A 144,179-nucleotide genomic window follows, 5' to 3' on the forward strand; every position below is an offset into this window, starting at 1 on the left:
TTTTAAACCTGAAAACTAAATTATAAAGGAGAACACTGAATTACTAATATAAAAAAAAGCCATTTAGCCAATGAGGAAAGTTCTATACATGCAGTAATAAAACAAACAGATTAGCGAGGAAGAAAATTTATTTTTGTGGACTAGTATATGAATAAAATTGTGGCAGTGAGCCCATCATATTGTTAGTAGATTGCCCTTTTATGAGTGTCCTCACTACTTAGAATTATTTTATTTTTTATTTTTTAATTTTGTCTTTCTTTCCAAGTGATAGAAGGGGAGATAGACTCTCATATGCACCGACCAGAATCCACCAGGCAACCCCTGTCTGGGGTCAATGCTCAAATCAACGGGAGCCATCCTCAGTGCCCAGGCTGATGTGCTCAAACCAATAGAGCCACTGGCTGCAGGAGGAGGAAAGAGAGAGAGAGAGAGAAGGGGGAGGGGCAGAGAAGCAGATGGTTGCTTCTCATGTTGCCCTAAGTGGGATTCGAACTCAGGATATCAACACACTGGGCTGATGCTTTACCACTGAGCAAGTGACCAGGGCACTTAGAAACATTTTAAAAGATATAATTATTAGTTTTGTCTGTGTGTGAGCATGTGCACAATTTTTTTTTTAAATAAAAATTACCTATTAAAGGCTTATTTTTTCCCCTTATTGTTTCACATGTCTTTTGTATAGGAGTATAAAACTTAAGAGTTTTCATTTTTTTAAGCTTACAAAAGCTTCCCCCTTCTCCTTGGCCCCTCAGGAAAACTCGCAGGAGAGTGTATCTCTCATAAATTTATAGCATTAAAAAGCAATTCAGATGACCAATTGATAGTACTGTGTTCCTTTAAAGATGAGGAAATTGAGGCAAAAGTAAAATCAAGTAACTTGCCCACAGGTATATACTTATTAAGATTATACATATATACTGCATAGTTTAGTTCTGATACATGGTAAATAGTTCATCCACCACAGGCATTACTGAAATTAACCAAATATATACAAATATATTGAATATTTGATCAAAAATATGAATGAAGTATTTTCTGATATTAAGCCAAGATATGAATAGATTCCTTTTTGCTTTTTTGAGACATTTTAAATAATGTTTATATATGTATCTTTGTGTATATCTATTTCTATTTCCTATATAAATATTCTTTGGGCAATACCAAGGTGGAATATACAAGAATCTGAAATTTAAGGATATAAAATTTTTCAATGAAAAAGTTTTCTCTTTTCTATTCTTAACACACAGGCATAGCCTCTTCATATCAGGCTTTATATAATATATTACTGCTCAAAAAATTAAGGGATATTTCAAAATGAATATAAAGTGATAAAAAAAAGAAGCATTTGATTTTTTTCATTAAATGAGAATATCAGAAAAGCAAACAAAAAGTAAATAAATGTTTGATTATGCAAATGAGATGCAAAACCAACTTTTATTTTATTGATAAAAATGCACTATACATAAGGCTGAGAATACTGTAGTACCTGCATGTTTCTTAATGCCATAATTTTTGTGAGCAGTGTATAACACTTGAACAGTTAAATAGGTGGGAATAAGTTAATACCACTTAAAAGTTTGTGTTTTTACCCATTAGAATAATAGTTGTATTGCTATGTCAATATAAAATATATTTTATAGCAAGGGCTATTAAGGAAAGGTCAAAATGTAATTTCAACAGGTCATGCCTCTATGAACATAATTTACTTCTAGACATTAAGCTTATAAGAGCCTACTCTCAGAATATATGAGAAAAAATTAAAATGTTTATAATCATTGGTAGGTAAATTAACCATCACTATCTGATAATACAGTGTATCTACTAAATAAATGACAAATCAAGTACACATTAATAGAGATGCAGAACAAAGTTAATATGCTTAAAAATAGTTAAGGTGAAATTAAAATTGAACAACTTATGTCCTTCTTAATCATTTATGGAATATATACTAAAATTGGACAATTAGTATGCCATAAATGATGACTCCAAATTTTCAAATAACATACAGAGAATATGCTTTAAGTACAATTCAGTTAATAAAAAAAATAGTATGTTAAAGATAATATATTTGTAAATGCTTTTCAGAGCAAAGAATAACTTTTAATGCACATGATAATATATTCAGAAGTATATTGAACATACCACTTATTAACACTTATTAGCCCAGCATGTGGAAGTCCTGGGTTTAATTCCCAGTCTGGGCACACAGCAGAAGCGACCATCTGCTTCTCCATCCCTCCCTCTCCCCCTTCTCTCTCTCTTTCTTATCTTCCTGCAGCCATGGCTCAAATGGTTCAAGCAAGTTTGTCCCTAGTGCTGGGGATAGCATCATGGCCTTGCCTCAGGTGCTAAAATACCTGGGTTGCAGAGCAATGGAGCAGCGGCCCCAGATGGGCAGAGCATCACATGGTTGGAGTTTTTTTGGGTGGATCCCAGTTGGGGTGCATGTGGAAGTCTGTCTCTGCCTCCCTGCCTCTCAGTTAATAAAAAATATAGGTATAGCCAAAATTGTATGGTGAAAGAAATAGTAGTTTTTAAATGCATTAAAAGAGAAGAAAAAATACTCAAAACCTGTGAAGTAAGAGCATCTAACCTAAGAAGCTAGGAAAAGAAAACACAACATGTAAAAATAAAAATAGAGGAAAAAATATAGAAGAAAAATGTGCTGCAACAAGGAATTTCTACGTCTGGTATGTTGGAGTAACTGGTACTAGATTTGTCTTCTTGTTGATAAAAAAAGAAACACCTAGAAAATGACACAAAATATATAAAACAACTGTTTCAGACATCAAGAAAAACTGAATTCCTGCTCTCCCCACTGAAATCTGCTCTTTTACAATCCTTATCTTGGTTTATGGCAACTCCTTCCAGCTACTCAGATTAAAAACACTGGAGGAATCCTATAAATCTCTCTTTCTCCAACACACCACACCCAATACATCAAAAAGTTCTACTGGCTCTACTTTCCAATTATGTTTATAATTCTACCATGTGACTACTTCTCATGGCCTTACTTTTGGTCCAGGTAACCACCATCTCTTGACTAAATTGGTGAAATAGCCTCTGACATCATCTCCCAATTTCTTTTCTTTTGTCATCTAGAATCTATTTTTAAAAAAGAAATGTCATGATCCTTATGTCTCACTTCTTAGTTCAAATCCCCCCTTTTATAGAGTTAAAAAAATTTGCAATGCACTAACAAATTTCTTATGGGTGTTTCCCCTCACCTCTCTTCTTCATGTTCTACTAATCTACTCACTCCACTCAACACACACTTTTCTCCTTATTGTTCCATGAACATCCCAATGTTGCTCCAAGTTAGTGCTTTTGCACCAGCTGTTTCCTCTAGCTAGGATTCTCTTCCTCCCCAGTATCTGTGTGACTCAGTCCTTCCAGTCTTTCCATCTTTTTAATGAGGCTTACCCCTTCTCCTACCCTACAGCAAAGATAATTTTGCTCTATTTCCCATGGAATTTATAACTTTTCTAACATACTAAAATAATTGAATTATGTATCTTATTGTATATTTTGTTTTGTTCAATGATGTATCCTCAGAAAAGGTCCTTAAGAAAAATACTTTTTGAACACACACAAAATTAATAGGGTCTCCTGATTAAAAACAGATGTTTAGCAAACTAATATTAGAAATGAGTTTTCATAAAAAATGAAAACTTATATTTAAAATTTATAATGAGGCAAGGAATCATGCATTTACCACTTCTGTTTAACATGGCAATAGAGGTGCTAGACAATGCCATTAGATAAGCAAAATAAAAGTAAAAGATTTAAAGACTGAAAATAAAAATGTGGTATACTATACAATATGATTGTTTCAATAAAAACTACAAGAGACTAACAAATTATTAGAGCCAGTTAAGAGTTTATCAAACTTGCTGAATCTAAAATGAAAGACAGCCACTGGCTAGGTAGTTCAGTTGGTAAGAGTGTCAGCCTGAGCCCAGAGGTTGCTGGTTCAATCCCTGGACAGGGCACATACAGGAACAGATTGATGTTCCTGTATTTCTCTATCTCTCTCTTCCTCTCTCCCTAAAATCAATCAATGAGAAATTAAAATGAAGGACAGCATAAATATAATGGCTAAAATTATGATGAAGCTAGGTCTCCTCAGTATAAATGTCACTACATTTATATATAGGTTTTGCAAAAATTATTTAAACTTTCTGTGCCAAATTTGTAATTTAAAAAAAATGGGTAGATAATAATGATATAAATCTCACTGAATTGCCCTTACCAGTTGGCTCAGTAGTAGAACATCAGCCCAGCTTGTGGATGTCCCAGGTTTGATTCCCAGTCGGAGCACACAGGAGAAGCAACCATTTGCTTCTCCACCCCTCATCCTGCCGCTTCTCTCTCTCTCTCTCTCTCTCTCTCTCTCTCTCTCTCTCTCTCTCTCCCTCTCTCCCCCTCCCACAGCCATGGCTCAATTGGTTCAAGGATATTGGCTCCAGGCACTGAGGATGCCTCAGTGGAGCCTCCACTTCAGGTGATAAATATGGCTCAGTTGAGAGAATGACCCTTGATGGGCAGAGCATTGGCCCCAGACAGGGGTTGCCAGATGGATCCTGGTTGGGGCACATGTGGGAGTCTGTCTCTCTATCGCCTCTCCTTTCACTTAAGAAAAATCAATCAATCAATCAATCCATCCATCTGTTCATCTCACTGAATTATTGTGAGACTTAAATAATTTAGTATGAGTTAAGAATATAGAATAGTACTTACACATAGTATTATTTAAATATTAGGTTTTTTTATTATTGCAAAAGCAGTGTAAATATCTATGATATTCCTACACAAAAGAAGTAAAGAACTAAAGGTTTTAAATTAGGGGGATAAATGGTGATAGAAAGAGACTTGACTTGGGGTGGTGAACACACAATACAGTGTACAGATGATGTGTTATAGAATTGTGCACCTCAAACCTGTATAATTTGGTTAACTGATGTTGTTAATCCGATAAATTCAACAAAAAGGAAAAAAGTCATTTGCTTTTAGGAAGGCAAGGTAGATTAAAGGCTATCTATATTTCTAAAGATAATAGCTAGTGACAAGATGCTGATTTTTTGAGGATATTGAGGTGGCTCCATTAAAGTGCCATTGGTCTGAATCACTCTATATTTTCTATCCAAGTACTTTTCTGTTCACAAGAGAAAATACAAGAATGTAATTGTCAGTAAGAACTAGAAATGACAATTTATCATTTTGTAACTCTCACTCTCATTGTTAACTTTAAAGAAGTATTTATAGGTGGTAGGTGAACAGGACTTTCATTCTGCATTCTGCACAATTGAGGGTAATTTGAACTTTCCTTAGGCATGAGAAAAATATATAATTTTACAAATATGGATTAAATAAAAGTGGCTACTGAAAACAAATAATTAAATAAAAATTTAAATTTAAAATAAACTATTAATAATAGTATTTTAAATTATTTATTCCAATAGAGCAATGCTTATTAAATTATAGCCTTTGTGTGTACAAATATAACCCACTGCCTAGAAATATAATATATATAATACTAATAAGAACAATCTGAAAGATACAACAGTTTCTTTTTTGTAACTAAAGTATATTGACCACCTATTATTTATAAGAAAACATTTCTTTCATTATCATATATATGATATATATGATATATATCTTAAAATGAAATGTAACTTGTGCTGAAATTTTGTGAGCTATTATTTTCCATTGTGTTCCTATGAAGTGTTTCCTTAGCTAAAAACTGAGAGTGATTTCTTTCAGAAGAGGACCTAAATTTTTTTAATCAGCCTTATAGCCTATATTTATATAAAAAATTTAACAGTTTTAATAGTATTGTCATTATTTTAATGATGCATCAAAGAATGTGTATGTTTTAAGTGAAAGCAACACTATTTCTTTTGTCCTTGACACATGTAGTAGAAATTCTCAAGCTAATAATGAGGCAGGCAGGTTCTAAGATTATATAAAGTCCAAAGTATAACATTTTAGATCAAGCTCAGGATTTGTTGCCTTATCTGAAACTGGCAAGATAACTGTGATATTCAGATCAAATAACCTGTGCTGTGTATTTTAAAGTTGACATATGATTAATCAGGAATTGCTGACAGGGTCATGAATGATAATATTAAGGAGCTTGTTCAACAAATCTTGTCTCTATGGGAACTGAATTTCTATTTTTGTGTGAATTTAGGATGTTATAGCTTATTCATTCATTATTTCATTGATATCTTTATTCATGTGTTCACTCATTTCCTCAACACAAATTTATTGATATCCTGTGGGAGATGTACTGATTTGGGTAGATGACAAGTGGAATTATAGACCTGTATTCAAGGTCTGCCACAATATATGGCATCAGGACTTCCTCCATACAATGGGGATGTGGAAGACAGGGATTTGGATTTTGGAAATCTTTAAGGCCACTTCTTGTTCTATAGTTCCATCTATGTTACAAATTTCTACAAGAGATTATCTGACCTCCTGTCTTTTATAACCTAATAAGAAATAAGAAAATGACATATCATTTTAGGATATCAGGAAAATAGCTTTAAAGTGTTAATCAAAGTTTAAAACAATTTATTTTGTAAATAAAGGTGCAGAAGCAGGCAGCCAGTGCAGGAATCTCCAGGGATAGATATGACGATGTCCAACTTGAGAATCTTGATATTGAATGTCCCAATGACTTGCCTTAACCAAAATCATGAGACTTTTCAGTGGGTAAGGTAGAATGCCAACTTGTTCATTTATTTTATAATTCTCAGTTAATCATCTTGAGTAATAGATTCCTTCCATGAGAAAAACTACAGGGAAAGCTTAGCTATCAGCGGGACTTTCAGTGGACACACATAGTCTCTAAGCAAATCAGAGCTACAAATAATATTTTATGTTTAATAGCATCAGATTCCATGGCCTATGCATTCAAATCAATGAGATCAGGCAATCTAATAGTGAGTTCAGATATTTGCAATTACTAACTCCCACTGTCTTACTGATTCTCATTATCCAGATTCCTGAAAGATCAACCTTAATTCAGAATAATCCATTACCTCTTAAGATATATCAACAGTCAAATCTTGTGAGTGTTTTTGTATCTTTTTGACTAGCTTTACTCTAACTCTATGTGTGTAGAATTTAGAGTGTGTCTCACTAAAATCAGCATTAGTCATTTATGTCTAAGGACATGTGATGTGATGTGATGTGGTTCTTTAATTGTTCAGTACACAAATCTGTTGGGAGGTGTTAGTCATTTAAACTTTTTAAAGTTTGATATTGAAATTATTATTCTTTTGGTTATTTATGTACTGGTTTATTTTTTGAGACATTGAGATAAATTATCTGTTTTCTTTGCAAAGGGTGGTATGTTAATTTTCACAGTTATTATCTCTGAGTTATCATAGCATCTCCCTTTTGTTCTTTCAACACTCCAAAACTTATATAACTAATTTTCTATATTAAAGGTCTTTGGTGGAAATATGTGAATATTTTCTATTTCCTGGCTGGATCAACTGCACCTGAACTTATACTTAACTATTTCAATGTTATGGCTCTTTTAGTCATAGATTAAATGGGAAATTGAAAGATATTAACATCTGTCCTTAGATTACTAAATAAGAATAATGGGGAAAATGTCTCCACCCTCTATATCTTTACCTATCTATATCTGTATTTATATCTATAGTTGTATCTATATCTATACTGATAATTATGGAAGTAGATAAATTTCAGATGGAGAAACTTTATCTTAAAACCTGATTATAACTTCTAACATCTAGTACTAATTATTATGGTATGTGACCAAGAGGTATAAGTGGTGTCTTACTAATAAAAAATAAATACATTATTGTTTATTATTTTGCTTTCAAAAGAACAATAGGTTGTTTAATAAGAGATAGACTACAATTACGAATACTTGCTTAAACTAGCATTCATAGAAATAATGTGACAATATTTGTTTATTTATTAAAAGATTTTATTCACTTTTTTGAGGGTGGGGGAAGAGAGAGAGAGAGGAAGAGAGAAGGTGAGGAGGAACAGGAAGCATCAACTCCTATATGTGGCTTGACTAGGCAAGCCCAGGGTTTCAAACTGGTGACCTGAGCACTCCAGGTCAGGCCAATATGACAATATTTTAAATATTCTAATCTAGATATTACATTTAAATACTATATTATATAGATCAAAAGTAGTTTCTATGTATTTTCCATGTAGGAAACTTCAGTGAAAAATAATTTACTTTTTTTTATGATGGCTATTTAGGATTCATATAAGGAATAACTGGATCATTCAGATATGGTCAGTACACATGGACCTTGGCTGTAAAAAGCAACTTATGAATTTGACTCCAAAGGCAAGGGAATTAAAGGTAAAGATAAATGAATGAGACTACATCAAACTAAAAAGCTTCTGCACAACAGAAGAAACTGACAAAAAACCAAATAGGCAGCCAACTAAATGGGAGATGATATTTGCAAACAACAACTCCAATAAGAGGTTAAAATCCAAAATATAAAAAGAACTAAAAATCTCAGCAACAAACAAGCAAACAATCCAATTAAAAAATGGGGAGAGGACCTGAACAGACACTTCTCCCAAGAGGACATACAAATGGCCAACAGGTGTATGAAAAGATAATCATCTTCACTAGATATTTGAGAAATGCAAATCAAAACTACAATGACATGCCATCTCACACCTGTTAGATTGGCTGTTATCAACAAGACAGGTAATAAATGTTGGAGAGGCTGACAGGTAATAAATGTTGGAGAGGCTGTGGAGAAAAAGGAACCTTCATTCACTGCTGGTGAGAATACAGATTAATACAATCATTATAGAAGAAAGTATGGTAGTTCCTCAAAAAATTTAAGAGTAGAAATACTATATGACCCAGCAATCCCTTTACTGGGTATCTACCCCCCAAACTCGAAAACATTGGTACATAAAGATACATGCATCCCCATGTTTATCACAGCATTATTCACAGTGGCCAAGACATGGAAACAACAGAAGTGTCCCTCGACAGAGGATTGGATAAAGAAGATTTGGTACATATATACAATGGAATACTACTCAGCCGTAAGAAATGATGACATAGTGCCATATACGACAACATGGATGGATCTTGAGAACATTATACTGAGTGAAATAAGTAAATCAGAGAAATATAAGAATTGTATGATTCCACACATATGTGGGATATAAAACTGATACTCATGGACATAGATAAAAGTGAAATGGTTACCAAGGGGAGGTGGTGGGGGAACGATGTAAAGAGGGACAAATATAAGGTGACAGAAACAATTTGACTTTAGGTGATGAGTATACAACATAAGCAACAGTTCAAATGCTATAGAAATGTTTACCTGAAACCTATGTATTCTTATTGGTCAGTGTCACTCTATTAAATTTAATTTTCTAAATAAAATTTAAAAACAAACAAAAAGAACAAAATAATGAAGTGCATTTAGGCTTTAAACTAAAAAATACATTTTCTACTTACTTTGCTCGATGTTTAACACAAATGTAATATGCCTGAAAACAATAATTGGTATTCTAATAGCTATTCAACACAACATAGAATTAGCCTTTTCAAGGGAAATGGATGATAGTGTCCATCACATTGTAGTATTATGGTATGATTTATAAGAGGGATTTAACTTTTAAAAAGTTAACACTTACCTCATGTTTTATCCCCAAGATCCCTTTGGGGTGAAGATGACAGATACTCATGACCTGCATCCTTTTTCATAGTATAAGATATTAGAGACATTTTGTAGTTAGATGCAGAATAAGGCACATGTCATGTCTATTTTCTATATGGAACATTATTTTAAAATAATCATTATAATAAAAATACTCAGTATAGAATTATTTAAAAAAAGATTAAAAATAGAAATTTATACTAATGGATTCAGAAAAGGCATTAAAACTATAAGAGCTTAAGAGAACAAATCTCTACAAGCAAGATAATTAAAAGGTAACTTGTACAATAGTTATGTATTTCATGAAAAATGTACATAGTTCAAAATTTTGTGCAGCTGGATAATAATACATGGTCACAAAGAGACCATATTCTTTTGGAGAAAAAGTCACAGGAAATATATATATATATATATATATATATATATATATATATATATATATTAGATAGAAACAAGTGCTTCTTTATTTTATTTTATTTTATTTATTTATTATTCATTTTTATTAGGGAGAGAGGAGAGAGAGAGAGAGAGAGGAAAGAGAGAGAGAAAAGGGAGAGGAGCAGGAAGCATCAACTCCTATATGTGCCTTGATCAAGCAAGCTCAGGGTTTCGAACCAGCGACCTCAGCATTCCAAGTCGACACTTTATTCTCTGCACCACCACAGGTCAGGCACAAGTGCTTCTTGAATGATGATTTCCACTTCTTGAATAATGATTTTCATTAAAAAAAAAAACCCAACTCTTTAAGGCACCAACATTATTTGTGTTATTACCTATACAACAAGATCTTGGAATAATTTCCTATAGAAGCTATAATTTATTATATTTTGAATGCTTTTAACTATTTTACATTAAATAAATAGCAACTTTATCCTAGTTTTCAGCAGAGGGCTAGTTTACATCATAGATCAAGATAATCTAATGGAAAAAACTAATCAATGCATAGAAAACAGTTTTTAAATGTCCTGCATTTTTTTTTCCTGTATTTTTCTGAAGCCAGAAACGGGGAGAGACAGTCAGACAGACTCCCGCATGCGCCCCACCGGGATCCACCCGGCATGCCCACAAGGGGGCGACGCTCTGCCCACCAGGGGGCGATGCTCTGCCCCTCCGGGGCGTCGGTCTGTTGCGACCAGAGCCACTCTAGCGCCTGGGGCAGAGGCCGAGGAGCCATCCCCAGCGCCCGGGCCATCTTTGCACCAGTGTAGCCTCGGTTGCGGGAGGGGAAGAGAGAGACAGAGAGGAAGGAGAGGGGGAGGGGTGGAGAAGCAGATGGGCGCTTCTCCTGTGTGCCCTGGCAGGGAATCAAACCCAGGACTTCTGCACTCCAGGCCGACGCTTTACCACTGAGCCAACCGGCCAGGCCTAAATGTCCTGCATTTTAAGTAAGACAATTATAAATGAGCAACTGATAAACTTATTGCCAGTTTTTAAATTCAGTAGTTTACACTATAAGGAATTGGTGGAAACTTTTGTGTCTGTTGCAATTGTCAAAATACCTCCTTTGTTCTTTCACAGCATGATGCAAGTGACCTGTTATAATTTGTTGACAATGTAGCTTGCTCGTTTATGTAGATTAGGTATCCAGATATAATAAAAATAATTGGACAGCTCTTTATTACACTAAGTTTTTCTGTCTTTTACACATAATAAATGAATTTTCCAGGCCTCAGAAACTGACAATTTTTTTTGTTCTGTACAAGTTCATTAAAATATATAGGATGTGAAAGCACGCTAGCTTTGTTTCTGCCATAAGACAGATGATAAATCTAAAGCTCCTTTATATCATACAGGTAGTAGAGATAGCAAGGCTTCTCATGGCTTTAATAACAAGCTTTTATGAGTATTCAGTGTGAATATAACCTTTGCACTTTAGCAAGGCCATTGTAATACATAGTTACACCATATTATAAAGTTGAAACTAAAGGCCTTTTGACAATTCAAATTAAGACAAATTTCTTGGATATTTAAAAAAATAAGAATACTGAATATTTATTGTGACTGTCTTGCCTTTCTAATGAAAATATTTTAAGTTAAAGCAAACTATTATTATTTTAATTCTTTGATTTTTTTTGTGTGTGCCAATCTGTACTAGATGTAAGAATGCATGATCTTGGGAAATAATAATTTATTTATATAGTTGAAATTCTCCTATACTTTCCTATCCATCCTCAGAGTTCTGTTGGTGAAAGATACTTGAACTCTGATTTGTATTTATGTCATAATATCAGTGTGCATTTCACAATTTGTTGTCTTTCAACAGAGGAAAATAATATCCTTGAGGCTCTCAGTGCTTGAAAAACTGGCATTAACAAATACAGAATTATGAGTCACACATTTAATTAAATCAAAGTTCTTTATATATTTTAAACTCAAACAGGCAAATTTCCGTATTGAAGGAATGATTCATTTTATGCAAAATGTGCAGCAGGAAAAAATTATGCAGCAACAACTTTTAAATGTTATTTGTGCTTTGCATAATAGACATGCTATGATCAAAATGGAGCAAAACATAATATTAAGCCAGGCTGCTCACATATTTCTTTCTCTACTTCACGGGAACAAATTGTTCTCTGGAGAGCAAAGAGAAGACCCAGAGCAGAATAGGTAAAATAATTTTTTTTCAGGTTGTCAGCTAACACCAACTCAAACAACAATTACAGAATAGAAAAAATTAATAGTCATAATCTAATAAGACTGAAGATGTTTTCTGGAATTTTAAGTTACCATGGAATTAAAGAGTCAAAAATATTTTTTAAAATGACTACTTTTTTTTTTAGAGTAGTTTAGATTTATAACAAAATTGAAAGGGAGATACAGAGATTTCCCATATATTCCCTGTCCCTACACATGCATAGCCTCTTCCATTATTAACATCACTCACCAGAATGACACATTTATTTAAACCAAGGGTGAACCTACATTGACATACTGTAGTTGCTCAAAAATCCATAGTGTACTTTAGAATTCACTCATGATGTTGTACAGTATATGAGTTTGGACAAACATAATGACATACGTCCATTACTATAGTATATCATGCAGAGTATTTTTACTGCCCTAAAAATCCTCTAACCTGTGTCTATTCATCCTCACCTTCTGCAACCACTGATCTTTTGTCTCCACAGTTTTGCCTTTTTCAGAATGATACATAGTTGGAATCATATAGTATGTATGCCTTTCAGATTGGCTTCTTTCACTTAATGAAACGTATTTTATATTCTTCCATGTCTTTTCATGACTTGATAGCTTATTTCTTCTTAATAATATTCCATTGTTTGAATATACCACAACTTATTTGTTCACCTACTGAAAGATATCTTAGTTGCTTTCAAGATTTGAGTAAATTGTGAATAAAGCAGCTATAAATATCTCTGTAGGTTTCTGTGTGGATACAAGCTTTCAACTCCTTTGAGCAAATAAATACCAAGGAGCCCAATTGCTGGACCTTATAGTAAGAGTATGTGTGTTTTGTAAGAAACTGCCATACTGCCTTCCAAATGTACCATTTTGGGAGCTTTACTATTTTGCACCTCCACTAGCAATGTATAAGAATCCCTGCTTTTCCATGTCCTCAACACCATTAAATGTCAGTGTTTTGGATTTTGACCATTTTAATGGGAGTGTAATGGTATCTCATTACTGTTTCATTTCTCTGATGACATATGATTTGGAGCATCTTTTTATATCCTAAATTGTGATCTTTGCATCTTCTTTTGTGAAGTGTTCATTAAGGTCTGTGACCCATATTATGATTGGGTTGTTGCCTATTTTCTTATTGTTGAGTTTAAGAGTTCTTTATATATTTTGGGTAACAGTCTTTCATAAGATGTATCTTTTACAAATCCTTTTCCTACTCTGTGAACTTGTTTCCTAATTCTCTTGACAAGGTCTTTTACAGAGAATTAAAAATTTTAATGAAGTCTAGCTTATTAATTATTTCTTTTATAAATCTTGTATTGTATCTAAAATTATTATCATACCCAAGGTCATCTAGGTTTCTAGATTCATATCCAGTTGATCCATCACCATTTATCAAAAAGATAATTTTTGTTCCATTATATTTATTGTCTATGCTACTTTATTAAAGACCAGTTGACTATATGTATGAGGGTATATTTATGGGCTCTCTATTTTGCTCCATTAATCTATTTGCCTAATACCACATTGTCTTGATTACTTTGGTCTTATTGTACATCTTAAATTCAGTTGACATCAATCCTCCTACTTTATTTTCCTACTGCAATATGTTTTTGGCTATTCTATGTCTCTTCCCTTTCTGTATAAACTTTAGAATCAGTTTGTTGACATTGATAGAATAACTTGCTGGGGTTTTTATGAGATTTCATTGTATCTATAGATTAAGTTGGTAAGAAACGACATCTTGACAATATTGACTCTTCCTATCCATGAACATAGACTATTTCTCCGTTTATTTAGTTCTTCTTTGATTTTATATACAGGGGGTCCTCGGGTTATGACAGTCTTGTCATACAATGTTTCGAGTTTATGACACTCACTCCCATGGAGAGAAGCTGTCTGCTAAGGACATCATTCAGCTGGAGAAATAGCTGATTGAAAAGGAAGATATAGAAACCCTAGAACCCAAGATTTACTAAGAAAGGGTTTGGCAGAGGTGTTTTTTCTTTCTTTCTTTCTCTTTCTTTCTTTCTTTCTTTCTTTCTTTCTTTCTTTCTTTCTTTTTTCTTTCTTTCTTTCTTTCTTTCTTTCTTTCTTTCTTTCTTATTTCTCTTTCTTTCTTTCTTTCTTTCTTTCTTTCTTTCTTTCTTTTTGTATTTTTCTTAAGTGAGAAGCAGGGAGGCAGAGAAGCAGACTCCCACATGTGCCTGACCGGGATCCACCCAGCAAGGCCATTAGGGAGCAATGCTCTCCCCATCTGGGGCCATTGCTCTGTTGCAGCCAGAGCCATTTTAGCATCTGAGGCAGAGGCCATAGTGCCATCCTCAGTGCCTGGGCCAGCTTGCTTCAATGGAGCCATGACTGAGGGAGAAGAAAGAGATAGAGAGAAGGGAAAAAGGGTGGGGTGGGGAAGTAGATGGTTACTTCTCCTATGTACCCTGACTGGGAATCAAACCTAGGACATCCACATGCCAGGCTGACACTCTACCACTGAGCCAACTGGCCAGGGCCAGATTGTTTTTCTATGATAGAGGATGCCTTGGCAAAATTTCAGGCTGAGGACCTCAGCAATGACAGATTCAGTAAGGTCTTCAGAGCTATTATGGATGCCTTGCAATGAATAGGCGGTTTTTGGAAGAGAAGTAATCGACCTTTCAGACTAGCCTGGAACAATTCTTTAAGAAGACAGAGAGGCCTACAACAGATCCTATACCCTCTACATCAGTTGCTTTTCGAGATGAACACCAGTAGAACAGGTAGAATTATTTCCAATGTCTCCTGCATGGTCCTTAGGCAATCCTGATTCATTTGACCCAGTATCTCCAGCACCTCCTGCAGGTTCTCCTGCCTCTCCAGCTTCCTCCTCCTAATAGGTCACTCTCTCCCATCTTGCAATACTTGTTCCAGTGTGCAAGCCAACAATAGGAATAAAAGTAAGGAATTTTTTTACACTCATTTTTTTGTTACTGCAATACAGTGTACAGTACAGTATATTTATGTCCTTTTCCTTTTTCTGTGGCTTAGTTATATTTTTATGTTCTAGATTATGATTTTACAACTGTCTTAGGATAGGTAAGTGACTTAGGCTAGGCTATGTTTTGACTTACACCAAAATTCAGGTTATATCACTGTCGTAGGAACAGGACTGTGTCATAACTCAAAGACCCCCTATAGCAGAGTTTTATAGTTTTTTCATGCAGATCTTGCATAGATTTGTTTTAGATTTATATACCTAAGTAGGATGTATACATACGTATTTTATTTTGGGGATACTAATATAAATAGTATTGAAATTTAACTTCAAATACTGCTAGTTGAGTGACGTCACGGAAATGGCGCCGTGAGCAGCGCGTCCGACAGCTCTCCCCTAAATCACAACAAATTTATCAACTAGAAACAGAAAAATTTATCCTCGGAGCATTCCGGAGTTCCACACAAACTGATAGCGAAAGGACTGTTATCACTTGAATCTGAGAGACGAGGGTGTGGAGGAATCTACCACAGGGACGTTCTTTCAAACCGCAAGGAAGTGCGCCTGTGTGCTATCAATAAGACCACCCTCAGATGCCGATAAGAAAGAGGAAATCGAATATTATGGATACAAAAGAAAGAGAGGTAACACAAATAAATGTGGAAAAATCTATGGAGAAAAGACTTAACATATTGGAAGCCTTGGAGCTAAATGACAGAGAATTTAAAATAGAAATCTTAAAAATACTCAGAGATATACAAGAAAACACAGAAAGGCAATATAGGGAGATCAGAAAACAACTCAATGAACACAAAGAATATATTACCAAGGAAATTGAAACTATAAAAACAAATCAAACAGAAATGAAAAACTCAATTCACGAGCTGAAAAACGAGGTAACAAGCTTAGCTAACAGAACAGCCCAGATTGAAGATAGGATTAGTGAAATAGAAGACAAACAACTTGAGGCACAACAGAGAGAAGAAGAAAGAGACTCAAAAATAATAAAAAATGAGAAAGCCCTACAGGAATTGTCTGACTCCATCAGAAAGAATAACATAAGAATAATAGGTATATCAGAGGGAGAAGAGAAAGAAAATGGAATGGAGAATATACTCAAACAAATAATAGACGAGAACTTCCCAAGCCTGTGGAAGGAACTAAAGCCTCAAATTCAAGAAGCAAACAGAACACCAAGTTTTCTTAACCCCAACAAACCCACTCCAAGGCATATCATAATAAAGATGACACAAACCAATGACAAAGAAAAAATTCTCAAGGCAGCCAGGGAAAAGAAGAGTACAACATATAAAGAAAGTCCTATTAGATTATCATCAGATTTCTCAGCAGAAACTCTACAAGCTAGAAGAGAGTGGACCCCAATATTTAAAGCCCTGAAAGAGAGGAACTTTCAGCCAAGAATACTATACCCATCAAAGCTATCCTTCAAGTACGAAGGAGATATAAAAACATTCACAAATACAGAAAAGATGAGAGAATTTATCAACAGAAAGCCCCCACTCCAGGAAATACTAAAGGGGGTTTTCCAACCAGATTCAAAGAACAAAAGAAAACAACACCACAAGTAACAGCTCCACCAAGAACACAATAAAACCAAACTTAAACTGTGACAACAAAGGAAAAAAAGGGGGGAGAGGATGGAGATTAACAGTAGCAAAGGATGATGAAGTGCAGAAATACTTATAAGATAGGGTACTACAATGAATATGGTAGGTACCCTTTTCATTACTTAATGGTAACCACCCTTAAAAAAACCACCACAAAAACACTTGACTTAAAAAAGGTAGCAACAGAGGAAAGAAGTATGGAACACAAACAAACAAAAACAAATGATAGAAAAACAAAAGAGAAGAATCAAACTAGATACAAAACTAACAGAAAGCAATTTATAAAATGGCAGTAGGGAACCCACAAGTGTCAATAATTACACTAAATGTAAATGGATTAAACTTACCAATAAAAAGACACAGAGTAGCAGAATGGATTAAAAAAGAAAATCCAACTATATGCTGCCTACAAGAAACACATCTAAGCTACAAGGATAAAAACAAATTCAAAGTGAAAGGCTGGAAAACAATACTCCAAGCAAACAACACCCCAAAAAAAGCAGGCGTAGCAATACTCATATCTAATAATGCTGACTACAAGACAGAAAAAGTACTCAGAGACAAAAATGGTCATTTCATAATGATTAAGGGGAAGTTGAATCAAGAAGACATAACAATCCTTAATATATATGCACCAAACCAAGGAGCACCAAAATATATAAGACAGCTACTTATTGACCTTAAAACAAAAACTAACAAAAATACAATAATACTTGGAGACCTCAATACACCGCTGACGGCTCTAGATCGGTCATCCAAACAGAGAATCAATAAAGATATAGTGGCCTTAAACGAAATACTAGAATACCTGGATATGATAGACTTCTACAGGACACTTCATCCCAAAGCGACAGAGTATACATTTTTCTCTAGTGTACATGGAACATTCTCAAGAATTGACCATATGTTGGGCCACAAAGACAATATCAGCAAATTTAGAAAAATTGAAATTGTACCAAACATATTTTCTGATCATAAAGCCTTGAAACTAGAATTCAACTGCAAAAAAGAGGGGGAAAAACCCACAAAAATGTGGAAACTAAACAACATACTTCTAAAGAATGAATGAGTCAAAGAAGAAATAAGCGCAGAAATCAAAAGATATATACAGACAAATGAAAATGAAAATACGACATATCAGAATCTCTGGGATGCAGCAAAAGCAGTAATTAGAGGAAAGCTCATATCACTTCAGGCCTATATGAACAAACAAGAAAGAGCCAAAGTAAACCACTTAACTTCACACCTTAAGGAACTAGAAAAAGAAGAACAAAGACAACCCAAAACCAGTCGAAGAAAGGAGATAATAAAAATCAGAGCAGAAATAAATGAAATAGAGAACAGAAAAACTATAGAAAAAATCAATAAAACAAGGAGCTGGTTCTTTGAAAAGATCAACAAAATTGACAAACCCTTGGCAAGACTCACCAAGGAAAAAAGACACAGGACTCAAATAAATAAAATCCAAAATGAAAGAGGAGAGATCACCACAGACATCATAGAAATACAAAGAACTATTGTAGAATACTATGAAAAATTATATGCCACCAAATACAACAATCTAGAAGAAATGGATAAATTCCTAGAACAATACAACCTTCCTAGACTGAGTCATGAAGAAGCAGAAAGCCTAAACAGACCAATCAGCAGGGAGGAAATAGAAAAAACTATTAAAAATCTCCCCCAAAATAAAAGTCCAGGCCCAGACGGTTATACTAGTGAATTCTATCAAACATTCAAAGAAGACTTGGTTCCTATTCTACTCAAAGTCTTCCAAAAAATTGAAGAAGAAGCAATACTTCCAAACACATTTTATGAGGCCAACATAACCCTCATACCAAAACCTGGCAAGGATGGCACAAAGAAAGAAAACTACAGACCAATATCTCTAATGAATACAGATGCTAAAATACTAAACAAAATACTGGCAAACCGAATACAACAACATATTAAAAAAATAATACATCATGATCAAGTGGGATTCATCCCAGAATCTCAAGGATGGTTCAACATACGCAAAACGGTTAACGTAATACACCATATCAACAAAACAAAGAACAAAAACCACATGATCTTATCAATAGATGCAGAAAAGGCTTTTGATAAAATACAACACAATTTTATGTTTAAGACTCTCAACAAAATGGGTATAGAAGGAAAATATCTCAACATGATAAAGGCCATATATGATAAACCATCAGCCAACATCCTATTAAACGGCATAAAACTGAGGACTTTCTACCTTAAATCAGGAACAAGACAGGGTTGTCCACTCTCTCCACTCTTATTCAACGTGGTGCTAGAAGTTCTGGCCAGAGCAATCAGACAAGACAAAGAAATAAAAGGCATCCATATCGGAAAAGAAGAAGTAAAGCTATCACTTTTTGCTGATGATATGATCCTATACATCGAAAACCCGAAGGACTCCACAAAAAGATTATTAGAAACAATAAAGCAATACAGTAAGGTCGCAGGATACAAAATTAACATACAAAAGTCCATAGCCTTTCTATATGCCAACAATGAAATATTAGAAAACGAACTAAAAAAAATAATCCCCTTCATGATTGCAACAAAAAAAATAAAATACCTAGGAATAAACATAACAAAGAACGTAAAGGACCTATATAATGAAAATTACAAAGCATTGTTAAGGGAAATCGAAAAAGATACAATGAGATGGAAAAATATTCCTTGTTCTTGGATAGGAAGAATAAATATAATCAAAATGGCCATATTACCCAAAGCAATATACAAATTTAATGCAATTCCCATCAAAATCCCTATGAGAGTTTTTAAAGAAATGGAACAAAAAATCATCAGATTTATATGGAACTATAAAAAACCCCGAATAGCCAAAACAATCCTAAGGAAAAAGAATGAAGCTGGGGGCATTACAATACCTGACTTTAAACTATATTATAGGGCCACGATAATCAAAACAGCATGGTATTGGCAAAAAAATAGACACTCAGACCAATGGAACAGAATAGAAAGCCCAGAAATAAAACCACATATATATGGTCAAATAATCTTTGATAAAGGGGCCAACAACACACAATGGAGAAAAGAAAGCCTCTTCAACAAATGGTGTTGGGAAAACTGGAAAGCCACATGCAAAAGAATGAAACTCGACTACAGCCTGTCCCCATGTACTAAAATTAATTCAAAATGGATCAAAGACCTAAATATAAGACCTGAAACAATAAAGTACATAGAAGAAGACATAGGTACTAAAATCATGGACCTGGGTTTTAAAGAACATTTTATGAACTTGACTCCAATGGCAAGAGAAGTGAAGGCAAAGATAAATGAATGGGACTACATCAGAATTAAAAGCTTTTGCTCAGCAAGAGAAACTGATATCAAAATAAACAGACAGCCAACTATATGGGAACTGATATTTTCAAACGACAGCTCAGATAAGGGCCTAATATCCAAAATTTACAAAGAACTCATAAAACTCAACAACAAACAAACAAACAATCCAATAAAAAAATGGGAAGAGGACATGAACAGACACTTCTCCCAGGAAGAGATACAAATGGCCAACAGATATATGAAAAGATGCTCAGCTTCATTAGTTATTAGAGAAATGCAAATCAAAACTACAATGAGATACCACCTCACTCCTGTTAGATTAGCTATTATCAACAAGACGGGTAATAGCAAATGTTGGAGAGGCTGTGGAGAAAAAGGAACCCTCATTCACTGTTGGTGGGACTGTAAAGTAGTACAACCATTATGGAGGAAAGTATGGTGGTTCCTCAAAAAACTGCAAATAGAACTACCTTATGACCCAGCAATCCCTCTACTGGGTATATACCCCAAAACCTCAGAAACATTGATACGTAAAGACACATGTAGCCCCATGTTCATTGCAGCACTGTTCACAGTGGCCAAGACATGGAAACAACCAAAACGCCCTTCAATAGAAGACTGGATAAAGAAGATGTGGCACATATACACTATGGAATACTACTCAGCCATAAGAAATGATGACATCAGATCATTTACAGCAAAATGGTGGGATCTTGATAACATTATAAGGAGTGAAATAAGCAAATCAGAAAAAAACAAGAACTACATGATTCCATACATTGGTGGAACATAAAAATGAGACTAAGAGACATGGACAAGAGTGTGGTGGTTACCAAGGGTGGGGGGGGAGGGAGGACATGGGAGGGAGGGAGGGAGAGAGTTAGGGGGAGGGGGAGGGGCACAGAGAACTAGATAGAGGGTGACGGAGGACAATCTGACTTTGGGCGAGGGGTTTGCAAAATAATTTGATGACAAAATAACCTAGACATGTTTTCTTTGAATATATGTACCCTGAATTATTAATGTCATCCCATTACCATTAATAAAAATTTATTAAAAAAAATACTGCTAGTTCTTTTTTAGTACATAAGAAAGAAAAGGACTTTTGTATATTAATTTTGCATCCTGTAACTTTGCTCTAATTGCTTACTAGCTTCAGGAGATTTTTCTTTTGTTGATGCTTTCTACATAGATGATCATGTCATCTCTAAAGAAAGACAGTTATATGTCCTTCTTCCTCATCTGTACATCTTTCATTTCTGTTTCTTGTTTCATTGCATTAGCAAGGATTTCTGGTACAATGCTGAAAAGGAGTGGTGAGAGGGGACATCATTTCCTTGTACCTGATTTAGTAGAAAATCTTCAAGTTTCTCACCATTAAGTATGATGTCAGCTGTAGGTTTTTTGTAGATCTTCTTTACCAAATTGAGAAAGTTTCTTTCTATTTATTGGTTATTGAGAGTTTTTATCATGAATGGGTATTGGATTTTGTCAAAGGCTTTTCTGCATCGATTGATATGATCATGTGATTGTTTTTTAGTCTGTTGATAAGATGGGTTATATTAACTGATTTTTGGATGTTAAGCAAGTCTTTCACACCTGGCATAAATTCTACTTGGTCATGGTGTATAAGTCTTTTTATAAAGTGTTGGACTTAATTTTCTAATATCTTGTTGAGGAATTTAGGATCTATGTTCATGACAGATATTAATGTTTAGTTTTCTTTTCTTGTAATGTCTTTGTCTGGTTTTCATCTCAGGGTAATATTGGCCTCAAAGAATGAAAATATTCTTGAAATTCACAATTGAATTAGAAATTTTGGGGTCAAGTATAATTCTATCTTGGCAATTTTAACTCTTATAACATAAATTAAGTGCAGCTACAATTTTCCTTCCTTATATACCATGTTTTCAAATGGCATTGAATCTGAATAATTGTTAGTAGTATTATCTATGTTTAATTTTCTCTTTGTTCAGGTACTTTATTTGGTGCAGAACATTGTAAAAACTTTGACAGTGTTCTTGTACAATATAATGACATCCATTTTTCCACTTTTATACATGTGGAAACTAAGGCATGAAAATCTTAAAAAATAGAACAAAAGTTACTAATAAGTCAGAAACAGACTTAGAACTTGATCCTTTGTTTTTATACTTGGAGACCCAAAAAAACAAACCAAATCAAAACAAACCCCTAATCTATAGAGGTAATTGAAGTACAATAATATATAACCCTTTAATGCTGTTGTTGCTTTAATGGTTTTTTTTAACCTGGTCAATGATTGAGTTATACAAGAACTAAGAGAATGTTATTTCTGTAGTAAGGTATTTCTCAGGCTTTTAGAAAATAAATCTTTGACCATTTTATAATTATCTCTGCACAGATAGCTATGTCAAGATCTTTAAAAGAATATACATATGCCTGGGAAAAAAGTTTTTACTACTTCTCATTTCTATCATTCTTTCCTTTTTCTTCTGCTCACTATATAGAAAACTAAAAAAATTGTTTAGAGCTTATAAACTCTTAGCTGTCTTCAAAACACTGAGTAACACACACACACACACACACACACACACACACACACACACCAAGCCAAAATGAGATGGGAAAGAGGGCAAGGAGCATTTTAAAATTTCTTTTTAAATTTGCTGACTCATTCTCATTAAAACTATCTTTGGACTCTTAATAAGACCTCTGTAATTTTCTTTTAAACTCTGCACAGTGGGCCCATACTTATTTTTATAGTTAATGTTAAGTGTTCCTTTAATAGGACTCTCAAATCAGGTTTTAAACTTTTTGGTAATTTACCAAATTTTAGAGATGAAGAAAAATGGAAAAGAGGTCTGGAAATAGTTGGCATCCCTGGGAATTGTTTTATTATATATTCTTTTACTCTAACTTTATTTTATTTGAATCAAGGGGTGAGCAATACAAAAAGAGGGTTGTTACTAAACTTTCTTCAGCAAATGATATAGTAGATTTATTTCATTCACTCTTCAGGAAAATTGACTTATTCCCAGAGCACAGATTTCATTAAATTGGTATGAAACTAACCAGCAGTGTCATTCATTTTCTTCACCTAGTAAACTTTTCAGTGAACTGGGTTATCATCATCAAATCAGAGAAGGATAAATGTATTCAGCAATTTAAAGAAGAATCACATTAACCTTATGTAGCACCATTTTTTACCTGATGATGGTGATGGTTCCTCATTCATCCTTCTACATAAAGGGGAAACCTTTCTATTTTCAAATGTTCCAGAAAAAGAACATTTTTTTCTTCTGTGATCACTTGTGTGTCTTATTGGCTGAGCACAAAATAAATGTAGACGATATGGTCTTGGGTCTCTGAGACCTATGTTTGAAAGATGGTTATTAGTAGAATCCAGTGTTAAGAACTATTCTTGTTTCTGTATAGTCTTTTTCATCTTGATACTTGCAGGATTAGATTAAGCTTGCCGCCAGGCAGGAAACAAAAGACACAACTGGTTTTAGGATAATACTCTCAATAAAGACATTGGTTCATTGTCAAGTTCCATTCTTGTGGATTCTTGATAATCCCTTCCAAGTCTTTTGCTGCACTGTTCCTATTGACGTACCTGAGAGCTTGTTTAAGTGAAGTTCTATTCTAACTTTTTTTCCTTTATTATGTTTCTTTTTGTTCTTTTTTTGTACAAATCTTAGCAAAAATTCAGATAAAAAGGAAATGAAAGGTAATTAAGGTTTAAACTTTAAAGAAAATCACTGAAAACACATTGAAGTGAATATGTGTTATATGATTTATCTACCTTAACTATAATACTGTAGTGTTAGTTACAGCAGATCTCCAGAAGTTATTAATCTTGCATAAATGAAATCTTATACACATTGAATAGCTAATTATTAAGACATTCTAACACCAACCCACTTCACTCAATAGACACTTATAGAATAGCAAATACATATTGTGCACTCAACTATATGATGTAGATAATACAAGATGAATAAATACTTTATTCTAAGTAGCTCACATCCTAATGACATTAATTTTCTGTGCATAGCCTAGTAAAAATGTTCATTTATTTAGCACTTAATTTTTAAAATGTTTTATCATTAAATCTGTAAAAGATTTAAACATCTTTTGTGATATTTATAGGCACATTATATTTAGTTATTTTTGTAGTTGTATTTCCCCTGTATTGAAAAAAATAGTTCTGTACAGTGATCTTATATTTAGATAATATATTAAAAGCTATTAGTAATTCTAATAAGGTAGAATACATGCACATATATGCATATGCTGTATATATTATATACAGAGAGAATCCACAAAAATTGTTGAACTAATAGATTAGAAGGTGAAAGAAGACCTAATATGGCTTTCAGAATTTTAGCTCTTATTGGTTGGTAGGATGGTAGTGCCTGCCCTTAACAGAGCTAAAAAACTCTGGAGAACCTGCTGCTTTTCCAGAGTTTCAAAGAAGGTAAATTTTATTTTAAGAATGTTGAGTTTATAATGTGTGCAAAAGGTCTATTGAGAGATGGCCACTAGGTACTTGGGAATTTAAATCTGATGCTAAAAAGAAAATACTAAGTGGAGAAAAGTAAACTGGAGCTACCAATTTAAAAGTACTTGATAAATATATAAAATTTTAAGTTATTAGTTATTAGACTTAGATAGATGTTAGGCAGGAGAACAGATAACTGAGAACATCAGTGTTTAGAGAGTAGAAGAATCTGAAAAAGAGTAGATGGATATAAGGGGAAAGTTAGAAGAGAATAGTGTCATGGAACATAAGAAAATACAATTTCAGAAGAAGATGTAACCAAAAATTAACAGATATCACAGAGAGGTGAACTAGGCTATGAAATGAAGGGAAAGAGCTATAAATAGCAATTTCAGCTTAGAATGCCATGGGTGATGAGACAAATCATTTTAGTGCATAATGAGAGTAAGAACCACATGTGAAGTAAGATGCAGAAGTGAGAGTTTAAAAATCTAAATAGAGTATAGATTTATCTTTTAAAAAATATCGTAGAAAAATGAGCCCTGCCCAGCTGGCTTAGTGATAGAACGTTGGCCTGGTGTGTGGAAGTTCTGGGTTCAGTTCCGTCAGAGCACACAGGAGAAGTGACCATTTGCTTCTCCACCTTCCACCCTCCCATTTCTTTCTTCCTTTCCTCCTTTCTTTCCCCTCCCCTCTTCTTCTCCCGCAGCTGTGGCTCATTCAAGCAAGTTAGCCCTGGGCTCTGCGGATGCTGAGGATAGCACCATGGCCTCCCCTCAGGCACTAAAACAGTTCAGTTGCCAAGCAACAGAGCAATGGCCCCAGCTGGGCAGAGCATCACCTCATAGAGGGCTTGCTGGGTAGATCCTAGTGAGGGCACATGTGAGAGTCTGTCTCTCTGCCTCCCTGCCTCTAATAATAATAATAATAATAATAATAATAAATGGAAAGACATGAGGCTAGAGCTGAAGAAGGAAAAATGATCAAAGGAAAGGTATTTAAGGACTATGTGTACCTGAATCTTTTTGTAGATGAAATTTAAGAAATTATAATGAGAAAGAATAAAGATTCAGAAGAAAGAAAGGGCAACTTGTGAAAAATTTTTGAGGTAGAGGTGAGGATAGAGTCAGGAGGTGAGGAATAGGGTCAGTTTAGGAAAAGACTCACTTTTAGCAGAGAGTACTCTTTAGAAATGTCAAGGCAGGGTGGAAAGTTGAGGGAATATTAGGGTATTTATTGACGAGGGTGTGAGTGGGCTGGAGTTGGTGGCATAGAGAAGGTAATAGTGACTAGGACAGAATAGGAAGGAAGCTAGTGATGAGTAAAAAGATTAGAGGAATATTGAGATGATCTGTTGATAGCTGTTAGCAGAAAATAGCTGACTAAATCTCAGTTTTTGGATCCATTTTTGTCTGTTTGCAGGTAAAGTGAATTTAGACACTATTAATTTTTCTTCTTGATTACATAAAAGCATGATAATGTTTAAAGGTTCACAACAAATAGATTTTCCTGTAGAATTACAGCTTAATTATACTAGAGAAGTTTAATATTCTAACAATAATAAATTTTAGTTGTCTGCCTCTACTATTTATTATTCAAGATAATTTAAATGCAAATGTGTAAATATATTTAAACTATCTAGATTAATACCTAAAGAAAATTAAATCTTGACAATAATCTACATAATTATAACATTTTACTCTCACAACATCTATTTGACATCTAGTTTCTTGCATTCTAACTAAAAAGAATGTTAGATATGCAAAAGAGAGGAGCTCTAGTCTGCAACTCTTTATTGAAAACCTAATAAGTGTTCATATTAAGGGGACCTTAGAATAGAGTGGGAAAATGGATACATATTAATTACAATAATGATAATAACAACTTTGAGGCTTCATCTCACTCATTCTTTTTAACCTAATCTCATGATGAGGGTACTATTCTTATTTCTAAAATACAAATGAGGACACTGAAACTTAAGAAGGTTAAGTGAGTTATTTAACTGAGGTCCCAGCTGAAACTAAGAGAAAGATTTAGGCCTTGGAACATGGGAGTTTTGGCACTTGACCACCTTTATATCTTTTCTCTGTGTATAGATTTGGTAGTCCAGAGGAAGGCCCTTAGCCTGATATGTGGGGTGGAAAAGTGCCCCCTAAAGTAGTCCATTTATGAGTAGTTACTAGAAAGAGTGAGCTTTAACTGGATAAGGTGATAGAGGGAAGGGAATTAGTGCATAAAGACAAAAAAATGCTAAAGACAAAAAAAATAAAATGCCCTGTTTTCTCAAAAAAGTAAGGCAGGGACTGAAGAAAATTACATAGAGACTAGTCCAGAGTGTCAAATGTTATTCTGAACAACCTGGGTAATCTTGTACATGATGGAGAATCTTTGAGGCCATTTAGGCAGAGATGTGACATGGTGAGGTTTGTGTTACAAATTTTTCTGGAAACAGTTCTAAACCATATCTAAACCATAGAATCAAGAAAAAACACATGAAAAAAAATATATATTTGTTTTGTTTCAAATAATTGTCCTGGAAGTAAAAGTTTAGCAAATTAGGTAATAAATAATTCTATTTTTATTTCAAAAGTTGTAATTTTCTCCAACTTAGGTAGATCACTACAATACAATTGCCTACCCTAGTATCATTTTGCCATTGGTTGGTAATATGAATCATCTTATGTTTTTGAGGTGAAGGTTATTTACTTTACTTTTTTTGTTTATTTTATAAAAAAATGAAAACTTAAATTTGGCATAAAAGCCTTCATACAACTCTTATTGGGTTATAAGTTAATAAAATTTTTATTTCTATATGTTTTTCCAATCCTAATTAATAGAAATTCTATTTTTCAGGCCAGAAACTGTGGCATTATCTTGACTCCTCTATCTTTTTTATACTCATTCATATAAGCAAATTCAGGTGTGCTTTAAAGTATAACTGGACTTTGCCCTGGCTGGGTAGCTTGATTGGAGCATCATCTCAAAATGTAGAGTTTGTCAGTTCAAACCCCAGTCAGGGTACATGCAGGAACACCTCAATGATCCTCTTTCTCTCTCTCCCCTCTTCCCTTTTCTCTCTCTAAAAATCAGTAAATAAAAAAGTATATATATACATACATAAAAGAATATATATATTCACAATAAATAAAAAAGTATATATAAACACACATAAAACTGGACTTTGATAACTTCTGACCATCTCTATGTTACCATTCTAGTTCAGGCCTATGAATTGCTCCTATTTTTTACTTTTAGTCATATTTGAGCTGCTTTACATAGTGATTTTAGTTCCTACTTATTTTCCCTTCTCTTGGGCACACTTTTTCTTTCAAATCTTTAAATCATATGTGTCTCTGGCATGCTGCACCAGCTCTCTTTATTGGCCTTCTTCGGTCATTCTACCAATAGTGGCCCTGAATAAATATTTTACCTCCACAGCCTGAACCTTTCATTGTACCGCATCAGAACATGGCCCATGCGTGGGGAAATGCATCCATATTTGTCCATTCGTATATATTAAATCAGGAAATCTAAGAATTTTTTTAAAGCAAACCTTAATATGTAAGTAGACTGCATTTATGGGAAATTAAAGATTTCCGCTTTTTTTTTTTTTTTTTTGTATTTTTCTGAAGCTGGAAACGGGGAGAGACAGACAGACAGACTCCCGCATGCGCCCGACAGGGATCCACCCGGCACGCCCACCAGGGGCAACGCTCTGCCCACCAGGGGGCGATGCTCTGCCCCTCCGGGGCGTCGGTCTGTTGCGACCAGAGCCACTCTAGCGCCTGGGGCAGAGGCCGAGGAGCCATCCCCAGCGCCCGGGCCATCTTTGCTCCAATGGAGCCTCACTGCGGAAGGGGAAGAGAGAGACAGAGAGGAAGGAGAGGAGGAGGGGTGGAGAAACAGATGGGCGCTTCTCCTGTGTGCCGTGGCCGGGAATCGAACCAGGGACTCCCACATGCCAGGCCGACGCTCTACCACTGAGCCAACCAGCCAGGGCCAGATTTCGCTTTTTATTCAACTGAAGTTTTCAAAAAAGAACCAGTATTTTTACCTTTTTACTTACACATACACAAAGAAAAGGTCAGGTCAACCAAAACAGTTTCACCTCTTGCTGGTCCCATAAATTTTGATAGATGTGAGAATTCTGCAGCTCCTGCTATCTTCTGTTGCCAACACCCTTCCTACAGTGCTACATGAGCTCTCTGTCCTGTGCTGTGTGGCATCAGTTACCTCTCTCACCATGGTTCTGACTTACAGTCTTCTTAGCCACTAAAAATAAAACTCTACATGAGGCAATAGAATGATGGCTCTGACATATGAGAAGAAGTGTGTATTTATTCTCAATGTTCTTGGGAGTGAATTTTTGACATGGAAAATTTTAGCTAATATTCTTATCAGTAAGCACTGTGCCAGAACTATATTTATATATATATATTTAAATATAAGGAAATTTGTTTATAACCATGACAACTATTTTAAAGAAAATGGTGGTGTCAGGAAAGAGGAAAAGAAGTGACAGAAAAGTACTTCCCTAAAAGGTACGCAGATAACATCAATTGGATTTTTCAGTATTTTTTACATGCCTGTTCAGATCATATTACTATTTTTTCTCTCTACTTGATTGTTACCAATTAATTTTCAAATTTAAAAATATCCTAATATTTAACCAATGTAAAGACTGTGGATCTATTATACTTTTATGTGTCTGATAGCATTTGCCACCGATTCTTACAAGTGAGCCATTTATAGGGTAAGCATATAATTTATCATTCTAACTGACATGCTCTTGAAAGTAAAAGGCTGCTATTAATCCGTAAGCTGAGGCAGCAGGCAGGAATTGGTACTGTCCTGGGAAAATCAGGGCATACACTTGTCCTAGCCATTTCATGAGGCCTTTCACCAGTTAGAAGCAAGGCAGGCTGTGTTTACCAGGAGCTTACTAAAATCCCTTTGAAAGAATACAGGTTACAACTAAGTTCTGGGGTCTTAAAAGAGACACAATTTAGAAACTTATATCCTGTAAACCATTGCTAAAAGTAAGATATCAACACTATCAATGCTACTTATAAAAAGCTCTATCACATGAATGAACTCTTGTAGAAATTTGTGCTGATACAATACATATTTTATCCTGTAAATTTTATGTTTACTCTCATTATGTAATGAGGATAACATTTTCTTCTTCTTCTTCTTCTTCTTCTTCTTCTTCTTCTTCTTCTTCTTCTTCTTCTTCTTCTTCTTCTTCTTTTTCTTCTTTTTTGCGACAGAGAGGGACAGGTAGGGACAGACAGATAGGAAGGGAGAGAGATGAGAAGCATCAGTTCTTTGTTGTGGCACCTTAGTTGTTCATTGATTGCTTTATCATATGTGCCTTGACCAGGGGGCTACAGCAGAGGGAGTCACCCCTTGCTCAAGCCAGCAACCTTGGGCTCAAGCCAGCGACCATGGGGTTGTGTCTATGATCCCACGCTCAGCCAGTGACCCTGTTCTCAAGCCAGCGACCTTGGGGTTTCTAACCTAGGTTCTCTGCATCCCAGTCTGATGCTCTATTCACTGCACCACTGCCTTGTCAGGCAACATTATCTTAATTTATTTGTGATTTTGCATGTTAGAAAACAGGTAAATTTTATATTCAGTAATTCAATCTAGTAATTTTTTCTTTATTTTTTAAAAATTACTGAATTAAATTCAGTCTTTTAGAGTGAGTTCCCTCTGGTTCATTTTGGAAATCAGCAGGTATAAATTATAGGTATGTGTTAAAATGTGGGTAGTTTCTATGCAGTTTATATGTCAGGGTAAAGTTTAGGACTTTTACAGATGTACAAAATAATTCTGATGTCAGGTTCTGACTTATAAGTCTGTGCACTGTATCTGAATCTGGTTAACATGAAAAAATGTCATTTTCAGAAGATTATGTTTGGACCAACGGGGAGGTATGTGGAGATAAAAACTGTTAAATGAACAGAAGCCCCCCCCCCCCCCAACAGGCATGCACACACACTCATGCGTGCAGTCTACTTTAAGTTTTCAGAGGCTTTTTAATAATAAATCTTTAATTAATTTTATATGAAGTAATATACAGCAATTTTGTTAAGGCAGTTCATCTTGGGACAACCCTAGAAGAAATATCAAACGGCGTTTCTGGGTTGATTTAGTTTTCTTCCCTTCTACTCATGCACTGTCAGTCTCTTTCCCTCCTCGTCCTCCTTGACACACACTTTCTTCTAGTTTCTTGATTATCTAAATTACTTCCCTGGATTTGCAATTTGAGGGGCCTAGCGCTGTTTTAATGTCTTAATATATCCCAGTTTACTTTAGTTGATTTGCTCAATCTATCTCTTTCCTCAATTATTCTTATTCCCAATCCCCACAAATGATCAAAAATACTGTTTTTATCTCTTCTCCTTAGACTGCTTCCTTAAAATACTAATAACATAATGATAGAATTATACCTTTACATTGGCAAACAAGGAGGCTAGGCTTACCATGTATTATGACTTTTTATATTACCTTTGCAACATCTATATTTTAATAGTTGCTCATAGTTTTCTATAGAAAGGGCCCTGATTTTTAATTATTTTTATTAGAATGGACTGATATATTTCATTTACTATTGTTAGTGTTTTTATTGAGGCACAGATGGCATAATAAACTGCCCAAATGTAAGTGTTCAATTTTATATTTTAACATATATATATATATACACACATGATATTGCAATGTACATGTGAATATAATGATTATATATATCACCCCCCTCCCAAAATTCCTTCATATTTCTCTGTCATTCCCCTCTCCATTTATTCTTTTACCCTACGCCAGTGTTTCTCAAAGTGTGCTCCAGAGCACACTGGAGCACCCTAAAAGATTTCTAAGTGTGCCCTGTGGTATTCCAGAGAAATATGTGCCTGTTGGGAACCCAAAAACCAACAAGGTTTTTGGAGTTTAGATTTTTGGGGGAAAGAGGTGTGGGGAATTGGCTCTAAACTGACAGTCTGCCCAACCCCCACCTTACTTGCCTGATTAGGTTGCAAAAGTCTGTTAAGCTGTGGTGCTGGATTGTTTACACTACCTCTCATGTTTCCTGGAAAGACTGGAGGCAAATTTCTTCTATCCTTTGTTTGCTGTAAAGTTAAGATGATATGTACGGTGGGGGTTTTCTGTACTTGGTCAAACTCTTGGGTTGCCTTGGAAACATGATCAAAGATCTCATTGATTTGCTAATGGCCCACTTTGCCATATAAATAAAGCAAGATACGGTTTTTGGGTGTGCTTTGTTCTTGCCAGCAGCAATTACAGGACCCTCCCAACCCCGTATTTTCTTAATTCTGCCTATTTTCCTAATTTCGCACTGTTCCCACTTGGGACCTGGAATTACTAGCTGCACTGGTTCGTGGCATGTGCCCAGATATAAAAATATATATAGTTACTCTATTATACCATTTCATTACAGAATTACTGCTCTTTTGTTAACACATCATTATTATATTTATTATTAACACATCATTATATTACTTTTAGATAAATACACCCAAATAAAATGGATAAATTTCTTTAAAAAAAGCATGATATTGAAAAATCTGATTCTGGAAGTGAGCAAAAGTTAAGTGTAAATAAAATAGAACTTGAAGGCTGACAGGCAGAATTTTTTGTTTGTTTGTTTTGTTTTGTTTATTTATTTCACAGAGACAGAGAGAGAGTCAGAGAGAGGGACCAACAGGGACAGACAGACAGGAATGGAGAGATGAGAAGCATCAACCACCAGTTTTCTCGTTGCGACACCTTAGTTGTTCATTGACTGCTCTCTCATATGTGCCCTGATCACGGGCCTTCAGCAGACGGAGCAACCCCCTGCTTGAGCCAGCAACCTTGGGTCCAAGCTGGTGAGCTCTGCCCAAACCAGATGAGCCCGTCCTCAAGCCAGTGACCTCGGGGTCTCGAACCTGGGACCTTCTGCATCCCAGTCTGATGCTCCATCCACTGTGCCACCGCCTGGTCAGGCTGACGGGCAGAATTTAATTTATAGCATATTCCATCACTGAACACTGAACAATATGATTGAATTAGAAACCAATTCATGGAAGCTTCAAATGATTTTAGTTTAACATTAACAGAAGAAGAACTGATTGTGGATTGATGATTAAACATAAGAAATTGTCTCTTGAAGCCTTTTGGATTTCTATAAAAGAAGAATATGTGGCAATATCTTAAAAAGCTTTGAACATTTTACTACAATTTTCAACATCCTATTTATGTGAATTAGGATTCTCTACCTTCAACACAATTAAGAGTAAAAAGAGACAAATTCTTTAATGTATTGATGAGAAAATGAGAGTTTGACTTTCAAATATATGCTCAAACATTGAAGAAATCACTAGGACACATCAGGCTCATGTTTCTCATAAACACAAGAATGAAAACCTTAACACATTCATGCTGGGACCTGCCGAATTTACTAAATCTTACTAAGAATATATCTATATATATATAAAAAGATAACTTTTTGTCGTTTTTTTTTGTTTGTTTGTTTGTTTGTATTTTTCTGAAGCTGGAAACAGGGAGGCAGTCAGACAGACTCCCGCATGTGCCCGACCGGGATCCACCTGGCACGCCCACCAGGGGGCGATTCTCTGCCCGTCCGGGGTGTCGCTCTGTCACGACCAGAGCCACTCTAGCACCTGGGGCAGAGGCCAAGGAGCCATCCCCAGCGCTCGGGCCATCTTTTGCTCCAATAGAGCCTCGGCTGAGGGAGGGGAAGAGAGAGACAGAGAGGAAGGAGAGGGGGAGGGGTGGAGAAGCAGATGGGCGCTTCTTCTGTGTGCCCTGGCCGGGAATCGAACGCGGGACTTCCGCACGCCAGGCTGACGCTCTACCACTGAGCCAACCGGCCAGGGTGTTTTTTTATTTTTTAACCCCCCTTTTTTATGAATTCTAAAAAGCATAACAAAAATGTAACATAAAAATATTTTTAATGTCAGAATAAATTTAATTTTGTTGTATTTATTTCATTTAATTACCATAAAAGCACGCTTGGACTTTATATTTTTCTTTAATATTTGACTTAATTATTATAACTTATTTCTCAGAAATTTGTGTATAATGTGCCTAAAATTATTTTTAGGGTTTTAAATGTGCCCTGACTTCAAAAAGTTTGAAAACCACTGCCCTAAGCCAGTCAAACATGAATCTACTTTTACTCAATATGGGTTAGTTTGAACTTTATAGAATTTTATTACATGGAATCATACAGTATGCATTCTGATTATCTGACTTTTTTCACTTAGTATAATTATTTAGAAATTTATTCATGTTGTTTGTATAAATAGTTTGTTCCTTTTGTATTACTGAACAATATTCCATCATGTGAGTGTTGAGAACTGAATTTTTGTGTACCCCTAACCCCCAAATTTACACATTGAAATACTACCCCCATTCCCTTATGTAGTAGAATAATCCATTGCATGATCTTGGATGGGAACACAGCCAACAAGAAAAGAGTGTTTTGCCAAGAGAATTGTTTTGTGATTCGAAGGCGAGTCACTGAAACAAGTCTATGTGGCTGAAGGTGGTTGCTAGACTCTCTTCTCAGTAAAACATTCTCATAAGATTTTACTGTTCCCTTCAAGGCTATTTCTTGAGATAAAGAGAGGAATGTTGTGGGAAGCAATAACAGTTAATGCTTTTTTATATTGTATTGTTATTAAGCTATCATGCAGATGTATTCCATGTATCTTTAAGTAAAGGTTATGCTTGATGTTATGCCAATCTAAGTAAACAAGCTTTTGAAATCTTGTGAATAAAAATAGGACACAACGTGAACTCGGCACCATTTGCCTGAGCGAGCGGTGGTCCTTTGCTAGTTCACGAATATTTTCTTTTATTTATTTTTTATTTTTTTATTTTTTTCATTTTTCTGAAGCTGGAAACAGGGAGAGACAGTCAGACAGACTCCCGCATGCGCCCGACCGGGATCCACCCGGCACGCCCACCAGGGGGCGACGCTCTGCCCACCAGGGGGCGATGCTCTGCCCATCCTGGGCATCGCCATGTTGCGACCAGAGCCACTCTAGCACCTGGGGCAGAGGCCACAGAGCCATCCCCAGCGCCCGGGCCATCTTTCCTCCAATGGAGCCTTGGCTGCGGGAGGGGAAGAGAGAGACAGAGAGGAAAGTGCGGCGGAGGGGTGGAGAAGCAAATGGACACTTCTCCTGTGTGCCCTGGCTGGGAATCGAACCCGGGTCCTCCGCACGCTAGGCCGACGCTCTACCGCTGAGCCAACCGGCCAGGGCCACGAATATTTTGTCTGGTGATCTCTCTTTCTGTGCCCCCAACTCACAACATTTGGCGCCCAATGTGGGGCCTTAAGAAGAGATTAAGAACGGGTGAAATCGAAAGGGTATATTGGATGCGCTGTGTACGCAAACTTTTGGGAATAACTAGCAAAGTCTAGCAAAGTCATGGGGAATTCCCATTTATTATTTGATGACTATGTACAAGTTTCAAAATCCCTTTTAAAGGAATCTGGAATTCAAATAAAAGACAAGTTTTTGTTACGTCTTCTAAATGCTATTCAGAAACATTGTTATTGGTATACTCCTGAACATTGTAATCAATTGAATTTGAATGTTTGGCAACAAGTAGGGAAATCTTTATGCCGTGCTCATCAGCATGGAGATCCGCTTGATGCTGAAATGTAGGTTGCTTATAATTTTATTGCTACAGCCCTTGGCCCTTTGCAATTAGATGGAGATCTCGTTAAAGATTTGAGTGAGATTATTTATTATAAGGACTTGATTCAGCACAGAATGAGCAGAGTAATGATTTGGACAATACTGTCTCTGCTTCTGAGGTTACTGAATAATCTTAATGAAATTCAGCCATCCATAGGGCTTTCATCCCTCTTTCCCCAAAAATGAGGGAGCCCCTATAGATGATGTTGCCTGTCTAAAATATTTATTAAAGGCCCTGGCCAGTTGGCTCAGCAGTAGAGCGTTGGCCTGGCGTGCGGGGGACCCGGGTTCGATTCCCGGCCAGGGCACACAGGAGAAGTGCCCATTTGCTTCTCCACCCCCCCTCCTTCCTCTCTGTCTCTCTCTTCCCCTCCCGCAGCCAAGGCTCCATTGGAGCAAAGATGGCCCGGGCGCTGGGGATGGCTCCTTGGCCTCTGCCCCAGGCACTAGAGTGGCTCTGGTCACGGCAGAGCATCACCCCCTGGTGGGCAGAGCGTCACCCCTGGTGGGCGTGCCTGGTGGATCCCAGTCGGGCGCATGTGGGAGTCTGTCTGACTGTCTCTCCCCATTTCCAGCTTCAGTTTAAAAAAAAAAAAAGAAAAAAAATTAAAATATTTATTAAATAAATTACAACTTACACTAGAACAACAGGAGATTGGAAATCAGTATACTGCTTATCCTGTTCAAAAGCAAAATACATGTCAGCCTACGGCTCCTCCACTTCAAGGTCAAGAATTAACTGGTACTGGCAGGGAAAGGATTTTTCAATTCCCTGAAATCTCTGAAATGCAACAGGCACTTGTGCATCATGATGATTTAGAATCTAATTCTAGTAATTTTTCTGCATCTATTTTTCCAATTATTTGACAGCCTTTCCCTTCTAATGCTCAACATCCTGGGGGAGGGTATAATGTTCAATTCGACCAAATTGAATTTACTTTCTTAAAGCTAATCAAACAATCTGTTGCTACGTATGAACCTCAGTCCCCATATGTTCAAGGCCTTTTCTCTTCCTATTATAATGATCATTTAATGATTCCTTTGGATTGGGATTTACTTACTAGTACAGTTTTGGAATGGGGACAATATTTGCAATTCAAATCTTGGTGGAGAGAGGAGGCTCTTTGAATATCTCACATAAACACCAGAAATAATCCCTTAGGAGCTACTTTTCAAATGCTCATCAGGCGTTGGCACCTATGCAGCTGTGGGACAACAAACTGGCTATACTGACGCTGTTATAGCTCAGATTAGATCTCCTTGTCTTAAAGCCTGGATGCAAATCACTAGAGTTGGAGACAAAAGAGAAAAGCTTGCAGCTTTACATCAGTTGATACAAATTCAATTAGAATTAGGACATATAGAAGAATTATGAAGTCCTTAGAATTCTCTAGTCTTTGTAATAATAAAAAATAAATACTGATTTTCTTTGGTGTTTTAGCTACAATGCTCTGAGCTATCATTTTGTTTCTTTCTTATTCTCTGCCTGGAAACTGAGGCGAGGGACATGTGTTGGATCTGACTATAGAAAACATCCCAGCAGCTGCCAAGAAAATTTGCTTGGGGAAATTTGTTTAGTCCCATTCATTGTCAGTCCCTCTGTCAGAAAATGCCCTCATTAAAATCAGGTAGGCATTTTTCTAGTCTGACTGTGCTCTTAAATCCCGGGTTTCTCTTTGGTTTGTCTAGTCTAGTTTGTCTGATTCTAATTTCTGTTTAGTTTTTGTTTGATTTGTCTAAAATGTGATTTTTAAGGCCTGAACTAAGTGTTTACATGCAAAAACTAAAAATTCTGGCTTTTATATTGAAAAAAAATAGTTTAATCCTTATATTTTTTGCTTTAAAATTAAAAATTTTAAGGAGCACTCATTTAAATTTAAATGGAATAGAATATGGATCCTTAAGACTTGCTAATTTGGTTAATACATTGTAAGGTGTATTCAAAGTTTGAAATTAAATAAGAATTCAAGAATTAGGATTAATTAAAGTTATATGTCATACTTGTGTTTCTGTGTTGAAAATTGTCTTGTTTGTGTGTAAGAATATGCTCAAATCTATAAAACTAAGAAATTAAGTAAAATTAAGTCATTTTAAGAATTTATCTCAAGCGTTTTAGGCAGTTGGCTGCTTGTAAGGCCACATCCTGAAAAAGAAGGCACCGAGGAAAGTGGAAATTTAGTTCCTCTGATGCTCTATAATAGACTTAACAATACAAAAGACTTTTATATATAGAAGCTGATGCATCTCTTATTACTAAGTAACATTAGTTTTCTTTTTAGCCTTGGTAGGCAATAGTCACTAAGCTGCATGGCTTAGGAGAAGTCCCTAACAAAGCTCTAAGATTTTTTTTACAATAGGAAAATAACAAGGGTCATTTGGCCTCTGATAAAGAAAAACATTTATTGTATAAATAATTAAAAGAGCAACTTTTTAAATTACAGTCTAAACTTTCTGACAAGGAGTTTTTTATACTCACTATGACCAAATTTCTGTCAAAGCTCTTAAAGAGTTAAAAACAGCTTGCTCCCAGTATAAAACGAACTGTTTTTATACGCAGGAACTGCTATCCTCCTTCATAGACTCTGAATGTTTTATCTCAAAAAATTTAGAAATGTTAGCTCAGACTGTTCTTTCAAAAGCAAAAGAGTTACAATTTATGACTTAGTAGGAGAATCAGGCTTATATTCAAGCTAATGCTAACCCTCTTATTAATATTACACAAGATGAACTTTTTAGATGGAAAGTTTGCTAATTTACAACAGCAATGTAGGCAAAATGTAGGGGTGAGGATTTGCTCTTATCTCCACAGCTACAGGAGACCAGTAGATACCTTCCAGAAGATTGAAGCCTCGGTATGAGTCAAAAATAGAAAAAAGGGAGATTTGACAATTAAATAAACTTACCCAGAAGGCAAAAAATGTTTTAATTAAGACTAAGACTTCAAAATCCATCTTTGACTCTGTTTCTAACAATGCTAGCTGTTGTATCTATAACAATAAGCAGAATAACTATTTTTACTAAGTTTATATTACTTCCACAAGCAATGTTGAATAGCCTGACACTGTATCAAAATTATGTAACTAAACCTTTAAAAAAAATTCATCAGAAATATCCTCAATCTTTAATAATTCATTAAATAGATGACATATTAATGGCTTGTGAAAATAATGCCGAGCTTTCAGTCATCCTTAAAGATGCTTCTGCAACCTTAAATCAGTATAGTTTAATTATAGCTGAAGACAAAGTTCAAACATCCTGTCCTATTAACATTGTTACTGATTCATAATATGTAGAACATATAGTTAAACTTACAGAAACTTTTTACATTTCAAATGGTAGTTCTAGATTGCACAAATTGTTTCAAAAGTTACAACTTTTATTGTAAAAATGAAATTCGCCTGTCTATATAAGTCACATTCATTCTCATACAGCTTTATCAGGACCTATGTCTACTACAAATAATAAAGTTAATCAATTACTCACTGGATCAATAGAAATAGCTACTAAGTTTCATGCAAAGACTCATACAAATAGAAAAGGTTTAATGCAAAATTTTAAAATGACCAGACAAGAAGCTTGGAATATTGTTAGAAACTGTCCTCAGTATAGTATTATAAATGCTCCTCCATTACCAAGAGGAATGAATTCTAGAGGACAACACATTAATAACCTGTAGGAAATAGATATTACTCATATTTCTTCTTTTAGAAAACTATCTTATGTACTATTTTATTTATATTTATTCTTCCTTTTGATAGGCCACACCCTTGCCTAGAGAAAAGGCTGATTGTGTCATTCAGCATCTTATTGAAGCTTTTAATGTTATAGGCATTCCTAAAGCAATTAAAACTGACAATAGTCCTGCCTATACATCTGCTAAATTTCAACAATTCTTAGCATTTTATAATATTAAACATACTACTAGAATTCCATATAATCCACAAGGACAAGCGATTATTGAACGCAGTAATTGCACTCTAAAAAAAAGTTACTTAAATAGGAGAGAGAAGGAAGATTATCACCTAGAATTATGTTACACAAAGCTTTATTTACTTTAAATTTCTTAAATACAGGAGAAGATAATTTGCTGCAGACAGACACTGAACAAAAAATAACAGTTCTAAGATTAATCAACCTGTGCATTATAAAAATGAGTAGAATTAATAGGTACCTAGTGTAGTGCAACATTGGAGAAGAGGGTTTGCTTGTATCATTGCAGAATCCAGTGAAGTCCTTTGGATTCCTGCTCACAGAATTAAACTAACAACATGAATAAAAACAATAGATTCTTTCCATATCTGCCCATTGCTGAGATGGAAGAATTGAATTTCAAAAGAAGAATCTTAAAGGTGCTGCTGCTTGGTATTGAAAAGCTAAAATACCAAGTTGGGGTCAACTTAAAAAGCTGACCTTTAATAGTAAAAAGATGCTACAAGTTACTGGAAAAGAAGAAAATGCTAGTAACCTGTTTCTAGCAATGATTGCTTTGATAACAATTCCGGTAAGTAGAGCTGAAAATTTTAGTTATTGGGCATATATCCCTAATCCTCCATTAAGTAGAGCAGAGCTTTTCATTAGGAAAATAGTGCCTTTCCTATTTTTGTTAATGACTCTAATTGGCTTCCAGGACCTTTTAATGATAGAGGTCCCTTAGCACCTTCAGAAGAAGGTATGAAATTAGAAAATTATACAACAGGAGTTGAGGGCTTACCTAGAGAAAAGGTAATGTATGTATAGGACATGAGCCACATTGTTTAAAAATAGAAGCTCAAGCTTGGCTCTCTATTGTCAAAGATAACAGTAAAAGAGAGGAGAAAAACGTTTGTTACGAGGATATGGATTTGAAGTAATACATCTGTACATGAAACATCATAGATTAAAGCCCTCGTGGTTCTGCCCGAGTTAAAGGGCAGGGTGCTGATTTAAGGTGGCATAAAAACAATGGTTTAATTACAACTGATGGTCAAAGTAATCATACTATCATGTGGCATAGAGGAGGGATATCACCTCGAGCTCCTCATATAAAATTTGGCCCTATACAATGTCATTTGTGGAAAATAGCCATGGCACTTAAACATATGTCAGTATAGAAAGGAAAAATCTGGAAAAAATATCCTTCTAAACATATTATTTTAATCTTTAAGAAAAATGAAACACATTTCATATCTGCTTGTGTTAGATTGACTTATATGTTTATTATAGGTGAAACCAAATAGCTGAAAATTATTCAATAACTTGCAATAAGTGTGCTTTTTATACATGTATTAACTCTTCTATTCTTTTTAATGAAAGTAGTCAAAGTCTTTACATTTTAAGAACCCAAACAGGAGTCTGGATTCCAGTACAGATACATTGGATATAGCAGGGTTCCCCTTCCATGATGCTGTTACAACATCTTATTAAGTTCTTGAAGCAAACCAAGAGACTGGTTAGACTGATTGTCGCCATCATTGTAGGACTAATAGCTGTAACCATCACAGCTGCTGTATCTGGAGTTACATTACATCAAAGTATACAGGCTGTGGACTTTGTACAAAAATAGTATGAAGATTCTGAACAATTGAAGACTTCTCAATAATGTATAGATAGTAACAGTAATACTAAAGATAATGATTTAAAACAGACTATGATTATGTTAAAAGATCAAATTGTTAGCCTGCAAAGACAAATTAAGCTAAAATGTGATTAGAATGTAATTACTTTCTGTGTTACCCCTAGTCCTTAAAATCATACTTATTTCCCTTAGGAAAATGTTAGAAAGCATTTGTTAAATCATGACAATGTAACTAAAAAAATCATTAAATTACAAATACATATTCATGAAGCTTTTCAAAGAAAATTAGAAATTCTAACAGGTCAACCTATATTGAAGGGATTAATAGCTAATTTATCACAATTAAATCCCATTGAACATATTAAAGGATTTTTGGGATCCACTGTGGGACTTTTTATAATAATATTAATTCTATGTTTTCTTTTATATGTAGTCTGTCAATGAATCAAAGCAAGAGAAATAAGGGATGAACAACAGAAGGCTGTGTTTTCTGTGGTGCTTCATAACATTAAGCATAAACAAAAAAAGGGAAATGTAGTAGGATAATCCATTGCTAGACCTTGGATGGGAACACAGCCAACAAGAAAAGAGTGTTTTGCCAAGAGAATTGTTTTGTGATTTGAAGGCGAGTCACTGAAACAAGTCTATGTGACTGAAGGTGGTTGCTAGACTCTCTTCTCAGTAAAACATTCTCATAAGATTTTATTGTTCCCTTCAAGGCTATTTCTTGAGATAAAGAGAGGAATGTTGTGGGAAGCAATAACAGTTAATGCTTTTTTATATTGTATTGTTATTAAGCTATCATGCAGATGTATTCCATGTATCTTTAAGTAAAGGTTATGCTTGATGCTATGCTAATTTTTAAGTAAACAAGCTTTTTGAAGTCTTGTGAATAAAAACAGGACACAACGCGAACTCGGCACCATTTGCCTGAGCGAGCGGTGGTCCTTTGCTAGTTCACGAATATTTCATCTGCTGATCTCTCTCTCTGCACCCCGACTCACAACAACACCCTTATTTGATGGCATTAAGAGGTGGGGTCTTTGGGAGGTTATTAGGATTAGGTGAGATGTTGGGGATAGATCCTCATGGGTGGGATAAGGAATCAGGAGGGAACTTCTTTTCTCTCCCTGCTTTTTGCCACACAGTAAAAAGACGGCATTCTACAACCCTGATCTCTAGCCTCCAAAACTATGAGAAATAAGTTTCTGTTGTCTGGTCTATGGTACCTTGTTATAGAAGCCTGAACTAAGATAATGAGTTCACCAAGAACTGTTGATGCATTCCTCTCTTGATGGGCATTTGGGTAGTTTTGGCTAATTCGGGATTTAGATAAAGTTTGGATTCTTCTTCTATAATATTTTATAAATGTACTTTTAATTTGTTCACATGATGAATTATAGAAATTAATTTAAATATTGAATCAACCTCATATTTCTGGAATATACTTCAGTTAGTTATGATATATTTTTTTAGTATAATTTAAATTTGGCTTTTAAAAATATACTGATTAGAAAATAAAAAATAGAAAAAAAATATTTTTCAAACTGCCATTCCTTATTTCTACCCACTTTTTACATACTACATACATGATTTTTCAAATTGTGTTATAATGTACAAGAGATGAATGGGAGTCAAGTTATTTGTTTGTTTCTATGTTTTAAGCATACTCTTTGGTTTTGAGCCAGTGCTTATGAAATCAGTTAGCTACTGTAATTCAAATACATTTAAGATCTGTTGCCATAGGTTTGAGTGGACTGTATTTTTTTTAGTTTGTACTATCTAAATAGAGTAATAAAAGAAAATTTAAAGAACTTTTGAATACAAGTAATCTGGAATGGTGAGTATTAAGAAAAAGTTTCAAAGTCAGACCTCTATTTCATGGAATACTACAATATATGATGTCAAATCTCAGGCAGTGAGACAGAAACAATTTAAAGATATAACTAATGCCTGCATTTCAATGTTTAATAAATACATATAATTGGCAAGTCTCAAAGTGGACTGGATGATGGCTATAGTTCAAAATCCTGTGACTCCCTGAGTTATTAGAAAAAAAGAGAAGCAAAACCCTTGGGTTAATATAACAGGAATTCTAGGTTCTCTACATGACAAAGATGGTAATTGGATAAGGATTAAAAGGATTTATTCTATTACATCATAATTTTCAGAACTTTTTAACAGGCATAATTTTGCATGGAATTTTATTTACACTAGACCTATCTTCTCTGGCCTTTTGCAATGGAAGTTTATATAGTTAGAACCAGTACTGTTTTAGTAAGGAAACACATTGTTATCTAATGGATGGTCCAGTCTTACATGTCCATGATTATTTCATTTCCTTTATTTTATTTGCCTTCATTTAATTTTGTGACTCTCTCACATTCACACACAGTACGGTGTGAAACACAAACTAGAGCCCAAAGTGATGACAAGTGACCTTCATCGGATAGAACACTAGGAGACATGAGAGTGGTGCCTGCTTCACCAAGAAAGTCCCTTCAGAAATCACAGACACAGGGTTTGTCTTGGAAATGGAGAGTAGAGCATGAAATGAGATTATAAGTGGTTTTCTTTTCTTTTTTTTTTAAGTCACAGGATGAAAATTAAAAATTTTAAATGTGAGTAGCTTTTATTTTTGAAAATTTTCTCTTTTGACCCACTTTCTGCACAATGCTGAATGTATTTCTTTTTGTAGTTATGTGTTCAGTACTGAGTAGAGATGTTTCAGCCTCCGCAGTGCCAAAAACAAAGCATACCATTGGCAGACTGGAATGACTAGCCCCTGGCTTATATTAACTTGAAGCCATTATATTGGTCATACAGTTATATAATTATCTCGTATTTGAAACATGAATTTATATATAATTACTGGTGTTTAGATTTAAACTGCTGGTGCTTTCAATAAACATTTGAATATATTTTTACATTATTTAATAAGTACTATTTGTTTCTTTTTTAAAAAAATTTATTCATTTTTAGAGAGAGAGAGAGGAGAGAGAAAGAGAAGTGGGGGAGAAGCAGGAAGCATACACTACCATATGTGCCTTCACCAGGCAAACCTGGGGTTTTGAACTGGCAACCTCAGAGTTCCAGGTTGACATTTTATCCACTGCACCACCACAGGTCAGGCCTATTTATGTTTCTTATGTATTTCATACTTTATTGTAGAAAATCTAATTTCTCTCTACTTTATGGAAATATGTTATTTAGAAGTAATAATGAGGGATGCATTTAATTGCATAATATGCAAATAGTCAAGTTTGTTTATTATGTTGAATGGCAATTTTTTTTTTCTAAATTGTAGCAGAGTTTGCCACCCAAGATGATGCCTTTTGGGGGATATTGATTTTTTTCAGTTGGTTATTTTTAAGAAACAAAAGACTAGAAAACAACTTTTAATATTTCCCCTAACTGAGCAAAAGAATTTACCTAGCAAACCTGTTTCAGAAAGGAAGCGATCACCACAGGTGACTAGTCTAATATTAACTGGGTGTGGTAGACAGGGAGGAGTCTAGTGAAGTCTACTAAAATTCTTGTGTCCCATTGTTTTTGTATTTGTTTAGCAAACATTTGCTGCTTTCATCTTTCTGTGAATTGTTTGCCTTTGTTTGAAGTTTCAGACCCCTTTCCCCTTCCTTCTTCTTACTTCAAAGTGATATAGCCTCATTTTGCCTATGTTTAGAATCTCTCGTTTATGTAGATTTCACATATGTACATAATTAAATTTTATTCAATATTTCCTCCTGTTAACCTGTCTCATATCAACTTAATTCTTAGACAAGCAAAAAGAACTGAGATGGGTAGAAAAAAAAGTTTTTTCTCTTTAACAACTGCTTTATTTTGTATAATTGGTTATTTTAGATTATTGAGAATCAATTAAGTAAGAACCTAACATAATAAAATTGTTAACAATCACATAAATAGCATCAATTGCTAAATTGCTTTCTTTTTCTACCTTATCTTTTCCTTTACGCTCCCCCCCCAAATTATTTAACACACACACACACACACACACACAATTATCTTAAAGGGCAGATACCACAGTAAACAAAAGAATTGGTTCTGTATTCAAATTATATATGGTCCACTTACTAGGAGTATGACTAGGAAAGATAGTTAATTTTTTTTTTATCTAAGCTAGTGCTTTTATCAGGAAAATGTGTTGATGTTAATATCCATCTGTCTTCCAGTTTTGTTGTATGCTCGGCAATGCTTGTCAAACACCATCCCCCACCTCTTGTTCACATGCTGAAACCTAATGCTCAATATGATGGTATTTCAAAGTGGTGGGGACTTTGGGGGATTAGGCTTTTGGGTGGTGATTAGGTTACGAGGGTGGACCCTTTGTAAATAGGATAGGGCAGAAAACAACCAGAATTCCCTTGCCCTTTTCACCATAGGAGGACACAGTGAAGACCATTTATGAACCAGGATTGGTTCTCACCCAGCACTGAATCTGCTGGCACCTTGATCTTGGACTTCACAGCCTCCAAAACTATGAAAAACAAACGAGAGTTGTTTATAGGCCACCCAGTCTATAGAATTTTGTTATAGCAACCTGAACAGAAAACAGACATTATGGACACGAAATATTTTATATAAAGCATTTGGCCTGACCTGTGGTGGCGCAGTGGGATAAAGCGTCGACCTGGAACACTGAGGTTGCCGGTTCGAAACCTTGGGCTTGCCTGGTCAAGGCACATATGGGAGTTGATGCTTCCTTCCTGCTCCTCTCCCCTCTCTCTCTCTCTCTCCAAAAATCAATAAATAAAAAAAAACATTTATCACAGGTATTTATATATAAGGATAAAGCATTTAGCATAGGTATGATATATAAAGAAATTCTGAAGATTCGAACTGTTACACTGATGCTTTGTATAAAGTTAATAAATGAAGATGTAAAATGAGGAATCTAGGATGGAGAAAAAGGAGGGAAAAAAATACCAGTCCTAACAGAAAAAATTGCTGAGAGTAGAATAAAAAATTAAATTTGGGATTTCTGACAATTCAGACAGAAAAAGAACTAAAATACATGATCATCGTCCTCAATTATACAAAAGATGGAAACATGACAGTTTATCAGAAGAAAGATAATTTATTTTTGATATTATTTTCTGAAAAACTTCTCAGTATTTTACATAATGGACATTAAGTAGTTTAATAGGTAGTTGACTATGCATGTAAAAGTATATTTCATAAGCTTGTTTCTGTGGGACAATTTCATAAAAATTGAACACATAACATGACAGAAAAAGGTGATGTTGTAAAGGTGCAGCCTATTGGGTTTCAAGTACAAAGAGTAACTCAGTCTAGAGTTTATTATACCCAGACAAGGATATCCACTAGCAGGGGTCTCCAAACTTTTTACACAGGGGGCCAGTTCACTGTCCCTCAGACCATTGGAGGGCTGCCAAATACAGTGGTCCTCTCACTGACCACCAATGAAAGAGGTGCCCCTTCCAGAAGTGCAGTGGGGGCTGGATAAATGGCCTCAGGGGGCTGCATTGCAGCCCATGGGCCGTAGTTTGGGGACGCCTGCAAGAGTTTCCAAAAGGATTGACTGATCCTCAGCATCACCTGGAGAACATTAAAAAGAAGAGATTCCCAGGTTCCTCACAAGGAGATTCTAATTTTTAAATGGTGAGTGAGGCCCAGGCATCTGCCTTTTTAAAAGCTTGCCAGATGATATTGAGAATCAACTTATTTTGGAACTAGAGCTTTTCTAAATTTTATTCATAAATATTATTTGGGGTAGGGCTAGTCTTCTGCTAGGCATTACAAAGCAGACATGGGATCTCATTTTCTGGTTGTTTGCACTCAATGCTGCTGACTTAGCAAACATCGTTATATCATGGGAGCCACATGACCCTGGGCAGAGTTGATTCTCTAATAAGGACCAATGAGCAGCCTAGAGCATGTTTTCTGATGGATTTCATCTGCTTACATCAGTGTGGGTCCTTGTAATGTAATCAAGGCAAGAACACGATTATTTTCACAAAGGAGCTCTGGACTTGCTCTAATACAGTGGTTCTCAATGTGTGTTCCAGGGGGCACTGGTGCACCCTAGAAAATGTCCAGGTGTGCCCTATGGTATTCTAAAGAAATATGTGCCGCCCTAGCTGGTTGGCTTAGTGGTAGAGCATCGGCCTGGCGTGCAGGAGCCCAGCGTTTGATTCCCGGCCAGGGCACACAGGAGAAGCACCCATCTGCTTCTCCACCCCTCCCCCTCTCCTTCCTCTCTGTCTCTCTTTTCCCCTCCTTCAGCCAAGGCTCCATTGGAGCAAAGTTGGCCCGGGCTCTGAGGGTGGCTCTGTGGCCTCTGCCTCAGGTGCTAGAATGGCTCTCATTGCAACAGAGCAATGCCCCAGATGGGCAGAGCCCCCTGGTGGGTGTGCCGGGTGGATCCCGGTCTGGTACGTGCAGGAATCTGTCTGACTGCCTTCCCGTTTCCAACTTAAGAAAAATACAAAAAGAAAAAAAAATATGTGCCTGTTGGGGACCAAAAAACCAACAGAGTTTTTGGAGTTTAGATAGATTTCTGGGGGACAGAGGTGTGGGGAATTGGCTGTAAGCTGACAGTCTGCCCAACACCCCACCTCACTTGCCTGATTAGGTTGCAAAAGGCTGTTAAGCTATGGTGCTGGATTGTTTACACTACCCTCCATGTTCCCTGGAAAGACTGGAGGCAAGTTTCTTCTATCCTTTGTTTGGTGTAAAGTTAAGATAATATGTATGGTGGGGTTCTTTTGCATTTTGTAAAATTCTTGGGTTGCCTTGGAAACATGATCAAAGATCTCATTGATTTGCTAATGGCTCACTTTTCCCTATAAATAAAGCAAGTTGCGGTTTTGGGAAGCGCTTTGTTCTTGCCAGCAGCAATTACAGGGCCCTCCCAACCTCATATTTTCTTAATTCCATGTATTTTCTTAATTCCGCACCATTTCCACTCAGGACCTGGAATTACTAGCTGCACTGGCTCGTGGCATGTGCCCAGATATAAAAATAAATATAGTTACTCTATTATACCATTTCATTATGGAAATACAGCTCTTTTTGTTAACACATCATTATATTATTTTTAGATAAATACACCCAAATAAAATGGATAGATTTCTTAAAAGAAGCTTGCTATTGAAGAATTCAATTCTGGAAGTGAGCAAAAGTTAAGTGTAAATAAAATAGGACTTGAAGGCTGATGGGCAGAATTTAACTTATAGCTTTTTCTATCACTGAACACTGAACAATACGATTGGATTAGAAACCCATTCATGGAAGTTTCCAGTGATTTTGGTTTAACAGTAACAGAAGAAGAACAGGCAGCAATATCCACTGATCATGGATTGATGATTAAATATAAAGAATTGTCTCTTGAAGCCTTTTGGATTTCTATAAAAGAAGAATATGTGGCAATATCTAAAAAAGCCTTGAACATTTTACTACAATTTTCAACATTCAATTTATGTGAATTAGGATTTTCTACCTTCAACACAATTAAGATTAAAAAGAAAGGAGTTCTTCAATGTATTGACGAGGAAATAAGAGTTTGCCTTTCAAATATATGCTCAAACATTGAAGAAATCGCTAGGACACATCAAGCTCATGTTTTTTATAACACAAGAATGAAAAAGCTTAACACATTTGTGCCGGGACCTGCTGAATTTACTAAATTTTACTAAGAATGTATCTATTAAAAGATAACTTTTTATTTTTTTATTTTTTAACCCCTTTTTTTATGAATTCTAAAAAGCATAACTCAAAAAATGTAACATAAAAATGTTTTTTAATCTCAGAATAAATTTAATTTTGTTGTATTTATTTCATTTAATAACCATAAAAGCACGCTTAGACTTTGTTTTTCTTTAATATTTGACTTAATTATTATAACATATTTCTCAGAAATTTGTATATAATGAACCTACAATTATTTTTAGGATTTTAAATGTGCCCCAACTTCAAAAAGTTTGAGAACCACTGCTCTAATACCTGGTCAAATGACTGATTAAGACCACAAAATTATACCCACCAGAATATGTCAGGTTTTGTGATGATTTAGAAAAATTGCTCCGGGGGAGTGTCTCTTTACTGCACAATCTCCTGAGGAGTCTGCCAGGATGAGTTTGATGCTAAATGTAGTTAAGCCTAAGGAAGTAGCTTAGTTAACTTGAGGAGCTAGGAATAATTAAGAGAGGGGTAGTTAGTTAATGTCTTTTCTGTGGAATGCTATAGTATAATAAGAATTTATATTTCATTTAAAGAATCAATACTTAACAATAATGACGGAATTTTATGAACAGTAAAGAGAGCCTGGAGAAAGAGCCATTTCTTGTAGTAAACAAGGAAAAGTTGTAGAGTAGATGAGTGGAGTATGTTTGGCTTTTAATTGGGAAAATTAGAGCCAGTAAATTGTTTGCTTACTTGCATATATCAGCTACACATTCAGAAATTATTTTTTTTTCTTTTTTAAAAAATGTATTTATTTATTCATTTTAGAGAGGAGAGGGAGAGACAGAGGGAGAGAGAGAGGAGAGAGACACAGAGAGAGAAGGGGGGGAGGAGCTAGAAGCATCAACTCCCACATGTGCCTTGACCAGGCAAGCCCAGGGTTTTGAACCATGACCTCAGCATTTCCAGGCCGACGCTTTATCCACTGTGCCACCACAGGTCAGGCCTCACAAATTATTTTAACGCTGTTTTATTAAAAAAAATAGCACACACATACTAGTCTTGTAGCACAATGAGACATTAATTCTTTATTATACTTCCTATGCCAAGAAATTAAGAGAAGGCTGAGACTCAGAAGGATAGCAATTAAAGAATTAGGAAAGATCATCAGGAACAAAGATGCATCATTAGAGACTAAAGCTAAGATCATTCACTCTCTTCTTTCTCTAATTACTATGTATGAATGCAAAAGTTAGACAGTGCAAAAAGCTAATAGGAAAAAAATTGGTTCTTTTCAAACATAGCATTGAAAGAAAGCTCTATGGAAAACCTGGATCACCAGCAAGATGAACAAGTCCCTCTTAAAACAAGTGAAGCCTGAAACATCACTGGAGGCAAAAATGACAAAACTGAAGCTATTCTATTTTAGGTAGAATTCTTTGGAAAAGACAGTAATGCTGGAAAAATAGAAGGCAGCAGGAAAAGAGGAAGACCAGAAAGAAGATGGATTGACTACATAAAAGAAGCCATAGCCTGACCAGGCAGTGGCGCAGTGGATAGAGCGTCGGACTGGGATGCTGAGGACCCAGGTTCGAGACCCTGAGGTTGCTAGCTTGAGCGCGGGCTCATTTGGTTTGAGGAAAAAAAAAAAGCTCACCAGTTTGGACCCAAGGTCGCTGGCTCGAGCAAGGGGTTACTCGGTCTGCTGAAGGCCCGCGGTCAAGGCACATATGAGAAAGCAATCAATGAACAGCTAAGGTGTCGCAACAAAAAACTGATGATTGATGCTTCTCATCTCTCTCCGTTCTTGTCTGTCTATCCCTCTCTCTGACTCTCTGTCCCTGTAAAAAAAAAAAAGAAGAAGAAGAAGAAGCCATAGACATGCATCTACAGGAGCTGAGCAGGGTTGTTGGGGACAGACACTGTGACATCACTCATTCATAGGGTTGCCAGGAGTTGGAGCTAACTCAACAGTACATAACACATACAGATGCCATTTGACTGTGAGAGACAACCTTGTTTTGTGATTAAAATGTCTGTGTTTGAGAACAAAAGTTGAAAATTGGAAGAAAATTCAGGAGGAGTGTATTATGTTTTATTGATGTTTAATTTTTTTCTTTGATGTCCTTTTGTTTAAAGCATTCCTAGAGGACAGAGGCTTCTTTAGTTGTCAGGATGTTTAATGATATATATACTAAATAAAATGATGAATGTGAAATGCTCAGAATATTGTGAGTGATTAATAAATTGGTTCCTTTCCTCAGGTGATGTTTCTTTTCATGGAAAATTTTCAGAAAGATTACCAGAGAGAATTTTGATCCAAACAATATTAAAATTTTATTTAGAGCTTATTTGAATTTCTATATAGTATTTCTCCCATTTATAACATATAATTTTCACAGCCATTTTCTAATATTTTAGTCAATAACTTTTGATTAAAAAACATAAAACACATTGTATTAAAACTGTTTGTTTTTCCTGAAAACACTTCATTGAAGTTATGTAAGCAGGTTGCATTTCTAGCACCCTATAATGTTTAATCTTTTCACTTCTAGAGACATAGATGTAATTTCTTTGTCTTTTTATTTACCTACACATTTGACCCTAGGACCAGGAAAAGGATCATCTCTACTTTGCTATGGCTCTTAAGTGATCAGATGGCTACCTAATTACAGAAGTAATAATGAAAATTCCTAATGTACTTTAATCATAACACTAGTTTATATGGCATTAATGGGCATTGATAGACTTAATGATTATTTTATTAATTTTTTAAAATTTTATTTAGTGATTTTAAGAGGGGGGGGAGAGAGAGAGAAAGAGAGAGTGAGAGAGAGGAAGATCAGGAAGCATGTGCCTTGACCAGGCAAGCCTAGGGCTTTGAACCAGCCACCTCAGTTACCAGGCTGATGCTTTATCCACTGCGCCATCACAGGTCAGGCTATTTTATTAATAAGTATTTTATGATGAATATGAAAGTACAGTGGATTATTATTAGTACCAGTTCTTTTACTTAGTTACTCAACATTTTCAGTTGTCACATTTCTCCATGCCTCAGGTTTTTGTCACTAGTTGATGAAACAGGTACTAGTATTATGCCCATATTATGGATTAAGTAACAGATTATGTGAAGATAATGTGTCAAAGTCATCCAGCTAGGAAAAGATATTTCAGGGAATTTAATGCAGATCTCTCTAAGTAGATTCTCAACTCTTATTTTTTCTTCTTTTTTTAATTTAGAAATTAAACTTAATGGGTGACATTGATCAATAACAGTATATAGCCTGACCAGGTGGTGGCGCAGTGGATAGAGCATCAGACTGGGATGTGGAAGGACCCAGGTTCGAGACCCCAGGATAGCCAGCTTGAGCGTGGGCTCATCTGGCTTGAGCAAAATATCTCACTAGCATGGACCCAAGGTCACTGGCTCGAGCGGGGGGTTACTCAGTCTGCTGAAGGCCCACAGTCATGGCACATATGAGAAAGCAATCAATGAACAACTACCGTGTCGCAACGAAAAACTGATAATTGATGCTTCTCATCCTTCTCCATTCCTGTCTGTCTGTCCCTATCTATCCCTCTATCTGACTCTCTCTCTGTCCCTGTAAAAAAAAAATAAAAATTAAAAAACAACAACAACAGTATATAGGCTTCAGGAGAACATCTCTATAGCACTTGAACTGTTCACTGTATTGTGGACCCAACACCCAAAGTCAAATCAGTTTCTATCACCCCTGAGAAAGAAGGGAGAGAGAAAGATTTTTTAAATTTTACTTATTTATGCATTCATTGACTGATTCTTGTATGTACCCCGACTGGGGATTGAACCTACAACTTTGGCATATTGGAATGATGTTCTAACTAACTGAGCTAACCAACTGAGCTCCCCAGCCAGGGCCTAGATTTTTAACTCTTGATTAACCTCTATGCTGCATAACAATGTGAATGGGTTACAACTATTCACTTTTTCTCTCACTTTGGTTTTGAAAGATATTTTACATTCTTATTCAAAGCCTTACACTTGTTACATATTAGACTACTTTTAATTATATACTTACACTATAGGTACAGAGTGTTATCTGTAGAGCAAATGGTGGCAAAATTTCCTGTTGAATCCTCTTTCCTCTGTCAATCATCTAGGGAATAGAAATTAGCAAAGGAAATCATGCAGTTATCTGGGATCTTGCACAGAAAAACCAGTCAGTTGTGCACGTTGCTTACAACATTCTAATTATATGGTTGCCTAACCTATTTTTAAAAAAATAAGTTTATTTTTTAAAAACAAAGTGTCACTCAGAACTTAGAAGTTTTCTTAAAAATGATCTCAGCTAATGTTATAGTTTTAGGCACTTTATCTAATTTTATAGGTGGGAAGGAGTAACAAGAATTGTTTACGAATGAAATGAAGTGATGATTATGGCTCTCCAGGATTGCAGCAGCCCGAGGAGAGCCCCAAAGGAAACAGCAACAGTGGGTCTATGAAAAAATGCTCAAAAAGTTGACACATATGTAGTGATATGTGAAGAGAAGACTCTGTTTTTGGTAGATTATTTTTTTTATTTGTACTTCTATTCCCACCTAAAACCTTTTATCCTACTTTCTAAAACCTAATGGATAGGAGAATCAGCTGAATTATCTATTAAGGTATAAACTTTAAAAAAAGTTTTATTTATTTATTTTAGAGAGAAAAGAGAGAAAAAGGCAGGGGGAGGAGCAGGAAGCTTCAAACCATAGTTCCTTTATGTATGTGCCTTGAGCAGGCAAGCCCAGGGTTTCAAACCAGCAACCTCAGCATTCCAGGTAGACACTCTATCCACTGTGTCACCACAGGTCAGGCTAAGGCATCAGCTTGCTTGGAAAACAAATATTCCTGAAACTATGGTTGAACTCTCGGTTTTTTTTTTGCATCAACTGCTTTTGGGTTCTTAATTGTGGTCTTAGAAAAAAAAATAGTGGGGGAAAAAAAAAGAAGTGTAGCTTGCAGTGAGAGAGTGCTACTTTCTCTATCAGCCCAACTCCAATTCTTTGATGTATAAGTCTGACTTTTGTCAGTGTTAGATGGCTATGCAAACACAATCTCTTAGCTTTGCTACTGAAAGATAGATGCCACCAAGCCACCACTGCCAAGAAATGTTCCAAAATATAGAGCATCAAAATTACTGGTTTATTATGCCTACAGTTCTTCAGCTTTGTGCAGTTTGTATTATGACTTTCATGTTTACTACAGAGATATTTGCTTTAACAGGCCAGAAAACCTATAAGTATAATTATTTGTGCTCTTATCAGGGGAGTTGTAGTTTTCATAATTATTTTAATTGAATCCTTCTGTTCCCTTTGTGCTACTTTACTTGTATTAATGATTTGGGTAATTAGGTTTACAAGAACATAGCATGCTTGCTTGTCTGCAGACTGAATTTTAGTGATGGCTTCTCAGATGAAATGAGAAGAATACTGGATAACTGAGATCCTGTGATACACAAATGGAATGACTATTGGTATTTAGTGGACAAAGGAAGAACACAACCACTTACTCTTTTCTTTGCATAGTTTGTGTGTATGTGTATATATTCTCCTATATTTAGGAATTTACATGTATACTTTTCTATGTTTAGAAGAGCAGTTTCTCTTGGTATGCTCTGATGCAATACATATCCAATGATGACCTCCTAGAAAATATTAATTATATTTAAAATGATATTTTATTACATAGTTCATATATTTTGAAGTTTGATTATTTTACTATATATAATAAACTAAAATTGGATATGTAAAAACAAAGTCATGATTTCAACTCTCAGAAAAACTAGAATTACATAACAATGTTTAATAACCAGTGGGTAAATCTCTAATTCCAGCTAGATTATATCACAAACTAAATCATTGACACATATATTAGTCTATCATTCATTTATCCAATTTGAAAATAACAGCAATAACTCTACAAGCTGCCTGGCTCTCTTTTTATGTTTTTTTCTATGTTCTTGATGTTTTATAGCTATATATATATATTCTTTGGTTAAAAACTTGTCAGGTCTGACAAGTTTTTAACCAAAGAATATATGTGGTTCTGTGTAGAACAGATAAAAGAATTAAACTAAACAAGTGCATATCTAAATATTGAGAATAGGATTTATATTCTAAGTAAATGATTTCTCACAAGTAGCCGTGTTAGGACAAGAATAGTATAGGAAATTTAGGAGAGGATTAGACATATTCAATGAAAGAGAAAGAATTCATGTTAGATCAGACAGAGTCTTTTTTCCTCTGAAAAAGTTCTGTATTAAGGTGCATACTTTTTCTCATTTAATCCCTATGTCAGTATTATATGATAGTAGTAGAACTTTTTTATGGAAAATAAAAGTAATGCTCAGTGAGCCTATATAACTTTCCTCAGACGATATAGCCAGTAAGTAACAGAACTGGTATTCAAATCATGGTCTCTGTTTTTGAGCACTATGCTCTTGATTTTACTATGCTATTTATTTTTCTGAGTTTCAGGAAAATCTCATAAACTGAAACCCTTTGACTATAAAATCTGACTGTGGTATTTTCAGTAAAATTAGTTTAGCCACTTGAATGGCTATTTAACTGAGAAACTGATCATTAACATAATCCATGGCAACCACTAGTGACCCCCAAGTAAGTAAGACTTCTTGTACTCTTTCCATTTGGGAGATTTTTGGATTATATTTCATTTGCTTCAGAGTTGACTTTAGGCAAAATTAAAATATATATAATAAAGTTGGGAGGCACACCTGGAAAGGGCCTGAGTTTTACCTCCATGACTTCATAGTTTTCATCTCCTTAACTTTCTAACTCCTTTCTTGTCACAGAGCCTTTGCACATTCTTTTCCATCTTCCTATCATATTCTTCTCCCATAGTTTGAGTAGTTAATGATCTGTCATCCTTCAGGTCTCAGTGATATATCATCTCTTTAAAGAGGTTTTTCCTCCAGACTGTATTTGAGGTTAGTTGCTACACATATTGTTTGTTTTCTATATAGCATTTATTGAAATTGAGAATAATTATATTTATTTGTCTGTCTACTTATTATCTGACTCTTCCACTAGAATGTCATTTCCATTAGAAAAGGAATCTTATCTATCTTACTGAGTACTTTATTTTCAAAGCCTAAGACAGTATCATGTGCTGAAAGAAAAATGATTTTTATGTAAATGAATAAGTTAAAGATAAGAAAAAACCTCTTTGGACTTTTATTTCTTCATTAATTTGAAGTGTTGCCCCACCCCCCATTTAAGATGATGATATTGCCTAAATTTCTTACAATATGGCTATGACTATAATATGATACACTGTATATAAGAGCACATCATAAACTCTGAAGTATTGTATACATGCTGAATAAAAGTAAGTGAAATCTATTGTTGAGATAGTCTGACCACCTGTTTGGGGATAGTCTCTTATTTTGGTATCTTCTCCTTTTAGTGCCATATATCTAAGTGACATCATGTTACCTCCTGCTTGAGCAAGGCCCTGCTCTAGTGTTGCCACAACTGACCTTGTCTTCTCAGATTGTGGCCTCTCCGTTGGGCATATTTAGATTTGATTCTCTCATGAAAAACTTGCTCATCACTTCACTTCCCCATTCTTACAAGGTACTGTAAGATGACCCATTCATTGATTTGATATATGTATTGGTAATAATACCATCATTTACCCTTTTCCAGAATTGCTTTTATTTTAACTGTGACTTTTGTGTCTATTGAAGCCCCGTCAAATTAAGCTAGTAATATAATAGTGATTATCATCTAATTGTGGTTAAGTGTGACACAGGTGAATGAATGACTGACTACTTGTCTTGTAAGGATGGTTGAATCTATATCTGTGTAAATTGTCATCTGTTTTATCCACTGCTTCAAAATTGAAAGTAACTTGGATATATAGTTAGGTTTTTTTTTAGAGAAATGAAGAATTTCTTGTTATGACAACAGATTCCTATTATGATTCAGTCAACCAAATTATGGCTTGTTATTTTCTTGTGTTAGCAATAAAACTGTCATATTAGAGGCCATGTGAGACAAAGTCTGTACTTAAGGTGGAAATAAGATAGAAAGTAAGAGAATTCATATAGTAAAACTACCTGTACCTTTGCCTGTCTGGAATAAAGCTTATTTTCTAAAACAGCAATGTCATTTCTACCAGCCATTCCCACTCCTGACAAACAGCAGGAATATCTCTCCAATTAAATAGCCCTTTTGACCTCATATTAATGTAAGGCCTAGATAATTACCTGGAAGTAGGCAGAGCAGGTATTACCATTCTTAAATGTTGTGGAATGTTTTAGAATCACATAGCAAGCCTACTCTGAAGGTTTTCAGGTTGTCTTTCTGTACTGAGGCTGTGGAAGAGTTGTTCTGTACTGGAACTGATTAAAAAATGGCTCATTAATACTACTTCAGAGTTGGAAGAAGAGAACATTCTATTATCATTTCTATCACACAGGTTTGATAATTGAAGATGAGCAAATTCAATAAAATTTTCCTCTGAAATACCACCCTTTTCTTGGTGGTACTTAAACATTAATTTACAAAGTACATAATAGAAAATAATTATAGCATCTTAAAGAATAATTTGACGAAAAGTTACAGATAATGAGACAGCTTTTCACCCTTAAATTATTACTTCAATTTGGATTCAGCAGTAACCTGCAGGCAGTTCTGGTCTTTGTAAAATGAGTCTTCCATCCAATATCTCTTCAAAGCTTTAGTTTTCTGTCAAAGCTAATGTTTCTTTTAGTTCCTTCAAGAAGAAAAGTGAATGAGAATGAATAATATTCATTGATGAATTTTACAAACATCTTCATATTACTTTTTCTTTAATGCATTTGAGCCTTATTGGCAGGCATTCTTGGAGATTTGAGCTTAAAACAGAAGTTTCTAGAAGAATATCCTGAGCTCTAACATTTAAACTCAATGTTTCAAGGTAGTTAAGCTAGTATGTCTCAGGTCTGCTCTGTCCCCCTTGCTACTGCCTAATTGCTGTATTGTATTTCCTTGGTCCTGTATACATGTAAGCTTAGTCTAATTCTAGCCTTGTCCGAGGCTATCTATCCTGAGGTTGTTGGAAAATTTTCCTACTCTAAAGGAGCAAACCAGACATCCAAACGTGTCACTTTGATAAACCTCTTAATCAACCACTTTGGAATTTTTTGGTCAACACCAAAATAATAATGTTATGTGAGCCTTCTCCATCCCCCAAAGAAAGAAAGAGTCAATCTGCATAATAAAAGAACCTTCATTCTTACCATTATTAGTCTCTCCCCAAGAAGATGTACTGGTCTAAAAATAATCCTTTCTCTTCTTTTGTGAATAACTCCCTTGTCTCATCCTTTTTTTTTCCCCCCCTACAAAAACCTTCCATTGTGTACAATCCCTCAGAGCACACTTTTGATTTCTACCTGGGATGCTGCGTGATTCATGAATCACTTAATGAAACCAACTAGATCTTCATATCTACTTGATTGAATTTTGTTTTAACACTACTCTTGATTTGTTTCATAACTCTGGTAATAGTGATGTAGGACAATTTTATCTAATAACTTCTAGGGTCCCTCTGAGATAATTGGAATATGAGTAGTGACATAATTTTTTTTCCAGGATTTTAAGATCAGCTTGGGATAGGACATCTAATTCTAAACTTAGATTTAGACATCTAAGTTACTGCTGGAGCTATGACCATGTACTCCTAACCCAAGGAGCAAAAAATATTATGTATATAATTAGAATTCAAAGAAATAGGATGCAGGTCCTGATCTCAAGCAGCCTGTAAACCAGTGAGAGAGAAAGGTGGCAAATACAGGAACACATAAGCAAAAACACCATGACTTGAATTACAACTAATATTTAAAAGATTTCTAGGATTATTATAAAATGGTTCCAGGTTAACTGCTAAACAAATAAGAGAGGAATTGTATGTAAGGATTATGCATTTGAATATTTTTGTGAATCAAGACTAGGGATTCTTGAAAGTTAACAGGATCTGCCCAAATTTCCCAATAAAGTTGGCTGCTGGATTGACTGATCAATTGACTAATATGTAAGCTATGGGGCAGACATAAGAGCTGGCTGCTTTTATGACCCTGTGGGGAATAATATGACATGCCATAGGAAAGGGAGTGATTGGATGAGGGGTTCAGAATCTAGAATTAGTCATGCTTAAACACATGTAGATCTTTTCTATGTATAGGGGTTTTTTTTTTAAAGTAACTTATAAAGGATCTGTCACTGTTGTATTTTGTGATCATTCATACAACAAATGTTTTCTGAGTGCCTACTATATGCCAAATAGTATATTTAGTATTAAGGGTAAATGGTGAAGAAGATAGACATAATATTTGCCTTTATTGACTCTGCAGTTTAGGAGAGAATTAAACATTAAGTGGTACAACTGAATCTAAATAATTTATATATGTAAATATGTAATGTTTTAATTCAGCAAATATTTATTAAGCACCTGCTCTGAGTCAAGCTTTATATTATGTGTTTGGAATATATCAGCTACAAAAATAAAAAGATCTTTTCCTTCATAGAGCTTATATTCTATCATAAGAATGGGATAGACAATAAAAAATAAAATGTGCTGCATGCTAGGAACTGGAAAGTAGTAAATGGGGAAAAGAGTACTATGGGGAAAAAACTAAAGTAGCATGAAAGGGAATTATTACTGGGAATGAGCAGGAGTGGTGTACTACTCCTTAATATTTTTAATTTATTGATTTTAGAGAGAGTGGAAGAAGAAAGGGAGAGAGATAGAGAGAAACGCTAATTTGTTGTTTTAGTTATTCATGCATCCACTGGTTCTTGTATGTACCCTGACTGGGGACTGAACCTGCAACCTTGGAGTATCGGGAGAACTTTCTAACTAACTGAACTACCCAGCCAGGCCGGTGGGTTACTCTTTTTAACAGAATGATTGCACACCTCATTGTGAAAGTGACATCTGAGAAAGATGTCAAGAGTTAGCTATATGGACATCTGGAGAAAGAGTTCTAGGCAGAGGAAGCAGTGCAAAGGCTGTATGGTGAGTATTTTCTTGAACATTTGAGAAACAGCAAAGAGAGTCCTGTGGCTAGAGTAGAAAACTAAAAGAGATTGATTGGTTAAGGGAGTAAACTGAAGGATAGATGTAAAGTGAGGACATATGATGTAGATCTTAGTAGGCCATTGTATGTGGAGCTATTGGAGAATTTTTTTTTAATAAATTTTTATTAATGGTAATGGGATGACATTAATAAATCAGGGTACATATATTCAAAGAAAACATGTCTAGGTTATTTTGTCATTAAATTATGTTGCATACCACTCGCCCAAAGTCAGATTGTCCTCCGCCACCCTCTATCTAGTTCTCTGTGCCCCTCCCCCTCCCCCTAACTCTCTCCCTCCCTCCCTCCCATATCCTCCCTCCCCCCACCCCTGGTAACCACCACACTCTTGTTCATGTCTCTTAGTCTCGTTTTTATGTTCCACCAATGTATGGAATCATGTAGTTCTTGTTTTTTTCTGATTTACTTATTTCACTCCTTATAATGTTATCAAGATCCCACCATTTTGCTGTAAATGATCTGATGTCATCATTTCTTATGGCTGAGTAGTATTCCATAGTGTATATGTGCCACATCTTCTTTATCCAGTCTTCTATTGAAGGGCTTTTTGGTTGTTTCCATGTCTTGGCCACTGTGAACAGTGCTGCAAAGAACATGGGGCTACATGTGTCTTTACGTATCAATGTTTCTGAGGTTTTGGGGTATATACCCAGTAGAGGGATTGCTGGGTCATAAGGTAGTTCTATTTGCAGTTTTTTGAGGAACCACCATACTTTCCTCCATAATGGTTGTACTACTTTACATTCCCACCAACAGTGGATGAGAGTTCCTTTTTCTCCGCAGCCTCTCCAACATTTGCTATTACCCGTCTTGTTGATAATAGCTAATCTAACAGGGGTGAGGTGGTATCTCATTGTAGTTTTGATTTGCATTTCTCTAATAACTAATGAAGCTGAGCATCTTTTCATATATCTGTTGGCCATTTGTATCTCTTCCTGGGAGAAGTGTCTGTTCATGTCCTCTTCCCATTTTTTTATTGGATTGTTTGTTTGTTTGTTGTTGAGTTTTATGAGTTCTTTGTAAATTTTGGATATTAGGCCCTTATCTGAGCTGTCGTTTGAAAATATCAGTTCCCATTTAGTTGGCTGTCTGTTTATTTTGATATCAGTTTCTCTTGCTGAGCAAAAACTTTTTATTCTGATGTAGTCCCATTCATTTATCTTTGCCTTCACTTCTCTTGCCATTGGAGTCAAGTTCATAAAATGTTCTTTAAAACCCAGGTCCATGATTTTAGTACCTACCTATGTCTTCTTCTATGTACTTTATTGTTTCAGGTCTTATATTTAGGTCTTTGATCCATTTTGAATTAATTTTAGTACACGGGGACAGGCTGTAGTGGAGTTTCATTCTTTTGCATGTGGCTTTCCAGTTTTCCCAACACCATTTGTTGAAGAGGCTTTCTTTTCTCCATTGTGTGTTGTTGGCCCCTTTATCAAAGATTATTTGACCATATATATGTGGTTTTATTTCTGGGCTTTCTATTCTGTTCCATTGGTCTGAGTGTCTATTTTTCTGCCAATACCATGCTGTTTTGATTATCGTGGCCCTATAATATAATTTAAAGTCAGGTATTGTAATGCCCCCAGCTTCATTCTTTTTCTTTAGGATTGCTTTGGCTATTCAGGGATTTTTATAGTTCCATATAAATCTGATGATTTTTTGTTCCATTTCTTTAAAAAATCTCATAGGAATTTTGATGGGAATGCATTAAATTTATATATTGCTTTGGGTAATATGGCCATTTTAATTATATTTATTCTTCCTATCCAAGAACAAGGAATATTTTTCCATCTCATTGTGTCTTTTTCTATTTCTCTTAATAATGCCTTGTAGTTTTCGTTATATAGGTCCTTTACATTCTTTGTTATGTTTATTCCTAGGTATTTTATTTTTTTTGTTGCAATCGTGAAGGGGATTATTTTTTTGAGTTCGTTTTCTAATATTTCATTGTTGGCATATAGAAAGGCTATGGACTTTTGTATGTTAATTTTGTATCCTGTGACCTTACTGTATTGGTTTATTGTTTCTAATAATCTTTTTGTGGAGTCCTTCGGGTTTTCGATGTATAGGATCATATCATCAGCAAAAAGTGATAGCTTTACTTCTTCTTTTCCGATATGGATGCCTTTTATTTCTTTGTCTTGTCTGATTGCTCTGGCCAGAACTTCTAGCACCACGTTAAATAAGAGTGCAGAGAGTGGACAACCCTGTCTTGTTCCTGATTTAAGGTAGAAAGTCCTCAGTTTTATATCGTTTAATATGATGTTGGCTGATGGTTTATCATATATGGCCTTTATCATGTTGAGATATTTTCCTTCTATACCCATTTTGTTGAGAGTCTTAAACATAAAATTGTGTTGTATTTTATCAAAAGCCTTTTCTGCGTCTATTGATAAGATCATGTGGTTTTTGTTCTTTGTTTTGTTGATATGGTGTATTACGTTAACCGTTTTACATATGTTGAACCATCCTTGAGATTCTGGGATGAATCCCACTTGATCATGATGTATTATTTTTTTAATATGTTGTTGTATTCGGTTTGCCAGTATTTTGTTTAGTATTTTAGCATCTGTATTCATTAGAGATATTGGTCTGTAGTTTTCTTTCTTTGTGCCATCCTTTCCAGGTTTTGGTATGAGGGTTATGTTGGCCTCATAAAATGTGTTTGGAAGTATTGCTTCTTCTTCAATTTTTTGGAAGACTTTGAGTAGAATAGGAACCAAGTCTTCTTTGAATGTTTGATAGAATTCACTAGTATAACCGTCTGGGCCTGGACTTTTATTTTTGGGGAGGTTTTTAATAGTTTTTTCTATTTCTTCCCTGCTGATTGGTCTGTTTAGGCTTTCTGCTTCTTCATGACTCAGTCTAGGAAGGTTGTATTGTTCTAGGAATTTATCCATTTCTTCTAGATTGTTGTATTTGGTGGCATATAATTTTTCATAGTATTCTACAATAATTCTTTGTATATCTATGATGTCTGTGGTGATCTTTCCTCTTTCATTTTGGATTTTATTTATTTGAGTCCTGTGCCTTTTTTCCTTGGTGAGTCTTGCCAAGGGTTTGTCAATTTTGTTGATCTTTTCAAAGAACCAGCTCCTTGTTTTATTGATTTTTTCTATAGTTTTTCTGTTCTCTATTTCATTTATTTCTGCTCTGATTTTTATTATCTCCTTTCTTCGGCTGGTTTTGGGTTGTCTTTGTTCTTCTTTTTCTAGTTCCTTAAGGTATGAAGTTAAGTGGTTTACTTCGGCTCTCTCTTGTTTGTTCATATAGGCCTGAAGTGATATGAACTTTCCTCTTATTACTGCTTTTGCTGCATCCCAGAGATTCTGCTATGTCGTATTTTCATTTTCATTTGTCTGTATATATCTTTTGATCTCTGCGCTTATTTCTTCTTTGACCCATTCAATTTTTAGAAGTACGTTGTTTAGTTTCCACATTTTTGTGGGTTTTTCCCCCTCTTTTTTGCAGTTGAATTCTAGTTTCAAGGCTTTATGATCAGAAAATATGCTTGGTACAACTTCAGTTTTTCTAAATTTGCTGATATTGTCTTTGTGGCCCAACATATGGTCAATTCTTGAGAATGTTCCATGTACACTAGAGAAAAATGTATACTCTGTTGCTTTGGGATGAAGTGTCCTGTAGATGTCTATCATATCCAGGTGTTCTAGTATTTCGTTTAAGGCCACTATATCTTTATTGATTCTCTGTTTGGATGACCGATCTAGAGCCGTCAGCGGTGTATTGAGGTCTCCAAGTATGATTGTATTTTTATTAGTTTTTGTTTTAAGGTCAATAAGTAGCTGTCTTATATATTTTGGCGCTCCTTGGTTTGGTGCATATATATTAAGGATTGTTATGTCTTCTTGATTCAACTTCCCCTTAATCATTATGAAATGACCATTTTTGTCTCTGAGTACTTTTTCTGTCTTGTAGTCAGCATTATTAGATATGAGTATTGCTACACCTGCTTTTTTTTGGGTGTTGTTTGCTTGGAGTATTGTTTTCCAGCCTTTCACTTTGAATTTGTTTTTATCCTTGTTGCTTAGATGTGTTTCTTGTAGGCAGCATATAGTTGGATTTTCTTTTTTAATCCATTCTGCTACTCTGTGTCTTTTTATTGGTAAGTTTAATCCATTTACATTTAGTGTAATTATTGACACTTGTGGGTTCCCTACTGCCATTTTATAAATTGCTTTCTGTTAGTTTTGTATCTAGTTTGATTCTTCTCTTTTGTTTTTCTATCATTTGTTTTTTTTTGTTTGTGTTCCATACTTCTTTCCTCTGTTGCTACCTTTTTTAAGTCAAGTGTTTTTGTGGTGGTTTTTTCAAGGGTGGTTACCATTAAGTAATGAAAAGGGTACCTACCATATTCATTGTAGTACCCTATCTGATGAGTATTTCTGCACTTCATCGTCCTTTGCTACTGTTAATCTCCATTCTCTCCCCCCTTTTTTTCCTTTGTTGTCACAGTTTAAGTTTGGTTTTATTGTGTTCTTGGTGGAGCTGTTACTTGTGGTGTTGTTTTCTTTTGTTCTTTGAATCTGGTTGGAAAACCCCCTTTAGTATTTCCTGGAGTGGGAGCTTTCTGCTGATAAATTCTCTCATCTTTTCTGTATTTGTGAATGTTTTTATATCTCCTTCGTTCTTGAAGGATAGCTTTGATGGGTATAGTATTCTTGGCTGAAAGTTCCTCTCTTTCAGGGCTTTAAATATTGGGGTCCACTCTCTTCTAGCTTGTAGAGTTTCTGCTGAGAAATCTGATGATAATCTAATAGGCCTTCCTTTATATGTTGTACTCTTCTTTTCCCTGGCTGCCTTGAGAATTTTTTCTTTGTCATTGGTTTGTGTCATCTTTATTATGATGTGCCTTGGAGTGGGTTTGTTGGGGTTAAGAAAACTCGGTGTTCTGTTTGCTTCTTGAATTTGAGGCTTTAGTTCTTTCCACAGGCTTGGGAAGTTCTCATCTATTATTTGTTTGAGTATATTCTCCATTCCATTTTCTTTCTCTTCTCCCTCTGATATACCTATTATTCTTATGTTATTCTTTCTGATGGAGTCAGACAATTCCTGTAGAGCTTTCTCATTTTTTATTATTTTTGAGTCTCTTTCTTCTTCTCTCTGTTGTGCCTCAAGTTGTTTGTCTTCTATTTCACTAATCCTATCTTCTATCTGGGCTGTTCTGTTAGCTAAGCTTGTTACCTCATTTTTCAGCTCGTGAATTGAGTTTTTCATTTCTGTTTGATTTGTTTTTATAGTTTCAATTTCCTTGGTAATATATTCTTTGTGTTCATTGAGTTGTTTTCTGATCTCCCTAAATTGTCTTTCTGTGTTTTCTTGTATATCTCTGAGTATTTTTAAGATTTCTATTTTAAATTCTCTGTCATTTAGCTCCAAGGCTTCCAATATGTTAAGTCTTTTCTCCATAGATTTTTCCACATCTATTTGTGTTACCTCTCTTTCTTTTGTATCCATAATATTCTATTTCCTCTTTCTTATTGGCATCTGAGGGTGGTCTTCTTGATAGCACTAATTAGAATTAATAAAGAGTAAAAAGTAAAAAAAAAAAAAAAAGGTAAAACACCCCACAAAAAAAAAAGTAATAATTTATTATTTGCCCCTTTTTTCTTTCTTCTCTTTCCCTCCTCTCCCCTCCTCAGGGAAATATCGTGATGACCTGTGAATTATATTATGCTAAATGGAACAAAAACTGCCTATAATGGAGGGCCTGATTTGGGGTGAAGAGTTCAAGGGGCAAAAAAAGGGAGTAGGGACCTACTAAAAAAAAAAAAAAAAAAAAAAGGAAGAAAATCTTAGACAAGCATAAGATGATTTGCTTGTGATGGTCGACTAAGAGATATAATGAGAGGGATAAGAGGGAACCAGAAAAAAGGAGAAAAAAAAGAATAATAAAGAAGAGAAAAATAAAAATAATAAGTAAAAATCTGTTGTATTAAGTGGAGCGAAGACTAAATACAATGGAGACCTTGGGTTGGGAGGAATGCTAGTGAGTTAAAAAGCAACGTAAAAAGTACCCAAAATGCCACAAAAATAAACAAACAAACAAACAAAAAAACAAAAACAAAAGCAAAAAAGAAAAATAAAACCAAAAAAAAAACCCTTGAGTCCCAAATTAACTTATTTGTTCGTGATTGAGGATTAAATGGGAGGAAAAGTAAAATGAGAAAAGAAAAAACGAATAGGAAGGAAAAAATAAGAAAAAGAGAAAAACGAAGGAAGAAGAAAAAAGGAAGAGAAAAAAACAAAATAAAGCAAAACAAAAAAAACAAAAGAGGAGAGAGTGAGAGTTAAGTGTTTTGGAGTATAACCTTAAAGGAGGGTGAGGATGAAGAAAAGAAATAAAATGTAACACTCATCTGTAGTGTAGCTCAAGAAAAGGGAAGCATAAGATGGGCAGAGAATAAAAGGACTGAGGTGGAGGAAATAGAAATAATAATAATAAAGGCAATAAGATAGAAGAAACAAACAACAACAACAAAAAAATTAGTGGAACAAGTTGTAAAGTCTGTGGATTTTTCTTGATTTTGAGAGGTTAACTTCTTCCTTTTTCTTTTCTCTCCCTCTTCCTGGTTAGTGACTCTGTACCCCAGGCTCTGCCCCTGTGTCACACTTAGGTAGGGATTTGCAGTTGATGGGATTCTATAGCAGTGTCATATAATTGGCTTTAGTCTTGCTGGTAGTCAAGGCTTGTTGGCGTTTGCAGGGTCCAACGATGAGAGAGTTTGCTTTCCTGGAGTCTCTCTCCTAGTCCCCCTTCCTGAATTAGCAGCCTGGTGATCCAGCTATAAGGCTGCTACTGCTTCTGCCTGGGTAGTAAGAGGCTCAAAGAGCTAGGAAATCCCCACTCCATCCCCACTCAGCGCAAGGCTTTGGGAAAGGCTCTGGCAGTCAGAGCCTCCAGTGTAATCAGGCGGGGGTGGGAGTCAATTGTTGTCAAGGTGACTGTTCAGCACCTAGCATTCAGTTGGACCACTCAACCCAGGCTTTCCACACTTTGTAGCCTGTTTTGGCTGGGAAGAAGAGACACTGGTCTCTGCTTGCGACTAGTGTAGTATAGATCTTATTATCTGCCAAGTCCCTCTTGTTAGCGTTTATCCCTGAATATGGAGGCTCTATCAATCAGAAGTTGCCCCCGCCCCTTTAGCAAGAGGCACTAAAAAATATCACACCTCTTGTCTTGGATCGCTGAACTGAGAGAGATCTTATCAATTAGAGCCCCGTGGGTGCGCAGATTTCATGGGTTAAGCTAATTTCAGTGATTGGGTCCGCAGCTGTGCTCCCGAAGGTATTTCAGGCTGCCTGCGCGCCCCTCCCCCAACGCTTGATTGTTAGCTTGAATGGCTGGGTGAGGTGCCCCGCCCACGGAGAGAATCTCCCAAGTAGGGAAGACCACCCTGGCGCCTCTCCTGCTCACCCTGCCGCTGGCAGCTGGGGCGCACCGGGCACAGGATAATGGGGCACCCTGGGTGTGCAGGCCAGTAGGGTGCTCTGGGTGCATGGGATGCCCAGGGCATGTGTGCGAATGGGGTGCTCCAGGCACCGGTGGCTGGGGACTCTCACTCGCAGTGCGCGGGCCGCTGGGAACGTTAGCGTTGCTCGCTCTGCAACCGGACCGGGCGCGCACCGGTGGCTGCTCGCTGCTCCCGAGTGTGGGCCGACTCACCACAGGCGCACTCCCTCCGCAGCTTGAATGAATGTCCCTGCGGTAGTTAGCTTCCTCCACACCCTCGTCTCTCAAATTCAAGTGATAACAGTCCTTTCGCTTTCAGTTTGTGTGGAACTCCGGAATGCTCCGAGGATAAATTTTTCTGTTTCTAGTTGATAAATTTGTTGTGATTTTGGGGAGATCTGTCGGACGCGCTGCTCACGGCGCCATTTCCGTGACGTCACCGGAGAATTTTAAGAGAAATAAAGACATGATATAAATATTGTCACTGACTTATATAGTAAAAGGACCCTTTGTCTGCTAGGCTCTGACTTGACTTAATGGGGTTGGGTGTCTGAGCGAGAAGTTCTGTTAGGAGGCCTATTGACTCTTCCAGATAAGGAGTAACGGCGGATCAGAGAAGCATAGTAAGAAACAATCTGATTCTGAATATATTTTAAAGAAAAAACAAACAGGGTTTTCTGGAGGACTGGCAATAAAGGCAATAAATAAAAGAGAACTCAAAATTTTTGTACTGAATAAATGGAAGGATGGAGTGGTATTATTAGTGATCGGGGAGGCTAAGAGAGGCCAGTTTGAAGACAAGGAGCAGGGCTGGGAGCTTATTAGGAGTTTAAATTTGATTTTGCTGAGTCGGAGATATATTTAAACATCCAAGTAGAGATTTCAGTAGGCAGTTAAGTAAACAAATCTTAAGTGTTAGGGAGCATTCATGGACTGGAGATTCAAAATAGATGGCATTTAAATCCATGATCCTGAATGAGGTCACGCAGAGAATGAGCACAGATAGAGAAGAAGAAAACTTCAAAGACAAAGCTCTTACCTACTCCAAATGATAAAGTCAGGGAGAAGAGGAAGAACCAGCAGAGAAAATGGATAAGTAACAATGTGGGGAGTAGATGGCAAACCAAAGGAGTGATAATACTGATTAAATGTTAGAATGATTCATTACAATACAATGAGTGTTCAGTTAAAGGAGCCTTTTTTAATGGATCCCATTTGTATCTGTGAACATTTTTGTAGTTCCTGTTTTTCATGTGCCACCTTACACCAGCCATGTTCATTTTTGCCATCACTAATTGGCCCGCACTGCCAAGGATCCACACAGAGAACACCTGCTCCCTTCTGCCATGAAATAATGTCAGAAGGTAGATCTAGCCATTCTTTCCCATCAGACTCCTAGGGGCCTGCAGATTAACTTTGGAACCTGCTTCTCCTTGTGTCCATAGATCAATCAGTAAGCTTTGCAAAGGCTTTGATTAATTTTAATCTGATGGCCTTAGGGTGCTTTGATATTAAAGCCTAGAAAATGTTCAGAAACTTTGAAACAACCATGATCACAATTACAATTTATTTTTGACACTTTTGAGGTTTTCAATTCAATATTTTTTCACCACAAGACAGCAGATTTTGTAATGATTAACAAGAACTCTGGGGCACTTACAGGGACCTAAGAAAAGGCGGAACATACCTTTTCTCAAAGCACAACAGTCTAATCAGATGAACGTTCAAGAGCTCACAAATTTGTAACCAAGTGGACTTATTTCTATGATTTATTCAAAAGGGCAGGAAAAACTCCTAGATTTGTACATAGGCCTTCCTATTACCCACTTTGCAGTAAAGAAAGAGGTAGAATGTGGCCAAGAGACCCGGGTGTCTGAACTGCAGTCACTTCCTGCTCCTCATCACTTTTGTCTCCTTGAGAGATCTGATCAAGTACAATGATTTCATTTTTTTCAGGTGGGTTGTATTTCCCACCCACTTTTTCCTAATAGGAACCAAAGTTTTGAACTAAATAAAATTACATCATTTATCTATCATAAATATTTATCTTGGGTAAATGACTGTTTTTAGTAAGCTAATGCTTTATTAGTCAAAGAAATTGAGAGGAATTGTACTTGTCCTAACCTAGCTGTAAAACTACCTGAGGAATATATATAAATATACCTTCTGAATGTAATTAAGCCTTATTTGATATTTATTTGGGACTCTTCATAAGCTGTTTCGTGAACTGGAAAGTTATTGGTCAATGAATCTGACAAATATCAAGTCATGTATAATACACACAACTGACAAATAACTACTATCAAAATATATTAAAAGCCTCTACATATCAATAAGAACTGCATTGAAACAAGTAATTACTGACCTTCTTTAACCAGCTAAGTTAATGATTATGGCTAGCTAGTTCTTTGCACATTCAAAAGCAATTGTTTCAACAATATTCCATTCTCTGACCTCTGTTATCAACTATAATTTCAATCAAGGCAGAACCAAATATATTTTCAGTTATTTTCATAAGCATAGCTACCATGTGTTCAGCATAATTAAGTGGAATTTTAGAGAAACAGGTTTAAAGTAGAAAAAACATGAGGTCAGTCAAACACATTAAGTTAAACTTATCATTATGATACTCAGTTGAGAAGATGAAGTCAGTTGTTGAACAAATAGGATTAGAGTTTACAGAAGAGTTCTGGTTAGGTGAGACATCTACAGTTGAGTGTGATCTTTGTATAGGGGGGAATTAAATTCATTAAATTGAATAAAATCATCTTATGAAGAGTAAGGAATGAGAAGAGGAGAAGACCTCAGACCAAATCTTGAGAAGCTAAAACATTTAATGATCAGGGAGACAAAAATTAACTTGCTAAAGATATAAAGAATGAGAGGCTAGGGAGATAAGAGAAGAATTCGGCATTTTATGTTCTTGAGCACCTACTATGTGCCAGTCACTTAACTAGATGATGAGATGAAATGATGATTCCAAAGTGACAACTCTCTCAAGAACTTTACAATCTAGTGGAGTACCTCAGACCTTGAACAAGTTGTCATGCTAATAAATATGCAATTATAAACAGAAGCACATGATCTAAAAAAGATAAATGTAGTTGTATAACAAAATTTCTGTAGACTGTAGGGCCAGGGAAGGCTTCTCTGCTAATTCAATTTTTGAGCTGATATTTAAGAATGAATGAAGGGCAACAGGTGAATGTGAAAGGTGGAAGAAAGTGTATTCCAGAAAGAAATTATGTAGTAAAAACCTTTGTGACAACAAGCAACATGGGAATATTTCAAGGATTTTAAAGGTCAGTATGTTAGGAGGGGAGAGAGCAAGGTGGAAATTAGGGGAAGATCAATCTTCAGAGTTAATTATGGACCACATTAGTGAGGGCTTAGTAGGCTCTATTAAGGACTTTGATCTTTATTCTAAGAACAATGAGAAACTATGTGTACTCTTAAGTCAGGAACTTTCTGCTAAGGGAACTGAAAAATATGTACTATTAATGTTAAAATTACATATATGAAACCAAACTTGATGTCATTAGAAAAAAGCATAAAGTTGGGGTTTTGCAGGGCCCTTCAGAAGGCGGGGCCCAGGGCGCACACTCGGTGTGCCCACCATTAAATTCACCTCTGTTCCCAGTACATCCCAAGCATGTTCAATGGGATTCAGGTCTGGAGAACATGAAGGCCAGTCCATGCATTCAATTCCTGCCTCCTGAAGCATGTTGTTGACAAGATGCGCACAGTGGGGCCTTGCATTATCATCCATGAAAATAAAGTTGTTTCCAACTGCTCCAGCAGAGGGTACTACTGTAGGGTGCAGGACCTCATCTCAATATTTGACAGCAATCAGCAACCCATTTTTGATGATGTGGAGGTTGGTACGACCACGAATGCTGATGCCAGCCCACACCATGATTCCACCACCACCAAAGGAGTCCCTTTCTCACATGAAACATGGATTCTTCCATGTTCCTCATTCATCAGATCAGTACATGATGATTGTCAGGCTGCAGACTGAACTTTGACTCATCAGAGTAAAGGACAGTTGACCATTCATCATGGTTCCAATGACGGTGCTCATCAGCCCACCTTCTACAGATTCTACTGTGTTTAGCATATAACAGAATGCATATCATTGGTCACTGGGCATGCAGTCCAACATGATGGAGCTGATTTCGTATGATCTGAGTGCATATTAGTTGTCTAGTGGGAGCAAGAAACTGTCCCCACAGCTCTGTTGCTTTGCTTTACCTGTTTCTTCTTGCTGGTAAGGTCAAGTAGCAGTCATCTCTTGCTGTTGTAGCAGATGGGCAACCCTGCCCTCATCTTCTTCGTACTGTGCCAGTCTTTTTAAAGTGATTTCAGAGTCTACTAATCATGCTTTGGGATGTCCCAAGTGCTGTTGTCACTGTCGTCTCTGTTTGACCAGCTTCAAGATGTCCTATGGCTCTCCAGGCTTTGCATTTGGGCAAATCGTGTTGCAGGGGCATTGCGAGGGCTGGGAAATTGCAGGATGTGCACTTTCAAGATCAGGGAACATGCAGATACTCCAGTACTTTCAGCCTTTTGTATAGTGCATTTTCACCAATGAAATAAAAGTTGGTTTTGCATCTCATTTGCATAATCGAACAACTTTTTTTGACTTGTCATTTGTTTTTCTGATGTTCTTGTTTAATAAAAAAAAAAACTGATACTTTTTTATCACTTCATATTCATTTTGAAATATCCCCTAATTTTTGTGAGCAGTATATATCCTTTTTAGTACAGACTCAGAAAGGCAAGTGTTTACTTTCAATCAGTTTGTAGCTGATACGAACCTCAAAAGGCAAACTCAGGTATGCAATGTTATAATTATCTTTAGTTCTCTTCCATTGAATTTTTAGTAATTTGCATTCTGCAAGGTGGCAGAAACTTAATCTCAGCTAATTCAGAAACCCTGTCTTCCAGAGAGTAGCTTTGGATTTTCTGGGATTTTATGTAACCAGTCTCGCATGGGTTGAAGGCTTTCAGATCTTGGTGTTTCAGTCATCCACACCGGAATCCACTAATATGTCTTCATTCCTGTCCTGTGTTCAGTTTTTTGCCATGTTATTTATAGTTGCATTATTTATCTTTCATGATAACAAGGTCTATTCAACTTTCTGGCTTTCCCTCAGATTCTTAAGTTAACTTGTGTACAGATGATTCGGCTATTTCCCTCTACACTGGGGCTCACAAAACTGTAGAACTCTCTCAAGTCTTTGTCAATTATTACTGAGTACAGAGCTTGAGTACCTTCAAGGGGTATAAAAGCCACTCTACTTTCCTATAGGGAGCTCTCTGACTATACCTAAAATTCTTCTACCTAAACACACTTCCCTGTTTCCCAAGAATTACTGTTTTGACCTACATTTAGGGCTTGATAAGCTGTCTATTTCAGAGAAATACAAAATATCTACGCATTAGTACAAGCTGATACCTAGAGGTCAGATTAGGCCCAAAGTCATGATTTGTTTGGTTCTCAGAATGTTTTCCCAAAGGTTAAATGACAACAATTATACGTAAAATGATTTCAGATAAAATTCAAATTTTTTGCTTTTCTTTGCAAAAGACTACTACTGTATATCCAGAGTTTAGGGAGCAGTTGGTCATTCTTCCCACATAGTAATAATTGTCCAGACACAGGCTATTTCTGTTGTTTTTAATGAGTTGACATTGCCAGTTATTCAGAGATGCTTCCATTTTTTTCTTGGCTCTCTGATGCTGAGAATATATGTCAATCGTCATTTATTGTCATTCATGTGCTCGTTTTCTTTTTCTTTTCACCTTGTCTGCTTCACTCACTTCCCTTGACTGCCTAAACTATGTAGGCATTTGAGTTGGTAACCCCATTTATTCCTGTGGTTAGTTTTGATTCACAGTTTAACTATTATTCATAAGGTATTCTCCATGATATATCACATATGCCTTTCTATTTGTTCCATAAATGCATATTTGTTCCATAAATGTCTTCTCTGATTTCTGCTATGAAATCTATGTTCTTAGTTAATAATTATTGGTTAAATGTACTACTGAATTGGAAGAAGGGTCAAGAGGGAGAGGAACGAAGAGAAAATCTTGGTATAAGATATCAATAATGTATAATATCTTCATTTTCTTTTTAATTGTATCAGACAGGTTATAATCAGGAGACAGAAATTTCATGTTACTTAAATATAATTTAATAAAAGGATTGTTAATCAAGTATTAGAGAATTGTAAAGGCAAAGAGTGAGCACTAAAATATTATGAAGTGAACAGCTGCAAAAAGTAGTTAATTGCTTCCTGTGGCTGGGGGATAAAGTTAAAGGGTTGGAATTATTTGAAATTGTTAATACTTAGATGCTTAGAAGGGATTCTCTGAAACCAGACATCTGAAGAGGAAAGACTCCTAAGTTGGCACTGTTGTCTCCAAAAGGATTACCGAGGGCCTGGAACCAACCTCTGAAGAGGAGTACCAGCTCTCTGATTGGGGAGTAGTAAATTTAGTTGCAAATGTTCAAAAAACTGCATACCAAATATAGCAGGTGCCAATGGAACAAACAGATACTGCCAAATGGAAAACAAATAAACAAACAAACAAATAAAAAACAAATCCTTGACTAGGATGACACTAACAATAACAGAAATCCAAACAGAAAAATAAAAGACCAATATTTGGCCCCTCTCCTGGCCTTCCAGTCCTCTAATATGGAGCCAGCTGGCAAAAGAAAAATGTGCCTTGCAGAGAGCCAACAAGAAGTAGTGTATTAAAAGGTGGAGTTGGAGTTGAGAGATAATAATAACTACCATATTTCCCCCAAAATAAGACAGTGTCTTATATTAATTTTTGCTCCTAAAGACGTGCTAGGTCTTATTTTCAGGGGATGTCTTATTTTTCCATGAGCAAGAATTTGCATTTATTGTTGAACAAAATATCAACATTTATAAATATACTGTAGTCATGTCATCAAAAACATCAGCATAGCTAGCCAAACTGAATTCCATCAAGAATTTCTTGTGATTCTGTTTCTATGTATAACAATCTACCCTATTTCCCCCAAAATAAGACAGTGTCTTATATTAATTTTTGCTCCTAAAGACACGCTAGGTCTTATTTTCAGGGGAGACCTTATATCTCTAAGTTTGAAAAAAATGCACTAGGTCTTATTTTTGAGGGATGTCTTATTTTCAGGGAAACAGGGTATTATGCTAGTGGATCTTTTGTCCTCATAAACAGCAGCATTTACAACCAATAACAACAAAACTTTAATTTTCCATCTGTGTCTTCCCACTCAACTGCAAGAATAAATTTCCTAGGTCTCAGTTCAAAATTGTAATAGTCATCACAGAATGAAGAACATAGCCAAGTAAATAGTTTATTTCCTAGACTGTGAAAAGCCAAATACATAAATGAATTAGTCAAGGTAAATACTAAACAGCTTAAACAAATACCTCTCCAGAATATAGTTGCTTAAAAACGATTAAGTTATATTTTCTCTCAGGTGGAAATTTTCAGCTTTTTTGGGGTCAAGGAGTTACTCCATTCTAAATGGTCATTCACAGATCCTGGTGCCTTTCTCCTTATTGCGCACCATCCTTTGTATTCTCTCGCCATCCTGATTAAAGCTGGGTTGTGCTTTAATCATCTGTGCTCTAGCTGAGGAAAACAGGATTTAAAAAGGAATTGCAAGCAACAATTTCCTAATAAACTAGTGGAGAAGATTTACATGAGCCATTCATGCATATGCTACTGGGGAAAACTTAGTTAAGTGATGAGAAACAGCTGAAAGAGTTGGCTGGAAATGTAACTCAGTCAGCCCAATAGCCATGAGGAAGGGAAAGGGTTTGGTGGATAACTTGCATTTCGACAAGTAAATGTAGATAATGGACAAGTTTTCATTTCTCCCCAAATGGCTTTATTCAGACTTTTCTTCCCATCTCTTTCCCTGGACCACAGGATCAGGGAGCACTTAACTTGCACTGAGATAAACTTCTGGTCAACCTTGAACAAAAAAATTGTATGTGTATTTGAACAAATGTCTTTGCTTAAAGGCAGTCAATGATAATGGCATTTTGCCATCATAAATTCTTGCCATGACTTCTTTCTATGCAAAATTATGCAACATCTAACAAAGAGGAAAATGAATGCAAAAGGAACTTTACTTGTATGATAATATGACTATCACAGTTTTAGTCTTCACCTCCTCTCTGGTTGTCAGCCACATCCCAAACCTCTCTTAACCTCAGCATGAAGTTCTCTTTGCAGATATCATCTAACATGTAATGTTCAATTCATCATTTCATGATAGGAAAGACAAAATAAGACCATTTTGTAGTTTTATACTCTGAAAAGCTGAATTAGAACATTAGTGTCCCAGGTTTGGCAGGGCCCTTTCTTGTATCACTAGAGAAACTAGCCTCCTCTGCCAAGCTCAGAAGTGCATTTTTGGCCAATAGGAGTTGGGACAATTCAATAATCGTCAAGGTTTTCCTCTGCTTTGGCGACTCGAGGTAACAACATCTACTATAATTACTTATTCCTTTTTAAGTATAGACCATGTGTTTTGTGTGTGTGTGTGTGTTTGTCTGTTTTTTAGTAATTTAAATTTCAAGACAGGCAAATTAAAATTATCTTCCATATTGTTTCTTTTAAGCAGTTCTCCTGAAAGTCAGAATTTAAATCTAGCCCTCAAGCTCTAACCAGGCCATGGTCATTTACTTAAGGGAATGGCTACCATTCTGTATTACCCTTTTAAAGTCAGTGTCATGTCAATCTACTGAGGTTTCTGAAATCACGAGTAATTTTTAAAGTTTCTTGTCATCTCTGTATATCACTTTTTTCCCTATAGATTTCAGGTCACTTGAGTCTCGTGTTTTAATCAGTTTATATTGCAAACATACAAAGAAAAAGAGTTTCTTGCAATCTCAAATTCACACTTACTTTGTAGGAGATAAAATTTTTAAGCCAGTAACACAGATATGTAAGACAGATGACTTTACCTTTATATAATCCTTTCTTTCTATTCTGAGCTTTATTCTTCTCACCATTGTATTCTTAGGATGCAGCCCAATGTCTGATAGAGAATAAGTATTCTATAAATATTTTTAAACTAAGTAATGCTAAGAATAACCATACCTGAAATACAAGTTATCAAAACTGATTTCAATAAGGTAGTTACAACTTTTCCTATAATAGGAAAATATAATGGTAGTTGGGGAAAACTTAGAATAGTAGTGTCCTCTAAAGTATCACAGGTAGAGTAAATTATCTCAGTGAAACTTACCTGTATCTATATTTGGAAGAAATTCTGAATTTATTTACACACTTTTTCTTTGGAAGGGTTCCAATTACTGTAAAATTGATATTTGTTTTTTGAAGTCTTTTTTTTTGTGACAGAGACAGAGAGAGGGACAAATGGATACAGACAGAAAGGAAGAGAGATGAGAAGCATCACTTCTTTGTGGCAGCACCTTAGTTGATCATTGATTACTTTCTCATATGTGTCTTGACTGGGGGGGCTTCAGCAGAGCCAGTGACCCCTTGCTCAAGCCAGTGACCGGATTTAAGCCAGCAACATTGGGCTTCAAGCCAGTTTCCTTTGGGCTCAAGCTAGCGACCCCACGCTCAAGCTGGTGAGCTTGTGCTCAAGCTGGAGACCTCGAGGTTTTGAACCTGCGTCCTCTGCATCCCAGTCCAATGCTCTGTCCACTGCACCACTGCCTGGTCTGGCTAAAATTGATATTTAAAAGATTTTCTTTTCTACCCCCTCCCTTTAATTTTTTATTTACATAAATAACAGAAATAGCAACAAGGAACAAACTGCAATACTCTGAGGACACTTGTCAGGATACAGATTGTGCTTGCATTTATGAAAAAATAGCCATGATCTTCAACAGGCTTTGCAATAACAGTATTTACATAACTAAATACAGCAGGGAACTCATTAAATGGTGTAAGAGGGAATCACAGCTGAATGTCTGCATTTGCCATTTTCCTAACTAGGAATTAGTAAAATTCCAATTAGAAGATGTTAAAGTGTAATTTGCCAACCCTAGTAAGTTTTTCTGACTAAAGAGACTGCGATATCTTTGCTCCTGTCCTCTGGGATTTAGAAAGAAAAGGCTTAAAAGGGGTAAAAAAGGAGAAAAAATATAAGATTGAAAACCTTACTTAATATTTCCTTTATATCTTGAATAATTGATTGTTCCTTTGTATCTTAAACAATTTTATTATTGCTGCTTTTTATTATTGTTTATAATGAAGGAACAATAGTTGTACGTGTCAGTCTTTATAAATTAAGGTTTAAAAGAAATCTCTCTCAACTTTTTTTCAATCAACTTAATTTCTCTTCAAAAGTCCCATTTCACTAGGTTAAAGAAACAACCTTAGTCAGTTAAGACTTTCTTGCCAATTCCCCATAACCGTGTCTAAGCTAGGCAAGCAGTCTCAGTAGTACCAAGCCATGGAGTGCTGGTGGAAGACTATATACGTCTACTGAGGCATCCAGTGATAAGCCTTCATTTCTCTGGTCCTCAGTCAGAGAAGGTCCAGGTAAATTGCTGCTGAGTTGACTTTCATTCACTGCCTGAATAATCTCTTTCCCTCTGTGCTGACAGGCTCATTTGGAAAATAAAAGAACCTAAATAGCAACACACATAATTATAAAATTCACAACTGTTATAAGTACAAAGAAGAAAAAGTACAAGCTGCTGTGGGAAAAAAATACCCAGGCCTAAACTAAAATAGGGGAGAAAGGAATAATTTTATGAAGAAATAATCATTGAACTGAGGACTGAGGATGTCTAGGAATTAAAATTAAAGGAAGGTTATAGAGAGAAGGAAGAGTACATTTAAAGTTCTATGAAAGGAGATCAGTTTGAGGAATTAATGGAAGTTCAATGTGGCTTAAACATAAGACTAAGAATAGATTTTCAAAAGTAGGATTTTAACCAGGTTTTGTAAGTGATGGCAAGTATTTTTTTTTAATATATTTTATCCTAAGACCATTGGAAGTCAAGTCATTTTAATCATATGACATGTGTGAGGCTGCAACACATGATTAGATTTTGTTTTGAAAATATTGCTCTGAATAAGGTGTGGAGAACAAATCAGAGGAAATGAAGAATATACTTGAGGAAACAGGGATGGTGACAGTATAAACTAGAATAACACGAGCTCATAGAAATGAAGAGAGATAACAGATATTGCCAAAGTCAATTTGATGACTTAGAGTTATAGGTTATATTTGGATGTTGAAGGACAGAGTAGAGTAAAAAGTTACCCTCAGCTTACTGAAATCTAGAACAGGATGAATGAAACTGCTTATCAATTGATAAGATTAAATTTAAGGATTATACAACATATTGACTATGTTGGATGTGATTTGACTTTGAGACATCCAAGTATAAGTGTTTAGGAGGCAGATATTTATGAAGATCTTGAAATCATGAGTTTAGCCCTCTGGTGGCTTGTCATTTACAATTACTAATTTATTGAGCTGTATGTGGTGAATGAAACTTTCTAAATGGTTCAGTGTAACTTTTGCTATGTGTACGTATAGACATTAGCATACACACTTCTGTACTATGTTCATGCAGATTAGATGGAGATGACTGCAGTTAATAAAGACAAAGTGCTGGCCCTGGATGGTTGGCCAGTGGTAGAGTGTCAGCCCGGCATGTGGAAGTAGCAGGTTCAATTCCCGGCCAGGGCACACAGGAGAAGCATCCATCTGCTCTCCGCCCCTCCCCCTCTCCTTTGTCTCTATCTCTCTCTTCCCTTCCCGCAGCCAAGGCTCCACTGGAGCAAAGTTGACCCAGGTGCTGAGGATGGCTGCATGGCCTCTGCCTCAGGCACTAGAATGACTCTGGTTGCAACAGAGCAACACCCCAGATGGGCAGAGCATCACCCCCTGGTGGGCTTGCCAAGTGGATCCTGGTGGGCTGCATGCAAGAATCTGTCTGTCTTCCTCCCCGCTTCTCACTTCAGAAAAATTAAAAAAAATAGAAATAAAATAAGTGCTGAGATGTCAAAATTTGAGACGATTTAGCCTCTGTATTCTATTAAACTGAACCAGCAGTGTTTTTCAGCGTTCTTTTGCCTGATATACAGCCAGACACTTTAGTTTTGCGGGTGGGGACATTTGTGAATAATTTGTTTTTGAACACATATGGACATCTAAAGAACCCATTTTAAATTAAATACAAAAAGAAAGCATCTTCACTAGGATACTATGGCAGGATTTCCAAAGCTATGTGTTAGATCGTAAGTTCATCAAGGACAAGGCATCTTTACTGTCCCTCTCTCTAAGTGGTGTCTAAGGCACATAGGCACATTTATTCATAACTTGTAGAATTTATGTACAAAAAAAGCACTCCACTAATGTATATAATTGCATTATGTCCCCCCCCCAAATATTTATATGTATTTTCTTGTTGGGGAGCTTTTTCCAAAGTAGGATGTCTAAAGAGACAGAGCCTATGTTTTCTGTCTTACTAATATCTGTTACCCAGCAATTAGAATATGGCCATCCTTTTGATAATTTCCATTGGCTAACTCTTCAAATACTTAAACCAAACATTGAAGATACACATCAGAAAAGCAGCTAAACCCATATAGTGGGAACTATAAAGAAGTTGTACACCTAGTGGAAATATTTAACTTGTATAAGAATATTTTCAAAGTTACAATACAATTCTTCACAAAATGAAGTGAATATTTATTATCCAATTCATGAGTTCATTGATTATAAAATATTGAAGAGAAAAATATTTCTGTGGAATTAAAAAGAGAGGTATCATAAAAGTGTTTTCTTTGCTTCATGATTTCAGTTGTTGCAGTAATTGTAGGTTTTTATCATTCATTACTTTTTGTTAAAATCTAATTTTACGGATTAATGATTGTTTGCCACTTATTTTAGATAAAAGCAGTTATTTTTATTTCTCATGCATAATAACAGAGATATTTAAATCTCATAAATCTTGTTTATTAAAAATAGCACATTTTGAGTTTCTGTTTATGATGAAAATGAGGCAAGAGGAATCAGATTTACTTTTTTTTTTTTTTACCTGAAACAGGTAAAAAACTTGACAGAAAATGTGAAACAATGGTTTTCAAAACATTGGACATCACATAATGAAGGAACATGATCCTTGGGAGACAGAAAACAAATGGTGTGAGACCGAAAGTTGTTCCAGGTTACTGGGCTGCCCGGAGAGTACTTGCAGGACATAGAACAGGTAGAGCCAACCCCGGCAGAGTCAACTGGTCCTCCTGAGTCAAGGAAATAGAGCTGAGAGTCAGAGAGAGCACAGAGTCTGGAGTAGTAGACAGGAGAAAGCCATGGAAAGAGAACTCCAGAGATTTGCAGAATATTTGAATATTCAGCAGAAACATCTGAAGAAACTATCTGAGGAAAGAACCACTTAAAAGGATTATAGTGAATGGTCCTGAATCTTACATAGGGCGGGGAACAACTCCTGTTCCATGAGCCAGAGGGGGAAATTTTATAAATCATGAGATGTTAGTTAGAGTAATCAAAAGGATTTTGTCTCAGTAGTGGAGAAAAATTAACTATAGACTTATTCCTGTTCTGGTCTTGCCTAAAAATCCTTATATCCAGTCTTAAATGAAATAATATATTTCTAATAACTTCATCACATCCAGAACAAAGCTCAAGAATATTTATGTTATACAATAATATCCAGAGTCCAACAAATTCAGTCACAATGCCTGGCATCTAATAAAAAATTGTAAGCATACAAATAAGCAAAATGCAGTCCACAGTCAAGAGAAAAAGCATTCAAGTAAAACCAAGAGAGAAATGGCGTAGATGATAGAGTTAGTAGAGGAGGACACTAGAACAGTTATTACAACTATTTTCTATATTCAGGAAGCTAAGTAGAGACATGGAAAATGTTTTTAAAAATCTAAATCAGACTTCTACAAATGTAAACTTCAGTATCTGAGATAAAAACTAGACCATGTGGTTTTTGGTAGATGCACATGGCAGAATTTATTGGTGAACTTGAAAGAATGAGTGGAGCATCAGTAACATATAGAGCAATTTCAAGCAGCTGAGCATTCATGTAATTGGAGACCAAAAGGAGAAAAGAAGGTAAAGAAAAAAAATTTGAAGAAATAATAGCCATTTTCTTCCACATTTGATTAAAAAAAACCCTATAAATTGACAGACTCAAAAAACTAAAAATTAGAAAAGCAGGCATGAAGAAACATGATGAATACTACATGAATGCACATTGTAATTAATTTGCTCAAAGAGAAAGAAAATACAGATGGGAAAAATAGAAAACAAACAGAAAGATGGTAGTTTTAAACCTAACCATATTAGCATATTGCATTAAAAGAAGAGATTTACATATTTAATGAATAAGCAAGACCTAACTATATGTTTCCCACAAGACATGTATTTTAAGTATGAACATACAAATAGATTAAAAGTGAAATGATGGAAACGAGTATAACATGCTAACAGTAACCCAAAGAAAAGTATTATGTTTATATTAAAATAAAAATAGATTTTAGAACAAAAGATTTTATCAGGAATATAAAGTATCATTTCATAATAATAAATGAATCTATTAATCAAGAAAATATATCAGTAATAAATGTTTGTACACATAAAACGAGCGTTTTCTAACACACAAAACAGAAACATAGAGAACTAACTTTAAGGGAAATAAACAGATCCTCAATATTTGTTAGACTAAGAAGACAAAAATCATCAGTAAGAATATTGAAGACTTGAACAACATAGCAACCAAATTGTCTAGCTGACATTTAGAAAACCTTTCACTTGATAACAGCAGAATGCACATTCTTTTCAAGTTCACACAGAATATTTATGAACCATATTTGAACCATAAAATAAGTCTCAATAAATTTAAATGGATTTGCGTCATACAGTGCATGCTCTCTTATCACAATGAAATTAAATTTGAAATAAAAGAAACAGAGATATTTGGAAGCTCCAAAGTATTGAAAATTGAATATCCTTCTAAATAAACCACAGCCCAAATTTCTAAAGAAATTAAAAAGTAATCTGAACTGAATAAAAATAAAAACATAACCATCAAAAATTGTGGGATATGGCTGAAGAAATACTCAGATGGCAAATGAATAAACAAGTTGTGAAATATCTATAAACTAAAATATGACTCAGAAATAAATAGGAACAGCCTAGTGATGTGTACAACATGGACAAATCTCAAAATAATGATGCTGAAACAGAAAGATGAATGTATACTCTATGATTCTACTCATGTGAATTTATAGAAAATGCAAACTAATCTATAGTGCAGGAGGCAGAACAGTGGTTTCCATATGAGACCTTGGGCAGAATTGGACAGGAGGCAAAAATTACAAGGTAGAATAAGGAAACATTTGGGATCTAGGGTGTGGAGAAGATCTTCATTACCTTGATTATGTTGATAGTTTCATGCATCTACATTGATGTCAAAACACCAATTTGTACATCTTTAATGTTTTCCATTATACTTGTAATAAACCTGTTAAAAATAAATACTAATTTAAGCAATGGTAGTAATAGAATAAAATATCATAGCTTATTTCTACATAACTCCTGAGAGAAGAGTGATGCACAACACCTCTGGTAACAGAAGTCCCACCTGAATAAGACTTCCTTTTCTAATTTATCAAATTAGTGTTCCTATTGAAATAAGTTTATATTTCAAATATAGGTTGATCTGACATGGATGCATCATACAGTCTATTCCTCAAAACAATGTAATTTTTATTTTTATTGAGCTTAGCATTTTTTTCACTCATAACATTTAACTTCGATATCTGAAAATGTGATTCTCTTGTTCATTAAAACTATAAACTATTGGAGTAATCTTGATACCCAGGATGAGTCTTTAAAATACATTGATATAAAACTGAGTTTTATTGAATTTTATTTTATTGATTTTAGAGAGGGAGGACAGGAGAGAGACAGACAGAAACATCAATCTGTATTTGCCCTGGCTAGGGATTGAACCAGCAACCTCTGTGCATCAAGACAATGCTCTCACCAACCGAGCTATCTGACCAAGGCTAAAACTGAGTTTTAAAGCTGAGTTAGTAGATGCATGGTTTCCAGTTAGATGGTAACAATCTCTCTGAAGCTTGCAAATAGTTTCTAGATTTTAAGAAACTAGATTAATTTACTGATATCAGACACCAAACTTGTTTTGGTCAGCACTATATATCCAATGCCTAGAATAGCATCTCTTAAAGGGCAAGGCTGTTTTTGAAAGGCTGGATAAAAGAGTAAATAAGTGAGTGAATGAATATGTAACATAACTATAGACTGCAGAATATAGAATTAAAAACCCCTTTTATTGATAGGAAGGGGAAAAAAAGACTAAGAGCAACAGCAGAAAACACCTTCTATCCCTAAACCCATGGTACAAGAATTTTACTTAAGGCAAAGTAATTTGACTTGGTTTTCCAAGGATATTTCAGGGTCTCAGGATGTCTTGATGCTCTAGACCTTGAACTTTATATAGTTAGTAGTGTGGCCTGTCACTGATGTTTTGTAGAGGAGTCTATCTCATAGTGAAAATGTTGATGCCATAACATCTAAAGGTGATAGCATTGGCGCATTGTTCAGAATAATTCTCATCACATTGAAGATAAACTTCAAAGACCTTATCATGGTTTACCTACAAGGCTCATGGTTTACCTCTACCATCCTCAATTTCTACCATTCTATTTCATTTTATGTCCTATTATATATTCATACATGCCTTATTTTCATTCATAAGGCATGCCAAGTACATCCAATCATGAGGCCTCTGCAAGTCTATTTGTTTTAATTAAAATAGTCTTCATCTGGTATTTTCATGGATTCTTTTACTTAATCTTAAATTTAGAATTAGATATATAAATAAATATTTTTTCAGTTCAGCTTTTTCTTTCTATACATTTAAAACCAAAATAGGAAAGTTGCCATACCTTGCAATCTGTGACAATTTAAAATGTTGCTGCACTATTTTATTTTTCTATCTATTCATGATGACATAAATGCCAACCAATTTAGGAATTATCTGCTCTACTTAGGGCATAAAAACATTAAAACTAGAATAAAAATTTCTCATCTAATAGTGTAGTATGGGGAAAGTTGAGTTTTATGTTCTGAGGTTCATTTTATGAGCTAATTAACCTTTAACTTAAGATGATACATTACTTTCACTTTTCTCTCAATTTAAATTTTATTATTGCTCATAAATGGTTTTTTTCTGATTCAGTTGTTTCACTTTTAGTTTTGATAAAAATCCATTCAATATCTTATGAAAATATAAATGGACTTCTTTATTTTTTTGGTAATATGGGCATTAAGATGTTCATCCACTTTTTAAATATTTAAATGGATATGCACAAATACATGGTATTTGTATTTAGAATTTCTTCTCTTCTCCTTCCCTTCTAATCTGCATCCTTAAAAAAATTCTTAGTGTTTTATCTTTTATAGTTTATATCTTGATAATTGGTTTACAATGAAACATAAGGCATTTCCTACCTTTACTTTTTTGTGTCCAAATGCCATAACTTTTGAAGTAGTATTTTCATTTCTACATATGAACCTTATTCTGTCTATAGAAGAAAACTGCAACCATACTTTGATAGCATAATGTGAATGACCACTGGAAAAACTAAAAGCTAGTAAAATGTGTTTAGTCCAATAAAGGTTATTTCATGCCTGTTCTCATTCAGAGAAAACAGTATTTACTAGAGTCTCTTAAGAAGCAAAATAAGAATGTCTGCATTGTAACAGACATCAAAATATGTCCAAAAGCTTTCAGAGAGGCAGGCAGTTGTGGGAACTATCTGAAAAATACTTTTCTCTGGTCTTAACCCTTTGAGTAGTATGAACATTTATGTATGTCCTCATGCCTCCTGACCATCCAGAGTATGATCGATTTATTTAAAAAATGTATAAGGCAACATTAAAAAAAGGCAAGTGTATGTTCTTCTTGTTTTCATAAATTGGTTATCAAACAAACATGATTTTAAGTTAATAAAACTGTAACTAATTTCATTTTTGAAGAAAAAAAAACACTCTTGGAGGTCAGTGAGTATGAAAAAACTTCTCAAAGGGTTAATGTAGACATACAAGAAAAACTTAAAGGATGGTTAAGTCAAAGAACCATGATAAATGAAATTTGGTGACCAAATATATATATTTTATAATTTAAATGCTAGTTGAAAGAAGAGAAAAAATAACAAGTAGAAGCATAAACTGTGATTACTGGAAAGAACCTGGAAATTATTGATTCATTTAACGAATTTATGAACAGCCTGACCAGGTGGTAGTACAGTACATAGAGCATCAACTTGCAATGTTGAGGACCCAGATTTAAAACCACTAGGTTTCCGGCTTGAGCATGAGCTCACCAGCTTGAACACAGGATCTCTGGCTTGAGTGTGGTATCATAGACATGACCCCATGGTTGCTGGCTTGAGCCCAAGGTCACTGGCTTAAGCAAGGGGTTGCTGGTTCAGCTGGAGCTCCCCAGTCAATATGAGTCAATATGAGGAAGCAATCAATGAACAACTAAAGTGCCATAACTATGAGTTGATGCTTCTCATCTCTCTCCCTTCCTGTCTGTCTGTCCTGGTCTGTCCCTATCTCTCTCTCTCTCTCCCTCCCTCTCTCTTTCTAAAAAACAAACTAACAAAAAACAAATGTATGAGCAGATTATATACTAGTACGAGGTTCTTGAGCAACATTATATGAATTTAACTCTGTCATTTTACTACCTGTGATCTTGGATGGATTGTGTAGCCTCTTTGAGGTTGAATTTCCTCTATACATGATTAGAACATTGCTACTTAACTCTAAGAGTAATTGTGAAGATAATAAAGGTCAACAAATTCGTCTTTGTTTTGCAGTAGAGAACAGAGGCCTGGGGAATTTTCATGACCTATTTAAGATTATTTTGTAGTTTATAATATAAATAGGCTTAGAATTTAGGTTTCCAAAATCTTACTGTATTTTTTTTTCCTGTGCCTATAAGAAGCATATCTCAAAACAGCAGAAGGTACAGGTTATAGGACTATATAGCAAAATGTAGTAAGAAAAATTTTGGTTATCACTGTCTGAGGCAAGATAGACACTCAATACTTCCCAGGAAGTCCCCTGGAAATGATATGAAAGATGCTGAGGCATTCAGCATGATGATGGAATTAGGCATTTTTAATACTGAGAAGAGAAAATTGACAGACATGGGAAAATTTTAGCTTGCTTTTAAATGCAGTATTATGTGAATATACCTAGTTTACATTTAGTTTAAAACAGTTCTTCTTAAGAAAACAACTCAGTATAAAATTGCATTTTAAAACTCTGGTAAACCTATCATCAAAACTTCTATCCTTTATCAAATAAAGATCAATAGTTAAATCACTAATACTGCTATTTCTGAGCCATTTTCCCTATTCAAGTCTATACTGCGGTTAGGCAGCTGTAAATATGGCTGTTATATGGTGTCACATGATAAAATAAAGTACTTCTCATATTAAAAACATTGTAAAATTGTCACCTATATATTTGTTTGCACAGTCTTTATAGCAGCTACTCACAAATTTCTCATGTTTCTCTCCATTGTTCTTTTAAAATACCTTAAAAGTTCTCTTTCACTCTGCCTTTTGTTTATTGTATCATTGATTCGATAGGGTAAAAATGAGTTTTACCTTCTTTGGAAAGATTTTTACTGTTTAGAATCATTCAGTAAAAGCTCAAGTCCTGTAAGTGCCAAGTAGCTAAGGACACTTCCTTAGAAAGCATATCTTATATATTGGTTCTTATCTCTATTTGATGTATCTTTATTGTTTACATCCCATCTTCTGCTCCACTTTCTGCAATCTTAGACATATTGCCTCTAGAAATCTTCAGTCATATCAGGTTAATTCACATTTTAGAATAGAATCAGTTAGACATTTATACATTATACATACAAACTAGATCTCAAGCCCAGGGTAATGAACAGTGAAGATGAAGAAGTCACTAATGATTGGCAAGAGGAAGATTGAAAATGGGTATATTTATGGTGGCCCTCAAAATGTGTGACATGTCCACCCTTCCCCCTACCTACTTTTAAGCAAAGCTTTGCAACCTAGTGAGAAAACAAATGCCTTCAAATCTCTAGAGACAAAATTCTCACAAGGTGGACATGGAAAGTGTGAAAGGTGTGTCTCCAGCAGTTGCATTAGTGTGCATTGTGATGGAAGGTCTTCAATTTGATCACTTAGCATATCAGTTTGAAGCAAGAGCAAAGTTAAATGAAGATGGTTTGGGAATGATCTAATATCACAAAACTTCTTCAGTTGTTTTTAAGCTTCTAGATCGTTTGTACAGCGAATTGACATAAAATCTAAACATTTGTTCTGATTCACTTCCTCTCTTTTATTTGGAGACATTTGACCTTTGGATGGTGTCTCAGACCTGCATGGTAAGATTATGAGTTGACAGTGAGTGAATTGGCTGTGAAGTGAGTCCTGCTTTGTGATTTGCATCATCAAGTCAAAACTCCCTAGAATTAGTATCTACATACATGATGTTTTTTGATTAGCATGATTGTATGAACTACCAAATTTATTTAAATTTTTCCATAGAGAAATATTTTTTAAAAGTCTTGTAAACAAACAAAAAAAAATGAGATGAATTTAGATAAAAAAACAAGTAAAAGTTTCCGGATGCTTTTGCTACTTGAATTTCTTCAGACTTCTTTCCCCATTGTTGCACTGTGACTGCCAAGGTCATTATCTGCATAGCTGACTGTACAAGCTGATCGCACTGAAATGTGGGGGGGAATGTGAAGGGAGACATTTCCTTTCCGTTATGTCAGCAAGGATACCTGGTAAGTAATTAACATACAAGGCAAGAACTAGAGCTGTGGCTAATGAAAAGCAAAGCATTTGCACATTTCTGAGAGCTAGAATTCTAAAAGCAAGAATCCCATCCGCAGCATGTTAAAGAGACACAAAATAGCAGGTATTAAATGCACAAATTTATACAACATTTATTTTCTACAGGTGATCTCTACAATGGAAGTTCTTGTTACAATGGGTACCACTGAACAAAAGGTTTCCACTATAACAAATACATTTGGAGAAGGGAATTTTGGACATCATTTAACTTATTTTCTTGATGTTTAATAGAGGTGAAAGCTGAGGCCTAAAAAGAGTAATTCACACATTCAGTTAATGTCAACATTAGAACTCGAATCCAAGGCCAAGTTTCAAATCAATAATCTTTGCTTCACACACTTTGACCAAGAATAGATATAATTCAGCAAAACTGGAGGTAAGAGCAGTAGGAAGCCCTGGCTGGAGAGATGTTCTGATTAGAAGTACTGATTGCTGCTGCAGTTTGAATTGTGAAGTACACCGCCTGCATTTTACGCGGGCACAAGCTAATCAGAGTGAACTGCAAAGCTGCAATTCAGGCCGCAGAGAGACGCACAGTATAGCACAGGGGCACTTCCCCAGACACCAGCTTTGTATCTCTGTTGAAAATCAGGCTCAAGGGCTTTTACTGGTTTTACGAAGCAGCAGGGAGGAACGACGTCTTTCACTTTAAACATAGTTGCAGAGGAAAGGTACAAGAGGTATTTCATGAAGAAGAGACAGTGGGATTTTGTCGTCTTCAGAGAAATGATCAGAGATGTTTGTTTATAGTCAGTTTCTGCAAGGCAGGTTTCTAGGAGAAAATGGAAAGGAGAAGGATTTGTCAGTCCCAATTATCTGTTGTGCTAAACACAACCCAGATAGCTTTTTCCTTCACAAAATCCTATAGGGAATGAGCTATTCCCTACTTCAAGCCAGGGATATAGGAATGGTATGTTGGACTTCAAGGTCTAGGGGCCTTTGGGACAAGATTTTTTATGTGCCACTGGGCTCCCTATCTCCAGTCTTGCCCTGCATCCCAATTAAAGCTGTGGTCCTCATTCCTCCAGAGTGGACCTTCAAATAAAAAGGAAAAAAAAAAAAAAGGATGCTTATCTCCTTTTGCGGTTTACCAACATTTATGTAAATAGCACCTCATTAATCAGGATATATTAAAGATCTTCTGTAATCATCTGATAACTTGCCAACCATTCCTTTTACTCCCCAGCCGTCTTCCTAAACTCAGCACTAGCTCTGTCTTGCCACCAGGGCTTTGCAAATGCTGCTTCCATTTTCTTAATGCAACCTTCATCTTCCCTTAGTGCTACGATAATTTATGCATTCTTAAAATACCAGCTCAGCCATTCATTTCCATCTGTAGCCTTCTTACTCTCCTCAAGATTGGTTGTTGTGTTCACTAAACTCTGTAGGCACAGTGCCAAAGACACAGGCTTCCAGAGATCCAGCCAAAATGTAGCGGCATGTGGCAACATTTTTAAAACATTCGATATGATTTGAATTGGGGCTTTTAAGAAAAAGGATAAAACACAGGGTGTATGAAAATTTCAAAATGATCTTGCTAAAGTCAAGCAGGTAGAGCCTTTTCTCACACTTAGAAACACATTTATTAGCATTCTTATCACAGTATTCTCACAATTATTTAGACAGTTGTCTCTAAGCTACACTGTTACCATTTTTTTCAGAGAGAAACTAGATTCCTAGTCTCTGGCTCATTGTAGATTTCCCTGACTCATTCTATTTCTTCACTACTATTGGCAAGTTGCATTGAATTTCCCGAATATTAAAGTTGGTCCCCGAGCACAGAAACACTGCAGGCAGGTAGGTGAGAGAGAGGATCCTGGTCCTGCCAAGAGTAAGGAGCAGCAAACAGCTCTTCAGGCTTGCAGCCTCCCAACAGTGGTGTGTAGGGGGCAGGGGTGGTCAGCGGGAAAGGAGAGGGTGGAGAAGCAAGCCCCTGGCTCCCTGTGCTTTTTGAGCACAAAGGTTATCAAAAGACATCAGTCAAATGGTGCTGGTATTGTGTCAGTGGGAGAAACTTTAAATCACATACAAGTTTTTTTCTTCAGTAATAACAGATTCTTAAGCTAAAGAAAAAGTGACTAGGTTTGCAAACCCTTTATTCAGAAAACTACTTCCTTTTATCTAAATGCTCACGCTAAGTGGGTTACAGAAATAAATGTATGGTACCCTCACCTGTTGGTGGAGTATTGTTCTTGTGTGGAATGTTCACTTCAAGTTACTTAAAGGTCATTCAACTCTACTGTGATAGAATATACTATTATTAAATATTTATGCAACCCTATAAGATTTCTAAGCAAAGTAGATTAGTACAAATGAGACTTGTACATTATTTACAGAATAATCTCTTCATCATTTCAGGACAGAATTTTATCATTAAGGGCACTGTTTCTTATTCAAGTTGTTAAGAAGACAATTAGACATTCATACTTCTTTTTTTTCTTTTTAAGGGATACTTTACAGCTTGTCAGATAAGATAAAAATATGACAGGACATGACCTTTCTTTGATGTATAAATGGTATTGCAGTATGAGAACATGCATTGAAAAAGTTCTTGCAGAAAGCTTTCTTTTATTTATTTTTTCTTTCCTTTTTAATTTATTTTTGTATAGATGTTTAAAATGAGAGGAAGAAAAAAAATACACAAAATGCAATGGCTTTAAATAAAATATAAATTTATTTTACCCCAGTTTTGCTTTTTGTAGCTATACAAATTTAATTTTCTTAGCATATTGCTTTCAGCAACTATAAACATTTTATGAAACTCCACATCATATGTTATCAGGGAAATACAAATCAAAACAACAATGAAATACCTACACCCCCTACTAGAATTGCTAAAATCTGTAACACTGAGAACACTAAATTCTGGTGAGAATGTGAAACAACGGGAGGTCTCATTCATTGCTGATGGGAAATCTAGCAGGTACAGCAGCTTTGGAAGATTGTTTAGTGGTTTCTTACAAAGCTAAACATACTCTTACCATATGATCCAGCAATCATTCTCTTTGATATTTACCCAAAGGAGATAAAAACTTATATCCACACAAAAATCAGCATATGAATGTTTATTGCAGCTTTATACATAATTACCAGAAATTGGAAACAACCAAGATGATCTACAGTAGGTAAGTGGAGAAATAAAGTGGAACATTCAGACAATGGGATATTATTTAGTGCTAAAATGAAATGAACTATATCCAGCCATGAAAAGACATAGAAAAAACATTTTTTTTTTTTTAACAGAGACAGAGTCAGAGAGAGGGATAGACAGACAGGAACAGAGAGAGATGAGAAGCATCAATCATTAGTTTTTCGTTGCAACACCTTAGTTGTTCATTGATGGCTTTCTCATATGTGCCTTGACCGTGGGGGGGGGGGGCTACAGCAGACTGAGTAACCCCTTGCTCAGCCAGTGACCTTGGGTCCAAGCTGGTGAGCTTTGCTCAAACCAGATGAGCCCGCACTCAAGCTGGCAAACTTGGGGACTTGAACCTGGGTCCTCCGTATCCCAGTCCGACGCTCTATCCACTGCGCCACCACCTGGTCAGGCGAGAAGAAACTTAAATGCATATTACTAAGTGAAAAATGCCAATCTGAAAAGACTACATACTATAATTCCAACTATATGACATTCTGAAAAAGACAAAACTATAGAGACAGTAAAAGCAATCAGTGGTTGCCAGGGATTGTTTGGGGTGGGCACAGAAGGGGACAGAGGAGAGATGAATAGGTGGAGCACAGCGGACTTTTATGGCAGTGAAACTATTCAGTGTGATACCATAGTGATGAATGCAGGGCATTATACATTTCTCCAAACCCATAGAAGGAACTATAATTTAAACAAAGGACATTTGGATAATAATAACTTGTCGATGTAGGTTTACCAACTCTAACAAATGTACTACTCTGGTGGGGGATGTTTATAATTAAGAAAGTTTTGCATGTGTAGGGTCAGGGAGTATATGACAAATCTCAATTTTTCTGTAAAACTGAAACTCTCCCAAAAAGCTAAAGTTTTAATGATTAAAAAAAAAAAAACATGTAAAATGTAAACGATCTCAATATTTTTGTATTGATTACATATTGAAATAATATTTTTACATTTTGGGTTAAATAACAAATGAATCCTGAAATTTTATGAGAAACATCTTACATAGCATCAATCTGTTCCTTTCATAATATTTATTAATCACCAAGGTAAAAACGAATAACTTTACAGTTGAAGAAGCTGGGTACCACATCACCTTAACCAAGTGATCAGAGTTAAAAATCATCAATAAGGGGATGAATGGACAGCATATGCTCTCTGATATGATGCACTTAGAAGGAAACAGTATCACTGTCATGGTACCCCTAACAAAATAATGGCTAACATAGTCTTATAATGTGTACACATCAGAAAAACATATTCTATAAAAACTCTGTAAGTTTGACATGATCATAAAATAAAAGTGGAATGTTCAGATTAAAGGTGACTAAAAAGACATGACAATTAAACGTAATAAGCAGTTTTGGACTTAAAAGAATGATGTATAAAGTATTAGTGGGATGAAATTTGCAAATTTTAGAACAAGTTCTGTAGATTAGATATTGTAACAAAGTTAATTACATAGCTTTGATTATTGTACTATGTAACAGATGTGTACAGGGAAAGAGTAATATCATGTCTAAATCTTTTCAATTTTTCCACTTTTTAAACTACTTTCAGTGCAGTGTTGAAACCAATACAAGAATTTATGTACTGCCTCTAAAAAGTTGTATGTTCCATTTATCATTCTTTATTGTGCCTGCCTAAAAGCATTTCTGAAAGTTCTGAAAATAGAGTTAATGAAACTAAATTCTATAGCCAAGTGCTATCCACATTGACAACTAGATTGTATCTGAATAGCAAACCAAACAGTGAAAGAGGATATTCTACAATTTTACAATGCAGAATATAGTTTAAAATTTGGAGCATTTAAAATATGACATATATGGTTTAAAAACATACCATTTTCTAAATTTATATATAAGTAAATCTTGTACATACCGATTTTTATTTTCTACTGCTGTTATCATGAAAAGAGAAAGTGGTATATAATCACTATGGTGGACAAATTTATGAGAAGATATTTAGTGAATGGCATACTTGCCGATATGTCTATCTTTAAAGATTGGCTAAGAGTGGAGCTGCCTGTATGTTACTATCTTATTTTTAAAGAGGGAAATATCTGGCTCTCCAATTATTCCTTATGGAGTGTTTTCTGAATTTGAAATATTTAAAGATTTTTCTTTTTACCTTTAATCCCCGTTCACCCATTTCTTACACCCCACCAAACTCCCACTTTAGAAACCAACAATCTGTATTTTTTAATTAGGAGCTTTTTAAAAAATTACATTTATTTGGGTGACATTGGTTAATAAAATTATGTAAGTTTGAAGCATACAATTTTATTATGCATTATCTGTGTATTGCATTATGTGCTCACTGCACAAAGTCTAGTTTCCTTTTCTCACCATATACTTGACTCTTTTTACCCTCTTCCACCTTCCCCAACTCCTTGTAAAGCAATGAACATGAGGGTGCATGTATCTTTCTGAGTTAGTGTTTTCATTTTCTTTGGATAAATTCTCATAAGTGGAACTGCTGGATCATAAGATAGTTCTATTTTAATTTTGTGAGGAAACTTCATACTGTTTTCCATGGTGGCTGTACCAATTTACATTTCCACCAATAGTGCTTAAAGGTTCTCTTTTCTCTGTATTATACATTTGTCTTTAGACTCTAAACCCATAGAATGAACTGTAATTTAAGTGATAGGCTTTTGGATAATAATGATTTGTCAATGTCGGTTTACCAGTTATAACAAATGTATTGCTCTGGTGGGGTATGTTTATAATAACAAGCACTTGTTATTGCTTGTCTTTTTGATGATAGTCATTCTAACAGATGAGAGGTAAAATCTGATTTTGATTTGCATTTTCTTGATAATTAATGATAATATGCATCTTTTCATATACTTGTCAATCTGTATATCTTTGAAAAACACCTATTCAGATTTTTGCCTATTTTTAAATCTAATAATTTGAAATTTGTTATTGTTATTGAGTGGTCTAAATTTCTTTATTAATTTTAATTTATTGTGTTTACATAGATTCTAGTGTCTGCCCGAATGTATCCCCCTCTCCCCCATGTTCCCCACAACATCCCCCTTTACCCCCTCTCCACAACACCCACCCCTTTTCCTCCAGGATTAACTTTTTTGCTCTTTATAACGTTGTGTTATGTATATATTTTCACCATTCTCTTATTTTTTTCTTTTTTTTAAAATTAACTTTAATGGGGTGACATTGATAAATCAGGGTACATATGTTCAGAGAAAACATCTCTAGGTTATTTTGACATTTGATTATGCTGCATTCCCATCACCCAAGGCCCAATTGTCTTCTGTCACCTTCTAACTGATTTTCTTTGTGCCCCTCTCTCTTCTCCACCCCTCCCCATAACCCCCACACTCTTGTCCATGTCTCTGAGTCTCATTTTTATGTCCCACCTATGTATGGAATCCTATAGTTCTTAGTTTTTTCTGATTTATTTATTTCACTCAGTATAATGTTATCAAGGTCCATCCATGTTGTTGTAAAGGATCCAATGTCATCATTTCTTATGGCTGAGTAGTATTCCATAGTATATATGTACCAAAGCTTTTTAATCCACTCGTCCACTGACGGATGCTTGGGCTGTTTCCAGATCTTCGCTGTTGTGAACAATGCTGCCATAAACATGGGGGTGTATTTCTTCTTTTCAAATAGTGCTATGATGTTCTTGGGGTATATTCCTGAAAGTGGTATAGCTGGATGAAAAGCCAGTCTGATTTTTAATTTCTTGAGGAATCTCCATATTGTTTTCCACAGTGGCTGAACCACTCTGCATTCCCACCAGCAGTGCAGGAGGGTTCCCTTTTCTCCACATCCTCGCCAACACTTATTCTGTGTTGTTTTATTGATGAGTGCCATTCTGACTGGTGTGAGGTGATATGTCATTGTGGTTTTAATTTGCATTTCTCTAATGATTAGTGATGTTCAGCATTTTTTCATATGCCTATTGGCCATCTGTATGTTCTCTTTGGAGAAGTGTCTATTCATTTCTTTCGCCCATTTTTTGATTGCATTGTTTGTCTTCCTGGTATTGAGTTTTAGAAGTTCTTTATAAATTTTGGTTATTAACCCCTTATCGGACGTATTGTCAAATATATTCTGCCATTGTGTAGTTTGTCTTTTTATTCTGTTCTTATTGTCTTTATCTGTGCAAAAGCTTTTTAGTTTGATATAGTCCCATTTGTTTATCCTGTCTTTTATTTCACTTGCCCATGGAGATAAATCAGCAAATATATTGCTGCGAGACATGGCAGAGAGCTTACTGCCTATGTTTTTTTCTAAGATGCGTATGGTTTTACACCTTACATTTAAGTCTTTTATCCATTTTGAGTATATTTTTGTGAATGGTGTAAGTTGGTGGTCTAGTTTCATTTTTTTGCAGTAGCTGTCCAATTTTCCCAACATCATTTGTTGAAGAGGCTGTTTTTACTCTAATGTATGCTCTTACCTCCTTTGTCAAATATCAGTTGTCAATAAAAGTCAAAAGTCATCCTTATGGGGGCTCCTTTGTAGGTGATAGTCTTTTTTTCTCTAGTTGCTTTTAATATTTTCTCTTTATCACTTAGCTTTGGTATTTTAATTATGATGTGTCTTGGTGTAGATTTTTTTGGTTTTCTCTTTAATGGAGTTCTCTGTGCTTCTTGAACATGTGAGATGTTTTCCTACCTTAATTGAGGGAAGTTTTCAGCTATGATATGATTGAACAAAGTCTCTATCCCTTGTTCTTCCTTTTCTGCCTCAGGAACCCCTATATGTGGATGTTATTTCTCTTCATGTTGTCACAGAGCTCTCTTAGAGTTTCCTCAGACTTCTTGAGTCTCTTTATTTTTTCTGCTCTTCTTCTGTGCCTTTATTTATCTTGTCCTCTAACTCATTGATTCGATTCTCAGCTTCATCCATCCTGCTTTTAATTCTTTCCATTGTGTTCTTGATTTCTGATATTGTATTTGTCATTTCTGACTGATTTTTTTTTTATTATTTCAATGTCCTTTTTTGTATTTGCTATCTCTTTATTTAGGTGTTTGTAATGACCATCTATTGTTATTCTAATATCTTTGAGCATCCTAACAATCATTATTTTAAACTCTGCATCTGGCAATTTGGTTATATCTGACTCATTCAGATCCTTTTCTGGGGATTTCTCTTGATTCATTTGTGTTGTATTTCTCTGTCTTCTCATTCTGTCTGTGTAAAAGAAGGTTTTGGCCACTGGAGTCCACTGGGTGTGGCCTCTTTGTTCCCTAGGTGTGGTCTGTCTGCAGGCCTGCCACTCCCTTTGCTGCTGCTGCCTAGGGCATTCTGGTATGGGCATTGCCGGTGCCTGCCCACTGGGGCTGTTGCTTTGGTCTCCACCTCTCCTTCATGGGAGTGGCTGTGATCGCGTGCTCAGGTGTACAAGCCCAGGTGGCCTTGTCCTTCGCTCCACCCCCACGGGTGACATTATGCCGGCCCTGAGGGCAGGAATGAGCACCTGCAGGTCTCTGGCTGTTTCCGGGCTTTCGCCCCGCCCTTGCAGGAGATGCCCGCTCATGGGAAGGCTGCAAGCCTTGGCTCCACAGGGCAGGCAGGACTGTATGCCCACACTCAGTAGTGGGACTCCACCTGTTCTGGGCTTTTGGCTCCACCCCCATGGGAGGGGCCAGCTCCCAAGTCAGGCCACAAGCCTATGTTCTGCAGGCGGGGCAAGGCTGTGCTCCTGCACCCTTGCTCAAGGGCAGGTCTCCACCCCTTCTGGGCTTCTGCCCTTCCCCCACAGGCTGGATTATAAATGGCCTGCAGCTGGGCTTGACCACTTTTGCACGCCCCTCCTCCCCAGCCGGGCAAGACCAAGCTCACACCTGGGCCTCAGTGGTGGTGAGCCGGCTTCCACCTTTGCCGACAGTACCACACTTCCACGTCCTGCTGCCGCTCACCCTCGGGCGAGCCCTCAGCCGTGTGGGTGGGGGCACTGCAGCTCAGACCCTAAGACTCACTACTGTAGCCCCGAAAGCTCCCTCCTTCTAAGCAACTCTGCTCTGAGTGCCACGGGAGAGCTTGTTTGGGTGGTGTCCTGCTTCCCTTTGCTGGTATTGCTGTTTCCAGGGGAAATATTCGCTTCAGATTTGGGGAGTGACTTGTCCCAGAGGTTAGGGTGGCTGTCTCTCAAAATGTTTCTGCCTATGCCTCCTAGATTACACTCTCTTCCTGCTACTCCAGACCTCTCCTCTCTCCCTGTCCCCGTAGCCCCGGGTGAGTGGTTGTGAGAGAGGTGTTCTGCATGGTCCCTTTAAGAAGAATCCTGGGTCTGAGAAATCAGTCTCTTTCTCATAAACAGTATCCTGACTTGTTTCCAGCTAAATACTATCCACATGCCTCTTTTAGGCTCTGGGCTGAAGGCTGGGGCTTTGTTCCTGGGACTCAGGACCCTCCTACTTCTGCTAAACTCACTTCCCACCACGTGAGCCTTTCCTGGCTGCTGTTTGCTCTGGAGAGCTGGGCAGCCCTCTCCGCATTTCTAGTTTTCCTACCAGTCTCAGTGTGCCTTCTTCAGTGTTCCTTGGTTGAAGAGTCCTCTTAGTTTAGTCCAAAGTTGGTTTTTCCAGATGATGGTTCTTAAAATTAGTTTGTAACCCACTTTGGTTCTGGGAGGTAGAAGTTGGTACGTCCGCCTACTCCATCGCCATCTTGTTTCTCCCCCTTAAATGTTTTATATATTTTGGATATTAGCCTATTTTAGATATATGACTTGCAAATATTTTCTCTCATTCAGTATGTTGCCTTTTCATTTTGTTGGTGGTTTCCTATGCTGTGCAGATGCTGTGTAGTTTGATGTAGTCCCACTTGTTTATTTTTGCTTTTTTTGCTTTTGTTTTTGGTGTCAGATTAAAAAGAAATAATCACTAAGACTTATGTCAAGGAATCTACCACCTGTATTTTCTTGTAAGAGTTGTATCATTTTAGGTCTATGTTTAAGTTTTTTGTTTTTTTTTTAGCAAGAGAGACAGACAGAGGAACAGGCAGCTGCAGACAGGAAGGGAGATAGATGAGAAGCATCAACTTGTTGAGGCACTTTAGTTGTTCATTGATTGCTTTCTTATATATGCCTTGATGGGGGGACTTCAGCTGAGCCAGTGACCCCTTGCTCAAGCCAGTGACCTTGGGCTTCAAGCCAGCGACCTTTGGACTCAAGCTTGCAACCATGGGGCCATGTCTATGACCCCATGCTTGAGCCGTTGATATTTAAGTCTTTAATCCATTTTAAGTTAATTTTTGTGTATGGTATAGAATAGTGGTTAAGTTCTATTCTTTTGTATATAACTATCCTGTTTTCCCAGAACCATTTATTGAAAGACTATCCTTTCTTCATGATATATTCTTGGCTCTTTTATCATAAGTTAATTATACATATATGCATGGGTTTATTTCTGGGCTCTCTATTCTTTTCCATTTATCTAAGTGTCAAATTTTATGCCAGTATTATACTGTCTTAATTACTATAACTTTATAATATAGCTGGAAATCAGGGAGTGTGATGTCTCCAGTTTTATTCTTTTTTCTCAAGATTATTTTGGGATTCAGAATTTGTTTTTGTAGTTTTATACAAGTTTTAGAAATTTTCATTGTATTTCAGCAAAAAATGCAATTAAAATTTTAATAGAAATTACATTGAATCTGTAGATTACTTTAGGTAGTATGGATATTTTACCTATACAGTATTAATTCTTCTAACCCCATCAGCACAGAATATCTTTCTATTTATTTGCATCTTCTTCAATTTATTTCTTTAATGTCTTATAGTTTTCAGTATACAGGTCTTTCATCTCATTGGTTTAATTTATTTCTAGGTGTTTTATTCTTTTTAATGCAAATGTAAATGGGATTGTTTATTTTTTCTGATAGTTTATTATTAGTGTATAGAAATGCAAAAGATTTTTGGGTTTTGATTCTATATCAAATTTGTATACATTAAATATATTTTCTATGGTTATATTGTTGCATCAGCTTAATTCCTGAGGGAGCTTAAATGGTACTGTAATTTTCCCACATGAAATTACTTGTCTAGTCTTTTATGTCTTTCTCATCACTGAGTCATGAGATGAGAGTCATCTTTTGAGGGGTTCCTGTGTGCCTCCCAGACATCTCTGAGTGTGGTGGTTGCTTTTGGTTCAGAGCAATTCTCTGGATTAAGGTGTAACTGAGCTGTTAGCAGTAATTACGCATAGATCATTAAAGATAGCTATGTAGGGCACCAGAAGCATCCTGGAGAACATGTAGGTGATGGAAATAATATATTTGGCTTTGTTTTCAGTAGAAAAAAAGAGTCCTGGGCTTGGAGTCTATTATGAGAAGAAAGCACTAAAAAGTTGCTATATAGACTTTACATCACAACTACTCCAAATAAGTTCTTTGCCTTGAAGATATCATCTATTTTCTATAGCTCTGAAGTCTCCCCTAGAGTTTCAATATAATACTTATTAATTACATGTATTTTATGTATATGTGTGTGTCTATGCACACACACACACATACACACACACACATTTAGACATAGCCTCCCATTTGAAACTCGGTACATCTAAAACTTCTAGTCTTTCCCTCAGCTTCCCCTTTTTGTGTTAATGGTACACATTAGGCAGTCAGGCTTAACTTTTTTGAATTGTCTTTAATTTTTTCTCTTTTTCTTTTTATCTATATACTGAATCAACAGATCTCAGAAATTCTTTCATAATAGCTTCACATGCAAACCTTCCATTTCATTTTATTATTACTCCATTTCCAGGTCTCATCTTTTTCCACCTAACCTGCACCAAGAATTTCTTAACTGATCTCTTTATATCAATGTCTCACTAATAAGAGATTAATATTTTGAAGATCCCTCTTTAATTACACCACTCCCCTCATTCTAAATCTTTAAATATCTTCCTCCTTTGTGTATAAATCTGATTTTCTTCATTCATATTTAAGTACCCTAATAATCTTGCCTGCATTAAGCTCTAATGCTGTGTCAATGAGTGTTACTTATTTTTAATCCTTTTTAAAATAAATTCATTTATTTAGCCATAAAAGAAGAGAATATCAAATTTGTGAGTAACTCAAGTTGAGATGTTAAAATAAAGGTAAAATTTAACAAGCTGAAATAAATACTGAAGTAATAAATGTGACATTCTGAATTTGGGCTCTAAAAGTTAGACTTGTGTGAGATGACCACAACAGTACAACTGGAAACATAATAGTTGTTATTTTAAAGTAAGCTTAATGAAGAAAATGTGGTGTGACTACAAATGTTTATAACATTTGAATACTTTTTGGGTGTTTACATCATCCCAGATGCTATGCTAAGGAGTGAAGATAATGAGGCACACAAGACATGATCCCTGTCTTCAGTGTAGTAATGAAAACTAACATTAAAAAAACTGTAATGTAATATGAAAAGTGCTAAGGGGAGATATAAACAAAGCATAATTGCAAGCAAAAATTAGGAAGCAAAAGAAGACTTCTTGGGGGAGGCAATGAAGGTTTTAAAATGGCAATATTATCGACATAAAGACTGAATTTGCCAAGTGCTAAGATGGAAAAAAATCTACTTCAGGGAGAGTTAATGGTGTGCACACATGTAACTGAGGAATGAAATCACTTGGAATGGGTGGGAAACATTTAGCATTACTGGAAATGAATGTACTTGCAGTTGAGCAAGGTGGTAAGGATGGGAAGGAATTCTGGGAAAAGATAGGGACAAGAGTGTGAACCCTGCGGGGGATAAAGAGGTATCCCATCTTTCAACCTACTATAGCTGTGACAGACTTGCTGGCTTGGTACATCGAGGGCTGAGAAAAAAAATGGGACTAACTGCTACAAAATCTTGCATTTACCTTTTTACAGACTGTTAGTCTATAAAAGGAAAGTCATTACAGAGGAATAGAATATTTTAAGTATTTGAAGAAAATAGCTCTGCTATATTTTCCAGTTACTTAAGAAATGTAATAAAAAACTTATTTGTTGCTGTATGATGAATGAAAACTAACTTGGAATTGTCTCTGATATAACAGATTCATTTATGGTTAGATCAAATATGGTTATGGAACAATGAATGAAAGGTGAGATAAATGATTCTAAATAAAAATCACTCTCTTTGTTTTGCCTTTCATTTTTCATTTGATGAAAACAGGGCTGCAAAATTAGTGGATCAAGAATAGTGAATATTATTTATAGCTTCTAAATAAGAATGATTTTGAATTTTCCAATGTATAATGACTTAGCCTTTTAACAAACTACTATTTAAAGTACAAATTTATAAATTAAGTTTCAAAGGAAAATTTTTATTTAAAAACCAGAAAAAATCAAAATAATTTAATTCTGAAAGGCTCTTCTGACTTTTTACTCAAGACTTAATTCAATTTTATTGAACTTTCAGTGAAAGCCCTTCAATGTTATACTATTTTATAACCCACTCCAAGAAAATCCATGCATATGTTTTATTTCTAATTTATTCTGGAATTGGAAAAAGTTTTTTTTTTTTTTTTTTTTTATATAATTTTATTTTTTTAATGGGGTGACATCAATAAATCAGGATACATATATTCAAAGATAACAAGTCCAGGTTATCTTGTCGTTCAATTATGTTGCATACCCACCACCCAAAGTCAGATTGTCCTCTGTCACCCTCTATCTTGTTCTCTCTGTGCCCCTCCCCCTCCCCCTTTCCCTCCCCCATTCCCCCCTCCCCCCCGTAACCACCACACTCTTATCAATGTCTCTTAGTTTCACTATTATCTCCCACCTACGTATGGAATTATACAGTTCCTGTTTTTTTCTGATTTACTTATTTCGCTTCGTATCATGTTATCAAGATCCCACCATTTTGCTGTAAATGTTCCGATGTCATCATTTCTTATGGCTGAGTAGTATTCCATAGTGTATATGTGCCACATCTTCTTTATCCAGTCATCTATTGATGGGCTTTTTGGTTGTTTCCATGTCCTGGCCACTGTGAACAATGCTGCAATAAACATGGGGCTGCATGTGTCTTTACGTATCAATGTTTCTGAGTTTTGGGGATATATACCCAGTAGAGGGATTGCTGGGTCATAAGGTAGTTCTATTTTCAGTTTTTTGAGGAACCACCATACTTTCTTCCATAATGGTTGTACTACTTTACATTCCCACCAACAGTGTATGAGGGTTCCTTTTTCTCCACAGCCTCTCCAACATTTGCTATTATCTGACTTGCTAATAACAGCTAATCGAACAGGTGTGAGGTGGTATCTCATTGCCGTTTTGATTTGCATTTCTCTAATAGCTAAAGAAGATGAGCCTCTTTTCATATATCTGTTGGCCATTTGTATTTCTTCCTGGGAGAAGTGTCTATTCATATCCTCTTCCCATTTTTTTATTGGATTGTTTGTTTGTTTGTTGTTGAGTTTTATGAGTTCTTTGTATATTTTGGATATTAGGCCCTTATCTGAGCTGTTGTTTGAAAATATCATTTCCCATTTAGTTGGCTTTCTGTTTATTTTGTTATCAGTTTCCCTTGCTGAGCAAAAACTTCTTAGTCTGATGTAGTCCCATTCATTAATTTTTGCCTTCACTTCTCTTGCCATTGGAGTCAAATTCATAAAATGCTCTTTAAAACCCAGGTCCATGAGTTGAGTACCTATGTCTTCTTCTATGTACTTAATTGTTTCAGGTCTTATGTTTAGATCTTTGATCCATTTTGAGTTAATTTTAGTACAGGGGGACAAACTGTAGTCCAGTTTCATTCTTTTGCATGTGGCTTTCCAGTTTTCCCAGCACCATTTATTGAAGAGGCTTTCTTTTCTCCATTGTGTGTTGTTGGCCCCTTTATCAAAAATTATTTGACTATATATATGTGGTTTTATTTCTGGACTTTCTATTCTGTTCCATTGGTCTGAGTGTCTATTTTTCTGCCAATACCATGCTGTTTTGATTGTCGTGGCCCTATAATAGAGTTTGAAGTCAGGTATTGTTATGCCCCCAGCTTCATTCTTTTTCTTTAGGATTGCTTTGGCTATTCGGGGTTTTTTATAGTTCCATATAAATCTGATGATTTTTTGCTCTATTTCTTTAAAAAATGTCATTGGAAGTTTGATGGGAATTGCATTAAATTTGTATATTGCTTTGGGTAATATAGCCATCTTGATTATATTTATTCTTCCTAGCCAAGAACAAGGTATATTCTTCCATCTCATTATATCTTTTTCAATTTCCCTTAACAATGGTTTATAGTTTTCATTATATAAGTCCTTTACATTCTTTGTTATGTTTATTCCTAAGTATTTTATTTTTTTTGTTGCAATCGTGAAGGGGATTATTCTTTTGAGTTCCTTCTCAGTTGTTTCATAGTTGGCATATAGAAAGGCTATTGACTTCTGTATGTTAATTTTGTATCCTGCGACCTTACTGTATTGGCTTATTGTTTCTAGTAGTCTTTTTGTGGATTCTTTGGGGTTTTCGATGTATAGGATCATATCATCTGCAAAAAGTGATACCTTTACTTCTTCTTTTCCGATATGGATGCCTTTTATTTCTTTGTCTTGTCTGATTGCTCTGGCTAGAACCTCTAGTACCACATTAAATAAGAGTGGAGAGAGTGGACAACCCTGTCTTGTTCCTGATTTAAGGGGGAAAGCCTTCAGTTTAGTGCCATTTAATATGATGTTAGCTGATGGTTTATCATATATGGCCTTTATCATGTTGAGATATTTTCCTTCTATACCCATTTTGTTGAGAGTCTTAAACATAAAATTGTGTTGTATTTTATCAAAAGCCTTTTCTGCATCTATTGATAAGATCATGTGGTTTTTGTTCTTTGTTTTGTTGATATGGTGTATTACATTAACCGTTTTGCGTATGTTGAACCATCCTTGAGATTCTGGGATGAATCCCACTTGATCATGATGTATTATTTTTTTAATATGTTGTTGTATTCGATTTGCTAGTATTTTGTTTAGTATTTTAGCATCTGTATTCATTAGAGATATTGGTCTGTAGTTTTCTTTTTTTGTGCCATCCTTGTCTGGTTTTGGGATGAGGGTTATGTTGGCCTCATAAAATGTGTTTGGAAGTATTGCTTCTTCTTCAATTTTTTGGAAGACTTTGAGTAGAATAGGAACCAAGTCTTCTTTGAATGTTTGATAAAATTCGCTGGTATAGCCGTCAGGGCCTGGACTTTTATTTTTGGGGAGGTTTTTAATGGTTTTTTCTATTTCTTCTCTACTGATAGGTCTGTTTAGGCTTTCTGCTTCTTCTTGACTCAGTCTAGGAAGGTTGTATTTTTCTAGGAATTTATCCATTTCTTCTAGGTTGTTGAATTTAGTGGCATAAAGTTTTTCATAGTATTCTACAATAATTCTTTGTATATCTACGGTGTCCGTGGTGATTTCTCCTCTTTCATTTTGGATTTTGTTTATATGAGTTCTTTCTCTTTTTTCCTTGGTAAGTCTTGCCAAGGGTTTGTCAATTTTGTTGATCTTTTCAAAGAACCAGCTCCTTGTTCTATTAATTTTTTCTATAGTTTTTCTGTTCTCTAATTCATTTATTTCTGCTCTGATTTTTATTATCTCCTTTCTTCGGCTGGTTTTGGGTTGTCTTTGTTCTTCTTTTTCTAGTTCCTTAAGGTGAGAAGTTAAGTGGTTCACTTGGGCTCTCTCTTGTTTGTTCATATATGCCTGAAGCGATATGAACTTCCCTCTTATCACTGCTTTTGCTGCATCCCATAGATTCTGATATGTCGTATTGTCATTTTCATTAGTCTGTATATATCTTTTGATCTCTGCACTTATTCTTCTTTGACCCATTCATTTTTTAAAAGTATGTTGTTTAGTTTCCACATTTTTGTGGGATTTTTTTCCTCTTTTTTGCAGTTGAATTCTAGTTTCAAGGCTTTATGATCAGAAAATATGCTTGGTACAACTTCAATTTTTCTGAATTTGCTGATGTTGTTTTTGTGGCCCAACATATGGTCAATTCTTGAGAATGATCCATGTACACTGGAGAAAAATGTATACTCAGTCACTTTGGGATGAAATGTCCTGTAGATGTCTATCATATCCAGGTGCTCTAGTGTTTTGTTTAAGGCCACTATGTCTTTGTTGATTCTCTGTTTGGATGACCGATCTAGAGCCGTCAGCGGTGTATTGAGGTCTCCAAGTATGATTGTATTTTTGTCAGTTTTTGTTTTAAGATCAATAAGTAGCTGTCTTATATATTTTGGTGCTCCTTGGTTTGGTGCATATATATTAAGAATTGTTATGTCTTCTTGATTCAGTGTCCCCTTAGCCATTATGAAATGGCCATTTTTGTCTCTGAGTACTTTTCCTGTCTTGTAGTCAGCATTATCCGATATGAGTATTGATACACCTGATTTTTTTTGAATGTTATTTGCTTGGAGTATTGTTTTCCAGCCTTTCACTTTGAATTTGTTTTTATCCTTGTTACTTAGATGAGTTTCCTGTAGGCAGCATACAGTTGGATTTTCTTTTTTAATCCATTCTGCTACTCTGTGCCTTTTTATTGGTGAGTTTAATCCGTTTACATTTAGTGTAATTATTGATACTTGTGAGTTCCCTATTGCCATTTTATATCTTGCTTTCTGTTAGTTTTGTGTCTTGTTTGATCCTTCTCTTTCGTTTTTCTCTCTTTTGTTTTTATTTGGTTGTATTCCATACATCTTTCCTCTGTTGCTATCTTTTTTATCTCATGTGCTTCTGTGGTGGTTTTTTCAATGGTGGTTACCTTTGAGTAATGAAAAGGGTCCCTACCCTGTTCATTGTAGCGAACTATTTTGTGAGTACTTTTGCACTCCATCGTCCTTTGCTACTGTTAATCTCCATCTTCTCCCCCTCTTTCTTTTTGTTGTTGTCACAGTTTAAATTTGGTTTTATTGTGTTCTTCTTGGAGCTTTTACTTGTGGCTCTGTTTTTTTTTTGTTCTTTGTATCTGATTGGAGAACCCCCTTTAGTAATTCCTGGAGTGGGGGTTTTCTGATGATAAATTCCCTCATCTTTTCTGTATCTGTGAATGTTTTTATTTCTCCTTCGTATTTGAAGGATAGCTTTGATGGGTATAGTATTCGTGGCTGAAAGTTCCTCTCTTTCAGGACTTTAAATATTGGGGTCCACTCTCTTCTAGCTTGTAGAGTTTCTGCTGAGAAATCTGATGATAATCTAATGGGCCTTCCTTTATATGTTGTATTCCTCTTTTCCCTGGCTGCCTTGAGAATTTTTTCTTTGCTGTTGGTTTGTGTCAATTTCATTATGATATGCCTTGGAGTAGGTTTGTTGGGGTTAAGAAAACTCGGAGTTCTGTTTGCTTCTTGAACTTGAGGCTTTAGTTCTTTCCACAGGCTTGGGAAGTTCTCATCTATTATTTGTTTGAGTACGTTCTCCATTCCATTTTCTCTCTCTTCTCCCTCTGATATACCTATTATTCTTATGTTATTCTTTTTGATGGAGTCAGATAATTCTTGTAGGGCTATCTCATTTTTTTTAATTTTTGAGTCTCTTTCTTCTTCTCTCTGTTGTGCCTCAAGTTGCTTGTCTTCTATTTCACTAATCCTCTCTTCTATCTGACCTGTTCTATTAGCTAAGCTTGTTATTTCATTTTTCAGCTCGTGAATTGAGTTTTTCATCTCTGTTTGATTTGTTTTTATAGTTTCAATTTCCTTGGACATATATTCTTTGTGTTCATTGAGTTGTTTTCTGATCTCCCTATATTGCCTTTCTGTGTTTTCTTGTATATCTCGGAGGATTTTTAGTATTTCTATCTTGAATTCTCTGTCATTTAGCTCCAAGGTTTCCAATATATTAAATTTTTTCTCCATAGATTTTTCCTCATCTAGCTGTGTTACCTCTCTTTCTTTTGTATCCATGATATTCGATTTTCTCTTCCTTAATGGCATCTGAGGGTGGTTTTGTTGATAGTATTAATGAGATTTAATAAAGAATAAAAAGTTAAAAAAATAACAATAAAAAAAATAAAAAATCGAAAAGAGTTTTTTTTTTAAAAAAAAAATTAATAATGAAATAAAGAAAAAAAATAAAAATTAAAAAAAGGAAATTATTCCCCCTCTCCTTTTTTCCTCTCCTCTCCTCTCCCCTCTTTTTTGAGAAAATCTTGTGGTGGACTGTGAATTATAACAAACAATGCCTGTGATGGAGGGCCTGAATTGGGGAAAAGTAATAAAGGGGCAAAAAAAAAAAAAAAAAAAAAAAAAAAAAAAAAAAAAAGGAAAGAAAAAAGAAAAAAAAAGAGCGTATGGACCCACAAAAAGCAAATAAGGAAAAAATTTGGGTCAAGAATGAAATGATTTGCTTTTAGGTGTTGGTTGTCTAAGAGTTATGATGAGAGGAATAAGAGGAAAACGGAAAAATGGGGGGACAAATTAAAAAATTACTATTGTATTTAGTGGAACAAGAACTAGATAATATGGAGAGCCAGGGATGAGAGCACTGCTAGTGAGTTAAAAAGGTGAAGTAAAAACCCCCCAAAATGCCACAAACATAGGTTTGAGTCCCAGATAAGATAATTTGTTTGTTATTGAGGTTTGAATGAGAGGAGATGTAAAGGAGAAAGGAAGAAACTAATATAGAGGGAGAAAAGAAAGAGAGAGAAAAAAAGAGGTAACCACTAAAAGAAGAAAAAAGAAAGGAGAGAGAGAGAGAGAGAGAGTTAAGGGTTTTGGAGTGCAACCCTCATAGAGAGAAAGGAAGAGAAGAGAAAAGATAATGGGAGATGTAACACTTATGGGTAGTGTAGTTCAAGGAGAGGAGAGAGTAAGACCGGTAGAGAGTTAATCGGCCAAATTGGAGGAGGAAAAAAAAAGTATCAAGAATGAAGATAAGAGAAACAAACGAACAAATATAATAAAATGGGATAGGTTATAAAGTCTGCAGATTATTCTTGATTTTGAGAGGTTATCATCTTGCTTTTTCTTTTCTCTCCCTCTTCCTGGTCGGTGACTCTGTACCCCGGGTTCTGCCCCTTTGGCACGCTCAGGTAGAGGTTTGCAGTTGATAAGTCTCTATGGCAATGTCATGTATTGTGCTTTAGTCTCGTTGGCAGTCGAAGCTCAATAGCATTTATAGGCTCCGACAGTGAGAGAGTCCGTGTTCCTGGAGCCTTTCTCCTAGTCTTTCCTTCCTTAATTAGTAGCCTGATAATCCAGCTATGGGGTTGCTGCTGCCTCTGCCTGGATAGTAAGAGGCTCAAAGAGCTGGCAACTCCCCACTCTATTTCCACTCAGCACAGGGCTCTGGGTAAGGCTCAGTCAGTCAGAGCTGCTAGCATAATCAGGCGGGCTTTCTGCCCACTCAAAGACCTCTGGCTCTGCCACTCTGTCCGGTCACACAAGCAGGCGCCCACTTCCGGGGCACTTGGAGGAAACTCTCACTCACTGTCTGCGACCAGGATATCCGGCCAGCAGTCTCACGCTCTGAGTGAAACCCCCAACCGCAGGGAAAAGTTGTAGCATAGGAATTGAGTCTCACTCCGTCCCCGTGCGCGGCTTTTGCAAGGCGCTGGGGCGGCCCGAGATTCTGCTTTGGCCCACACAAAGGCCCCTGACTCTGCCCCTCTGTGCGATAACACGGGCGCGCACTGCCGAGGCACTCGGAAGAATCGCTCACTCCTTATCTGCGCGCGCAAACCAGGATATGAGGCCGGCCGCGGTTCCCTCTGAGTGAAACACCCTCCAGCACGGAAAATCTCCACCGTTGGAATTGAGTCTCACTCTGTCCCCGTGCGAGGCTTTTGCAAGGCGCTGGGGCGGCTCGAGATTCCGCTTTGGCCCACACAAAGGCCCCTGACTCTGCCCCTCTGTGCGATAACACGGGAGCGCACTGCCGAGGCACTCGGAGGAATCGCTCACTCCTTATCTGCGTGCGCAAACCAGGATATGAGGCCGGCCGCGGTTCCCTCTGAGTGAAACCCTCACCAGCACGGAAAATCTCCACCGTTGGAATTAGTTCTCACTCCCTCCCGTGCGTGGCTTTCCCAGGAAGAAATTCTCGCCCACTAACTGCGCACCGACCAGGAGACCGGGTAAAATGGCCGCTCTGCTTTTCTTTCTTTGTTTGGGTTTGGCGCGAGTGTTAGCTTGTATTGCCCGGGTTGCCACTGGATCAGATTTTCCTCGGCTTGGATCTCTGTGCCACAGCCTGGTTCAGCCGTTTGTGCTGCGGCGGCCTGGATTTATTCACCCCCTTTGCCCGCCTCAGTTTCTATATTCACAGTTACCAGAGAAAGCCGCCCTGTTTAGGTTAGTGAGGAAGGAGGAGCATTTCTTACTCCCTATTTCCTTCGGGGTTTGGTTATATATTTAGCCAATTTTTCACTCAATCATACCTTTGGGTGTATTGCGAAGCATCTGGAAGCTCCAAGTATAGGTTTTTCTGTTTCTGGTTGAAGATCTTGTTGAGTTTTGGGGGAGATTTATCGGTATCGCTTCCTACCCCGCCATTACTCTGACGTCATCTCTCTGGAAAAAGTTTTTTTAAAAATCAGATTGATAAGCAGCAATTTGCTTACTTCAGTTTTTACTAATATGACTGGCATAAGAAAGAGACTTAAAGGTGGGATCAGTTGTTATCATGTGTGATTGATTCTAGGCAATAGATTATGGTGTATTTTAAACCTTCACTAATGTCACCTCTATGCAATTCCATTCCTCCTCAAATTCTACACTTAAAATCACATCTACACATTCCGTAAAGGAAGAGAGAAGATAATCACACTTAAAGAAAATATTATCCTTGATCTTCACACAATTCTAGAGTCAGCCTACTTTATCCTCTGTCCTGGTATGCAAATTACTTTCTGTAATACATTATTTAGGAACCTGTGTGTATACTGTAAAACCATAAAGAGTGAAATGAGGAAAATAATACAATTTTATGTAATTAAAAAAATAAGTTTATAATATCTGAAATATGTCACTTGAAAAAAATTAAATTAAAAAATGTAAATGTAGGAACTAAATCATTCTTAAGTACCAAGAGTTATTTACATATTTAGGACAAGGCGCTTGGGAACATCACATTATCCACTTGACAAGGTTCTATTTATGATTCAAAATATGCAAGTAGTTTGCTAGAAAATCACTTCACTGACATCTTTATCTACTTGCACTTCTTGATCTAGTGACTTTACTCCTCGTGCTTCTTACAGGTTAAAAAAAAAACATACAAGTCATGTTTATGGGCATATTTTTGTGCAAGGCATCAGGTTGAGAATTTTACATATGGTCTACTGGAAAGTTCTGTCCGTTTTTGGAATAAAACCAAATACAAATTTTTCTTGCCATCAATAAACTTTATTAAATAATATAATTTCCACACCAATCCTATCTTCCAAATATGGTCCAAAATGGTTTGCTGAGCTGAATTAAGCCTTTCTGCGATATCCGATGTTGTCAGAAAAGGATCTTGCTCCACCATGGTCTTAACAACATCATTATCGATCAAAGATGGTCGCCCAGAACATGGCTTATCAGAAAGGTCAAAATCACCTGTTTCGAATTTTTCGAACCATCTTCTGCATGTCCTATCAGAAACTGTACCTTCACCAAACACTTTCAATAAATTTCTACATGCTTCTGTAGCATTTCTTCCTTGTTGAAATTCCTATACAATACAGTGGCGTAAATGAACTTTATCAGTAGCCATGGGTACACTATTGCTTCACACATAAGACTAACATAAATTAACTTTGTTTTAGTTAATTTGCTATGTCAGTATGTATACATTAAATGATAAAAATAGAGAGGCACACATGCGCCAAATAAACATATGCTTACATGTTGAAACTTGTTGTGATAGAAATAGAACTTTCCGGTAGACCATATATATTTTAATTTACCTGATACTCAGCCTATATTACTTTATTTTACCAGGGAGTAAAGCTACAAATAGTTGTCATTTACTCAAATTTTCAGTGATATTGGGATTCAGTCACAAGCTGTCTGACCCTACTTATTCATTTCACAATAATACCCCCTATATGTTTTTTTAAAAAAAATACGGTATAATTCTTTCTTATCTAACTTTCATTTTAAGTATAATGCGAGACTTGTAATTTATTTATCCATTTAGTTACTGAACACCCCATCTGTGCCAAGCCCTGGGGATAAAGTAGAAAATAAAACAAAAACTGCACTCATGTTAACTCTCTGAGTTTTAAGGGGAACAAATATGAAGAATGGGGAGTAGGAGGAGTTCTCTAGTAGACATGAGTCCAGAACTGAAGAGGCATACAGCGGAGCACCTGCTTGGAGTCCCTGAGTCTTCCTGAGGAAAGCCATGCTAACACCGAGTTTTGCAGAATGTTTAGGAGGTAACTGCAAAGGACAAAGGAGAGGGAAAAGGACAGATAAGGCAGCTGTATTTACTTGACTGGAGGCTGGGAAGTGAGACATGGCAGTGAGTTTTACAGACCTGCTTGTAGGTGAGTATATTTGAAACAGAGTGTAAGCTGTGAAGTTGGAACTGATGAGGCTAGGAAGAAAGTAGGAGACATAGGGAAGGGCTCTTTGCATAGGAAATGGCCTGATCACATTTGCACTTTAGAAAGACCATTCTAATTACAGTAGTCACCCATATTCACAGTTTTGCTTTTTTGTTTTCAGTTACCTGCAGTCAACTGTGGTCTGAGAATATTAATTGAAAAATTCCAGAAGTAAACATTTCATAAGTTTAAAATTACATGCCATTTTGAGTAGCGTGGTGAAATTGCGTGTCGTCCACTCTGTCCCACCTGGGATGTCATTCCTCCCTTTGTCCAACATCTTCACCAGGCTGTACACGCTTCCTGTCTGTTTAGTCATTTAGCTACTGTCTAGCTTATCAGATGGACCCTGGTGGTATTGTGATACTTGTGTAAAAGTAACACTTATTTTACTTAATAATGGCCTCCAAATGCAAGAGTAGTGATACTGGTAATTCAGACATGCTAAAGAGAAGCCACAGTGCTTCCTTTATGTGAAAAGGTGAAAGTTCTTAAATTAATAAGGAAAAGAAAAGGCTGAGCCAGCCAGTTGGCCTGGCTTCCCTCCCTGGCTCCCCTCGTCAGTTCCCACAGGTGGCAGACTGCCCTGAAGAGGTGGGGAGAGGAGCTCGCTGCCACCATGGGTGGGCAATGATAGTGAACTTGGCAGAGCCTGCAGTGGGACCCGGCCTTCTTCAGTTTCCCCTGGGGAATCTGGCCAGACACCAGACATGGATGGAAAATTGTAGCAGAGCAGACTTAGAAGGTAAAACACCCGATCAACCTAATGAACGTTATTGATTATGTGCCAAACACTTTGAGATCTCTATGATTTGTAGAGCTAGTGCTTATAGGTCCTTCAAGACAATGCAATACAAACAACATTTGATCTTATCAGTCATTTGAACAGTCCACATAGTAGAGACAGAAAACTAATAAAAGAATTGACTGAAGATGAAATCAGGATACTGAAACAGAAAATAATTGACAAAACTTCTGAATAGGAGCAAAACCACAAAGAAATAAATAACCACAATGCACAGGGGAGCGAAGAACAGGATGAAGGAATTTTACTTTTAACCCTGGAAGAGAAGAAAAATAGAATACTTAATATCTTTATTTGAATTTTGATTCTTATGGAAAAACAAAAACATACCTCTGGGTGGACATGAAGTGTATGAAAATCCCAGAGGTCTCTACTCCTGGTCGTAAAGCACCCCTGGAGTGCTGGATAAATTCTGGTGAAGAGTTTCTGAGAAAGCACTTTGGGCAACAGCAGGCAACACATCACTCTGTTCAAAAACACAGCAGAAGCAGATGCTAGAGATCTGCGAGAGCTGCTTTTGAGGAAGAAACCCTCAGGGGAGTGAGAGACTCTCACCACTTTCTGATTATCACTGACGACATAGTGGACATAGCGGGAGAGGACCACTGGCCCGTGCTGGTGAGGTTTGTTGACCAATCTCACAATGTAAGAAAGAGATTTGTGGGCATCCCGCCTTATGAAACTGATGCCAAAATTTTGGCTATAAAATTTCACGCAATGATAACTGAGAAGTGGGGGTTAAGCATGGAATATTGTTGTAGCCAGGCTTACATTGTGGCCAGTGGATTTTCTTCCAATATGAAAGTTGTTACTCTAGACTTACAGAGAAATCCCCTAGCTGTAGACCCTCTGCTCTTCCTGTGCCTTAAATATGTGGTTGGCAGAATTGGTGCCTGTCATGGGAGTGTCTGTTGCATTAGGAAACAATTGAGAAAATTTGTTCTTTTTCCATTGATCACAACTGCTTTTAGAGCTTGACAATACAATTTCTGTCCTCTTTCAGATCAATGAAGAAAGGGGTAAAGAACCACAGGAAATTTGCTGTTCTCAAGTGTACAGGCAGGCATGATGCTTTTGAAATTCTACTAGACCTCCTATAAGTACTTTTTTATGTTAAGATGGTATGGATAGTGACACAAATATTAGACTGAATGGCTGTATAGCTGGCCAAGAATTTGTCTTCTGTAGCGCAGTAACAGATTTTAATTTTATTGTTACTATTGTTGTTCTTAAAAATGTTCTATCTTTTACAAAAGCCTTTGGGGAAAAGTCTCCAGGGGCAAACTTCTGATGCCTTCTTTGCAGCCAATAGATTACTGCCATGCTGCATTCAGTAAGTGAAGTGATGGAAAAGATTGCAGTTTATCATGAATTTAGGTTTGAGGAAGTCACCAATCGGCAATCAAACTTGATATTCAGATGAAGCTCCCTGGGAAGTTCTGCAGAGTTCAGCAAAGGAAACTTGGATCTCCTAGCTGACCTCTGAGAGTCACTATAAAGAAGCAGTAAGTGCTCCAACAATGGGTCACATTATTCAGAAACTGAAAGATATATTCCCAGAACAGCACCTCAAAGCTCTTAAATGCTTCTCCCTAGTACCCTCTGTAATGGGACAGCTCAAATTTAGTACATTGGAGGAGTACCATATACAGAAGCAGCTAACCCAGCCCTGATACACTCTCTCAGCCAAGCTACATTGTTGGAGAGTCAAGTGGAAACACAGAAGGAAGGATATGGAGGTTCTGTCCACCGTTTATGAAGTCCTCCACCTGCCTAATGTTTATGCATTGCCCAAGATCCTGTGTATTCTTCCTGTGATGAAGGTTTAGAATGAATGCTATGAAAATGGGTGAAAGCATCCAAAGCACACCTGAGGAACAATTGGACAGAATAATGGGCAAGTAACTTAGCTTTGATTTACATAAATTTGGATATAAAACACGACTTGGATTTAAGAGTAGACACATTTATCAAACTCCGGACAACTAAGTTGGAGCTCCCTACAGGTAATTCAGAAGCCACTGAAAATACCTCAGAGACTTTAAAATAAGTCTCCTCTTATATTTGCTACTGAAAAAAATCTGTAAGAAAGTTACAGACACCTTATAGAAAAGCTACAAGGTGTATGAAGGCCACTTAATCACTGACTTCTTTGAGTATAGCAGCCATTGATAATCTTCACATTTAACTGGCTCCTGTTTGAACTCTCATGCTTTGGAGAATGAACTGTTTCTCCAAAAGACAGCATTGAAAGTGTATATAAATGTTCTCTCTCTGTGTATCTCTCTCTTTCTAAAAACATTTCATTGTACTGTATACTCACTCTTCTTCTTGTGATGGTGTGAAATAAATTGCAAAACATATTCCCGAACCTGTGTAACTACCCCTTACTTACAGCAAATGGCTTGGTGTCACTCATTTCTGGGGACCCCTCACTAGTGTTATCATAGGTTCAGTGCTTCCTGGCACACATGTTGCCACCAACTGGACCGTGTTTTATGTTCATGTCTTTCACCCACAAATGTAATGCCTTTTCCATCTTAACTAAGCACTTACCATGCATTGTGGCTGTAACTTTTGCAGTTCAAGATAGGACAGAAAAATCAGCATGAATTTCTCTTTTGTTCTTCAGTTTCATGGACAGAAGATTCATTCTTATCACAGATCTCAGCAACCTCACCATATGACATTTTTCTATTTCTTATTTTTTAAAACAAAACTCACATTTACGTTGGAATGAACTATACAGAATTGACTTTCTTCACTAATAACAGGAATATTTTTTGTATTATTCCTAGATAACCATAAAACACATTTGTAGGTTTTCCAGGTTTTGCTTGTAAATAAAGACAAAGCAGTTGATAGAGTCATGGAAAAAGATAGAAGAAAACAGACAGATGAGTTATCTGTGTCCATGGCTTCTGATCCAGTCGTGACCATAGAACAGTATAGACCCATTCCTGCTAAAAAGCTTTATGAAGATACAGGCTCAGCAAAGGAATGTGAACAGCAACCACCAGATGTGGAATAATGGCAGGTTCTTCCATTCAGTCTTTAACTGTAACTTGTTCCTTTAAGATCATTAAATAGGCCCTGGCCGGTTGGCTCAGTGGTAGAGCGTCGGCCTGGCGTGCAGAAGTCCCGGGTTTGATTCCCAGCCAGGGCACACAGGAGAAGCGCCCATCTGCTTTTCCACCCCTCCCCCTCTCCTTCCTCTCTGTCTCTCTCTTCCCCTCCCGCAGCCGAGGCTCCATTGGAGCAAAGATGGCCCGGGCGCTGGTGATGGCTCCTTGACCTCTGCCCCAGGCGCTAGAGTGGCTCTGGTCGCAACAGAGCCTCGCCCTGGAGGGGCAGAGCGTCGCCCCCTGGTGGGCAGAGCGTCGCCCCCTGGTGGGCGTGCCGGGTGGATCCCGGTCGGGCGCATGCGGGAGTCTGTCTGACTGTCTCGCCCCGTTTCCAGTTTCAGAAAAATACAAAAAAAAAAAAAATCATTAAATAAAGACAAAATCAATGCTGAAATCCTTGTTTAGCAAGCTCACCTGTTTCTTTTATTGTCTGGTAATTTCCTTAACCATCCATTACAGATTTTTATAGCATACTTAAAACTCTGGTACTCAAAGGTTAGTCGAGAGCTTCACTGTAAGATTTTATAAAATGTATTCCTTTCTCCTAAACCTCCTCAAAATTTATTTCTTCAAAGAACTGATAACTCAATCCCTGACAACTGGAGCTACAGTGATACTAAGCGTGTATTTATTGTCTAGACTCTAGGATGACTTAACTGAAACAATTGCACAGTGCCATAATGGAGATCACGCAGAAGTGCCACGTGGCCCTTCAATGCTGTCTTCTGGAGGAACAGTTAGTTCTCCAAAGCATGAGAGTTCAGACAGGAGCCATTTAACAGGCAGATTATCAATGACTAATGTACTCAAAATATTCAGTGATTAATAACCTACATACATTTTATAGCATTTCTATAAGATGTTTTCAAATTTCTTACTGTATAAAGCAAAGTTTGCTTGTGAAGTGAGTAGGAAAGCCAAAAGGCCATACTTTGCTCTTACATGACTTATTAGGAAAGAAATGCACCCATAGAAATATTTGAGCATACCTTTGTTCCAAAGGTTCAAATGAACTTTTGGAATAATGCTAGTAAATGCATTCATTAGAGCACTCCTATTGACCAGTGCAAAATCTCTTATAATCAGTTGTCTTGCTTTTATCACAGCATCTTTATTAATGCATGATGATTTGACTATCACAATTTTGTATAGCATTTTATAAATGCTTATTTCTTGTTTTTGAAAATTTATTTTATTCCTAATTGTTACTAAAACAATATTTTAAAGCAAACTCATAATTATATGTGATCATGTAAAATGTTCTCAAGTTAAGCAATAAATTAATTGAGAAATAATTCTGTAATAAAACTAGATTATAGTCATATTCTACTAATATGCAGTAAAGTATAGGAGAGGCTGGCTTAATTGTGCTTCACAGTTTAGCCAGACATGGTGATTATTTGTTCTCTTACACTTAGGAATCAGACTCAAGACCTGGTTCTTAATTTAACTAATTTAGAAATTGTCAACATTTATGTTCTCCATTAGAAAAATCAGGTCTTGAATTTAAACAATGTTCAAATACGTACTTTAAAAAAATTGTTATTGAAGACGAAATGAGTTTGGGCCTGAATAATCATATTTGCTGTCCTCATTGATTTAAATCACTAGATAAAACTTAAAATTTTATTGCATATTTCTTTTCGATGTATATTGGGTGAGGAGCCACTGAGCCACTTCACCCGCAGGTGTTGTAAGGTACCAAAAACTAAGTAGAACAAAGGGCCAGCGTATGCTCCCTCAGACCACTGTCGGAGTTTGCTGCCGCTTGGCCAAGCTAGACAATAAAGCTTTGGTGTGTAATCGATGGACCTTGTTCGTGTCTTCAATGTTTCGGGTCCCTCCAGATTAGGATTAACATTTGGGGGCTCGTCCAGGATCGAGGGACTGCCGTCGGTCTGCACACCGGAGCTTTCTTGTTCAAACACAGGTAAGTAGAACAAGGTCGCGACTCTTTGCCATGTGAGCCCTGGCTGACAAGCCAGGAGAAGGGCGGGTGGCCATCTCCCCTTGGACACGAGGTTGGGAGATTTGGGAAGGCACCCCACTTTTAGGGAACCCCGTTTGAGTTTAGATATTCCGAGCTCGAGGGAAGGTAGTGCCTGTTTGTCTCTCTGTTTTTGCTGTTTGTCTATGTTTTTGCTGTTTGTCTATCTGTTTTTGCTGTTTGTCTATGTTTTTGCTGTTTGTCTGGTTTTTTTTTTGTCACTGCATTCGTCAAAGCTTTTAGAGAGTGAAGTTCTTAAGTACAGTGTGGGGGGAAAGAAAGGAAGGCATGGGCATGTGTGCACTGAGGGGGGCCGGCCGGCGTCCTGGGCCTCACGGGCTGCACGTGTGTGGAGGTTTTAGGGATTCCCTGTGTGTTTTCCCGGTGGACCCGCCTGTTGCCCGGAGGTGCTTCCCACACCCACTTGGTTTCCTCTGTGGTTTCCTTCGTTTCGTTTGGCGTGACGCCCTGCTGCCTCCCCCTTCTGCTTTGTGCCTCTGGCCCTCCCTGCCACGGGTGCCTGGCTAGCCCCAAGGGCGCGTGCCCTCTCTCACCATGCGGTTCAGTGGCCACCTCTTTGGTGTCCCCGGATGGTTGTGTGGGGTGCTCCACGACCCGGTGTCATTGTGAGGGAAGCGCCTTTCAGTGTGTGGGGGGGGGATGGGGGGGGGAGTTGTGTACGGCTGTGGCGGCAGGGTTTGGTGGCCCCCGCCCCAGCGAGGTTGGACGGTTTTTGGCTGGGGAGAAAAAGAGGGGCCCAGTCGGCATCCTGGGGGCCATGGGACTGCCTCTGTGCCTGGAAGGAGGTCCATGGGGGGGCGTTCTGGGAAACAGCAGTGCGCGGAGGCAGAAGCCATTGCCCACATGATATTAATGTGTGTTGGGGGGCGGGCTGTGGGCAGGCAGGATCCTTGTAGCCTGGGGCTTGGTTTTGGGATTAAGCTTTTCCCACCCTTTTTGATGTGGGGTGGTGCAATCCCATTATGCCCCAGATAAGTGACTTTGTATTAGAGACTTCCTTATTTTGTATATTGGATTAAAGATTTTGATTTCTACACTATAAAATGGAGGCAGAACGGAAGCTTGCTTTCTTGGTTCCTGAGATTATATTAGAAGAGAGAGAAGGAAGGAGATGGGGAACAGAGGTGAATAAGTCTGGTGAGCTAGAAACCTTTGATTCTAGGAAACTCGGATAAGTCAGTAGCTTTGTGAGCACTGAATGTGAGTGGGTTTTGGAGCCCAGTGTGTGTTTTTGCTTGCCCGCCGGGTGCAAGCTAGGATTAAAGATGATATCATCCCTACGAATTTCTAATTTTAATTGGAGTAAATGTAACATGCTCATTTAAATTTAAATAGAATAGAAATGTTTTAATAAGTTTGAAAATGTTACTTAAAAATGCATTTACTATGTTTTGTTAGGTTAACATAAAGACAATTATTTCTTACAGTTTTGAAGTAAAGGTATTATAAAGTGTACTCAACAAATGCTTAAAAGTCTGTGTGGTGACAAGGGGGAAAGAAGAGCCACCCCAAGCAAGGCTCTGATTCCATTGGTAAATATCGGAGAGAATTAAAATTCTGTTAAAATCTAAACTTGTTTCAGGAGTTAAGCTGTCTGACATGACAATTAATTCTGCAGGAAAAATGGATGTTGAATGCACCTTTTAAAACTTCTTGCATATGTTTGTACAAAAATTGCCTTCATCCTTGTGGTACTTATTCCTCTGAGCCGACTTCACAGCCCCCATGCCTCTGCTCTGTTTTTCTTTTGTAGCATAAGGCTTTTGCTTTTGCCTTAAGGTTTCCCTGGAATAGCAGGTCTTTTCGTTTTGTATAGATTTTCAACATGAATCAGACATTGGCTTTCTATGCTAATGTGTGAAGAAAAATAAATAAAAAAAAATAAATATGAAGATAATAGTGATTAGAATAGTGTGGTACTAAGAAAGATCTGGGAAATGTCAGTTTTACTTTAAAATGAGAATCTGCTGTTTCTGTATTTTATTGTTTTCAATAAAACTTCGTGTTTTGGACCTTTTAAAAAAAATTTCTCTTAAATACTAATGTACAGGTTTATTCAGCAACTGAGAGACTCTGAAATCCTACAAGAGATGCCAAAACTTCTTTTCTCTTCCTGAAAACTTCTACCCTCTTTTATTTAATCCAGCAGATAATGCTGTTTTGTCTTTTTCCAATCAGCTCTAGGTATATAGAAAAAGTTTATATAGGCAGATGGGGACCCTCAACCCCTTAATGAGATCTTCTGAGCATGGCATTAAGGTCTATAATGACCAAGAGAGGAACAGAAAAGGCAGACAGAGCCAAAAAGAGATCAGGCAAAATACCAGCTCTTGGCATACACTCATAAAGGGTCCAACACCCTCGAGAGACTTCATAGGACTCCATTAGGGCCCTGCTTCAAGAGTGGAAAGGAAAGTCATTAAGCTAAAGCCTGCCAGGCTTCTCGGCCCCCACCAGGGACATGTCTTTACTATGGGAAAAAGGGACACTGGAAGGTAAGCTGCTCCCTCACTCCTCCAAGGGAGGGTTCAGTCTCTTCTAGCCCTGCTCCAGCTACCTGTGACCTGACCTTGCCAGCCTACTGAGGCTTGCCACTGAAGACTAAAGGTGCTCAGGGCCATCGGCCCCATCTCATGTTGCTGTGGACAAGCCTAGGGTATTTCTTCCAAGTAGCAGGTAAACTGATCTCCTTTCTCATGGACACAAGGGCCACTTACCATGCCTTGCCTGAATATTCAGTTTTTTATTCATCCCTCGAAGATCTCTGTTGTGGGTGTTGATAGTCTTATTTTCTGCTGCTTTGTTTAATATTTAGTGTTCCCTTTATTCCTCTTGCATCAATGCCCCATGCCTATTTTAGGCTGGGACTTATCCCTAATTTAGACAAATTTACCTCTGCTACCCAGCATAGTGTATCCCCAGGTTCTCTTCACCATGCCATGGTTGCAGAGCTCCAGAGAAAGGCACCCTGGGTTCACCTCTCCAGTTTAAAGAAAACAGAAGCTCCGTCTCCATACGTGCTGCATACGGCTTTTCCAGTCTACCTGAATTGTTAACAGCTAGAAGCAGTAGTCATTGGGACTTGGACTCTAGTTACAAAGCATAGAAATGTGACCACAACTCCAGTGCCTTGTGAACTTTTCCTGAATGTGTGTGACTCCTGCTCCTTGGGACACTTCTCAAACTGAAGCGGTTAGGTTTCATTTACAAATAATATGAAGCGATAATGGTGTCAATATAGACTTGGTGAAATTACATTAACATATTAAGGATATTTGGGACTAAAAATTTTATTTTAAATCCTGTTGTATTAGTTAAGACTTTGCTTGGTGATCTGGTAGGTTTTAATCACTTAATTGTATTGGCATGCTTGTTATAGTATCTGTTAGCATTGGCTGTTTTATTGTTGTTTATATTATATTTTTCCAGTCTGCCTCCAAATCCGAACATGGGAATTCAGATGAGTAAGAATCAGAACACACAAATTTGAAATTTTAATATCTGTTGAAGACCGAAATATAAACAGGGTGTTTTTTTATATCCAGGGGACAGGTGCTGGGCCTAACCACCCATCTCACCTGCCCAGTTAACAAAGAGCAATACCTGATTATTGCTTATCCCACCCTGGTCAAATGCCAGCTAGGGGCCGCCAACCTCCTGGTCCTTTGACCCACGCTTCAGCCCACCTACCAGCCTCTCCCCTTGGTGATACCACGTCTTATCCTCCCATTCAGAGAGGGGAAGGAAGAGTCACTGAGCCACTTCACCCACAGGTGTTGTAAGGTACCAAAAACTAAGTAGAACAAAGGGCTAGCACGTGCTCCCTCAGACCACTGTCGGAGTTTGCTGCCACTTGGCCAAGCTAGACAATAAAGCTTTGGTGTGTAATCGACGGACCTTGTTCATGTCTTCAATGTTTCGGGTCCCTCCGGATTACAATTACCATTGGAAAATGATTATCAACTTTCTGAATATAAAATAATACTACTTAATATGTCAGCAACCAAATTATTTTACAACTTTTATTAAAATACAAGGCTTTAGTGAAAAAAATTTATTTAATAAAATTATATTTTATTAAAATAAAAGCCCCTCTTTTAAGGTGGTGATACATCCTGAGTAGCTCAGTGTCTTCCCCAAAATGCATTTAATTGAAAATATAAGGCCCTAGCTGGTTGGCTTAGTGGTAGAGGGTTGGTCTGGCATGTGGAAGTCCCAGGTTCAATTCCCGGTCAGGGCACCCAGGAGAAGTGACCATCTGCTTCTTCATCCCTCCCCTTCCCTGCTTCTTTCTATTTCTCTCTCTTCTCCTCCCATAGCCATGGCTCGAATGGTCTAAGCAAGTTGACCCTGGGTGCTGAGGATGGGTCCATGGCCCTGCCTCAGGCACTAAAATAGTTTGGTTTGCCAAGCAGTAGAGCAGTGGCCCTAGAATGCAGAACATCACCCGATAGGGGGCTTGCTGGGTGGATCCCCAGTTGGGGTGTATGTGGGAGTCTGTCTGTCTGCTTCCCGGCCTCACACTTTATAAAAAAGGGGAAAAAAAACAAAGAAAAGAAAATATAATTTATTCAGGGATGACAGGGCAATTAATTGTGGAAACATAGAATTGGCCTTGGCTGGTTGGCTCAGTGGTAGAGCATTGCCTGGTGTGTGGGTGTCCTGAGTTTGGTTCTTGGTCAGGACACACAGAGAAGCATCCATCTGCTTTTCTACCTCTCCCCCTTCTTGCTTCTCTCTGTTCTCTCCTCCTCCTGCAGCCATGGCTTGATTGGAATGAGTTGACCCCGGCCACTGAGTATGGCTGATGGCCTACACTTGAGGTGCTAAGAAGAGCTCAGTTGCTGAGCAAGGAAGCAACACCCCAAGTGGGCAGAGCATCACCCCCTAGTGGTCTTGCTGGGTGAATCCCAGTCGAATGCATGCGGCAGTATGTTTCTGCCTCTCCTTCTCTCACTGAATTAAAAAAATAAATGAGTGCTAAAATTAAAAAAATTCAAAATATAGACAAGAAAAAATAAAAACACAGGAGTAATCCAATGAGTATTTTGTTCAAAACATATGTTTATATATGCTTCCAAAGTATTTGAAAAGAGAAATGAATGGTTTAATTGTATATATTTGCAATATTTAACTATTCATAGATCATTGTGTTAAAGTCTGCTTTTTCTTATTCTCATTCTCTCTGGCCCACCACTTGTCACTTCATCTGAAGAAGATCATATTCCAAATCTCTCAAATATTCTCCCTGCTATTTCCCTAAGATTTCACCTTCTACCCATTCTCAAATCTTGAAAGAACTTTTTACATACGTATATGACCTGCAGTTTCTGATCACAGTTAATATTCTTAACCTCCTGTAGCTATCTAATTTCTGGACTCACAATCTAGTCTAATTACTCTTTGAAAGTCACCAAGGACATTTTAATTCATATAGCTAATTACTTCTTTGCAGCACCATTTTTTAAAGACCATGTATCACTTACTAATTCTTCTCCCTTAATTTTCATGATGCAACAGTCTTCTAGATTTCTATCTCTTTTATTCTCAGTCATTGTTTCCTCCATAATTTCAAATCAAATTGAGAACAATGTTAATAAAATTATTATTATTATTATTATTATTTTGACAGAGACACACAGAGAGAGAGAGACAGACAGACAGACAGAGAGGGGATAAGTATCAATTCTTCACTGTGGCACCTTACTAGTTCACTGATTGCTTTCTCATATGTTCCTTGACTGGAGGGCTACAACAGAGTGAGTGACCCCTTGCTCAAGCCAGCAACCTTGGGCTCAAGCTAGAGACTTGGGCTTCAAGCCAGCAACCTTTGGGCTCAAGTCAGTGACAATAGGGTCATGTCTATGATCCCACGCTCAAGCTAGCAACTCCATGCTCAAGCTGGTGAGTCCATGTTCAAGCCAGATGAGCCGGATGAGCCTATGCTCAAGTTGGCAAGTTTGGGGTTTTGAACATGGGTCTTCTGCATCCCAGTTCAGTGCTCTATCCACTGCTCCACCACCTGGTCAGGCTTTAATGAAATTATTTAATTTTGATATAGAGTGAAGTCCCATGTATTTTATATACTGCTCACAAAAATTAGGGGGTATTTTATCACTTTATATGTTATTTCCAAGAAAAAAAATAATGTTGTGGACAACTTCACAATTAAATAGAAAGATAATAACAATTTGTTTCTTTTAATATGCCCTGAGATGCTGAAATGGAAAAACTTCTATAAGATTTTATGGGATTTCTCTGGTGATACCCCATTTGGTTTTTTTTGTTGTTGTTGTTTATTTTTTTATTCATTTTAGAGAGGAGAGGGAGAGACAAAGAGAGAGAGAGAGAGGGAAAGAGAGAGGAGAGACAGAGAGAGAGAAGGGGGGAGGATCTGGAAGCATCAACTCCCATGTGTGCCTTGACCAGGCAAGCCCAGGGTTTCGAACCAGCGACCTCAGCATTTCTAGGTCGACGCTTTATCCACTGTGCCACCACAGGTCAGGTGATACCCCATTTGTTAATCACACAATCCTAGGAAAAGAAGGAGAGGAGACATAAATATGAACCAACACTTTAGGCCCTTTTGAACATCAACAAGTGAATTTTATTTAGTTAACCTTTGTGTGGTTTTGAGTATATTATTAATATTGTATATCTTTTGGGGGGTTGGCTAGAAGACTTTTCTTGATGTAAAACAATTGCTCTTAAGCAGAAAAGAAATAGTCTGTATTTCTCTTTGTACTTGAGGAAACCCTAAATGTTTGCCAAATGATACAGATGCCAAATTAATTAAATGACTAACTAAGTGTAAGGCCAAGGGCCGCCACCATTGTAGCCATTTACATGCAGGTTCTCACTGGATTCGGGCAGATGGTAAATGTTGGTCAAATTAGTTTATAAATATGATATATAGGTTTGCTCTCTTATAGTTTGCATTGGGTGTGGGGGACAGGCTATGAGCAGGCAGGATTGTTATAGCCTAAGGCTTAGTTTTTAGACTAAGCCTTTCCCACCCTTGACTGTTGCATTGTGGGGGGTGCTGCACTCTCATGAGGAATCCTATTATGCCTCAGATAACTGACTTTGTATCAGAGACTTCCTTGTTTGTATATTGGATTAAAGGTTTTGATTTCTACACTATAAAATGGGGCAGACCGGGAGCTTGCTCTCTCTCGGTTCCTGAGATTACTTTTAGGGAGGAGAGCAGAGTAAGGCCATGTAGAGGAGAGGAGAAGTAGCCAAGATGGCGGAGTGCTGAAGGAGAAGCCAGTTTGTGCAGAGAGAAGGAGATGGAGAACAGAGGTGGATAAGGCTAGTGAGCTAGAAACCTTTGATTCTAGGAAACTCAGATAAGTCAGTAGCACTGAATGAGTGGGTTTTGGAGCCCAGTGTGTGTTTTTACTTGCCCACCGGGTGCAAGCTAGGATTAATGGTAATGGCCCACCAGTTCTTGACTCTATTGTTTCATTACTGTCTGTCCTAATCTAAGGCGAACCTGCACAGGCCAGGCTGCTGTGGTGGTGGCGTGGCTACTGGCTTTACAGTAAAGAAACAGTGGAGCCAAAGAATTATGAGCCATTTCTTTATTAAAGTCTCACACCGGCAAATGAGCAACACACACAGGGAAAACACTTCCCTTTCACTCAGGGCTCCCAAAGCAACTGACACATTCTCTGGTTCCACAACCAGAAAAATCTTCTCTGGTTTCTCCTAGAATCAAAGGCCCTACCAGTCTCAGTGGAGCTCACAAAAACCACTCACCTCTGCACACCTTCTCTCTCTCTGCAGAAACTGGCTTTTTCCTCAGCACTCTTCATTCTTTCTGCTCTCTCACTCTGCAAACATGGCTCCTGTCCTCCTTCTCCTTCTTTTCAAAACTTTCTGCATGAAAACCTCTCCTCCAGGGCAGTGACTCAGGTTTCCAGGGAGAACTGAGCTACACCTCCCCCTTCTGATACAGAAAACATGCCCCATCCCTGGAGAGTAACTGTGCAGACCACACCTTCTGGTTCTCAAAGGTCACACCTATCGCATTTCTGGATAGAGTTTCAACTGGAGCCAAAGAGCAAGATATGCCCACCGCCCCTGTCCTAAACACAGAAGTTCCCTGCCGGGCTCAGCAAACTAACAGCAGGAAAATTAAGACTTTTAAGCATCTCTACTAGTTAAAGAGAATTAAAATCCAAGCAACCAGCAGAGGCTGAGTGATAATGACCTGGAGAAGGAGCCACATTCCATATAACAACCTCAGACCCACAACCCAAACAAGCTTGCAAACAGCACACAGAAAAAATGGGAAGACTGTGAAATGTAATCCATATGAATCAAAAAGAGAAATCCCAAGAAAAAGACCTGAATGAGATGGAAGTAACCAAATTACTGGATGCAGAGTTTAAAATAATGATTATTAGGATGCTTAAGGACCTCAGAACTATAATGGGTAGACTTAATGAGCACCTAAATAAAGAAATAGAACACATCAAAAAGGACATTGAAATAATAAAAAAAGAATCAATCAGGCCCTGGTCGGTTGGCTCAGTGGTAGAGCGTCGGCCTGGTGTGCAGAAGTCCCGGGTTCCATTCCTGGCCAGGGCACACATCTGCTTCTCCACCCCTCCCCCTCTCCTTCCTCTCTGTCTCTCTCTTCCCCTCCCACAGCGAGGCTCCATTGGAGCAAAGATGGCCCAGGTGCTGGGGATGGCTCCTTGGCCTCTGCCCCAGGTGCTAGAGTGGCTCTGGTCGCAACAGAGCGACACCCTGGAGGGGCAGAGCATCGCCCCCTGGTGGGCAGAGCGTCGCCCCCTGGTGGGCGTGCCAGGTGGATCCCGGTCGGGCGCATGTGGGAGTCTGTCCAACTGTCTCGCCCCGTTTCCAGTTTCAGAAAAATACAAAAAAAAAAAAAAGAATCAATCAGAAATGACAATTACAATATCAGAAATGAAGACTACACTAGAAGGAATCAACAGCAGGCTGGATGAAGCAGAGGATCAAATCAGTGAATTAGAGGACAAGATAAATAAAAACACAGAACAGAGCAGCAAAAAGAAAAGAGGCTCAAAAAGTCTGAGGAAACTATAAGAGAACTCTGTGACATACAAAAAGAAATAACATCTGCACCATAGGGGTTCCTGAAGGAGGAAAGAAAGAACAGGGATAGAGAACCTGTTTGAAGAAATCATAGCTGAAAACTTTCCTAAATTGATGAAGGAAAAAGTCACACAAGTCCAAGAAGCACAGAGGGTCGGGTAAAGAAAAACCCAATGAGGCCTACATCAAGACACATCATAACTAAAACACCAAAGTTAAGAGATAAAGCAAAAATACTAAAAGCAGCAAGAGAAAAAAATCAATTACCTATAGAGGAGCCCCCATAAGGATGACATCAACTTTTCAACAGAAACACTTGAAGCCAGAAGGGAATGGCAAGAAATATTCAAAGTAATGCAAAACAAGAGCCTACAACCAAGACGTTTTTATCCAGCAAGATTATCATTTAAAGTTGAAAGGGAAATAAAAAGCTTCTAAGACAAAAAACAAACAAACAAACAAACAAACACTAAACAAAACAAAAAATACTCAAGAAATTCATTACAACCAAACCAGTACTGCAGGAAATGTTAAGGGGCTTGCTGTAAAAAGAGCAAAGGAAAAAAGAAATCAAGAAAAAGAGAATTGTAGATCTAAAAAATAAAATGGCAATAAACAACTACATGTAAATAATTACCTTAAATGCAAATGTATTAAATGCTCCAATCAAAAGACATAGGATTGCTGCATCGATAAGACAACAGAACCTGTATATATACTGTCTATAAGAGATCCACCTCAGAATAAAAGATACACATAGACTGAGAGTAAAGGGATGGAAAAAAATATTTCATGCAAACGGAAAGGAAATAAAAGCTGGGATAGCAATACTAATATCTGACAAAATAAACTTTAAACAAAAGCTATAATAAGAGATAAAGAAAGTCACTACATAATGATAAAAGGAGCATTACAACAGGTAGATATAACTATTATAAATATATATGCACCAAATATAGGAGCACCTAAATATATAAAACAGATTTTGATGGACAAAAACGGTGAGATCAATAGCAATAGTATAATACTAGGGGATTTTAATACCCTACTAACATCAATGGATAGAACCTCCAGACAGAAAATTAACAAAGAAACAGCAGCCTTAAATGACACACTAGATCAGGGGTAGTCAACCTTTTTATACCTACCGCCCACTTTTGTATCTCTGCTAATAGTAAAATTTTCTAACCGCCCACTGGTTCCACAGTAATGGTGATTTATAAAGTAGGGAAGTAACTTTATAAAATTAAAAAGCAGAGTTACAGCAAGTTAAAGCATATAATAATAATTACTTACCAAGTACTTTATGTCAGATTTTCGCTGTTTGGCAGAATAAATCACTATAAAACAACTTACTATAGTTAAATTTATCTTTTTATTTATACTTTAGTTGCTCCACTACTGCCCACCATGAAAGCTGGAATACCCACTAGTGGGCAGTAGGGACCACGTTGACTACCACTGCACTAGATCAACTGGATATAATGAATATCTTCAGAACCTTTTACCCCAAAGCAGGAGAATATAGATTCCTATCAAGTACTCAAGGTAAATTCTCTAGGACAGACCACATGTTAGGACACAAAACAAATCTAAACAAATTTAAGAAGATTGAAATCATGTTAAGCACCTTCTCTGATCACAACAGCATGAAACTAGAAATCAACTATAATAGGAAAACTGAAAAACAATCAAACACTTGGAGACTAAATAGCATGCAATTAAATAACACTGGGGAACAAATTTTTTTTCATTTTTTGTTTCATGAGCTTTTAGAATGGTTTCTATATATTTCTGCATCGCTGATTCCAAATCTGAAATCCATATTTTGGTGCATTCTCTAGTTTTTATGTAATTTTAATTTCTTTTTGTTACATTTAATGGCATGCATTGGTTTTTAAATTAGAGTTAAGGGGCAATGACTCTTGGATTGAACATAATCACAAGGCAATTAATGTTTTACAAACATCACTTTTACATAATTGTAGTTGTTTTTAAATGTAAAAAATTATTATCTGATAAAAACACCCTCTTATTTTGTTTTAAGATTGAATCATGGCTTCTTTGAGTAGGCATAAATGTAAGAATAGTCCTGACACCTGATATATAGGTGGCTGTTACACACTTCAATGTGAAAGGCACAATATTATATGTGGCTGTTACACACTTCAACGTCAAAGGCACAATATTTTATCATTTGTGACACGTGCATATATTGCCTATTTTCAAATTCCCCTTGGCGATCAAGACAAGAATTGGGCTCCTCATTTTATGTGTCATAATTGTGATGAAATCCTTCATGACTGGACAAAAGGAAAATGCAAAGGAATGCCTTTTGGTATTCCCATGGTTTGGCGTGAACCTAAGGACCACAACAGTGACTCTTATTTCTCTCTGATCCATACAAAGGGCATCGGCAAGAAAATGGCATATAATCACATATCTTAATATTCCTTCAGCAATATGACTTATCCCACACTTTGAGACACTCCCAGTTCCAGTTTTCAATGGTTTTATTTTTTCTAAGTACAAAGAAAATGAACATTGTGATCAAGTATATTTTGATAAGATGCATGAGGAAATGGTTCTAAAATCTGAAGGGTCTTCTTCTGATGCCAAGCAGTCATTAACCACTCAGCAGTTTAGCCAACCCAAATTGAATGACTTAGTAAGAGATTTGGGCCTATCAAAGAAAGCAGCTGAGTTATTAGCCTCCAGGCTTCAAGAAAAGAATGTACTTCACTGGTCAGCTAAAGTATCCCATTTCAGGAAGCGTGAACAAATTTTTGTGGACTTTATTTCCAAAGACAAACACTTTGTTTACTGTCATGGTATCAGTAGTCTTCTCAGCCAGTTAGGTGTTACCAGTTACAGTCCAACAGAATGGCAGCTATTTCTTTAGAGCTTGGCAGCTCTAAACGGAGTCTGAAATGTGTTTGCCTACACAATGGTAATGTTTATTCAGCGGTTCCAATTGGTTATTCAACTCATCTGTGAGAAGATTATACTGACATAAAAGTTGTCCTTGACTTTCTGTAGTATGAGGAGCATAACTGGATCATTCGTGTGGATCTTAATATGGCAAATTTCCTGCTAGGACAACAGAGAGGTTTCACAAAGTATCCTTGCTTTCTGTGTTTGTGGGACAGCTGAGCTCAGGAGAAACACTGCACACAGAAAGAGTGGCTGAAACGTGAAGCTCTGGAAGTAGGGATGCAAAATATTGTGAATGAACCTGTAGTTAATCAAGACAGGATCATTTTTCCCCCACTTCACATTAAACTTGGCTTAATAAAGCAGTTTGTTCAGGCTTTGAATAGAGAAAATGAATGCTTTCAACATGTTATTTCTGCTTTCCCTGCCTTGTCTTTCAAGGAGATAAAAGCAGGAGTATTCGATGGACCTCAAATTCAAACCCTCATACGTGACAATGAATTTTCCAGGAAGATGAATAAGGAGGAGAAAGCAGCATGGCAGTCTTCTGTGGCAGTTACAAAGAACTTCCTTGGCAACAAAAACCCAGAAAACTATGAACTACTGGTTCAAATGATGCTGTTGGCTTTCCAGAACATTAAATGTAACATGAGCATTAAGATTCACTTCCTGAACAGTCACCTTGATAAGTTTCCTGAAAATTTTAGAGCTGTTAGTGATGAGCAGACTACTTCTGGAGCATCAAACGAGATTGTCCTCAACAAGTACACAAATGCAAGAGCTACAAATGCAAATTTTTGCCTGAATAGAATTTAAATAAGTTTTAAGCAAATTTTATGATTAAAATAAGTATTTTAATATGTTCTATTTTAAAATCGTAGACAAATTCTGATGCAGTCATGTCTTTTAGTGTTTTAGTGTATTTACTGCATTATATAAATTATTATATTTTCACAAAGATGATGCCGAAGAAGACATTCTGCTTCATTATTTTTAACTAAATATTGAAAATTTTACAATAAGATGAAAACCTAAAATTTGAATTGCAAAAAAAAATTGTAGCTTACAGAGAAAATCTAATGTCACATTTGGGATCAGCACACTCGAATTAGGTAAGAACAAGTGTTTTTGTGGATGCAACAAAAATTTTGATCACCAGTGTAATGAATGGGTTAACAATGAGATCAAGGAAGAAATAAAAAACTTCCTTGAAACAAATAAAAATGAACATATAACAACTCAAAATTTATGGGATAGAGTAAAAGCAGTCCTGAGAGGGAAGTTCATAGCATTACAGGCATACCTTATGAAACAAGAAAAAGCATAAATTAACAACTTAACCAACACCTAAAAGAACTAGAAAAAGAACAGCAAGTAAAGCCTAGAGGGAGTAGAAGGAAAGAAATAATAAAGATCAGAGCAGAAATAAATGACATAGAAGCAAAAAAAAAAATGCAACGCAGAAGTTTAATGAAACCAACAGCTGGTTCTTTGATAAGGTAAACAAAATTGATGAACCTTTAACCAGACTCACCAAGAAAAAAAGAGAGAGGGCTTAAATAAATAAAATTAGAAATGAGAGTGGAGAAGTAACAACTGACATAGCAGACATTCAAAGTATTGTAAGAAAATATTATGAAGAACTGTATGCCCCAAAATAAGACAACCTTGATGAAATGGATAAATTCTTTGAAAAATATAATCATTCAAAAATCAATCTGGAAAATTTAGAAAACCTAAACAGATCAATTACAACAAAAGAGATTGAAACAATTATCAAAAAACTCCAACAAACAAAAGTCCTGGGCCTAATAGCTTCACAGATGAATTTTACCAAATATTCAAAGAAGAACTAACTCCTATTCTTCTCAAGCTATTTCAAGAAATTCAAGAAGAGGAAAAAATTTCAAACTCCTTATATGAGGTGAACATAATCCTCATTCAAATACCAGGCAAAGACAATACAAAGAAAGAAAACTATAGGCCAATGTTCCTGACAAACTTAGGTGCTAAAATTCTCAACAAAATATTAGCAAATTAAATCCAGCAATACATGAAAAAATTATATATCTTGATCAAGTGGGATTTATTCTAGGGAGGAAAGCTGGTACAATATTTGCAAATCAATCAATATGATTCATCACATAAAAAAAAAGAAGGATAAAAACCACAGGATAATATCAATAGATGCAGAAAAAGCACTTAGTAAAATCCAGCAGCCATTTTTTTTTTTTTTGTATTTTTCTGAAGTTGGAAATGGGGAGGCAGTCAGACAGACTCCCGCATGCACCCGATCCAGGATCCACCTGGCAACCCACCAGGGGGTAATGCTCTGCCAATCTGGGGCGTCACTCTGTTGCAACCAGAGCCATTCTAGCACCTGAGGCAGAGGCCATAGAGCCATCCTCAGTGCCCGGGCCAACTTTGCTCCAGTGGAGCCTTGGCTGCGGGAGGGGAAGAGAGAGACAGAGAGGAAGGAAAGGGGGAGGGGTGGAGAAGCGAATGGGCACTTCTCCTGTGTGCCCTGGCCAGGAATCAAACCCAGGACTCCTGCATGCCAGGCCAATGCTCTACCACTGAGCCAACCAGCCAGGGCCAGCACCCATTTATTATCAAAACTCTCAGCAAAGTGGGAATACAGGGAACATACCTCAACATGATAAAGGCCATCTATGACAAACCCACAGCCAACATCATACTCAATGGGCAATAATTAAAAGCAATTCCCTTAAGTACAGGAACAAGGCAGGGGTACCCCTTTCACCACTCTTATTTAACATAGTAATGGAAATCCTAGCCACAGCAATCAGACAAAAAGAAGAAATAAAAGGCATCCAAATTGGAAAAGAAGAAGTAAAACTATCATTATTTGCAGATGACATGATACTGTACATAGAACCCTAAAATCTCAGTCAAAAAACTACTGGACCTGATAAATGAATTCAGCAAGGTGGCAGGATATAAAATCAATATTCAGAAATCAGTGGCATTTTTATACACCAACAATGAACTGTCTGAAAGAGAAATTAAGAAAACAATCTCCTTCACTATTGCAACAAAAAAATAAAGTATGTAGGGTAAATTTCACCAAGGAGGTTAAAGACCTGTACTCAGAAAATTATAAAACATTGATAAAAGAAATCAAGGAAGATACAAACAAGTGGAAACATATACTGTGTTCATGGATAGGAAGAATGAATATCATTAAAATGTCTATAGTACCCAAAGCAATATATAAATTTAATGCAATTTCTATTAAAATACCAATGTCATAGTTCATAGAACACATATTCCAAAAATTTATATGGAACCAAAAAAGAACACAAATAGCCTCAGCATTCTTGAAAAAGAAAAATAGAGCTGGTGGTATTACACTTCCTGATATCAAGTTATACTATAAGGCCATTGTACTCAAAACAGCTTGGTACTGGCATAAGAACAGGCATACAGATCAATGGAACAGAACTGAGGCCCAGAAATAAACCCACACCTTTATGGACAATTGATATTTGACAGAGGAGGTAAGAGCATACAATGGCGTAAAGACACCCTCTAACACAGGGGTCCCCAAACTACGGCCTGCGGGCCACATGCGGCCCCCTGAGGCCATTTATCCGGCCCCCGCCGCACTTCTGGAAGGGCACCTCTTTCATTGGTGGTCAGTGAGAGGAGCATAGTTCCCATTGAAATATTGGTCAGTTTGTTGATATAAATTTACTTGTTCTTTATTTTAAATATTGTATTTGTTCCCGTTTTGTTTTTTTACTTTAAAATAAGATATGTGCAGTGTGCATAGGAATTTGTTCATAGTTTTTTTTATAGTCCGGCCCTCCAATGGTCTGAGGGACAGTGAATTGGCCCCCTGTGTAAAAAGTTTGGGGACCCCTGCTCTAACAAATGGTTCTTGAAAAATTGGACAAATACATGCAAAAAAATGAAACTAGACCACCAACTTACATCATTCATAAAAATAAACTCAATGGACAAAAGACTTGAATGTAAGTTGTGAAACTATGATTATCTTGGAAGAAAACATAGGCAGTAAGCTCTCTGACATCTTTCGCAGCAATATATTTGCTGATTTAACTGCAAGGGTAAGTGAAATTAAGGACAGGATGAACAAATAGGATTATATCAAATTAAAAAGCTTTTGCACAGCAAAATACAACATGAACAAAATAAAAAGACAACCCACACAATGGGAGAACATATTCGATAATACGTCTGATAAGGGGTTAATAACCAAAATTTATAAAGAACTTGTAAAACTCAACATCAGGAAAGTAAACAATCCAATCAAAAATTGGGCAAAAGAACTGAGTAGACACTTCTCCAAAGAGGACGTACAGATGGCCAATGAGCATATGAAAAAATGTTCAACATCACTAATCGTTAGAGAAATGCAAATTAAAATTACAAGGAGATACCACTTCACACTTGTCAGAATAGTGCTCATTAACTAAACAACACATAACAAGTGCTGGTGAGGGTGTGGAGAAAAGGGAACCCTCCTGCTCTGCTGGTAGGAATGCAGACTGGTGCAGCCAGTATGGAAAACAATATGGAGATTCTTCAAAAAATTTAAAATGGAACTAAACTGCCTTTTGTCCCAGCCATCCCATTTCTAGGAATATATCCTAAAAATAACAAATCACTGATTCAAAAGAAGAAATGCACCCCCCCCCCATGATTATTGCAGCATTGTTTACAATAGCCAAGATCTGGAAACAGCCCAAGTGTCCATCAGTAGACAAATGGATTAAAAAGCAGTGGTACATATACACAATGGAATACTATGCAACCATGAAAAAGAAGGAAATCTTACCCTTTGTGACAACATAGATGGACCTGGAGTCTATTATGCTAAGTGAAATAAGCCAGGCAGAGAAAGAAAAATATCATATGACCTCACTCATATGAGGAATACAATGAACTATGTGAACTGAGGAATGAAAGAGAGGCAGAGAAGGGGTTAAAGAGTCCAAAGGGAAAGCAGTCAGAGGGAAAGGGGATGGGAGGAGGGGATCAAAGAAAGGAAAGACATTAGTGAAAGAATAAACACATAACACAGAGAGATAGAGGGCAGGATAGTAAATTATGTAGGGAAGAGGGGAAGGCAGTGGGGGGAGGGGGCCAAGGGGGTATCTAGGAGAACACAGGGAGGGAGGGAGATATATTTTGGGGAACAGTTGTAACTGTGTAAACACAACAAATTTTTAAAAAGACAATAAAAAAAAACCAAAACAAACAAACAAAGAAAAAAACCTCTCCTCCAGCAAACATTAGATAAACAATGGCCCTTCCCAAGCAGGAAGGTAATTTGCAGTTTCACAGACCCACATTTACCTGGCACTGCCCAGCCCCCAATGCAAACTATAAGTGAGCAAACATAAAAATCATATAAAAACTTATTTGACAAACACTAAGTAACTCTGTGAAGCTCTGCATGCCACCCAGAATTTTTGCTGCGCTGGCCACCTTCTGAAGGAAAACAGAACAAAAAAAATGGCATTTTAAAACAGACTTGCAAAACACTCAATAAATTTCAGTTGCTATGACCAATGTTTTTTCCCTTACATCCACTTCAACAGAAATAGCATAGAGCCAAGGAGCTTTCACCACTAATTCTCGACTGTCCCGGCAGAGCTAGAGCTCTATGTTAATCAGGCATCCCTGATTCAACTTCCCCGTGCAGTGGGACACTCCTGCTTAACAGCAGGGCAGGCAGCCTCTTCGAGACTACTCTTGAGGTGGCTATGAGGATTCTACTTGTTGGTACTGAGACCAACTGCCACCAGAGGAAAAACACGACCAACACACAAATTAGTTGCAAGAATCACACAGGTAGTTTATTACTCATAAATCCTTACGGTGTATCTGAGTACAGTTTAAAGGGGCCCCGTTGGCGCGCTCCTCTCAGCTGTCTCTGGTCAGAGCGGCGTGGAGTCAGTCCACGTTCAACTTGGAGTCTGGATGACTGACTGCAGCAGGGGACCCCTCGATTTTAGTTCCCTTTTCTGGCATATGCCTTCTAACAAGTGTTAATCTATGGGATTATCACATCAAGCCACTTTTTGGGAGTTCCCAGCAGGGAGCTTTTTTACGTCAATCTACATAATTGTTACATCAAGCCACTTTTAGGGAGTTCCTAACAGGAAGCTCTTTTTTATGTTAATCTACAGAGTTGTCACATCAGGACACTTTTTATCTATATATACCATATATTTTTGCTCCATAAAATGCATTCCCCCCCCCCAAAAAAAAAAAAGTAGAGGGGAAAATGTCTGTAAATCTTATGGAGTGAAAAATACAGTAACTTCACACATACACTAACTGGGCCCTGCCCAAAAGGCATATTCTTACCTATCATATATGTACACACCAGATTAGTTCTCACCCAAAGGGCATAGCTTTATTCACTTGCCTTGATGGCTTTTAATATTACATCCTAGCTTATTTCTATATATCTTCTACATTTTTCTATATTTCTATATGATAGAATCCATCGGAGTCCGAAAGATCTGTGTAACAGGCTTTATTGAAAGGACACCTGCTGGGCTGTCTTGTAAGGGAGAGCAGCCCAGATTCTCTAACAGGTAGGGTTAAATAGGGGATTTGAGGGTGGGGGCTGGTAGTCATTAAGGAAAAATGTAGCTTTCAGTGATTTCTGTAAGATTAACTATAAAGAAGCTAGGGGACCTTCCACTCCCGGGTTAGTCACCCAGATGCCCCGGGGGTAGTGTCCTGGAACATCCAGTTTGTCAGTGTCCCTTTGTCCAGTTAAGGGAGGAGGGGTCATGGCCCCCACCTGCAACTCTATCACTAAACAAGGATGATTTCCACACAATATCTACAGATCAAGATTCCAAATGAAAAAAAAAAAAATTTCCAAATCCCCAGAACCATAAGTAACATTCCTTTCTTGCTTCCTGTTGTTTTATTTTCCTAGCTATACTTTTACAATTAGAAACAGAGGGGGCTCTGTTTCTAATTGCTAAAATGAGTTTCTCAAGATTTTTCACCTAAGCATTTTACTCTGGGAAAATCAGAAATATAAAAAATTGTTACACAAGCCAATTAACATTAAACCACATTTCTTTCTATAAACTCTGGGTGGGATGGAATTTAGTTTCCTGCCTGATCTAACAAGCAGCAGGACGCAGCTAACAAACATTGGCCAGGGCTTTCTGATAATTCTTATCTTAATACCTTTTGCCTCAACATTTGTTTGCTGTGTTCTGTAGAGAGTCTTAGATATTTTCATGTAACTACCCTTTTGACAAAAGATTGAAATTTGACTACGATGACAGAAGTTGTAAGAAACACTTTCAGCAAGCAGCAAAGTTTCTGAGACTAAAATTTATCCAAGTAACATAGATCTGGCATACACACCATTGTCATGAAACAGTAAGACTCAGCCTCCCTTTTGAGCAAAAGGAGGGATTATGAGAGACTTTAGAGGACTGTAAATTCTTTACTCAGGTTTTCACATATATTAGATTCTGCATCTGTTTCTCTCTTACCCCTCTTAATAAATTGAAATTGCTCAACAAAAAGCTTACTAATTAATCTATTAAAACTATTTTTTTCCAATTACTTTTTAACTGTGATGCTAGAAAGAGCTAAACTTTAACCTCTTTTACTAAAGCTCTATAAAAATGCTTTTCTTCTTCTTTAAGACAGAGCATGCCTTCGGCTATTCTGGTGTGATACAGGCTTTTAAATAACAGCTATGTTTAATGGTGCTCTGGTTGATTTTCTCTTGCAATGTGATTTAAACTGGATCTTTCATTTTGATTATTTGCCCTCTGTAATCAGTATTTCTGAGTCACTAAGATCTACAAAAGAAACTAAAGTTATCCAAAAATTTAGCCTGAGAAATAAATACCTGGGTGATTAACTATTTTAAAAACTATTAGATTGCTTTTTCACGGATTAAAATTTAGATAAATGTGCCTGGTCTATGGTGGCACAGCAGATAAAGCAGGGGTCCCCAAACTTTTTACACAACAGGCCAGTTTACTGTCCCTCAGATCATTGGAAGGCTGGACTATAAAAAAAAACAACTATGAATAAATCCCTATGCACACTGCATATATCTTATTTTAAAGTAAAAAAACAAAACGGGAACAAATACAATATTTAAAATAAAGAACAAGTAAATTTAAATCAACAAACTGACCAGTATTTCAATGGGAACTATGGCCCTGCTTTTGGCTAATGAGATGGTCAATGTCCGGTTCCATATTTGTCACTGCTAGCCCTAACAAGTGATATGGCGTGCTTCCGGAGCTGTGGCGCGTTCATTCCGCGTCACCGGAAGTAGTACTGTACGTGAGCGACACCGCCACATACAGTACTCTTCTCACTGACCACCAATGAAAGAGGTGCCCCTTCCAGAAGTGCGACGGGGGCTGGATAAATGGCCTTAGGGGGCTGCATGCGGCCCGCAGGCCATAGTTTGAAGACCTCTGAGATAAAGTGTCACCCTGGGACGCTGAGGTCACCGATTCAAAACCCCAGGCTTGTCCAGTAAGGCACATACAAGAAGCAACTACTATGAGTTAATGCTCCTGCTCCAACCCCTGCCTTTCTCTCTCTCTCTATCCTCTCTCTAAAATCAATAAATAAAATCTTTTAAAAAATTAGATAAATGTCAATTTTCCTCTTTAGTTTTAATGTAGAAGAATGGCTATCATAAAAAGAGAGTGAACTTTAGAGATGGGAACACCTGGGCTATAAACCAGACTCATAATGTGAACTTTGGCATGTATTTTTTTCTTCTTTAAATTAGAATTTTGATAACATTAAGACTACTGCATCCAGAAAGGTAAAATAACTTACTTAAAGCTATAAACATAGAGAGTATCATACTCCAGTCTTTTAATTCCTGGTCTAGTGCTTATTTCTCTACATTGTGATGTCCTACACCATGGTATCTAGTCGGTCAGTGACCAAAAGATACACAGGTACATAATACCTTTAAAATAAATCATCTCAACTCATCTATTAATAAAATGGATGGCTTTTGTCAGAGACAATTAACAAATGAAAAGGTGTATATCGGCACCAAATATTTCATACAAAACCACTGTTCTAGGCCATGGGAAAGCACAGGGAACAAAAGAGATAAAGTTCCTGCCCTCATGAAGATCACAATATACTTGAGAGAAAGAGAAATAAATGTATCTTATTGTAAGGCCAGGGGCCACCATCATGGCCATTCACATGCAGGTTCTCGTTGAATTCAGGAAGACGGTAAAGAAATGGCAGAGTTGGAGGATGGTGGGCTATTACATTTAATCCTAGCTTGCACCCAGCAGGCAAGAAATACACACAGTGGGAAAACACTTCCCTTTCCATTCAGGGCTCCCAAAGCCACTGACTTATCCAAATTTCCTAGAATCAAAGGTATCTACCTCACCAGCCTATTCCCCTCTGTTCCCCATCTCCTTCTCTCTGCACAAACTCTGCACAAACTGGCTTCTCCTTCAGCACTCTGCCTTCTTGGCTGCTTCTCTTCTCCTCCATGTGGCCTTTCTCTGCTCTCCTTTCTAATGCTAATCTCAGGAACCAAGAGAGAGCTAGCTTCTGGTCTGTCCCATTTTATAGTGTAGAAATCAAAACCTTTAATCCAATATACAAACAAGGAAGTTTCTGATACAAAGTCACTTAGGGTGGGAAAGGCTTAGTCTTAAAACTAAGCCTTAGGCTATAATGACCCTGCCTGCTTACAGCCTGTCCCCCACACCCAATGCAAACTATAAGCGAGCAAACCTATCTATTATATTTACAAACTTATTTGACCAACACTTATAATAGCAATAAGATTAAGTTAAATAAGTAATTAATTAAATAAAGAAATACAGAGGAAGGGGACAGAGGGAGATAGAGATATTCTTACAGATACACTGGTCAACTTGGAAGAAGGCCTCTCTGAGGAGGTCCCATTTGAGCCAGCCCGTAGTGAGGTGGGGAGGTGAGGGTGGATGCCTGTGAATTGTGCAACCAGAACAGGGACCCTGTGAGCAAAGGTGTTTTGTGTACTTGAGGACAGCAAGCTGAAGAGGGAGAGAGGGAGGCAATGAGGTCAGAAGGGGTATTAGGGGCCAGATCATGTGGGACCTTGTAGGATTTTTAAATTTTATTTTAAGTATGAAATTAAGCATGGAAAAATAATATGTTGTTCACAGAATTCAGAATCAAATGTTGTGCTCTAGAGTGCTTTGTGAGATGTGCTAGTGCTGACTGTTTATGATATTTTACTTAACTAGTCATAATAATGATATTTTAATAATGTTATTTAAATGAGTCCTTATTTTATAGGTGTTTCAGTATGTTTAAGTCCCAAGAAACATATAGATTATGGAAAAAAAGAGCCCTGAAAATTCAGTTAATTTTAGTTATATGCAATACAAAAATTATTAAAATTTATTTAGCTGAAATGTAGAGTTCTTATTTAAAATGAAAATTTTTCAAGAAAATGATAAGAACTGATATTTGAGGAACTCTAAAATTTTGAATAATAAACTAAAACCTAGTGTTTTCCTCTATTCTTGTCTACCACTTACTAAATGTATGCCTTTAATATAGTGATAATAATATCTTCCTGAGGAGATTGACCAGAGAATCAACAGAATCATCTTTGTAAAATGTTTAGAGTAGCACCTGACATAGTAAGTATGAAATAACTGTTAATTTTCTTCCCTCTTTATCTAGGCTTCAAACTCTGTACACAAAGCCATAGTCATGGTCCTTCCACTTTGTTCTAAAAGTGAATGAACTCCTAAACAAAATAAATCCTCTAAAAGAATGATGCATTGACACATAGCCTATGCAGTTGAAATAATTTACTAAAATATTTGCTTTTTCAAACAGTGAAGCAAGGAGCAGTTAAATAATTGATCTACACATTATTTATGAAGTTAATTTTCCGAATATTTTGTTAGTTTGAAAAAGATGTAACCCCTCCAAGAATATAACATAATAAGTGCTTAAAAATAATTTCACATAGTTTAAAACATGTTATCTAATACAGTGAGTTTAGCTAAAATGTATATCACTCTGTTATGCACACAACCTTTTCACCAATATTGTATTAGTTAATCCTCAATCCCTTGGGAATAATCCCTGTTTCATGGATAAGAAAATGAAGATATAGAGAGGTTGGTAACTACTCTAGGTGGCATGTGGCAGATGAAAGAGCCTAAATTTGCACCAATGCCAAATTTTATAGAAACATGCTAGGGAAGTTTGTAGAAATATACTGAATTTTATTATTTTTAATTTTCATTAAAACATAATGATATACAATATCTTATTAGTGTCAGATATATATCATAGTGATTCAATATAAACATACTTTACAAAATGATCAGCACAGTAAAATCTGGTTACCATCTGTCACCATATAAAGTTACTACAATATTATTAACTGTATTCTCCATGCTGTACATTACATCTGGGAGTTTGTACCTCTTAATCCTCTTTACCTATTTCACAGCCGCAGACTGAATTTTAAAGATAAAGCTGTAGTTATGGAAACTTGAAGTCTACACAGAAGAAATGTGTAATTACAGATGTAAATCAGCATTTGAGTAAATGAAGAAAAGAAAATAAGTGATCTTACTTACCAAAATTTCCTTCAGTTCACTACAACGAGGATTTGTCAAGTAGCTATTGTATACAAAATCCTCCTAGATATTCAAGATTACTTGATAATCCTGGAAAGCTTTGTAAGGCTTTTCTAATGTTGGATAAATATCACTTGAGTAAATATCTTACATGACTATATTTCTTACTATCACCAGTGTCATATTTATCTGCTCTCCATAGTGCCTGGGACAAAGTTTGAATAGATGTGCACTATCTTTATAAGTGAAAATTTATAGCATGATTTTTAATTAATTATATATAATTTATAAAGCCAGAATATCTAAGGTGGAAAAAAATTTTCAATTCATTTTTATTGCTTTTATAAATAAAGGCTAATGGAGAGAAAGATTTATTTTTTAAATTAGAAAAAATACAATGTTATTTTTTCAAATTGGTTCTTCAAAAAAATATATAGATTTCTTTAAATACTTTTTCAAAAAGAAGCTTTGTGCTTTTTTCCACTCAGAAACTAAGAAAAGAAAAAGGGATAAACATCACAAGAGAGTTATCATTTGAGAAAATAACTTGCTTAAACCCTCTGAATTGCAGTTAAGTTGTGTCATTACATTCTTGGCCTTTTTGGGTTAATGCAGTTGTGCAAGTTGAAAATCAGGCTTTAAGAGCTGGGTGACAGTAACTCATTTATTAAAACATTTATCATTTTGTGACTATAGGGATTTTTTTTTTTTTTTTACCATTAGTTCCAGAGAACATAATTTAATGGCCTTATATTACCTTTATTTTTTTCCCATCTACTTAAAAAATGGGTTCTCCATGCAGAGGCTTTGAAGAAACTCTGATGGGAGGAATGGTCAAGGTCAGAGTAGCAATTTAAAAAAACCTGCACTCTTAGTGGACTGAAGTAGAGCAAAGTCTTATATTTCTACCCTTTGAACAATTCTACCAGGAGCTTAATTCTGCTCCAAGTTGAGGTCCTAAACCTTAGGCCTTCTCTCTTAGCCTTAGTGACCCCACAATACTGTATAGTTAGCTATTAGTCTTTTTCTGGTTCATTTACTTGCTCCTAGGAAAGGAGGACATTTCTTCTGGTATCTTCCACTTGGCAGTTATCAATATGTTTGATTTAATGAAACTTTATATTTAAAGATAAAATGAATAGCACCATTGTACATTAAATCAAAACTTGATGATACTCAATTTAATAATCATTTAATACAGTTTGTTTTATGTGCATACTTTCTTGAATTATTTTTGGTACTTTCTTTTAGCAGTGATTTGGATATATTTAGAATATGATCAATTTTATTTTTTTAAATTCTTTTATTTATTTATTTTTAAATTTTATTTATTCATTTTTTTAGAGAGGAGAGAGAAAGGGGGAGAGAGAGACAGAGAGGGAGAGAGACAGGAGAGAGAGACAGAGAGAGAAGGTGGGGAGGAGCTGGAAGCATCAACTCCCATATGTGCCTTGACCAGGCAAGCCCAGGGTTTCAAACCAGCGACCTCAGCATTTCCAGGTCGATGCTTTATTAACTGCGCCACCACATGTCAGGCCATATGATCAATTTTAAATCTTCACATTCAAAATTTTAATAATCTGGATTGTAAGAACTACACTTTTAAGAAAAAGGAGATATTTGAGGAAAGTACCCAACCAGTTTTTACTGGTTGGATTTGTATATATGTGTAGTAATGTCATCACACTTTAATCATTCATATGAATGAATGTTGATGAAAGTTTTTTCTTATTTAAATATGACCTCTTAAGGCTAATGATGCAATTTTTATGATATCTGGTATGAAGGCCAATTACAGAAATATGTAATGGAAGAAAAGATAAACATCTTTGTGTCGATAGACCAGTCATTTAACTCTAACTAATGGAGTAAGTAACTTGTAAGATTACACAGAAATAGATGTGCTTGGACATTTTTAATTTAGAATATTTAAAATAATTTATGGGCTGCAAGTAATATAATAGAGATTTTTTTACTCAAAATATAATATTATGCTTTTTTTCACAAATTTTATTTAATCTCTATCACAGTTTTTCTATTGAGATTGTGTGCTGATACTGCTCCCTTAATGTCAAGGAGGATGCAATAAGGGAAATTCTTTATGGTAAAAAAAGACAAAATATCTACTTAAATTTTTATCCCCCAAGTACCATTATGATGTTGTTGTTTTTTTTAAATAATTTTATTTTTTTAATGGGGCAACATCAATAAATCAATATACATATATGCAAAGATAACAAGTCCAGGTTATCTTGTCATTCAATTTTGTTGCATACCCATCACCCAGAGTCAGATTGTCCTCTGTCACCTTCTATCTAGTTTTCTTTGTGCACCTCCCCCTCCCCCTTTCCCTCTCCCTTTCCCCCCTCCTCCCCCCGTAACCACCACACTCTTATCAATGTCTCTTAGTTTCACTTTTATGTCCCACCTACGTATGGAATAATGCAGTTCCTGGTTTTTTCTGACTTACTTATTTCACTTCGTATCATGTTATCAAGATCCCACCATTTTGCTGTAAATGATCCAATGTCATCATTTCTTATGGCTGAGTAGTATTCCATAGTGTATATGTGCCACATCTTCTTTATCCAGTCATCTATTGATGGGCTTTTTGGTTGTTTCCATGTCCTGGCCACTGTAAACATTGCTGCAATAAACATGGGGCTGCATGTGTCTTTACGTATCAATGTTTCTGAGTTTTGGGG

The 144,179-nt window shown here is 36.5% G+C and overlaps 1 pseudogene; it reads left to right on the plus strand.

Moving 5' to 3' along the window:
• Positions 1–38,203: 38,203 nt before the first annotated feature.
• On the plus strand, positions 38,204–114,734 carry LOC136322332 (52 kDa repressor of the inhibitor of the protein kinase-like; annotated as a pseudogene).
• The last annotated feature ends 29,445 nt before the right edge of the window (positions 114,735–144,179 follow it).

This window comes from Saccopteryx bilineata, chromosome 2, assembly GCF_036850765.1.
Source record: "Saccopteryx bilineata isolate mSacBil1 chromosome 2, mSacBil1_pri_phased_curated, whole genome shotgun sequence".
NCBI lineage: Eukaryota > Metazoa > Chordata > Mammalia > Chiroptera > Emballonuridae > Saccopteryx > Saccopteryx bilineata.